Source organism: Trachypithecus francoisi, unplaced genomic scaffold, assembly GCF_009764315.1.
Source record: "Trachypithecus francoisi isolate TF-2019V2 unplaced genomic scaffold, Tfra_2.0 Lachesis_group1, whole genome shotgun sequence".
In the NCBI taxonomy this organism is placed as follows: Eukaryota; Metazoa; Chordata; class Mammalia; order Primates; family Cercopithecidae; genus Trachypithecus; species Trachypithecus francoisi.
This window is the reverse complement of record NW_022681454.1, coordinates 130,145,148-130,289,326: the sequence shown is the minus strand read 5'-3', so window position 1 is coordinate 130,289,326 and position 144,179 is coordinate 130,145,148.

Sequence of the window (144,179 nt, the reverse complement as noted above, 5' to 3'; positions counted from 1 at the left end):
TTTTATAGGTCTTTTATATAAATTAAATTTTTGAATTATAATATGCACATATACAAAGCTCCTCAAAATGTATAGAAATATGATTGATTTGGGTTACATACTACATGATTGTTATTGTAAAAATATTTCACATCTTTATAAAATCAAATAGTCTAATTATCACCTATTTTTTCAAAGTCTTTATTAATGTATTTTAACAGTTTTTATGTGTCTTTGAATAGACTCTCCATTTTATACTTGTGGAAAATTATATACATAGATATAGAGAAAGAAAGTGGAAGAGACAAATGCATTGTTATGATTGACTCAATTTTAAAAATTATTTGGAAATGTTTTTTATTTATATGAATATTATTTTTTTGTCTATCTATAATATGACCTAAAACATTACTAGTTACTAATCAATTTTCACAGTTTTTCTGTAGTTAAATATATTATTTTAAGGTTGACAAAATAACCTTATTTTATTTTCCAATATATTACGTGCAACATTATGTTTTCTTAACCATATTTCTATGTTCATATCTATGTTAAAATTACTGGTGAAGCTGGGCCTTCTTTTTATTTTTCTAATTTTAATTTTAGTGCCTTTAGGTTTTCACCAATAAGTAGATTGCTGCTTTTAAATTTATACATATACACATGATAAATGTACATATAGGTTGAAAATATAAGAAATATTATTTTTATATTACAAAAATGTATTAAGTTGGAGTAAGATAACAATGTGGAGTAAGATATTTACTTGTAGACATTACAAGTAATATGGAGTAAGATATTTAACTTGTAGACATTAGTACTGAATATATACTTTTTAAAGTTTTTCACTTTAAAATCTTAAGAGTCTCTGTCAAGGCCAAGTTGAAGTGGCCAGCAGAGCAGGATATGAAGAGTGATAATTATGCTTACTTTGATGTTGTAATTCTTTGGTTTAAAGGAGCTTGGTTTGAATTTCTGTTTGTCTGGCAGTTTTCCCAGCCACTAAATTCACTTCAGTGGTTTGCTAAAGGACAACAGCAGCTTTTCAATATAAAAATCTCAGTGAGCTATGATTAGAATTGAATTGTGTCCTACATTGAAACACTGGCCTGCTTCCATTAGATATGAGTATCAAATCAGCTATTTTATAAATGAGTACATTGAAAAGCATATGCAGCATCAGAAATATGAAAATCTCAAATTTGCTCAACTGTTGAATTTCGGAGTGTAGACACTCATAGTAAAATCTTACCAAATTTGTTAACATTATCTTTTCTGCAAGAAACTTTCTTTTTGTATAAAAGTATGAAACTCAGAAAATTTGGCCAGGTGCAGTCACTCATGCCTGTAATCCCAGAACTCTGGGAGGCAGAGGCAAGCGGATCATGAGGTCAGGAGATCGAGACCTTCCTGGCCAACATGGTGAAACTTCATCTCTACTAAAATACAAAAGAAAAGAAGAAGAAGGAGGAGGAGGAGGAGGAGGAGGAGAGAAATTCAGACAATCAAAGGATTAATGAAATTGTCTAAAATATTTTCAGATAACTATTGCAAAATATATATACACTACTTATACACACACATATGTACATGCACACATATATATAGGATTTTTTGAAATTAGAAGTTTAACAACAGAAGATTGTTTCATAAATGCTATGTTAATTTTTAGTTACACATACTTGAGAGGAGTTCTTGTCAGTCAGCTAAAGTCCTAACTTTTCATAAGAACAATGTCGTTAAGCTTACAAAGTATATTTTGGTCTATTATATCAAATACATTTTCTTGTCCTTTATATTATGTATAAAATAATTGTATATAATGTATTATTTACATTTTTGTCACTTTTATTTAAACATTGTCATTTTTCAGTCATTTACAATATAAAATAACCTAAAGCAATTTCCTAAATATTATTATGAATCACAAATGAAATTATAGACCAAAATGCTTTCCTTAAACTAAGTATTGTCTAAGGTATAAATGTAAGTAGGGTGTCCCCTTCTTCCCTCAGTAATTCATAATACAAATTATTGTTCTGTCCCTGAACACAGATATAGCTTCCAGGGCTGCTGAGTGGATTTCAACAGACATTCACTATTCATTTCTTGAGTGCACATGTGAAATGAGATTTATTTGCCATCCCTATAGTGAATGGTACAGAAAAGATAAAAATATTATGTTAGTAATTTGCTCTAGGACATCATAATTATATAAAGGTAAACTGGGAAGGTGAGAAGGGAAAAATTCAGCACTGCGGGCTAATTATGTTTTATGCTCTACCTTTTTAAAGAATGTGTGTTTGAATACGCATTTTTCAAACTTTTAGTTTTATTTTATAAGGAGCCTTTAAATATTTTTGCAATTTCTACTTCACCTCCCCTCTCAAAACATCCTCTATCTTCCCTTTTCCTGTTTTCAGCTATAATAATCTTAAACGTCAGACAGCTAATACTATATTTTATCCTAGCAAAATGTAAAAAATGACTTCATGTATTCAACTACAAACAGAATCTCTTTGACTTGAAGAAAACTACTGCTTCCTTTCCTCATGCAGTCAATTGAAAATTTTAAGTTGTTTTGCTTTCTCACAGGATTCCTGGCACCACTGCTAGCTATGTGGTCCTTTGCCACTACAATACAAGGGTTTCAACAGGAAAATTGATAGGCTTTCCTAATGTGTGAAATAAAAGCAAGAAAATGGGAATTGAAATGAAAAATGTCAAAGTCTGATTTTGTCTCAAAAAAAAAAATGAGGAGACAAATTAGAAATAAGTAAAATGAGAGAAAATAATGAGAGGAGAAAAAACAAAAAGCAACTTAAAGGGAAAAATGAAATTACAAAACAGTCAGCAGATAAAAAACAACAAAGATCAATATGAATTAGTCATATATATTAAGCATAAAATATTTAATAACTGGATCAACTCATCTCTATCAGGAGGCTATGAATCCCTAGTAAGCACAGCAAAAAAAAAAAAAAAAAAGACAACGATATTTTATGATGCTGACATCTGAGATTGATGGTAGGTAAAGATAGACTCAAAGAGGCTTAGAGAAAGAGTTTGAGGATAGTTCAGTTAGATAGACCTATAGAAGCTTAGAGAAAGAGTTTAAGTATGAGTTTGAACATTGGTAGGGGAAAGGTAAAATGATTTCCAAACTTAGCCTCCTCTTGTCCTAGAAATACAGCAAATATGTATAAAAATAAGTATTTCCAAAGAAAATTAACTTTGAGTATAAACTTATGGCTAGTGTTTATTGTATCACCAAATACAGGCAGAAATAACCACCCATAATTGAATATGGATACATTTCCACCTTCTGAGTGAAGGAAGTCACAGGTAAAGTCTTTAGCACAATGTAACAACATGACCAATCACGTAGCACCTATATATATATATATATATATCGAATTTGTGTGGCCTTAACTTTATGATTAGTTGTATCTATTATTGACATGAAAAATATTAATTCTTTATCAATCCTGTAGATGCATCTATAAATTATGGGATTTTGTTCTCTCTATTAAGATGGAAATAGTTGATTAAAAAGTCGTGAAAATTTTGGATCTTGTAGAGTCTACCTTTAATAATTTTGTAAAAAGAAAAAAAAGTAGTTAGACACAAAATAAATTTAGGCAAGAATGGTATATTAATCTGTTTTTACACTGCTGATAAAGACACCCAACACTGGACAATTTACACAAGAAAGAGGATTAATTGGATTTAAAGTTCCATGTGACTGGAGAAGCCTAACAATCACTGTAGAAGGCAATGAGGAGCAAGTCACATATTACGTGGATAGTGGCAGGCAAAGAATGAGAGTTTTTGCAGGGGAATTCCACTTTTTGAAACCATCAAATCTCATGAGACTCATTCACTATGATGAGAACAGCATAGGAAAATCCCGCTCCCATGGTTCAATCACCCCCCAACTGGGTCCCTCTCACAATGCATGGGAATTCAAGATGGAGATCAGGGTGGGGACACAGACAAACCATATCATTCCACTCCTGGCCCCTCTCTTGTCCTCACGTTTCAAAGCCAATCATGCCATCCCAACAGTCTCCCAAAGTCTTAACTCGTTTCAGCATTAATGCAAAAGTCCAAGTCCAAAGTCCCATCTGAGACAAGGCAAGTCCCTTCTGCCTATGAACCTGTAAAGCCAAAAGCAAGTTAGTTACTTCGTAGATACAGTGAGAGTAAAGACATTGGGTAAATACAGCCATTCCAAATTGGAGAAACTGGCCAAAACAAAGGGGCTACAGCACCCATGAAAGTCTAAAATTCAGCAAACCAGTCAAATCTTAAAAGTTCCAAAATGATCTCCTTGACTCCATGTCTCACATCTGGGTCACGCTGATGCCAGAGGTGGGTTCCCAAGGTCTTGGGCAGCTCTTCCTCTATGGCTTTGAAGGGTACAGCCTCTCACCCAGTTATTTTCATGGGGTGGCATTAAGTGTATGAGGCTTTTCCAGGAGCATAGTCCAAGATGTTGGTAGATCTACCATTCTGGGGTCCAGAGGATGGCTATAGCCCTCTTCTCATAGCTCCACTAGGTGGTGCCTCAGTAGTGACTCTGTAGGGGTTCCAACCTCACATTTCCCTTCTGCACTGCCCTAGCAGAGGTTCTTCATGAGGGCCTCACCCCTGCAGCAAACTTCTGCTTGGAAATCCAGACATTTCTACACATCTTCTGAAATCTTGGCAGAAGCTCCCAAACCTCAATTCTTGAATTCTGTGTGCCCACAGGCTCAATACCACATGCAAGCTGCCAAAGCTTGGATCTTCCACCCTCTGAAGCAACAGCCCAAGCTATACCTTGTCCTTTTTTAGTCATGGTTGGAATGGCTAGAATGCAGGGCACCAAGCCCATAGTCTGCAAGCAGAATGGGGATCCTGAGCTCACCCCAGGAAATCACATTTTCTTTTTAGGACTCCAGACCTGTGATGGGAGGGGCTGCCGTGAAGATCTCTGACATGCCCTGGATGACATGGTGAATGATTAACATTCAGCTCCTTGTTACTTATACAAATTTCTGCAACCAGCTTGAACTTCTCTCAGAAAATTGGAATTTTTTTTTTTTAATCACATTGTCAGGTTGCAAATTTTCCGAACTTTTATGCTCTGCTTCCCTCATTAAACTGAATGTCTTTAACAGCACCCAAGTCATTTCTTGAATGCTTTGCTGCTTAGAAATTTCTTCCGTCAGATACCCTAAATCATCTTTCTCAGGTTTAAAGTTGGGGCAAAATGACACCAGTCTGTTTGCTAAAATATAACAACAGTCACCTTTTCTCCAGTTCCCAACAAGTTTCTCATCTCTATCTGAGACCACCTCAGCCTGGACCTTATTGTTCACATTGCTATCAGACTTTTGGTCAAAGCCATTCAACAAGTCCCTATGGAGTTCCAAACTTTTCCACAGTTTCCTGTCTTCTGAGTCCTGCAAACTGTTCCAACTTCTGCCTGTCAGCCTATTTCAAAATCGCTTCAATAATTTTTTGGTTATCTTTTAGCAGTACCCCACTCTACTGGTACCAATTTACTGTTATTAGTCTGTTTCCACACTACTGATAAATACATACCTGCGACTGGGCAATTTACAAAAGAAAGAGGTTTAATTGGACTTACAGTTCCACATTCCTGGGGAAGCCTCACCATCATGGCAGAAGGCAAGGAGAAACAAGTCACATCTTATATGGATGGCGGCAGACAAAGAGAGAGAGAGCTTGTGCAGGGGAATGCCCCTTTTTAAAACCATCAGATCTTGTGAGACTCATTCACTATCATGAGAGCAGCACGGGAAAGGCTTGCACGCATTAATCAATCACCCTCCACTGTGTCCCTCCCACAACACGTGAGAATTCAAGATGGAGATTTGGGCGGGGACACAGCCAAACCATGTCAGATGGTAATAAATATGAAAGGTAGGATTGTATTGATGGAACACATTATTATATTATGCTCTCCTTTGTTTCTCTGGTGCTGGAGATGCTCCTGTTGCTCATTGGTTCTCAGAGTTCTATTTTTCCTTCAAAGATGCCTTCTGATAGAAAGATGTGCAACATAGTTCATCTTGACAAACATAAGAGAAGTGGGAAGTGATGCCATCAGCTCTCCTAGTATAAGTGATGAATAGATTTCTATGGGGAAAAACACTATGAAATACAATAATAGTCAAATCTTAGTGAAATAACTTATATCTAGGGCAGCTTTAAAGACACAGAAACCACCAACTCTGTATTAGTAAGCTAAGAAGTAAGCAATAGAGGGCAACTAAAATCAATTATTCTGCACAAATATAAATACCTCTAATCCAAAGTTCATGGCTGTTTTTCACTTCTTACATCAGAGCCAGGAAGCATTCTTTTTGTCAAAATTATAGGGATCTTCTTCACATGAGAGTTATAATACTAATAAAGGTATTTCTTCCTCTGTTTCTTCTGAGTTGCTAAAGTTTAGTCATGTAGTTCAGGAGTCACTGTTTTCCCTGCATGATTAATGGAGTGACCAGTAAGATATGATATGATATAAAAGTCTTTTTAATTGCTACCCTCATTATTAAAATGCATATAAACTATTAAGCACTCAGCACCTCTGTGAAATACTTTGAATGTATGTGTGTGTCTGTGTGTGTTTCTGGAATTTTGGATGTGTCCCTGACACTGCATCTATTGTGTTTTCTGTATACTTAGACTACATATTCAGATTCAATTAGGAAAGAGAAAATAAAAAATGAATCCTACGATGGTCAATTTTGTGTGTCAACTTGACTAGGCCATGGTACTCAGATATTTGGTCTAATATAATTTGAGATGTTTCTGTGAAATATTTTTTCTTTCATCCTTTAATTTAATCAATGCCTACCAAATACCTAGGACTACTAAGAAAGTATTCATTAAGCATTTGCTCCATGCCAGGCCCTATACTTATTGTGTATAATTCTGTGGTGAGGATGGATGAGAGTCTTGCCCTGGAGTGCAGTCACAATACAGTACCCATGTGCGATCATGGTATGCAGGAGAGATACCTGAGCCTGAGTAGGTTGGTGGGTGGGACAGGGCAGGTTTCCCAAAGGAAGTAAAATCTAGCTAAACTCCAAGCTATTATTAGGAGCGAGCCTCTTAAGAAAAGCACAGGGAAGTGACTTGTACTTTTATTTTTGTGTGTGTGAAATTGTCATGACACTTTAAATATATTTCTCAAGAAAATGCTCACTGGTGCCAGGAAGAACAGTTAAGCAGAAAGAGGCAGGAGGCATACTGGTTCCCTCATTAACACTTTTTCCTCTCAACATTTTCCAGGGCCTCACCATCACCACCCTGAATTCTGAGTACTCTGCTGAAATTTACCAGCCTTTTAAAGGGAAGTGGGTCAAATAGGTAAATGGTCAGGCCCTTTCCCAAGGCCCAGTTGGGCTCTAAGTCCTCTGTATAGCTGCTGCTTCAGTCAGCTATTTCAGATGGTTATCCTTCCTGCAAGTATTTTAGGGGCAAGGAAATAATTTCCCCATTCCCTATGTCTTTACTACCATTTTCTCCCCCTGTCAGCCAATGTACATTGTGGGAGGCCTCATTCCTTGAAGTTAGAGTGATGAGTAGGAGTCAGGCCTTGCTCTCCAGAACCTCATGGCACGGTGCTGCCTTGTTCTTATCTCTCCTTTCCTCTCCCAGTGTGTTGCAGTCCATGATCCCAACAAGACAGTCAACTTCCTCCAGGTTATTAGGGAATGTCATGTCTGGCAGAAGGTAGGGCCACCAGGCAAAACCTGAGAAGGCACAGGTAGAAGATCTATTTTATCCTCCAACCTGAATGACTTGGTATTTTGGCAGAAAATTCATGTGAGCTCAACAGACTTCTCATGCTGGTCTTCATCCTGGTTGCTATCCTCCTTCATAGGATAAACACATTTGTCACCATTATTGTAAGTACAACAGAAGATTTTGATGGATGGTTGAACTAGGTTGAAATTTGCCCAAGGAGACAATGATGGAATGATGTAGGATCAGCCCCTGGTGCTGGCTAAGGGTAATAGTAGTGTCCTCCCTGTACTAAGTAGAACTTTTACTCCACAATGGGAGGGCACTCTGATTCCATTGGCACCTGCTTCGACTACTGGCTGGATGTCTCATCGTTCATTTACTTTCTCGCCTACTTGTATAAAGCCCAGATCACCACGCTCCAAATGTCAGCACTGCTGATAATGAGCCAGGCATGGTGGTGGGGTTGTCTTTAAAAGAGCAGCCAGGCCTTGGTGTGTATCTACCCTAGGGCCCCAGAACCTGAAATGAGAGGAGCAGGACAATGGATCATCTACTTCCCAGGTTCCCCATGAGGGAACAGAGGCCAGATCATCCTGAGTGATTTTCCTTCTTCCCAGGGCTATGACATGTATGGGCACTGCATTTTCCTGTTCATCACCTATAACTTTCATATCCATGCCCTGTTCTACCCCTTCTAGCTGCTGGTGGGTGGGCTGCCCCTCCTGTCTATGGCAAAATAGATAATACATTTTGTAAAATATTTTTAAATGGAATCAACATTTAGATCAGTAGACTTTGAGTAAAGTAGATTGCCATTCATAATGCAGGTGGGCCTCATCCAATCAGTTGAAGACTTTAAGGAAAAGACTGGCCTCCCCAGATGAAGAGGGAATGTTGCCAGCACTTTTCCTTCAGACTTCAGTTGTGTCAATTCTTTCTTCCCTGTGTCTCCAGCCTCTTGGCTTTCTCTGCAGAGTTTAGACTTGTCAGCCCTACAATTGCCTCAATCAACTGAATCACTTCCTTAAAATATCCTGCTCCATACACTCCACACACATACACATTCTACTGGTTCTGTTTCTCTGAAGAACCCTGAATAACAGAGAGCTCAAGTGTTTTCAAAATGAATTCACATTTTAACAAAGAACTTTATTATATGAGAAGGTAGTTGCTTTTAAGTTTCAGAGAATTTGTCTTATAAAAACTAGAGGATTAATATCTAGATAACCTAATAATAGAGGCATAAAGTAAAACGTCTAACACAACCCACAGCAGTCACTATTTCCTCATTAGTCTTTGTACTAAAATGTAATCAAGTGTCAATAGCCGCATGCAGACATCAAGATAATCCCTTATAAAGATCCATTATGCTTTATACAAACAGACACTTTGGCCAAATTCTTCAATAGGAAGTGCCTTTCTTGTCTTCAAATTAAATATCACCTATGTTTGTGTTAAGTATGAAGAAACTGTATGATGGGAGAAGCAGAAAATAGCAATTGAATACAAATACAATCTTTTGTGTGGTGAGACTCAACTGTCTGCACTAGTAATTCTTAAACTTCATCACTTTTAAAACCAATGGAAGAAAAAAGGAACAACTTTCCTCCAAGTTTGTAATTCAGCAATGATGAAATAGGTCCAAGATTTAGATAAAAGTTTGGTGATAGCTTGCAATTTTAATCCTTTTCTTAAGTAAAAATAAAAATAATCTATTGCACTCTGAAATAAAAAGAATCAGGAGAAATTTTCTACATGCGGAAGCAGTAGAGATATAGATAAGTGAAATACTTTCCAAAAATATTGACAAATAAATAAATAAACAAGTGCATTTTAGTTTCAAATCAAAAGATTGTTAATATTCAGTAAATTATGGATAGTAAAACATTTGTTAACATTTTTATTTTATTTCAACTACAAGTTAGTGATGCAAATACTTAAAAGTTTATTATGAGGGAAATACATTTTTATAGCATGCTTTCTTTAGATATGCATTTAACAAACGTTAAGTTATTTTCCTACTTTGGAAAGTGTTGCAACTGGAAGAAAAGAAAAAATATCTAAACATATTATTTCTATGAAGTGTTATACTTAAATAAAATGAGACATAAGTTAAATTTTAATTTACATTCAAAATTTAGAAATATATTTTAATTATGCTTTGACTGCTTTTTGTCACAGGGAGTAGCAACGACTTTTAACTTCTTTAGTTTACAGCAACCACAGCCCCATTATTAAAAGTATTCACATATTTTGTAAGTCAATATGAAATTCAAGACATTTAAACCTACCTTGGGAAAAAATAATTTTTTTTTTTGCTATGTGCTTTTTAAAAAATAGACAAGACAGTTTGAGCAACAACCTACTTTCTTATGTCTCAGCATCAAAGGCCACAGTGTTTGCTACTTCTAAGAATATTATTGGAGATTCATTAAGTTTGTCTTAAAGGCTATCTGGACATACATAATCTCTAAGACATCACTTTCCAGAACATTCACTTCAATATGCACTCTTTCCTAAAACTGGCCTGACGAAAAACATGAATGTCATGGAAATATTATGGCTGTTTCCTTTGACACTTGCCTTTTCCCTTTTTTTGCCACTTAAAAACAATATGATGTAATTCACCTTGGTGGCTTATCCTACACAGGGGTCAAACAAAGATTAGTGTCAGGGTACACCCCTTATTCAAGGTATAATTGACCCATTGGAAGAATATTTGTCTTCCCCTATGTGATACAAATTTTTGTTTCGTTAGGTGAAAGAAGCACATTTATCTGACCCCTGCTGGGATATTCTCCATTCATCTTGTTGAATGGAACAGAAATTCTGAAAATTTTCTTTTGATGATCTTGCCATGGCCATCTCCTTACTGTTGTCAAAGTGAAACAGGCCCAGTGGTCCCATAGGCAGTTGTGTTTTGGATCAACATAGACATTAACCCTTCTGCTGTTAAAGCTTGAAACTTTTGTATGTTTTATGTGAGTTCCTTCCTCAGGAAAGGACCTTCAGGCCTCTCAACAAAAGTATCAAAGAGCTAAAACTCACCAGATCACCACATCCTGACAATGAGATGTCTGACCTCTCATTCATCATGACCGCTTCTATGCCCCTCCTTAGTTCCTGTTTTCTTACACATCATTACCTTTCTTCCCTGCTATATAAACCCCTGATTGTAGTCAGTCAGGGAGATGGATTTGAGACTGAGCTTGCACACCCTTGACTGCCGCACCAAATTAAAACCTTCTTCCTTGGCAATACTTGTCATCTCAGTGATTGGCTTTCAGTGCAGTGAGTTGCAGGACCTAGACCAAACCCCTGGTGTCTCAGTAACAAAATAATGCATTTTTAAGAGAGTGAGTCCTATAGAAGTCATTAAAAAAATCTATATAAAATCATAAAGAGAATGATATCTTGTCTGATCCATGTAACTTAATCACGGCAAGGATCTGTGCCTTTTCTAGCTATTCCATAAATTAAAATCAAGAAGAAAAATGTGTAACCTAGGGAGCTGACATCAAATCTTTATTCAAATTTGTTTTAAGTCAGACTTTTTCTTACAGAGAGTCGATCTGATTTAACAGTCTCAGTAGACAATGAGTTTGGCTTTCTTGATTTGATTGTGTGTTGGATATTTCTGTATATTGAATGAACAAATTATGTCACTACAGAGTTTTGATTAAAATGTATTTATAACATATGAGACCAAATTATTTTATTTTAAAAAGTTGCTAAAATATATTTTGAAATTAATGATATCTAAATATTTCAATCCTTTTAGATGTCTCTCTATAAAGAGTAAAGGATAAAGTAATATATTAGAAGACTCTCTATAAAAAGTTAAAGGCAGGCCAGGCAGTGGCTCATGCCTGCAAACCCAAATTTGGGAGGCCAAGGCAGGTGAATTGCCGTAACCCAGGAATTGGAGGAGTTGGAGACCAGCCTGGGCAACATGGCGAAACCTCATCTCTACCATATACACACACACACACACACACACACACACATATACACACACATATATATATATACACACACACACATATATATACACACATATATATACACACATACATATATATACACACATATATATATGTAAATTAGCTGGGTGTAGTGGTGCATGCCTATGTCCCAGCTACTTAATGGTTTGAGGTGAGATGATCACTTGAGTCCAGGAAGTTGAGGCTGCAGTGAGCTGTGATTGCTATGCTGCACCCCAGCCTGGGTGACATAGTGAGACCCTGTCTCAAAAAGAAAAAAAAAAAAAAACAGAGGGCTATTAAAGGCAATTATAAAACTTCAATTAAAATTTTGCTAACACTTGCTACTGAGAAAGAATAACTTTCAAAAATCAGTTGGCTTTCATCACTCTACCTTCAAAATCATGAAAATTATTGAGTTTTCCAGTGACTGGTTATTATTTTCATTTAGGTATTATTAATTGTGCCACTACTCACAAAGAACCCATAGAGAGAATATTTGAATAATACTGCCACAGTATTACTTTATATATTTAGTAACTACAAAAATGTATTTTTTAATGAATTGTGTCCTACTGAAGAATGTAATAAATGAATTAAAAACAAAGCAGTTCAATGTTCAAAGACCAAAAAAAAAAAAAAAAAAAAAATGAGTATTTTGCAACTCGGCAAGATGGTCTAATAGGAAGAGCTCTGGTCATTTCCAACTGAGGTACTCAGTTCATCTGATTGGGACTGGTTAGACAGTGGGTACAGCCCATGGAGGGCAAGCAGAAGCAGGATGGAGTGTTGCATCACCCAGGAAGTATAAGGAGTCTAGCCAAGGGAAGCTGTGAGGGACTGTACTGTGAGGGACAGTGCTATCTGGCCCAGATACTATGCTTTTCACATGGTTTTTGCAACCAGTAGACCAGGAGATTCCCTCATGTAGGTACATCATCAGGGCCCTGGGTTTTAAGCACAAAGCCTAGAGGCCATTTGGGCAGACACCAAGCTAGCTGCAGGAGTATTTTTTTGTACCCTAGTGTACCTGGAACCCCCATGAGAAAGAATCACTCACTCCCTTGGAAAGGAAGCTAAAGCCAGGGAGCCAAGTGGTCTTGCTCAGTGGGTACCACCCGCATGGAGAACAGCAAGCTAGGATCCACTGGAAATTCTCACTGCCAACACAGCAGTCTGAAGTCTAGCTGGTATGCTCAAATTTGGTGGGAGGAGGAGCGTCTGCCATTACTGAGGCTTGAGTAGGTGGTTTCCCCCCCTTCACAGTATAAATAAAGTTTCAGGGAAGTTTGGACTGCAAAGCAACTGTAGTCAGACTGCCTCTCTAGATTCCTCCTCTCTGGGAAGGGCATCTCTGAAAGAAGGGCAGCAGCCCCAGTTAGGGGCTTATAGATAAAGCTCCCATCTCCCTGGGACAAAGCACCTGGGGGAAAGGGTGGTTGTGGGCACAGCTTCAGTGACTTAAATGTTCTTGCCTGCTGGCTCTGAAGAGAGCGGTGGATCTCCCAGCACAGCGCTCAAGCTCTGCTAAAGGACAGAATGCCTCCTCAAGTGGATCCCTGACCATTGTACCTCCTGACTGAGAGACACCTCCCCATAGGAGCCAACAGACACTTCGTACAGGAGAGTTCTGGCTGGCATCCATCAAGTGCCACTCTTGGAAGAAGCTTCCAGAAGAAGAAGCAGGCAGTTCTGCAGGCTCTGCTGTTCTGCAGTCTTTGCTGGTGATACCTAAGCAAAGAGGATCTGGAGTGGACTTCCAGTAAACTCCAACAGGCCTGCAGAAGAGGAGTCTGACTGTTAGAAGGAAAACTAACAAACAGAAAGCAATAACATCAACATCAACAAAAAGGACACCCACACAAAAACCCCATTCAAAGGTCATCAGCATCAAAGACCAAAGGCAGATAAATCCAAGAGGATGAAAAAAAAGCAGCACAAAAATGCTGAAAATTCCAAAAACCAGAATGCCTCTTCTCCTCCAAAGCAGCACAACCCCTCGCCAGCAAGGGAATAAAACTGGATGGAGAATGACTTTGATGAATTGACACAAGTAGGCTTCAGAAGGTGGGTAATAACAAACTCCTCTGAGCTAAAGGAGCATGTTCTAACCCAATGCAAGGAAGCTAAGAACCTTGAAAAAAGGTTGCACAAATCGCTAACTAGAGTAACCAGTTTAGAGAAGAACATAAATGACCTGATGGAGCTGAAAAACACAGCACGAGAACTTCGTGAAACATACACAAATAACAATAGCCAAATCGATCAAGCAAAAGAAAGGATATCAAAGATTGAAGACCGACTTAATGAAATAAAGCATGAAGACAAGATTAGAGAAAAAAGAATGAAAAGGAATGAACAAAGCCTCCAAGAAATATGGGACTATGTGGAAAGACCAAACCTACGATTGGTTGGTGTACCTGAAAGTGACAGATGGGGTACAAGGGGAGGGATAGCATTAGGAGAAATACCTGATGTAGATGATGGGTTGATAGGTGTGGCAAACCATCATGGCACATGTATACCTATGTAACAAACCTGCACGTTCTGCACATGTATCCTAGAACTTAGATTATAACAAAAAAATAGTATTTTAAATATATATATATATAAACAGTTAAATATGTTTGGGCATAATACAGATGCTGATAATTAAATGCATATTTTATTACTATTTAAAATTGTATTGGTGTTCAGTAATAAAATACAAGTTAAAAGATAAACAAATTAAAATTTCTGAAGTGAAAGAAAAGAATCTTCAGTTGTTAAGTGTATAATAGTGGATATTGTATCACAAGGCTGCATTGGGTACCTTCTAAAGAGTTGTTTTAAACTGCCGATATTAACCACATATCCCATGTCAAATAATTTGCACTATTTTTAATGTATCTGAGAAGGAAACAAACAAAACAAAACAAAACTGTGGCATGTTATCACATGACTCCTTGGTCCAATATAGTAGCCACTAGCCACATATGACTGTTTCAATTAAATCTAAATTTAATTAAGTTGAAATTAAGCCCTCAGTCACACCAGCCACATTTCAAGCAATTGATAGTCACATGTGGCAAATGGCTATCATATTGGACCAAGTAGATATATAAAATTTCTACCATTACACAAAGTTCTATGGACAGATCTGTCATAGAAAATTGCATTAGTTTTAGCATTAAAGTCTCTAGAGATTATATGAAACTAGTTTTTCCACCAGATTTTTCTACAAAAACAAGCACATATCCTTTTTTCCTGTCACCCATGAGGAGGCCAAAATATGCACAGATTTTTTGGAATTCAAGTATTTCAGGAAAATTTCTTTTTGCAACTCATAACTAAAATACAGCATTTTAATTAAAGCTTATAACTAGTTTTTGTAATTTTTGATATACCTACCACTGCTTGCATCACAACTAACTTACGGTTTATCTTAATTTCAAAAGATGATGCAGACTGGTATCCACAATGTGACCTGCCAGAAGGGATAACTTCTATTTCTCTTTTGTACTGACCTACAGTGCTTACTAGGTAGATAATATGGAAAAAATAGGAATAGAATTTGTTTTAAGCTACCCCTTGCTATTAGATTCTCTAGCAAAGAAATTACAAAGGCAGAACAATTCCTTGTGGTTCAGGACAAAAGCTAATCACTAATGCAATTGTAAAGAGATATTATCCCCTTATATAGAAGTACACAATTGGGAACATTGAGAGTTTAGTGATATATTGGTGACATTTGTGATATGAAAGGGAAATATGATTTTTTTAAAAATTTGCTACTATATTAGAACTGATATAAAATTACCAGAGTATATTTATAGTTAGTAATTCAAGTCACATAAAAATATAATCAGATTTTTAAAGTATAGCTATAAAGGCATTAGTTTCATGTTTCACCAAGCCTCAGTAAAAATGAGTTCCTTTAAAGTAGAAGAAATCTAAGTTAATTTTAATGAAATAACAGTATTTGAAAAACTTTATGCTTTTTTAATGATGTTTATGTGTCCTTTGTTTACTCTGTCATTGTGCTTTACAGTCCGTAAAAGTAATCAATCTTTATTCTGTCACTGAGTTAATGTTTCTTAAATTAACATTTATATCAGAACAGTTTAGATTCACAAAAATATTACAAAGATGCTACAGATGGTTCCCATATATCACACACCCAGTTCACCCTATTTATTAACATCTTACATTAATATTGGCATTTATTACAGTTAACGAACCACTATTAATTCATTATTATTAATCCAAGTCTTTATTTAGATTTTCCCAGTTTTTAACAAAAGTTATTTTTCTATCTCAACATCCCATTCAGATAACTACATTATATTCAATTGTCCTGTCTCCTTAAGATACTCTTTGCTGTAATAGTTTCTAAGTCTGGTGTTGTTTTGGATGGCCTTGACAGTTTTGCAGAGTATTTGTTATTTGTTTTGCAGAATTTTCCTTAATTGGTTTTTGTCCAGTGCTCTTCACAAGATTAGACTGGGGTTATGTGGTTTTAGGGGAAAGACTACAGAGGTAAAGTGTAATTTTATCACATGATATCAAGGGTATATACTATAAATCTGATTTATTGCCATTGATGTTGCCCTTAATCACCTAGCTGATGCAGTGTTGACTTCAGTTACTTTTTTAAATGTAAAGAAAAGTAGGTCCCAATTGCATAAACTTACCTTAAGTACTCAAATAAAAAATAAACGTCAAGATAATTTGAAGGTACAATGATTTTTTTAAAATGATATATTATTTAGAATTAATTAATTGGTAAAAAGCAAATAAAGAAATACTTAAGCAACACACCAGTAATATATTTTTTAGTGAATCTAGATAACAGAGAGCTAATTTGATAATTTCCACATACAAAGAGGTAGATAATTTCTATTCATTAGAAATTTAAAACAAACAAACAAAAAATATTGAAATCTCAAGTCAGATCAGTCCCTTTTTGGCTATACAGCCCTTGCAACTCCATAGCTGTGCTATCAGGTTTGTGTTACTGGAGAAGAGGAGACCCCTGCCCAGCTGTTCTTGTGTGTGTAATCAGTTTACTTTAAAATATATTAATCAAAAAATTTCATCAAAAAAAGAAATCACTAAGTCATATAAATGACTAGTATAGATATCATACATATATTTTATATATAATGTCAACATACCTTGAGATCATTATCAGTCGGTTTTTAAATCGCCTTTCAGAAAAACATGTTGGACATACACAAACAAAATTTATTTCTAGTTATGGATTTCTCTGTGACTTGGCACAGGTAAGTACAAGACATAATGTGCTCCAACACTAATTTATAATCAACCAATGCTAAAATATTAAATCATAAATTTGTCTTACCAATATTTACTCCAAGTAAAATTTTAACTGATATAATGATAATATGTTTATATTTTCACTAATGAAATGCCTCCCTGTGCCATCCCCCCAACCACAATTATTCATACATGATTCCAGCTCTACCTTTGCTTAAATTTACGGCAATTGCGATCCTAGACAAATTAAATCTTTATAAAAATTTTGTGGGTTCATATCCTGTGGCACATTGTATATATGTTAAATAATTTCCTGTTAGAAAAACACTACAAAGTTGTCACACTTAAATTTACTGCAGCAACAATTATAGCCCTTCAGAGTTATGATAGAGTGAAAGCAAATACTGAGGGCTGCTTCAGGCAATCGAGAAGTTCTGGTGTCAGAAATCTTTTGTTCGTAGGCAAAGCTTGGATGCCTTCCAGGCAACTAGGCTAAACATTTCTAAACAATACTGCACCGTTGATCCCAAACCATTTTTTACTTCCATTTTGCTGTAATTATGGCCAGAGCCAGAGTGAAATATGACTCTCTTGAGAATATGTCATTGGCAGACGTGGAAATTTTATCCAGAAATGTTGGTTGGACACAGGCAGTGCAGTAATTTGAAACTACTGTTTCACATATCATATATCAAAATAAATGAATTAGCATGGTTAAAATAAGAATGCCCATATTTAAGTGTTCTGATTCATTTTTTTCTTATTTTTCGAGGAGGCATATTTCTCGTTATGTCACACAGCAAGTTTTAAAATATTCTGTATCTTAGAAACTGACTAATTCAGTTATTTTCAATTAGTCCTACTCAAGAAAGGCATTAATTGTATGGAAAATACTCTTTGCCTTGTCAGAACATAACTATTGTTGATAACTATGAGATTATACATAATGAATAAACATTTGCTCAAGAAAACATAATGATGTATACACAAAAATTATGCAATTAAAAGTATATGGTGTAAAGTTTAGATTCTGAACTGTTAACAACATGCAACAGGAGTCCCAAAAGAAGACATTCATTCAATTTATCTTTGAATCTCTAAAGACTAGTAACATATAGTAGAAAATCTAAAAATAATGATTGTTAAATAATTGAAAGAACCATATTTTTTAGTTTTTTTTAAATAAAATGCTGGGTGCAAGTAGGATACCTATATGTTTATCTATCTATATAAATTTAATCAGCCTGTCAGCAAATATTTTAAAGGTTTTAACTATATGTTAACATGAATGTTATAACTCCTGTAATGGATAAGGCTAATGTTTCATATGTCAGTTTTTTAAGTGAACAAATGGGGTGTAAAATCAGAAGAGGTGTAAAAAATAGAATTACAGTACACAACCAAGTTTAAAGAGAAAAACATGATGTTACAGCATTAGAAAGAGTATAAAATGGGATCATTTCTCAAGTACTCAAAGTGATAATGTGGCAATAGGAAAAGCAATTAGTCTATGTATGCTGGTTTTAGATTGCATCATCAGTTAAGGCAAAGAAAAAAGTACTACAATGAATTGCTTCCTTAAGTAAAAATGTGCAAGTTGCTTGCTAATTTCAAAAGACTTTTTGCTTGAAAATATTATTGTAAAATGGGCATTTAATGAGTTTATTTAGGAACCTAGAATAGGTAAATTTAAATTTGAAAATTATCTGGAAATATTTATATTTTCACTTGGCAAGTAACTCACTAAATCATATATATATATATAATATATATATAATATAAATACATTTTGACAACTTTTTGAGATATAGTAAATTGATATACAATGCAGTCTTTTATTATTCATAACTTGACAACTTTGAAATAAGAACACATCCCTGAGACAATCACTACAATCAACAGGATCAACCTATCTTTCACCCCAAAAAAACTTACTCATGTCTCTATAAAATCTATTTTGTCTTGCATCTCTCTTTATCTCCTTCCCCAGGCAATCACAGCTGTACCTTCTTTGATTACACATTAAGTATTATTTTCTGGAGTTTTCAATCAGTGGAATCATAGAGGATGATACATTTGTGCAAATTTTTCAGACAGAATGATTATTTGAGTATCATCTATGTTGTAGGCATCAATAGTTCACTTTTTTTATTGCTTAGTGGTATTCTACCATATCAATATATCACGATTTGTTTATCCATTTCCCTAGTGGGGAAGTCTGAGCTGTTTTTGGTTTGGGGCTATTTCACTGATAGCCCCTAACACTCATGTATAAGCCTCTGTATGGACATTTTCTTTCTTTTTTTCTGGGTAAATACCTAGAAGTGAAATTAATATTACTATATAATAGGTGTATGTTTAATGTTTTAGAAAAATGTTAAACGTTTTCCAAAGTTAAAATTTTAAATTTATGTTTGAATCAGCGAGGTATGAGACTACCAGTTTCCCACATTCCCATCAACATTTAGTATGGGTAAGCTTTGTTTTTGTTTTATTTAGTTTATTTTTAATCTTAGTTATTCTAATGAGTATATAATGCTATTTCATTACATATTTAGTTTACACCTTCCTAATGACTGCTAATATTGGACTCTTCATATACTTGTTATCCATATGTCTTCTCTGATGAAGTTTTTGTTCAAATCTTGTACCTATTTTTTATTGGTTTATTTGTTTTCATGTTACTGAGTTTTGAAAGTTATTTATATTTTTCTAAATACAAGTATTTTATCAGACATATAATTTGCAAATTTATTTTTTTAGAGTATCAAAGTAAAGTTTTTAATTTTGATAAAGACTAACTTATCAATTCATTAGTTTACGGTTTGAGTAATTGAGGTTGTACCCACAAATTCTTTACAAGGTCACAAATATTTTCTATATTTTACTAGAAATTCATAGTTGCAGCTTTTGCACTTAATTATGTGATCTATTTTGAGTTAATGTTTGTCTATAATGTGAGATATGCTTTAAAAATTTTTTTTTGTAACAAATGGATACTCAATTGTTTCAGTACTATTTGATGAAAATATATCTTTTTCCCACTAAATTGCCTTTACAACTTTGTCAAAAATAAATTTCCATATATCTATGGCTCTGTTTCTGCACTCTATTCTGTACCATTGGTCTATTTATTTATCTTTATCCTAATACTGTCCTGATTTGATTACATTTATTTTATCATCATCTTGAAATAAAGTCAGTTAGTGCTGGTCTTCATAACTTTGTCTCTCATTTCAAAGTGTTGAAACTATTCTATGTTCTTTGAATTTCCCTTTGAATTTTGGATTCATCATGGCAATTTCTGCAAAAAGGCATTGTGGAAATTTTGTTGGACTGCATTGAACTTATAGATAAATTTGCATAGAATTATCAATATTGAGTTTTCTGATCTATGAACTATGTCAATCACTCCACTTATTAATATCTTCTTTAATTAATTACATCAGTGTTTTGTAATTGTCCATGTATGGGCATTTTACATAATTGTTTAAATTTATCCATTAACAGAATTTTAAAGTTACTTTAGGCCAGGTGTGGTGACTTGCACCTCTAATCCCAGGACTTTGAATGGATGACGTGGGTTGATTACTTACACCCAAGAGTTCAAGACCAGCCTGGGCAACATAGAGAGACCTCACCTCTACTAAAAGTAAAAATAAAAATAAAAAAATGAAGCAGATGTACAGACACACCTGTAGTCCCAGCTACTTGGGAGACCAAAACAGGGAGTTTGAGGTTGCATTGAGCCATGATTGTGCCAATGCATTCTAGCTTGAATGTCAGAACAAGACTCTGTCTCAAAAAAAAAAAAATAAATAAATAAAAAGTTCTTAAAAAGTTATTTTAACTTCTAATTGTTCATTGCTAGTATATAGAAATACAAAAGTTTTTTTTTTTTTTTTTTTTTTTTTTACTGATTTCATGTTCTACAGCATCACTAAATTTATTTGTTGTTCTAGTAGCTTACTTTTAAGATTTTGCTGGATTATATGTGTATATAATGATATTATCTGAAAATAAAGAAAATATCACTGCCTTTTTTCTTATCTGGATGTGCTTTATTCACTTTTCTTGCCTGATTGCACTGCCCAGTATTTCAGTAGAATGTTGAATAGAAGTTGTGTGAGCAGAAATCTTTCTTGTGTTCCTGTCTCTGCTATAATTTTTATAAATGCACTTTATCAACTGAGGATGTTCCCTTTTATTTTTGGTTCCTGATAATTTTAATCAGGAGTTAATGTTGCATTTTTTGAAATGCCTTTTCTGATTTGATTGAGATAATTGCTAAATGGGAATAACACTTAAAAGTCATAGATTATAATTCTTGAATAAGAGGAGCAATGAGGAGGAGGAGAATACAGAAAAGATATTAGGATTGCTGAAACTTTTCAATTTTGATTTTAAAAATTCTGAAATGGGCCGGGTGCAGTGGCTTATGCCTGTAATCCCAGTACTTTGGAGACTGAGGTTGGTGGGTCACCTTAGTTCAGAATTCAGGACCAGTTTGACCAACATGGCAAACCCCATCTCTACTAAAAATACAAAATTAGCCAGGCATAGTGGTGCATGCCTGTAATCCCAGCTACTTAGGTGGCTGAGGCAGGAGAATCACTGGATCCCAGGAGGCAAAGGTTGCAATGAGCTGAGGTCATGCTGTTGCATTCCAACCGGGGAAACAAGAGCAACACTCCATCTCAAAAGAAAAAAAAAGAAAAAATTGAAAATGAAAGATCCATGAGTCTAAACAGACTTCAAGCACAATAAACATAAAGAAAAATATGCCAGGTAGATTACAATCAAATTGATTAAAACCATTGATAAAAAAATGTTAAAAACAGTCAAAAAGAGCTCATTACATAGAAAAGAACAAAGATGTGGGTAAAAGCAGATATCTCATTGAAAATAATGTAAACAAGGTGACTATGGCACAACATATTTAAAACGCTAAAGAGAAAAAAATGTCAAGCTTATATTCTACACTCACTGAAAATCTTTCTTAAAAGTAAGTGAAATAGAAACCCATCAACATGCAAAAACTGAAAAGATCTGTCACCAGGAGATCTACACTATGAGAAACATTTAAGGAAATCTTTCAGCAGAAGAAAGTAACACTGGATTGAAATCTAGAGAACCAAATGCAATAAATGGTAATGTAATGGGTAATTTTTTTTTAGATCTTTAAAAATGATAGTTGACAATTTAAATAAATAATAACAATAAATTGTGGGCTTTATAACATATATGTGAGTATGATGTCTAACAATATTATAAGGACTAGGAGAGGAGAAATGAAAATATGCTACTGAGAGGTTCTTACACAATATGTGAAGTGGAGTGATGTTACTTGAAAATAGACTTTGATAAGAAGCATTCATTATTTTATGATTTGAGGGCATAGAGAATGTCTGATTTACAGTGATGAAATCTTTCATAGGTGATCATTAATCACATAGCTATAGTGACCATTCTGAATGACACCTTGAAGAGTTGGAGGTCTATGCTACAAGATGCTGTTTATAAGGTGAAACATGAGATGATATATAGTGTCATTTAACAATGTCCAGTAGGAAAGTACATAATTCATATACTGTAGAGGGTAATCTATTCTGATTATCATGTGTAGGTAGCAGGCCTCCATATACACATAGCAGACCCATATGTGTGTGTCAGGGACTTGAGGGATTTACTGTGGTTCTTGTTGCTTCCATGTCTGGTAAAAAATAAGAATGGCCAGATCAGAGGGTAAAATACTAAGGCCTCTGGTCCCTCAGGATTTGAAAATCTGGATGACTCTGCTATGCAAGCCACCTAGGGAGACTGAAAAGGTGTCTGAGACTGATGCCAAAATAGTATTGATGGCAGTGGTGGCTCATCTGGAGTGGCCACTGCCATGATGCCAGCTGCAGTGGGGGAGGCTTGGCTGGTGCTGCACCCTCTACATAGCTGATGTGAGCCAGGATCAGGCAGAAACCCCATCCCCTTCTAAGTTGGCATGGTGGGAGCTTCACATTCCCCAGGCACAGCTCCAGTCACCTAGCTGTGGCTACAGACAGGGCATCTCCGCACTCTTGAAGGCCCAGAAAGCATCCCCCTGCCCCTGCAGGCTTGGAAGTACTTGCTCCTGTGGCTTGGCCTCTCCCTGCTCCTGGTTCCTTCTCCAATGTTAGAGCAAAGTTGAGATCAAGTCTGGTGCTGTTAAAACCCAGCTCAGTGTGTGCACACTTGGGGCAGCACTGACATGACAGCCCCCTGACACCTCAACTCCTCTGGACTTTGGATGTTGAAGAACACAGGAGGGAGGCTGAGGTGGGGGCCGAGGGTGGCTCAGCATGGGCCTTCAGGCACCCCTCTGCACAAACAGACTGGGCAATGGCAGGAGGCAGACAGGCTGCTGCACAGAAAGTAGTAGGTCCTGGTGAACTCCCACCTTCAAGCCAGAAATGGCTTGAAGCCTGGGGACCAGACTGATGTACCAGAATAAGAAGTTATGGTGTTATTTTTGTGCTGCCCGTGAACAAATCAGGACACACTTCCTCCCCTCTGAAGCCCATAAAATCTCTGGACTCAGCCAGACTCCAGGAGACAATGGGATGACCTTCCTGCAGAGAGGAGCTACTACTCTAGGGTCTCCTCTCCGGTTTGAGCTGAATACTTGTTGGGATGTGTTGCCTGTAGAGAGGAGTTACCCACTGTGGGTCTCCTCGGAGTTGTTCTGTTGCTCAATAAAACTCCTCTCCACCTTCCTCAACCTCCACTTATCTGCATCCTTCATTTTTTCCTGTACACATAACAAGAATTCAGGACCCACAGGTTGTCAGGGCTAAAAGAGTTCTAACACAAACAGGGTTCAACCATGCCCCTTGCTTGCCATGTGATGGACCACAAGAATGAGAAAAGAGAAGGGAGAAAAGCTACAGCCCTCTGGGGAGCCTAGACCTAGGAGCTCCTGAGCCAGGGCTGTGACACCTTATCTGGGACTCTGCAATTCCTAGTGTCTCCAAGCTTCTAGGCACCACTATGTTCCCAAGTCCCAGCTGTGGAGGCTGCTTGGGGTACGCCTGGTCCAGCTGCAGCCTCGCAGGGAGCTGGTACCCATACTGGCAGCTGGAGTAGCTCACCCCACTGCAGCTAGAGTGCTTGGCTGTGCACAGTGGCTGGACCCCATGTTCGCTCACTCACACACCTCTCTCTGTTCCACACACCTCTCTGGCTCATCCTCGGCAGGCGTGAGATTTAGGTTAGTAATGCTAACTGAGGGCAGCCTGCCATGCTGAGTTGGCTAAATGAGCTCAGTAGGCAAAGGTGCCATTGGCCACAACGGTTTTCAGCTGGTCAAGCAACACCCCAAGGATCCAGTGACAGTATTCATACAGGAGGTTGCAAAACCATTAGTTATGGTCTCAATACTAGCTACAGGGTGTGGATGATATTTGTTCCACTAACTTTCCTATCTTACATTTTTTTGAGTGTGACAAGCCACTGCATTGAGTGCACTTGATTTGGGGTGTACACTAATTTGAATGTACCAAGTAATTATTTGTGTCATATGCTTATAATGCACTGATACACATATTTTCAGCCCATTACTGATTCTAGTTGCAGCTGTAATTAACAGTTCCTATGTAAACTCTCAGTATTTGAATTCAAACCCCCACATTGCTTTTAGATTTTCTGTTCTTAATTTTTGTTTGGTTTTCAAAACTACAGAAATATGTTGTTGCAGGAAGTCAGGGACCCCGAACAGAGGGCATGGCTGGAGCAACAGCAGAGGAACATAAATTGTGAAGATTTCATTTTAATATGGACATTTATCAGTTCCCAAATAATTTCTTATTCCTATCTTTACTTTAATTTCTTAATCCTGTTATCATCGTAAGCTGAGGATGTACAGCACCTCAGGACCACTGTGATAATTGTGTTAACTGTACAAATTGATTGTAAAACATGTGTATTTGAACAATATGAAATCAGTGCACCTTGAAAAAGAATAGGATAACAGCAATTTTTGGGAACAAGGGAAGACAACCATAAGGTCTGACTGCATGCGGGGTCGGGCAAAAAGAGGTATATTTTTCTTCTTGCAGAGAGCCTATAAATGGACGTGTAATGAGGAAAGATATCACTAAATTCTTTTCCTAGCAAAGAATATTAATATTAATACCCTGGGAAAGGAATGCATTCCTGGAGGGAGGTCTATAAACTGCTGCTCTGGGAATGTCTGTCTTATGTGTTTGAGATAAGGACTGAGATACGCCCTGCCTGGTCTCCTGCAGTACCCTCAGGCTTACTAGAGTGGGGAAAAATTCCACCCTGGTAAATTTGTGGTCAGACTAGTTCTCTGCTCTCAAACCGTGTTTTCTGTTATTTAAGATATTTATCAAGACAATACATGCACCGCTGAACATAGACCCTTATCAGTAGTTCTGCTTTTGCCCTTTGTCTTGTGATCTTTGTTGGACCCTTATCAGTAGTTCTGCTTTTGCCCTTTGTCCTCTTCCTTCAGAAGCATGTGATCTTTATTCTGCTTTTTGTCCTTTGAAGCATGTGATCTTTGTATCTACTCTCTGTTCTTACACCCCCTCCCCTTTTGAAACTCTTAATAAAAAACTTGCTGGTTTGAGGCTCAGGTGGGCATCATGGTCCAACCAATATGTGATCTCACCCCCGGCAGCCCAACCCTAAAATTCCTGTTTGTACTCTTTCTCTTTATTTCTCAGCCAGCTGACACTTACGGAAAATAGAAAGAACCTACGTTGAAATATTGGGGGCAGGTTCCCCCAGTAATATGTGATAGCTCAGAATGTGAGGGATGAAAGGCTGAGGAAATTTTCATTTTTTAGGGTTCGAAAGTTAAAGGCACCAACGTCCTGTCTTTTGCAAGACAAAAATGATACAAACATTGGCATGATTTTTCAGATGGATCACAGCAAGATCTAAATTCACTTTATTAATGTTATCTCTTATTTTATCCCACTCTTATAATTCCCTCTTACCTCATTCTTAGGATCACCTTCCAAATCAAATAGCTGTATGTGTCACAGGTTTACTTTTCAGGAAACTCAAACCAAGATTTCCTACACCTGAAGTGACGCCAGTTTTTCCTAGTGTCAGCAATTCTATTGAACATTTTAGTTCAACATCTTCTCATTCATACACTGCATTTCATTATTTCCTAAGAATATGCATTGGAGCCATGGGATCCAAAATATAATTATTTGCAAGGTTGTGATCATGGACTAACAAATTGCTGTTCAAAACATGTACCAATTTACAAAGCTACCAGTGGTATATGCAGCTAGTTCCTAACTGAAAATGTTTCTTTTGCTTGATAAGGTAAAAACATTTTAAAACCAAAATATTTTGATTGAGAAGAGTACTCAACCTTGAGAAAAAATTTGCATGATTTTGACCAAACTGAGAAAAAAAGTTTATATGTCACATATAATAATTTGTTCTATTTTGTATTTTAAATATATGGCTTGTTTATACCCAATTCTCTTGACAAATATATTTTCGTCTCTTATTTAATTAAGCACAAATCTAGAACACACTGAATAAGATAGTAACTATAACTACATGATAATCAATTCTGACTATTGGAGGTAGACAATATTATTGCTTTATACTTGGGATTACATAATTTATTTTAAAATTTATATTTTGCTGTTTAATTAATTGAAAAGATTTTTTTTAGTGAGAATTTTTTCTAGATGATTTCAAATATGAAAACCTGAAAAAATGAAGAATATAAGTTATCATTTAAAATGATTAAAAATTATTGTAGTGACATATGTATAAGACAATGATACACATGGCTAATAAAGCAATCCATTGAAATGATATTTTATTGGTTTATAGAAATGTGAACTGTCATATGCCAGTTCTTGTATGCCAGTAATAGATACCCTCCCATGATAAAGGAATATTTGTGTTTGATCTGTACTTTGAAATTGTCTTGTTATAACTGGTACAGATATCCTTTTCAAAATAAATACATTTATATTCACTCCATGTTCTTATTACATTTATTTGTAGTTATATTTTTCCATTATTTTAGATGTGTACAGTTTTTCTTTTTTAGCGATGCTACTACTTTGAGAGGGTTATGTATTGGGAACATTCTAATCCAGTATATAATAAAAATAATGTGCATTGAAATGAAAAAAACATATTGGTCAAATTTTCTCAAACAAAATAGCTTATTTTTTAAATGCTTTTACCACTTCAAATCAAGTAGTACAAAATGCTTTTAAAAGATAGCAAACTTTTTCTATTAAGAGGTTCAAAAGTCAAAATTTCTATCCAACATATTTTTAAAAGTCTGTATATAATTAAATGTTCTATTGACTCCTGAGTTATTATCTTCTGATGATAAACTTTTAAATTTTGTAAAAACTGAAACCATTTCTTCTACCAAATTACATTTTCTGGTCTAGAAATCCCAAAGTTAACTCACCTGAAAACTAATTAGTTTAGATAATATATAGTTTTAGTGTACATCTGTGATGAGAAGACTTAAAGACTACTGGTTCATAATTTAAATCAGTAAAATAAAAATTTTTCTTTTTTTCCTAGAAAATAAAAGTTGCATTTTTATATCTAATTGAATGTGATGATAACCAATGGTGAATTTTTAATAATTAATAAGTGTATTATTAAGTTTTTATTATTAAATTAACAAATTTTATTAATAATTATCTTACTTATTAACAAAATTAATGAGAGTGTAAATTACTGTTTAAAGCTAGTTCAATGCTCTTTTCTTGAATTCATAACAATATGTCAAAAACACTTATTTGGGTGATTACTGACATTAATACCAAGAATGTTATAAGTTGCTACAATTGGACCACTAATTTAACATAAAATTAAATAATTTAAATTTAAATTAAATTAACAGAATAACATTAGAACTCCTCTTTATATGGTATTTACATATAAATATGTATGCTGAATTTTTTATTTGTAGTGATTTTTATATTAACTCCATACTGCAATTGAACACTTTTAAAAATATAACAAAAATAAGAGAAAATATGATAATCTGGTGGTATTCTATCTCTAATTTCAAGCAACATGATGATGCATAAATACTGAATTTCAAAGTGAAACCATTTAAAGTAAGTTGAAATAAACCTTATCTTAAAAGAACTTCAAATTAGTAAATTAACTTCCGAAGAGAAGTTTTAACAGACTCTTTAACCAGGAACATTGTGGTTAGTATTAATAAATCGAATTGCCATAGAAATCTGAGTAAATAGAAACTGGAAAGAGCAAAATGTTCGTTTGGTCTGAAATATTTCTTTTTTTTTTTTTTTTTTGAGACAGAGTCTTGCTCTGTCGCCCAGGCTGGAGTGCAGTGGCCGGATCTCAGCTCACTGCAAGCTCCGCCTTCCAGATTCACGCCATGCTCCTGCCTCAGCCTCCCGAGTAGCTGGGAATACAGGCGCCCGCCACCTCGCCAGGGTAGTTTTTTTTTTGTATTTTTTAGTAGAGATGGGGTTTCACCGTGTTAGCCAGGATGGTCTCGATCTCCTGACCTCGTGATCCGCCCATCTCGGCCTCCAAAAGTGCTGGGATTACAGGCTTGAGCCACCGCGCCCGGCGGTCTGAGATATTTCACCCTTAACTCTTCAGTATCTTATTGGAAAAAAAAAAAAAAAGAGGTAGAAATGTATTTGAAAATTAGATAACACATATGTGATAAATTATGTATTATTAATTTGCAGCAGATGAAACCACATAAGCATCAGTTCAGAAAACAGATAACTAATTTGGACATGTGCCTTGGAAATGCTTGAGTTGGTTTGAACCTTAGAGCAAAGGAAGAAAATTGAAGCCATTTCTGCTACCAGATTACATTATCTGATCTAGAAATAACCAAGTTATCTTTCAATATTTTGAAATGAATATTTTGAAGAAAATGGCAGCTATCCCATTCCCAATCAGTATGCAATTAGAATGAAATTCTGCCTTCCCTCAAGGCTATAAGATTCTGCTTTTCCTTTTATGTGCATATTAATGCCATTCAATAGGAGAATTACTAATTTTTGAGTAGCTTCCCGATGATTAAAAATATATTTTGTGCCTTTAATCATTTGGAACACATCTTTACCAATTAGCTCTGTTTAAAAAAGAAACTTTAGTGTTACAATATAAGTGAAATATACAATGTCTGGCCATACATCTTATTTGCTATTCTGGTCAGGAGCTGCACAAAACTTGTGACTCTCTAATCTCCACATTGGCAAGTGCTGCACTATTTTTTTTATATATATTATTGCAGCAGTCTTGTCTAACATGATGAAAATCTTTGTCATCATCAGAACTACAGCCTTGACTCATCCTCCTTTTAAGTTTTCTTAATTTGTGTGATGAGAATAAAACATGAAGTTCTTCTCTACCATTCAGATAATTTAGTGGATTTGCAGAGAATTAGTCTTGAAGCATTTGATAGAATTTTTATTGGGAAAAAAATACTGACAGAAAAGAATCTGACAGAAAGGAAAGAGATTTTCCTCTGGAGTAAATATGTTGGGATCATTCAAATGATGACATTCTTTTTACTGGAAGCTACATAATCACAAATATGCATGTTGCTAAGCATGAAATCTGTCAACATGCCCATCAGAAAACAGCAACTGAAGGTCACCAAACTTGGCAGGATATGCTTCTGAAAACTTCTCAACTTTATTGCAGATGAAAGTTTCTTCAGAAGCAGACATTTTGGTGTGGAAGAGGCTGATTGGAGAGTATTATTATTATTATTATTATTATACTTTAAGTTCTAGGGTGCATGTGCACAACATGCAGGTTTGTTACATATGTACACATGTGCCATGTTGCTGTGCTGCACCCATTAACTTGTCATTTACATTAGGTATATCTCCTAATGCTATCTCTTCCCCCACCCCCACCCCACGACAGGCTCCGGTGTGTGATGTTCCCCATGCTGTGTCCAAGTGTTCTCATTGTTCAGTTGCACCTATGAGTGAGAACATGTGGTATTTGGTTTTCTGTCCTTGCATTAGTTTGCTGCGAATGATGGTTTCCAGCTGCATCCATGTCTCTACAAAGGACACAAACTCATCCTTTTTTATGGCTGCATAGTATCCCATGGTGTATATGTGACACATTTTCTTAATCCAGTCTATCATTGATGGACACTTGGGTTGGTTCCAAGTCTTTGCTATCGTGAACAGTGCCACAATAAACATACGTGTGTATGTGTCTTTAGAGCAGCATGATTTATAATCCTTTGGGTATATACCACATAATGGGATGGCTGGGTCAAATGGTATTTCCAGTTCTAGATCCTTGAGGAATCACCACAGTGTCTTCCACAATGGTTGAACTAGTTTACAATCCCACCAACAGTGTAAAAGTACTGCTATTTCTGATTGGAGAGTCTTCTTAAGCTCACCACCTGTGGAGGAAAAGGGAAGGAAATAGGACTAGTCAGAGGAAGAAGTTGAGCAGTGATGCAGTCCTAATTTTAGCTTCAGTTGACCTCAGATAGAGCTCTCATGTTGAGATGGAAGTCTAGAGTGGCCTGCAATCAAGGCAAATGAGGCAAGGTCCTTATTACTCTGACACTGATCAGTCTTTGGATGGGCCACCCAAGGTAAGGGGTGTGAATTTGTGTGAGGTAGTTCTTGTCAGCTCAGGTAATTCCTGTGGATGTTGAGAGCCGGAAGCCTTGTGATAATCGCATGTCCAGCTGGGGCTACACATCCTCTATTTCTGAATGGGAATCTGGGCGACACAACACAGACTCTGAGAATATAGAGTGATTTTGTTAAGGAATTTAATTTCCAATGCAAAAAAGTGATATACATATGCATTCTTCTAAAGAAAAAGTAAGTTGAATTAGATTATCAATTTTTAAAAACTTCTGCCTCAGATAAAATGTGTAAAAGTGCTTAAATTTTTGAAAATGGATACAAATACTGTTGATTTAGAATTCAAGTGTATAAAACTTTAAACATTTAAAGCATTTAAACTAGATTAATTTTAGGCACTCTTAGGTGAATTCATCTTTATCTTGAGGCTTGCTGATAAAATTAAGGGCAATATTTCTGCTAATTGCAAATTTCCAGGTATGTTCAACAAATTATTATTTATCCACAAACAGTGAGCAAGTAGAATAAATTCTTGCTTTTGTTGAATCTCTGATTACAAAATGTGCTATGGTAAATCACAATAAACATAAAAGGAATGAGAGAAGAATTACAAAGTCATGCTGTACTATGTCCTCAAGCGAATTATTTATATTTTTATTTTCTCTATTTCTTACTTTTCAAAAATTGTTTCTTCATCAAAGTGACTTAATTAATGTTCTAAAAGCACTCTAGAGCCCATAGATGAAGAACATTGAACAAAGCGCCATTTTGCTTTTTATCCTTGTCATTAACTATCCATTTTTCTCAATTATTTAATCAAAAAAGGAAAGATAAGTAGCATTCCATATCCCTTCTACAAAGTTAGAAAAAAATAAGCATAACAATTCTTATTCATTGGAATGTTATATTGCCAAATGCATTATTTACTGACTAATAGATCTATGATACATCTCATTATGCTGGCTAATAAAATTACTATAATCTTCAGCCTTAAGAATGTATAGATTCACAGTGGTGACACTTAATTTTTATGTACTACTGAAAGAGAAAAATAATTAAAAAGAAAAAAATAGTAAAATATTTTTCCTTTTCAGTTTTTAATTCTTATGACAAATGTCACTGTGCATTCTGATCTTAAAGATGTTAAAAGGCCATATGTTTTGTTTAGACATGTGATTGTCACAACCACCTACATATCGTTTTTAGACAGTCATGTCTGGCAATTTTTCTTTTCTTAAGAATGGTCCTATTAGATGATTAAACATTAAATTTCTGTGGCAAATTGAAAACTGTTTATTTTCCCTACCCATTTCTTTCTACTTCTGATTTAGTTGGGGCAATAGGAAAAAAATCAGAACACTAATCTCTAAAGTGGAGAAAGGAAGATCTGAATTATATTTCACTAGTCAGTCACAGCAAAATTTCTTTAGCAATGCCTTACATTTTTTAATATATGGAATATTTCTTAAATATATTCAAAATTCAATAGAAAAATTCAAAGAAATCTGTGTTCCAGTTATGACTTCACTGATTAGAACTAATTATCCAGACTAAATGAGTAACCAAAGTTTCCATTTTATGTAATAACTTTAAATATATGGGAGGAGAGCAACATCTTCAGCTAGTTTTTGTACTTTTTCTAAAGTATTCACTCTGTGCTTAAATCTCTGTGCTTTAATCTGTATCCTGTGGAAGTGTGGGCACTTTAATCCTTTAATTGTCTTGAAACACAATTAGAAGACATTTCAAAAATATTTATTATTTAAATTTTCATGATGGGAACTTTCAAAAACCGGCAAAAATTAAGAGAATTGTATTATGAAATATTATGTACTGATCACCTAGCTTTTTCAATAATCATTTCAAGATATATTTTGCTTGAACTAGATCCCAGACACTATTGATAGGGACAGGAGGCAGAGAAATTCTAGGCAAAAAAGGCAGGGTCCCTGTTGGACTCCCACCTTCAAGCCAAAAAGCCTGATACCACTACCCAAAGTGAGAACTTAGATCCCTGTTTTCCTGTTCAAATGCTACCTTTTCCTAAGCATTCATGACCTCATCCTGCCCCATCCTGTGCCTATAAAGACCCCAGACTCAACCAGCAGAGAGCAGAAGCAACTGGATGTTGGAGACTATAGTCTGACATCAGAGAGAAGCAGTTTGACTTAGGAGGGACAGCTCGATGGCATAATTTTAGAGAAGAATCCAGTCGGAAATGAGTGAACTTCAGTGGAAGATTACTTACCAGCTCCATCTCCTTTCCAGCTCGCCTTCCTACTGAAAGCCACTTTCGTTGGTGATAAAATTCCTCTCATTTACCATTCTTCCATTCGTTTGTTCAACCTTATTTTTCCTAGATGCCAGACAAGAGCTTGGGAGCCATGAGCACGCATAGGAAAGGCTGTCACACTGGACCTCTGACCTCGCTGGCAGAAGGTAGTCATCTCATGCAAAAAGGCGGAGGGCCCACTGAGTTGTTAATACTTAAGCCATCCACTATGGCAAAGCCAAAAGAGCCCTGTAGCATGCCCTCTGGGGCTTCAAGGATCACAGGCACCACGTGCCCCCAGATGCTGCCATGGGGCCCACATGGAATTTGTTCCTGCTGGCATCCAAAAGCACTTTCCCTGGCTCCTGTACCCACTCACCTGAGTGCTCACTTCTGCGAGGGGAGAAATGCAGCAGATCTGAGTGAGTAGAGTTCTCTCCTGCTGGCGCTGAAGCAGCTGTCTGGTTCTAGCACTCATTCACTCCAGTTCTTGCCTTGTTCACTTGTGTGTTACCTTCCATGAGGAATTGAAAGCAAGAGGCTGAGTAAACCAAGCACCCTTGTCATGAGTCCCATGAAGGAGTCAGGGAAATATCCTGCTTCACTCTCCCATTAAATTCATTTCAATATGTATCTAAAAAACAAGAAATCTGAAAAAACAATAATCATATTAATGCTATTGTATCTTTAAATTTTAACAATTATACTTTCATATCACCATAATCTAGTCAATATTCATGTTTCCAAAACTTCATTTTTAAGAAACTACCTTTTATATTTGAATTAAGATATAAACAAATAATCTACATTGTGATTGGCTGTTATGTTTTTTAATTCTCTTTTAAATACATAGGTTTCTTTTGATCATTCTCTACCCTCCTCGTAACTCTGTCATAGAAGAAACTGCATTGCTTGTTTTCTACAGTTCTAAACGTTGCTGATTATAGTCCAGTTCCTTTGTCTCTGAATTTCTGACTAAATGATAGGTAGGTCTGAAAACTTGATCAGATGTAATTATTTCATTGGTTGTGCTTGTAACTCCGTAAGGTGACAAGCAGGTCTTGTTCTTTAGAGAATGATAGCTTTAATTTCTCTAACTATCCTTACAAAGAACCACAACATTGGGAAGTGTAAAAGTATGGCATTCTAATTCTATCATTGCTTGGCCATTTATCCAAAATACTTCTTTAAAGAGAAACGTCCCTTCATAAATTTACCATTAACTGAAGCTAGTAAACTAAGGTTACTCCACAGGTGGAGCTAGAGATTTTCCAACTATTTACCACTGTTAAAATGAATATTTGATTTGGTAGCATCCTCCAAATGTGATCAATGACATTTTCTTTATTGTATAATTAGAGATTCACAAATTTAAACATTTACCATATTCAATTCATTCTAATTGTGCCTATCAGTGCTTAAAGTCTTGATTCTTTTCCAGTGATAGTCTATTAGTCATCAATAATTTTTCTTTCTTTCTTATATGACAAGATATTCTATGCTTATAATTTTCTGTTCCACTCTGGAATCTGCTGTTTCTCCTTGTGGTGAGAAATGATCATTGTAAATAAAAACTTAGGTAATCATTTCTGTTCAACATTATCTACAACAAATATAAAGACACAAAACTATTTATCAGATATCCAGTGAAGGAAAGTTGGGAAGGAAAACATCAGATAGAGAATTATCTCAGGAACTGAAGTGATGGCCCAAGACAAACAATATGAAGTTTTATTACATAGGGGAAAAAAAAAAAGAACTGAATTCATGTCTAGGGAAATAGTCTCCACCTGGAAAAGTTCTATATCATTTCATGTCAAAAAGGCTCAGGAGGTCTACTCGACTGTTAGCTCAAACAGAGTCATCAGTGTTATGGCTGCCAGCAAAGCCAATCGGATTGGATGCAGTGAACTCACAGCCAATATTCAGTTCAAAGGAGGTGACATTTGCACCTCACATCTGCGCTGCTCATATTGTACTTATTAAATTTAACTTAGATTCAGATCCTAGTTTAAACTATTAGTAGTTGGTTGACTTGAGAGGAATAAACAGAATGGATAAATTGTTTACAACTATATATCTTATAAAGAAAATGGCAGGAAATAGTTCTGTTAGTCTAGGAAATACATGACCTGGAAAAGAGCCACAAACACTTCAACCATTGTGAGGCTGAATCGTTTAGGGGGGCATTTCATAATCTGTGTATTCTAGAGGATAAAGCTAACATTCAAGGGTAATTGAATGCAGATGAGGTTTTGTTTTACATAAGCCTCACATATCTATTAGAATTGTCAAAAATATAAATGAACTAAGTTGGAAGTTAATTTCCTGTCACTGAAATAATACAGAGAAGTCTGATGACCAAGGATTAGAATTGTCATATAAGAGACTCCAGTAAGACACTAACTAGAAGAATTTGTTTTTATTATTAAAAAAATCTTCACCAACTTTGCAGTCTCTAAAGCACTGGTCTAAGTAACTCTTTAATTATTTTAGATAAATTTAAATATAGCATACTCAGAGAAAAGTGCACAAATTGTAAAGTACAGCTTGACAAATTTTTACAAAGTGAATATAAACACCTTACCACTGCCCAAATAAAAAATAAAACATTACCAGTAATGCAGGCACCACATTTGAGATATTAATAGATGACTCATATTAACAAATGTCTAAAAACTAACCACTATGTTGATTTAAATCTTTATAGGTTAGTTTTACCAATTTAAGGATTTGTACAAGTGGAATCATACAGGATATATTCTCTGTTTGTGTCTAGTTTCTTTGGCAATGCATTTAGCAAATCTTATTTGTTTTAATTACTCAATTGTATTCCACTATTGCTTTATACATTCTGTATTTATGTACAGTCTGGTTGTTTTCAGTTTGAGGCAATAATGAACAATGATAGACCAATCAATCTTGTACCTACCTTTTGGTGCACATGTGTGTACATTTCTATGGGTGTATACCTAAGGGTGAGACTATTGACAGAGTGTAAGATCAGCATTAACAAATATTGCTAAATGATTGGTTCTTAGTGGGATCATTCATCTCAAACTATTCAATATACTAGAAAAGAAAGCTGACAATTCTCTTTATATTTATTTTTAATGTGTGTACACGTATACATTACTATCCTAGATCTGAGCAATTGAGGCCCCTTCATTGGGCCCCACCTTGACCCAGATCCAGTCACATTTGTCTCTGCTGAATTAACACTTGTCCATTAGAAACCAGAATCTTACAACTTCTGAATTTAAAGAACCTGGGAACCTGGAATTGTCTATCCAAATTGCCCTGAACCCACTTCCAAGCTTCACTTCTCTTCTCCTAAGCTGTCCAAATAAAGACCAACACACCATAATGCATACACCTCAGGACCATGGGGTGACCTTAGAGGTGGCATGAGGACTTCCATCAAATGGCTATGGATGTTTGGAATGCAGTGCCATCTAGGATATCCATAGCATGCACAAAGGTCTCTTAGGATTGAATAGAACCAAGTATGGAGAAAAACAGGGTCAGGGGAAGGTACACAGGCTAAGGAGTCCATGAAATGTAAATTCAGATCTAGAAAATCAAGAACCTTATAAAGGTCTATTTTTGAAGGTAGAACATAGAATATTATATTTAACATTTATAACTTCATGGATATATCATAAATACTTTGATATGAGGAATATTGGTTTTCATGTATTCTCTAGTCCTGAACCCACCAAATGTTAAGTGTAGGAGGGTTAAACGTTTATATCACAATATATAAAATAGAACTTAAAGAAGACTATTACATAGTAACCATTAAATATCTATTCTGAAAGTGATATGACTATCAGGATACAATTGTAGAGCTTAAAAATGGAAACACGTGAGACAGATTTGAATAGATGAACTGTGTGGTGTCATTAGAGTTTGGTTTTCTTTTAATTAATCCTTTTAAATAATTTTGTATGAACTAAACAGTATGGACTAAAAGGTAAAACCAGTGATGATAAAATCAATATTAGAAATTTAAAACTTCACGTCAGTTGATGATAGCTCTCAGGGCGCGGTGGGGGCGGGAATCACCTTTTAGATGTCAAGATAAACATGTATTATTTAGTCATGAACCCACTAACTGTAATCTGATCCTTACGGTTCTAAACAGCGGGCTATAACTATGCTTCATATATAGGCATACACATATTTAAAAATTACTTGAGCTAAAAATTTAAGATCTGTGCACTTTGTAGTAGATTTTGCCTCAACAAACCTTTTGAAACTAATATTTGCTTGATTATTCAGATTATTCAGGGTTGGGTACTTTGTGTTGTTTTCTCTTCACTGAAGGGTGTACATTTTAAACATAACTAACCACATAAAGGAAGACAGAATTCTCCAAAGTTTCAACATCTGTATACTGCCCACAGAATATAACACATTATAAGTCTTTAAATAGTTTAATTTTGTTTTGACATATTATTGTATGTCCATTGACCAAAAATAGTAATTACAGTTAATTTTAGAGCAAATTTTAAACATGTGGTACTTTTGTCATTTAAAGATAAGAATGTTAATGCTCAAAACTTGAGCTATACATTTTTATGGTTTTCTATTTTTCAAAACATGGTTAAAATAATACAAAGTATCATATTTTGAAGAAAATTAAATATATAGAAAAGGGGTGAATATTTAATGACAAGACCAACTTAAAGCAAATTTAAAAAAAAAAAAAATTGGAATGATTGAGTCAGCCATCTGGTTATTATAAATAAGAATTCAGAAAACGTTCCAGTCTTAAATGTCTCTCTTATAACATTGAATTTCTAAACTATATTCTTTTCACCTTCCATATATGTCACCTACATAATTCAGCAGGTAAGAAGTAGATTCTCACTTTCCTGTAGCCTGTACAGTGAGGTTTGAAATTTTAACTTGAAACAGCAAGCATATAATCAGGCAAAAGCAAGATTATAAAATGTGGAAAAATAGGAGTCCATAGTTCGGAACATTGTTATGACCATACTGGAAAGTAGTATATAAGGAGTTCCTATCTCATTTGGAATAGGAGACTGTAACATTGCCTTTTATATGAGTCTATTGATCCACTTGTCAAGAGAAAGGAAGTATGATAATTTTTCTAAAGTAGACATATTATGATGAGATTGACATTTAGTGACATTTAGCGTTATTCATTTTACAGAGTTCATGGTCACCTCATTTACCTGTAGTCAAATGTAGTCCTTGGCTTCTCCTCCTTTTCTTCTGTTAGTTTTTATTGCCACATGTAATTTAAAGTTTGCATCATTCACGAAAGGCTGAAATAATACTATTTTTAGTTGTTCTGAATATAGATTTTTAATGCAAGCTTGTTCAAGCCACGGCCCATGGGTTGCATGAGGCTTAAGATGGCTTTGGATGTGGCCCAACATAAATTTGTAAGCTTTCTTAAAACATTATAAGAATTTTTTTCAGTTCATCAGCTATTGTTAGTGTTAGTGTATTTTACATGTGGCCCAAGACAATTCTTCTTCTTCCAATGTGGTCCAGAGAAGCAAAAATATTGAACATTCTCTTTTAATGTATATAAAAATCAAACAAGCCAAACATTGAAATATTTTGGTTTGCTTATGCTGGTTGCCTTTTTAGAATTCACAATTTGAAGAGTGAACTCTATAAAAATGCAATAAAATTAACAATAAAATGATAATCTGCTTAACTATGGATTTTATTTTAATTACTATCAAAAAGCTATTATTTGGCTTATTTTTTAGCTTTATTTTAGCTTCAGGGATACATGTGCAAGTTTGTTATATGGGTAAATTATGTGGCATGGGAGTTTGATGTACAGATTATTTCAGTACCTGGGTAATAAGCATAGTACCCAATAGGTAGTTTTTTGATCCATCAACTTTCCAGCAAGCCCTGGAGTCTGTTGTTCCCTTTTTGTATCCATGTGTACTCAATGAAAAAATGGTATTTTTTAAATCTAATTGACATCTGCCAGTTGGTATTCAGCAGGTTGATTTTTAATAGATAATCATTTTAGCGTACTCCTACATTTCAACAAGTGTAAATATTTTTATTGAAGGCAACATATCTGACATAATGTCTTTCAGATATATCTCTTATAATTCAAATTAAGTTTTGATTACCTGATTATATGTATAGTTTGCTTGGCTTTTCTAAGTTACTTTTCCTTGAAAATGAATAGTCAAATGTATTATCCGCCAATTCAGAAAGAAGTATAAATGTAAATGAATCTCTTTATTTGATAACTTAATGTGAATGAGATTACGTCACACACACACACACACACACTACTCGAAGGAGATTTAATAGAAAATAACTATTAAATTGTACATCTTATTTTTTTAATTAAAAGTATTACATCATCATTTGAACAAAGCTCTTATACCTTTATAAACTTCATATTTATTCTATGTCTTATGCAGACCCCAAAAATCTTTTTCTAGGTGAGCAATGAAAAGCTATACAATGTTATGTTGGTTTCAAAATATAGCCGTGTAACACATGTATATATATGTAAAAAACTTGCATGTTGTGCACATGTACCCTAGAACTTACAGTACAATAAAACATAAAATAAAACTTTAAAAAAAGAGAAAAATATATACCCATATAATAGGTCAGAGATAATTAGATCAAAATCCATTTTTAAAACAACATTTATTAACCTTTTAAGTTGAACATTATGCCCTAAATAATAAGATAGCTGTTATTAATTTTTTAAGTTATCTTGCTATGTTTTCAGTGGCATGATTTATCCTCAAATGATGAAATTAAGTTAATAATATGTAACTATTTTCTTGTTAAATTCCTCTGTATGTTTCCTTTAAAAAAATCAAACAATAAATGAAATGTGCAGCCATATTTAAGATTGGACGCACTTGCTCTCAAGCACGCTCTATTCCTTCCTTCCGTCATGCTGAAATCCATTTTAATGTCTCTTTTCTTGTTAGATTGTTTCAGCAAAATCATTTGTACTATTTTCTTCAATTATATGCAAACCACTCTCAGCCTAAAGTCTTACTTTGACTTCAACACCTACATATTCATCTACCTCACAAATATCTTAAACTCAGCATATCTAAGACTGTAATGACCTGAAAGTATATATTCCCCCAAAATTCATATGTTGAAACTTTAACCCCCATGCTGATAATATTAGAAGCTATAACCTTTTTAAGATGATTAGGTTACCGGGGCAAGGCTCACATGAATGAGATCAGTGCCCTTACAAAAGAGATCTGAGAGAGAGTTCAAGCCCCTTCTGCCATGTGAAGTTACAGTGAGAAGACTACTGTTTATGAGGAAATGGGCCCTCAGCAGACACCAGATGTGCTGATGCCTTGATTTTGGAATTCCCAGTTTCCACCACTGTAAGAATTACATTTCTGTTGTTTGTAAAACACCCATTTTATTGTATGTTGTCATAGCAATTTGAACAGATGAATGCAAAGACTAAGCCATAGATCTCTCCCTCCACCTCTCATTGCACAAGCTGACATCCACCCCCGTCCCCTAGCCCCTACGACTCTTATGTATGACAAGCAAAGTCCTTTCACATGTCTCTAATCTTGGTCAAAGACACAATCCTCCACCCAGTTGATCAAGCAAAAAACCAAGAAGTCACAGTACATAGCTCTCTTTCAACTCCATATAACAAAACCATCACCAAATTCTAGTAATCAGAGCTCTAACTTTCTCTTGAAACTATTCATTTCTCTCTTTTCCTGTTTTCATCAATACAGTCTCAGGAAATACCATCTTTCACCTAGACTTGCAAAATAATAAATTTCCTCCTCCTATTCACTGAATTTCCTCTAATTCTTTCTCCACACTGCTTCTAGAGACATTTTCCAAAATCAAACCTGGTCATGTCACATCATGGTTCAAATTCTTCAGCAGTGTTCCACGGCTAATATAATCACGACCAAAATTAATATGACTATAAGTCCTTTCACAATGTGATCTTTGCCTACTGCAACATCTTTATCAATCTCTGTTCCTTCCCTATCTGCACACTGACCTTTTAGTCCTTCTTCCTTGCCATGCACATTTTAATCTTTACACTCATCCTCTCTCTGCTCAGCATGGTCTTTTGTTCCCAGCCAACCACTAGATATGATATTCAGTATAATTATTGAACGGAAACCTTTCTTGATCCGTATACCTAAATCTAGTCCTACATTATTGAATCTCATAGCACCATATATCTAGAACTTAATAGCATTTGTAATAATTCATTTTTTATATTTTTTGAATATTTAATTACTCTTTTTCTCCATCATATTAAAAATACTGTGAAGATTGGACAATTTTTATTTTTATTTTTCCTCAACAGTACGTCCTCATTTAAGGGAGTAGCTTAAGGCTACCAAAAGTAGAAGAGACTGATAGACTTTACCTAGGACTCAGAATCATTGGAATGGCTGGGGAACTAGTATCTGGAAAAGCAAAGAGGCTGGGCAACAGAATTCATGCCCAAAGCCATTGCACAGGAGTAGTCAGGTTAGGACTACACTGCTGGCTTATCCTGGACAGTCCTGATCGCACTCCAGTGTTAAGACATTTGATTACCATGTGGTGCAGGACTTGCAGTCGATGTCACTATTGGACTCTAGATATAAAGTCTCATATGTACTTCTAACTTTTCCTCAAGATTCAGAATCCCAGGCTGGAATATCTGATTGACTGATTGACCATATTCTTGTTAACAAGAGATATCAAATGGAAAAATATGTCAACTTGGCTTTCCTTGTTTAAAGCAGAGCCTTGTCCTCTAACAAACAGATACCCTCAAGTAGAAAAATTATTCAAATGCTTAGTAGCTAATAAATGCCAAATAGCCATAAGACCACCATCACTGAGACTTGTGTTTGATTCTGTGGTCTTATAGAAGCTTTCGGTCAGGTTGTGTTGGATAACATGATAAATAAACTTGAAGGAGAAGAGTCTCTGGCCTTTCCCCTTTTATGTTTGCCACTGAAATATATGCAGTCAAGCTCATACTTTGCAGTTAAAAATATTTACTCTACTTCCAAGTAAGACTCCAAAATAAGGTACCTCATGTCAGTTCTTCTCCATGGAGAAATACACTTTCCAAGTATTGGCTAGGGACAACATATAGATTTTCCCTAGTTTTGAAAAATTTGTAATGCTTTGTGAATCAAGTCTCAGAAATTCCAATCGTCTTCCCTCATGTTGGGCTACCTCTGCATCCACCAATCTTTCAAACCTTTACCTTCTTCTTCATTTTGGAAGGAGGCTCTATCTTCTAAAATCTCCTGGGTGCCAGTCTTCATGAAGTCCTTTAAGGAAATACTAAAATGTGGATAGTATTAGCCGAGGTTTTCTTTTTTTTTTATTTATTTATTTATTTATTATTTATTTATTTATTTATTTTTTATTTTTTATTTTTTATTTTTTATTTTTTATTATACTTTAAGTTCTAGGGTACATGTGCATAACGTTTATATCATGTATAACTCCCCAATGCAATCCCTCCCTCCTCCCCCCTCCCCATGATAGGCCCCAGTGTGTGATGTTCCCCTTCCCGAGTCCAAGTGATCTCATTGTTCAGTTCTCACCTATGAGTGAGAACATGCGGTGTTTGGTTTTCTCTTCTTGTGATAGTTTGCTAAGAATGATGGTTTCCAGCTGCATCCATGTCCCTACAAAGGACGCAAACTCATCCTTTTTTATGGCTGCATAGTATTCCATGGTGTATATGTGCCACATTTTCTTAATCCAGTCTGTCACAGATGGACATTTGGATTGATTCCAAGTCTTTGCTATTGTGAATAATGCCCCAATAAACATACGTGTGCATGTGTCTTTGTAGTAGAGTAATTTATAATCCTTTGGGTATATACCCAGTAGTGGGATGGCTGTGTCATATGGTACATCTAGTTCTAGATCCTTGAGGAATCGCCATACTGTTTTCCATAATGGTTGAACTAGTTTACAATCCCACCAACAGTGTAAAAGTGTTCCTATTTCTCCACATCCTCTCCAACATCTATTGTTTCCTGACTTCTTAATGATTGCCATTCTAACTGGTGTGAGATGGTATCTCATTGTGGTTTTGATTTGCATTTCTCTGATTAGCCGAGGTTTTCTAAGGTTCCCCAGAGAAACAGAACTAGGAGGATATATAGGAAAACATATTTAAGAAGATATTTCTTATAGGAACTGGCTCATACAGTTATGAAGGCCAACTTTATGATCTGCTTTCTGCAAGTTGAAGAACCAGGAAATCTAGTGGTATAATTCAGTCTGAGTGTGAAGGCCTGAGAACCGGGAGTGCTGACATCTGAGGGAAGAAGATAGATGTCTCAGCTCAAGAAGAGTTGATTCACTCTTCCTCCTCTTTTTTGTTCTATTACATTCTTCAGTGGATTGGATAATAACCACCAGTGTTGGTGTGGGAAATCCTTACTCAATCTACTCATTTAAATGTGAATTTCTTCCATAGACAACCTTATATATACATCCAGAATTATTGTTTTACAAGCTATCCGGGCAGCCCTTAAACCAGTTAAGTTGACATATAAAATTAACCATCACATTGATATTTTATTGCTCAGATTTTTAGCAAAGAAGGACCCATGACTCAGAATGGAGGTGTACTTGGATTAGGAAAGGGAAGCTATTAGCTCTCATTCTTGGTGAAAACAGGATGCAAATTAATCTATCAAGAGGTGATATCACCCTCTTTTTCTCCCTTGTTATTATTATTATTTTTTTCAATTCTACAAACTGCAGAGCCCCTTTCTGTTCCCTGGTTAGGCAGCAGCATTGCAAGTGGCTAATACATGATTTGGGCTCACCCTCTTCCCTGATTCTGGCCCTACCTCTGTAGTTTAATACCCCATTCTTATACCACACAACCTAAGTTCCAGCTATAAGGAGTAAAAGATAAAATATTTGAAAGCTGAAACTAATCTTTATAGTTTCATTTTAGCTTTTCATCTTTCCATGCATTGTACTATTCATGCAGTTGCATTCTAGGATAGAATTAATTTTCCTATAGCACTCTGAAGATATCACTCTGGTGTCTTCTCTTCTGAAGTTGATGATAGTCTTGTAATTGCTTCTTTGAAAGTAATGTCTCTTTTCTCCAGCTGTGTTAAAGTTTAACATTTGTTTTGAGCAGTGAGGTTATTCTACAGGTAGATTTCTTCAGAATTATCATTTTGGAGACTTTTTGAGTTTCTTCAATCTTTCTAACCAGAATATGGCATATTTACCAAGCGCTTTCTTTATAATTGCCCTAAAGCCTATATCTTTCCACCCCCAGTCTAATTAATTTATTGAAAGATCTCATCCATCAGTTTATTAGTATAATTATTAGAGGAGCTGTCCTGCATCTTGTCCCTAAAATACTGCTTTGGTATCAGTATTAAGATGCTATCCCAATTATTCAATTGATTATAGGTAGTGGCTTAATCCACAGCTTCCTACTGTATCATTCCTGAAACTACACATCCCTTATCATGTAGTTAAGATATAATTGAGAGTATTTATACAACTTGGATGTGACAGTTCAGTGATAAAGTCACAAAATGTATATTAGTTTTTTTTATATTTTTTTCAGAAATAACTAAGTGAATAGAGGTATTATTTTATTGATGTGATGAGGACCAGGAAGGAGGACATGCATGGGGGAGGAATGTTGTGGAATCTTGCACAAGCCAGATACTGCAGTCGCCTTCTAAGTGGTGCCAACCGCATGGATTATAATATGACCAGTATCATCATCCCAGAATATCCATGAGATACATAATGTAGACATCTACAGTCCAGCCTCAGACAGGTTAGATTTATACATTTGTAGATATGCTCAATTATGTTTTCATGTCAATAATTCAGACCGAATATAAAGGCAGGTCATATAAATTAAAGTCAAAGGACTATAATTAGTTTTTTAAAATCTCTGAAAATCAACTGGGCGTGGTAGCTCACGCCTGTAATCCCATTACTTTGGGAGGCCAAGGTGAGCAGATCATGAGGTCAGGAGATCAAGACCATCCTGGCTAACACGGGGAAACCCCGTCTCTGCTAAAAATACAAAAAAGTAGCTGGCATGGTGTCATGCACCTGTAATCCCAGCTACTTGGGAGGCTGACGAAGGAAAATATCTTGAACCCAGGAGGCAGAGGTTGCAGTGAGCTGAGATCATGCCACTGTACTCCAGCCTGAGTGACAGAGGGAGACTGTTTCAAAAAAAAAAAAATCTGAAAATCAATATGATCGACTAGGAATAGAAGATAGAGAGCATATTGAGCACATATGCTTATCCCAGAAGTTATCCCAGATGCAAAGGGTAATAAAGCCAATACTCACAGAATTGACTAAAGTTCTATAACATTCAGAATAATAAAACCTTATTTACATGTATGTTCTATTTATTTCTCAGAATTTCATATTTTTTGGTGGCTATTTCAAATGATTTTTATTTTGTTCATGCATCTCTGTGTTTACTATGCATGCATGTATATGTGCATATAAATATCTATTTACATATGTATCTATCTGGATTTAAGCCAAAACTATTCTAAGGCCCCTCAACCATCTGAATGGACTTCCTCTTCTAGGCCAGGGCCCTCTAAAATTAACCGGAAAGACTGGTTCAAGCCACGATTGGAAGAGGGGTTTGGACATGGCTCACTATGCCCTTCTCCCTTTTGGAATTCAGGAAAAGCTGACCAGCAGTTAATATCAACACAGATCTTAAGTCTGATAAGCAATATGTAGGATCTCTCTGAAATCTGCTACCTGGAGGCTCCATATGCATGATAAAACTTTGGTCTCGACAACTTCCTGTCATAACCCAAACATTTCTTTCTATTGATGATAAATCTTTCAATCAAATACCAATCAGAAAATGTTAAATCTGCCTATAACCTAGAAGTCACCCCTGTCACTCCCCCAAACCCTCTCCACCCTTGAGTTTTCCAGCCTTTCTAGACCCAACCAATGTATATCTTAAGTGTATTTGATTGATGTTTCATATCTGCCTAAGTTGTATAAAACCAACCTGCTCTGGACCACTTTGGGCACTTGTTCTCAGGATCTCCTGGGCTGTGCCACAGGCCGTGGTCACTCATATTTGGCTCAGAAAAAAAATCTTGAAATGGTTTACAGAGTTTCACTCTTTTCATAAACATGTAGTATATTACATATGTCTCAACTCCATGTTGTTGCATAAAAATGCAATTATTAAATCTCAATCCCATATTGCTATATTCTTAATCTCATAGTCTCATGATTTGTCAGGAAATTATTTTGGATTTCATTAATAGGTACCATACCATCAATGACCAAGAGTATTTTTTCTTTTTTTAGACAGGGTCTCACTCTGGCTGCCCAGACTGAAGTACAGTGGTGTGATTTGGGGTCACTGCAACCTCGCCCTTTTAGGCTTAGGTGATTCTCCCACCACAGCCTCCTGAGTAGCTGGGATAACAGGCGTGTGTCACCATAACCAGCTAATTTTTTGTATTTTTATTTTGTTCAGTCTGGTCCGAACTCCTTGGCTCAAGCCATCCTGCCTTGGCCTCCCGGAGTGCCCAGCCTAATTATTGTATACTATATGTTTAAAAATTCTACTTAATTCTAGTTTATATGTTTCTAACTGATTTGGATAAGTTCTTGCTCCTTTTTTATGTTTGCAACACTCTCTTTTTTTAATCCTTGTGTATTTGAAATATTATTTCATATGAAATGTTTTATAGGATCAATATCTAAGTTCTTGTGGTTATGATGTCTCATTTATGGTTGTTTTCTTAATTTTTCCTTTAAAAATTTTGGATTTTTACTGCATGCATATATGTGTTTCTAATCTTTTCTTTAAGATTTTGTTAATTATTTTTTATGGAAATCAGCTTACATTCTGACTCAGAAAAATCTTGACTTACACCTCACTAAAAATGTGATTATTTATTTTATTTAGTTTGTTTATTCACTGAAAATTTACTGTAGCATTCACATTCTAATCTGCTGAGGATTTAGGTGATGGAATCTAGTTTTCCTTATTTGGGATATATCCTCTTTAAGTGAATCTCGCTTTTCCAAAATTAACACCTGTATACATATGTAAATAGAAACAAGCCACCATTATAAGCATTCCTTTAAAAAGCCAAAACAGATAAAAAAAATTAGTTCTATTCTTTGGCTTATTCAATATGACAGCAATTGTATGCCCCTGCGTGCCTGAGAGAACTAACTATGATTAGCCAGGGTACAATTTAGCTACCTGAAGAGAGGGCTTCAAATGAAATCACGGGCACAGGCTAAAAAGGATCCTGGAAAATCATAGAAAATATCTGTTTAAATGGATTTGAAGACAATCAGTGACAAGCAAAGAGGGGAAGGTGACATTCTGTTAAACTCTAAATGATCACCTGAATTGACTTATCAAATACATTTCTTTTTTCTAATGAAATCAACCTGGATATGTCTATATATTATTCTTTACCATCTCTGCCTCTGAAAATATTTTCATGAAACATTTTTGTGTATGTATTTGTATTTTTCTTAATTAGATATAATCTAAATACATATATGTATATGTGTATGTTTATATATGTTTATGTTTGTGTTTCTACATACATATCTACACAGACCTTTAGAATATATATACTAACATAATGTATGTACATATATCTAATCCTAAACATACACACACACATATCCATATGCCATCTTACGCCTAAATCATGATTCTGGTCTGCATCAATGTTTCGTCTATGGAAAAGTTATATATATTTTTTAATTTCAAATCTCATATTTTGCTACCTTAAGATGATAACAGTGATAAGTCTACTATGTACGGTTGCTGGTAGATTTAAATAACACATTAAAATTAATGTGTGTAGAAATACAGCCAACAAAAATAACTTACTATATCACTATAAAAATATTATTTTCCATGCCAGTAGTGATAGACTGAAATGATATACAACAGGAATGTAATATGCCTAGCTTTTAAGGACTAGTCTGAGAGCATAGAATGAAGTAATGACAACACTGAAAAGTTTGAGTTTCTAGTCCCCTTTTATATCACTGACCCAGGATGACATTACTCAGACATGTTTCTTGATGATTGCCTTTTAAAAAGATAGGCTGTCCTTACCGGATGAATTATCCCTCTTTGAAGCAATAATATGCACTTGAATGTGCAGTTAGTTAATATCAGTATGTGTTAGATCGCTAAGGTCTAGAAAAACACCCCACTGAAATCGAATAAAATCTACCTGATTTATGTGCCAGACAGTTAAATAAGACTCACAATGATTTTAGCAGCTTTACTCCTGCTCAGATTTACAGACAATTGAATTTCCACAGCAGAATCTCCTGACAATAAAATTTAGTGATAAAGTAGGAAACAATGTTAGCACTAAGGATGATATTGTTAAGAAGAAAAGAAATAGAAATTTGCTATGGCAGCAACAAAAAGATGTGAAATTCAGTGTCTGTAAAGTTAAGTTAGCTCTCTGGGGAGATAGAAAAGGAGAGGTAACGTAAATGTTTAGGATGATATTAATCTTGCAGAAACAGAGAGTAGGAAATGACCTGGGGATATCATAGTAATTAATAGTCTGAAATTAAAAGTTCAGGGTCTAGCAGGTATAATGAAGAAAAGTAAAATCCCAGAACATTTATATCTTTTTAAAAAGGTAATTAAAAATCAGGTAGATAATAGACCTTATTCACATAGCTTGTCAGTACTAATCACTATTTCAATATTAAACTAAATTATTGTTCTTTTTTCCTCTCCTCCATAAAACTGAAACCTTAAAAGATAGTGTTAAATCATCAGAAATGTATAGGATGAAAATGCAACACTCTGTTGATTGGGAGTCATTAAAAGTTATTTCTGGGATATTCTGTCATTACAAGCACTGCTTAGCTTTTAAATCCAGAGGTCATTTTTGTTATTTTTTTTTTCCATGCATTACAACCCTTAAATAAAATGTGCTAATATTCTATCAGTTTAGTTATATGATTTGAAAATTCACAAATACTTTTAATAATTTATTCTATTTGAATACCAAAAGTTGATTGTTTTTGAGCATTTAGTTATGAAATTACCTTTACCAAGTAATATGGTCTTTGCTTTCTGTAGATTTGATTGATATTTTTACTGATGAAACCTAAGCATATTCTAATTACAATGTGAATCTAAATACTTTCAGAGATCCAAATTACAGGCTCCCTAAAACCATTACATACTTGTGATATGTGTATTTAACATTTACCTAAAAACTCATATTCACTTCAACAGATATTTATTAAATACATATTATATCACAAACACCAGGTAAATTTGTGACAGTGCACAGAAGGAAAAGATGATGGTCTAGCTCTCCAAAGGATTACTTTGTGGGGGGTGACAGAGCCATAAACTTAGCACTTCCATTGGGACTCAAAACTGGTGGTAAAGCAGGGAAGGTACAGGCTATGATACTTAACTGACCTAATTTTTAAATTCCAGCTGAGCTCTTTATTGCTGGTCAGTGTGGTCAACTGATTGAAAGCTCTGAACTTCAATTTTCTCTCTTGTAATCTAGTGGTAATACCCATGTTATGATATTAATGTCTATAAAATTGGACATAAAATTGGGAGCCAATTGAGGCTTTTGGTTGTTTTGTTGTTGTTGCTGTTCTGATTTTTTTTAAACTGACCTGTATGGCTTCCATGCCATTTTTTTTTTTTTTTTTTTTTTGGTATTTTATCTGAAGCTCTGCATTCTGAAATCAAAGCCACACAATATATTATTCATTTAATTTTATTCCCATTTATATACTATAAAATAATCTTTTAGCCAACATATCATCTTGCATAAAATAAATGTTGTTAATTTAAAGGATATTTATTAAATGCCAGTTACTTGGCAAAGTCCCCTCAGACTGCCATGCTGCTTACAATCTGTAGAATCAAACAGAATGCATATAAGAATAAAGAAAAGTACATGATTATAATATATATAGTTTCAATACATGTGTTAAGAAGAATACATATTATAAGAAAACAACGGAAAGACATCTGTAACTCCATTTTAGAGGCAAACACTTTAAAGAAGTAAACTACAAAATAAACTGTGAATATTAAACGAGAAGTAGTTTCAGATAAAGTAATATATAGAGATGAATATTATTACAATTTTTTCTGTGTTAAAACATAAAACATATTTATCATCCAGTGGTTCTATGCCCTTTTTAAAAAAAAAAAAAAAAAGATTGCTTTGTGGTAGAAGGGTTTATTTCCTGCCATTCTGTATTTGGATGTGTATATTAACTGTCACCAGAATGCATCTGAAGACAATGTAATTTTTTTTCTTTTTTTTGAGACAAGGTGTCACTCTATCACCCAGGCTAGAGATCAGTGGCACTATCATGGCCCACTGCAGCCTGCAGTCTCGACCTTCTGGGCTGAAGCAATCCTCCCACCTCAGCCTCCCAAGTAGCTGGAACAACAGGCTCACACCACCATGCCTGGCTAATTTTTGTATTTTTTTGTGGAGACAGGGTTCACTGTATTGCCCAGTCTGGTCTCAAATTCCTGGGCTCAAGCAATCTTCCTGCCTTGGCCTCCTAAAGTACTGAGATTACAAGCGTGAGCCAGTGTGTCCCACTGAGTAATTAATTTTAAAATGACACTGTGATTATGAATTTGAGAGGAATAAGATAAAAGAATTACAATAACATGTCTATTTGTTCAATATTTCTCTGAACAAATATAAGCACTATATAACCTCTGTATTGCATGTTTAAATATACCAGTACATTTTATCAAATGCTTGTATATAGTGCATACATTTCCTAATAAACTATTATCTTTGTCTTCTGTATCTCTGACTTTCAGTTGTCTCAATATTTAATCATCGTAACTTTCTTTTTTTCTCCTATCCTCACAGTGATGTGTTAAGAGGATGGAAACATTCATAGACATTGTGGTTATTGATAGCCACGTGTTTGAAGCAATTGTGAACTGTTTTAAAAATTAAAACTACAATAGTTGTGATTCTGTACTAAAAAGGCAGATTTAATTGAAGAATGCTAAAATAGCAAATTTTCTGTTAAAAATACATTTTATTTTCAGCCATCCAAAGGGTCAAGATTGTTTAAAAGCAATGGCAAATGCTGAAAGCATAATAAAATAAAACAGAAACATTTGTAACCCCAGAAAGTCATACAACAAGCACTCCATCTTTTCTTGTTTTTTTTTTGTTTTTGTTTGTTTGTTTGTTTTTTTGAGACAGAGTCTGGCTCTGTCACCCAGGCTGGAGTGCAGTGGCCGGATCTCAGCTCACTGCAAGCTCTGCCTCCCAGGTTCACACCATTCTCCTGCCTCAGCCTCCCAAGTAGCTGGGACTACAGGCGCCTGCCACCACGCCTGGCTAATTTTTTGTATTTTTAGTAGAGACGGGGTTTCACCGTGTTGGCCAGGATGGTCTCGATCTCCTGACCTCGTGATCCGCCTGTCTCGGCCTCCCAAAGTGCTGGGATTACAGGCGTGAGCCACCGCGCCCAGCAGCACTCCATCTTAAGAAAAACAAAGAGTAATTTAGAGTATGTTTACGAAAAAAGATAAATGTTTTATTTGCTTCATTTAGTATTTCATTATCCTCTTTTAGTTGAGTAGTATGTGTAATGTTACATGTTGTATAGTGTTAAACCAAATAACATTTTCATAGTTAGTCAGTTCACATTTAAATTACTGCTTTCTAAAAGAACAATTCCTAAGATCAAGGAGAGAATAAACTCAAACTTAGTTTTAAAAGGAGAACTTACAGTACAAACTTGAAAAAAAACCTAAAAATTATGAAGAATGTGCCTATTGATTTAGAAATATTTGTCTACATTTTTTACAAATCAGTTTTTAATGTACAAATAGAAACAATAAACCTACTGTCAGACCTCTGAGTCCAAGCTAAGCCATCATATCCCCTGTGACCTGCATGTATACATCCAGATGGCCTGAAGCAAGTGAAGAATCACAAAAGAAGTGAAAATGACTGCTTCCTGCCTTAAGTGATGACATTCCACCATTGTGATTTGTTTCTGCCCCACCTTACCTGAGCGATTAACCTCCTGAAATTCCTTCTCCTGGCTCAGAAACTCCCCAGCTGAGCACCTTGTGAGCCCCACCCCTGCCCACAAGAGGAAAACCCCCTTGACTGTAATTTTCCACTACCCAATCAAATCCTGTAAATGCGCCCCACCCCTATCTCCCTTTGCTGATTCTCTTTTCTGACTCAGCCCACGTGCACCCAGGTGATTAAAAAGCTTTGTTGCTCACACAAAGTCTGTTTGGTGGTCTCCTCACACAGACGCACGTGAAATTTGGTGCTGTGACTCGGATGGGGGGACCTTCCTTGGGAGATCAATCCCCTGTCCTCCTGCTGTTTGCTCCGTGAGAAAGATCCACCTATGACCTCAGGTCCTCAGACCAACCAGGCCAAGGAACATCTTACCAATTTCAAATCGGATAAGCGGCCTCTTTTTACTCTCTTCTCCAATCTCTCTCACTATCCCTCAACCTGTATCTCCTTTCAATCTTGGCACCATGCTTGAATCTCTCCTTTCTCTTAATTTCAGTTCCTTTCCTTTTCTGGTAGAGAAAGAGGAGACACATTTTATCCGTGAAACCAAAATTCCCGTGCCGGTCACGGACTCAGGAAGACAATCGTCCCTTGATGTTTAATCACTGCAGGGATGCCTGCTTGATTATTCACCCACATTTCAGAGGTGTCTGATCACCGCAGGGAGGCCTGCCTTGATCCTTCACCCTTAGTGGCAAGTACCACTTTCCTGGGGGACAAACACTCCCCACCCCTTCTCTCCATGTCTCTACCCTCTCTTTTCTCTGGACTTGCCTCTTTCACTATAAGCAAACTTCCACTCTCCATTCCTCCTTTTTCTCCCTTAGCCTGTGTCCTCAAGAACTTAAAACCTCTTCAGCTCACACCTGACCTAAAACCTAAATGTCTTATTTTCTTCTACAATGCTGCTTAACCCCAATACAAACTCAACAATGGTTCCAAATAGCCAGAAAATGGGCACTTTTGGTTGTTCCATCCTACAAGATCTAGATAATTATTGTCATAAAATGGGCAAGTGGTCTGAGGTGCCTGATGTACAGGCATTCTTTTACACATCGATCCATCCCTAATCTCTGTTTCCAATGCAATTCATCTCAAATCTTCCTTCTTTCCCTCCCGCCTGTCTCCTCAATCCCAACCCCAAGCATTGCTGAGTCTTTCTAATCTTCCTTTTCTAGGGACCCATATGACCTCTCCCCTCCTCCCCAGGCTGCTGCTCCTTCCCAGGTCCCAGTTCTTCCTTAGCCCCCGTTCCTCCACCCTAGAATCCTTCTATCACTTCCCTTCCTTATACCCGGTCTGACTTATAGTTTCATTCCACGACTAGCCCTCTCTCACCTGCCCAACAATTTCCTCTTAAAGAGGTGACTGGAGCTAAAGGCATAGTCAAGGTTAATGCTCCTTTTTCTTTATCCAGTCTCTCCCAAATCAGTTAGCATTTAGGCTCTTTTTCATCAAATATGAAAAGCCCAGCCCAGTTCATGGCCCGTTTGGCAGCAACCCTGAGACGCTTTCCAGCTCTAGACACAGAAGGGCCAGAAGGCCGTCTTGTTCTCAATATGCATTTTATCATCCAGTCAACTCTTGACGTTAAAAAACAAAACAAAACTCCAAAAATTAGATTCCAGACCTCAAACCCCACAACAGGACTTAATTAAACTCACCTTCAAGGTGTACAATAATATAGTAGAGGCAGTCAAGTAGCAATGTATTTCTGAGTTGCAATTCCTTGCCTCCACTGTGAGAGAAACTCCAGCCACATCTCCAGCACACAAGAACTTCAAAATGCCTAAGCCACAGCAGTCAAGGATTCTTACAGGAACTTCTCCATCAGGATCTTGGTTCAAGTGCCAGAAATCTGGCCACTGGGCCGAGGAATGCCCGCAGTCCAGGAGTCCTCCTAAGTAGTCTCCCATCTATGTGGGACCTCACTGGAAATTGGATTGTCCAACTGGCCCAAGGCTCTGACTTTTTCCCAGATCTTCTCGACTTAGCAGCAGAAGATTGAAGCTGCCCAGTCGTCTCGGAAGCCTCCTGGACCATCACAGACACTTTGAGTAACTCTTACAGTGGAGGGTAAGTCTGTCTCCTTCTTAATCAATACGGAGGTTACCTACTCCACCGTTACCTTCTTTACAAGGGACTGTTTCCATTGCCTCCATAACTGTTGTGGGTATTGACGACCAGGCTTCTAAACCTCTTAAAACTCCCCAACTTTGGTGCCAAATCGGACAGTATTATTTTATGAACTCCTTTTTAGGTATCCCCACCTGCCCAGTTCCCTTATTAGAATGAGACATTTTAACTAAATTATCTGCTTCCCTGACTATTCATAGGCTACAGCCACACCTCATTGCCTCCCTTTTCCCCAGTTCAAAGCTTCCTTCACATCCTCCCCTTGTATCTCTCCACCTTAATCCCCGGTATAGGACACCTCTACTCCCTCCTTGGTGACCGATCATGCACCCCTTACCAGCCCATTAAAACCTAATCACCCTCACCCCAATCAACGCTAACATCCCATCCCACAGAACACTTTAAAAGGATTAAAGCCTGTTATCACTCTCCTGTTACAGCACGGCCTTTTAAAGCCTATAAACTCTCTTTACAATTCCCCCATTTTACCTGTCCTAAAACTGGAGAAGCCTTACAGGTTAGTTCAGTATCTGCACCTTATCAACCAAATTGTTTTGCCTCTCCACCCCATAGTGCCAAAGTCATATACTCTCCTATTCTCAATACTTCCCTCCACAACCCATTATTCTGTTCTAGATAAACCTAGCTACCCCATAGATCCTACATTCTTTCCCCACTCCTCTTTCCATTCATTGAAGACAGCTTTAGAGACTACTCCCACACTAGCTCTCCCTGACTCATCCCAACCCTTTTCATTACACACAGCCAAAGCGTAGGGCTGTGTAGTTGGAATTCTTACACGAGGACCTGGACTGTGCCCTGTAGCCTTTTTATCCCACAACCCACCCAAATCCTATAAAACAGCCCCACCCCTATCTTACTTTGCTGACTCTCTTTTCAGACTCAGCCCGCCTGCACCAAGGTGATTAAAAAGCTTTATTGCTCTGATAAAACCTGTTTGGTGGTCTCTTCACATGGATGCACATGAATCCTACCCTTGGTTCCATTCAACAAATAGAGTTTAGAGGCACATCATATTATTTGGGTGCTTTATGCTAAATGTTAGAAATAAAAAATTTGATCATTTTTATCTTTAGTTTGTCAACCTAAACAATCAAGTAGGAGACTTTCTAAAATAAAATTATGTTTATTTGAAAAAGGGATTGCAATGGGAATATGTATGCCATAGAAAACTATGTGCATGTTTAGGTAGGTAAAGGAAGACACACATTTTTTAAAGGAAAAATGAGGAGGATTATATAGTTATTTTGAGATCATTATTCTTGGTTATAAGGATCAGTCAAAGACTGGACAGACACTTGCTAGGCAGATGTCCTGGCAGAAGATTTTCTTTTGTGCAGAGTTGGAAAATGGCCTTTATGCAAGGTTGTGGTTTCAGCAGAACCTTGTGTGATAGCTCTTGCTATGATGCACTTGTGTCTGAGAGTTCCCTTGTCAACACCTTGCCGGGCTTCGTAAGGGGTTTTTTAGCACTAGTGGCCCCATTTTGATTCTAACAACTGTCACAAATTTTCTACCCATAATACATATTTGTATCACTGAAAGGTGGAGGTATAGACAAGGGGGGAAAAATGCAAACTACTCTGAATCCAATAATAAAATTGCTTGCATTTCTTGCTATACCTTTTTAAAACAGAACATTCACATTTAAAACATAATTATCCAGATGTTTTACTTTTTCCAATGGTTCATCTTAGTAGTAACAATACCAGCAGTTTACCTGGTGAGATTATTGCTACATTAAAATTTACTGAGGAAGTATCTGTTTAGTCATATCTCTGCACAGCTATTTGAAAAAATATATATCTATTGGAATGCAGATGATTAAACTGGCAGGAAAATCCCTACACGATTTTGAGTGTTTGTGTATTTTTCAACTTTGATAAATACTAATACTAACTATTCCCAACTAAATAGTTAAGGAATAGCATCCTTAGAACATAGAAATTAAAACCAATAAATTGTTTATAATTGTCACAGAAATATTAAAAATACTTCCATTTTGTTTAAAAATATAGCTTGGCCGGGCGCAGTGGCTCAAGCCTGTAATCCCAGCACTTTGGGAGGCTGAGGTGGGCGGATCACGAGGTCAGGAGATCGAGACCATCCTGGCTAATATGGTGAAACCCGGTCTCTACTAAAAAATACAAAAAAACTAGCCGGGCAAGGTGGTGGGCTCCTGTAGTCCCCGCTACTCGGGAGGCTGAGGCAGGAGAATGGCGTGAACCTGGGAGGCGGAGCTTGCAGTGAGCTGAGATCCGGCCACTGCACTCCAGCCTGGGCAACAGAGTGAGACTCCGTCTCAAAAAAAAAAAAAAAGAAAAAAGAAAAAAAGTATATATATATAAAACTCAACATTTATTCAATCAATTTATTTGAGAAGATTGATTAAGCATAATATAACACCATTTAGATATAAATGCGTGATACAGATACGTGACTCTGTGTGTGAGGAGCAACAACTAGAAATATAAATGGAGTGCAGTTTTATATTCTGAGTATTTAACAATTTATGAAAGAAAAATTACTTTAAGCATACATTAATAAAATTGTGTTTCACTGTAATAAAAGTGTACTAAAAAATGGATGTAGTGCAGTTCAGAAAGTAAGAACCGTAACCCCTTCCTCTTTTCTTTTCAGTTCTAGTACAGCTAGTTTGAGGCTAGTCAGGATCAGCATATTCAAAGATAATAATATAGCAACAGAGCATGAGATTTGCATCTCCACTTTAGATTTCTCACTCTCAAAACTCTTTTTGCCTTATCAGTGCAGCTACGAAAAGGCTTAGCAAATACAGCTGGAGTGGAATCTTTCACTCATTTCAAACTGAAAATTTAATTGCTTATGTCCATTTCCAGTAGCAAGCCATGTCTGCAGACTTGTGATAAATCCAACCAAAGAACAGGAAAGACTAGGGGATGTATGCAAATAAAATATTAACCCACATCTGTCAGCATTAATGTAGCAAATTCTATTATAGATATTATGTATATAACTTAATTTCATTTATGCTTGACATTGAATGGCCTCTTCAAACTGAAAAATATTGAACCTGCATTTCAAGTAATATAGGTTCGTTTAAACATGCCTAATACTATTATGCCATTGGCAAATTTACTTCTGTCATTTAGATCAAAGGCATATATTTTCTGCATTTCTATGCCTGCTTCTCAGAAATAATGCTGTTCTTTCTTCCCACTAATGACTTAATGCCTTGTAATTCTTCAGAATATAGAAAATTGCATAATTAAATTGCATAAGTGATCTTATTTTTCCATAAAACAATCTTTGTCTCCTTGTGCAATTACATTGTTATTTGTTTATCCATGCTGTGCTTTAATTCATTTTATTAATTTATTTTTAAAAAGCAGTGTATTACAGTGGGAAAGAAAAGTAACAATAGAGTAAAAGAAAAAAAAAATCCAAGCTTGCCAGATGAAAATATACTTTTTTCTAATATAAACAGAGAATATTGGTATCTGAATAAAGGAACTGAACACCATAATAAAACATGTATTAGGATAAATGTATAGAAAATAAATATGTCATGACTGAGTCTAGCAAATAATTCAATTATGAGAATATGTTAAATTTAAAAAAGGATCAAGACTTGATTCTATTGGACTATATATTGAAAGTCAAATAAAAAAGAAAAAGAATAAAAGGGGAAGAAAGTGGTGAGGCAAATTGAACTCCTTCTAGAAAGTCAGTAGAGTCTAGCATCAAAACAAAATAAAATACAAAGTCCCATTTTAAATATCTTCATATTGAGGAATATCTTCAGCATAAAAAGTCTGTATTACTTCTTCTACAATAGAAAACATATCGAACATTTTTTTCTTTAAAAAGTTAGTATTTCCTTTTTGATAATAAGAGATTAATATAGTAGTTCTCTATTTGTAAAAGATTGATACTTTATATTTTAGAAAAAAATGTATTTGAACTATGAGTAGAATTATTGGTTTAGTTATGACTGTTTATTTAGCTGGTAGTTACCAGACATCTTTTCCAGTCATTATTCTCATCCAGATCAGTTGTGACTTTTTAGTTTACTAAGGCTTTGCTGCGAGTCTATGTTCAATGAGGCTATCACCACATATGTTGTATTACAACTACTCTTTGTACATACTGTGAAAAATAAAAAGTGTATACAAGGAACCATTTCCTTTTATTAATCCCGTATAGATATTATTGCTGAAGCTGTCTATTGATGTGGCAGTTTTATTAGTTAGAAAATTGTAAGATTACATCCCTATAAACAGTAGCTCTTTGGAATCATAATTGGAAATAAAGCAATCTCTTCCTTGCCGCTTTTTCATTTTGATGAATTATATTGATGATAAGGATGATAAAACAAAGTTTTCACAGTGGAAGTTTCTGCTTATATTTTTAAGACACAAATAAATTACCTTGGTTTACTAGTGTGCTCTTGCTTTTTGAGAAGTCTAGATTGATTGATCATAGGAGGCAGAATGGTGTAATGGTTTGGAGTTTAAAAGAATTGAATTTGCTCTTTGTCTTCAAAATTTACTCTATGACATTGAGCAAGGTAATCAGCCTTTGTGAGTGCCAATTTTCTGGTTTGTAAGACCAATAGAATGTTTACTGCTTTGAGGATTTTGATAGGTTTTCGAGTGATGTAATGACACATGATCCATTCCAAGTAGCGTAATTCAACTAGCATAAAATTCATGTATTAGATTAAATGGCTAGGATGAAACCTACATTACCACACAAAACAAATCTGGCTTTTTCTTCATTGAAGTTCACCCAATTCTTTAAGTAACTATATTTTTCCACATTCCCAAAAATACTACATATTGAAATAAATACTGCCATTGCAGTAGACAGATAGAAAAGTTAGAGATTATGTTACTATATCCAAAGTAGTCTTAATAAGAGTAAGATTAATAATTATTAATTATTTCTGATAATAATTGTTATTAGGCATTTTGGTGTTGGGAACTCTTGAAGTTGCAAAAAGAAGAAAATAGATAATACCAGAAAATATGTTCCCTAAATTTTCCACATTTTCCGTATTACAGATTCAATTTAGGAGAACATATGAGAGGAGTAAATAACCCACATTTTTGGTGTTATATAATTTAGCCCAGACATCCATAGTGAAACCGTGAAGATGAGTGCAAAAAACAATCAGGTAAAGATGAAGATATTAATAATCTAAGCTGAAAGAACAGCATCCTTACAGGATTGGAGACCAGAAGAAGAGCAGTATTTTTTGGACATATAAAGTAGGATATTGGAGCCATGGTAAGAGAGAGGGTTATGGAAGTGAGGCCATTACATGATTTATATGTCATCCATACAGAGAGTAGTGGCCCATCAAAATTTTAGTTTAGAAACGTCATTGGTGTGGTAGCTTGGAAAATGGAATAAAATCAGAAGTATGGAGACCACCTTAGAGGCAGTTTTAGGAATCCATCTAAGAGATGATGGAAAACCCAAAATATTAGATTAATGGAATAATTGAGGAAGTGAAATTAACTAGAACTTTATGACTGATGAAAGAAGAGGAAAGCCACTAGCCTCTGGATTGCTGTCTTTTTAGTTATGCCAGTCTGAGACTCAGAAGAGACATCTTTGGTTGGGACATCATTTTAGAAATTATTGGTGGTCTTAATGTCAAAATAATAACTTAATTGTGTTTACTTAGTATAGTTTAGAACACTTTGTAATACATAGAAAAAAGGCTACTCTGTTCATCTGCAATGATTTTTAAGTCTTAACTAAATTTTAAAATATTTTGAAATATATCAGTGTAAGATTCTTTCCTTCTATAGTATTTACTTTTATATTGTCACTGTCTCTTTGTATTAGTATTGAGTTAACATAGATTTATTTAATCATATTATTCCTGTCTCTTCATCTGCAGCATGTAATCTTTAAAGTTCATATAATCTTATCCAAAAGGTAACATATTCTAGGAAGAAGGATAATTATGGTTATTCTGACCATGGAGTACATTAAATGTGTCTACACTTTACATTTTATGGATTAATTTTCCAATATTTTAAATTAATTTTGTAGACCAAAGAATAGTTATGAAAGTTTCATTTATAGTGTTTTGGATTAGAGGAAGAGGCTGGGAGATTGTGTGTGTAGGGAAAGGTGGGGTTTGTTTTGTTTTTGTTTTAATCAGTGTACAGATTATATAATAACTTATTTGCTTGACCAAATTTTCTGAAAAGGATTATTTTTATTAACAATTGTGATATCTGACTCTTATCTTTACAACACGGTTGGAAAACACCTACTTTCTGAACTAAATTAATATGCTTTTAAATTCCATTAAGGAATACGTTTGCAGGTTTAATAACTTTCTCTCCAGGGTATTACTGAATTGTATTTATTATTATGATCAGAATATACAGCAATTAAAAATCTAACCATCTGTGATAAGCCATTTGAGAAATCCAAAACTCTAAAAAAGATAAATACATTTTGACATATTAAACTTCTGACACATGTATAGTAACTACACACTATACAAAAAATTTTTCAAATTGTTCTGTACAGTTTTAGGATAAACAGGATAAATTTACTAAATTAAGATAAATATAGAACTATTAAACACTGTCCTTAAAAAAAAGAACAGGGCCAGGCGCGGTGGCTCAAGCCTGTAATCCCAGCACTTTGGGAGGCTGAGACGGGCGGATCACGAGGTCAGGAGATCGAGACCATCCTGGCTAACATGGTGAAACCCCGTCTCTACTAAAATATACAAAAAACTAGCTGGGCGAGGTGGCGGGCGCCTGTAGTCCCAGCTACTCAGGAGGCTGAGGCAGGAGAATGGCGTGAACCCGGGAGGCGGAGCTTGCAGTGAGCTGAGATCCCGCCATTGCACTCCAGCCTGGGCAACAGAGCGAGACTCCGTCTCAAAAAAAAAAAAAAAAAAAAAAAAAAAGAACACAAGATTTGTGTCCATTTATTTAATTATTCAATAGTTTTGTTTAATAATGATTTAAAAATTAATTTTTGGCTAGATATGGAGGCACATGACGATAATCCCAACACTTTGTGAGGCTGAGGCTGAGACTAGAGGATCTTTTAATCCCAAGAGTTCCAGACCAGCCTGGGCAACATGGTAAGACCTTATTTCTATAAAAAAATTAAAATATTAGCTCAGCATGGTGATATGCATCTGTACCCCCACCTACTCAGGAGGCTGAGGCAGGAGAATTGCTTGAGCTCAGGAGTTTGAGGCTGCAGTGAGCCATGTTGGCACCACTGCCTACCAGCCTGGGTGACAGAGGTCCCAGCTATCTGCAAGAGGCCTCTGCTTGAGACAGCAAGACCTTGTCTCAAAAAATAATTTTTAATACAGTATATAATTACCAGATCTAGAAGCTCCACCTGTGTCATAATCTATATTTCAAGACTTCTTGAGTTCAGTTGCTTCTGATCCTTAGTGAGTGCAACATCTGTGAACTGGATAAGTCTTTTTTCTTTTTTTCTTTTTTTTCTTTTTTTTTTTGAGACGGAGTCTCGCTCTGTCCCCCAGGCTGGAGTGCAGTGGCCGGATCTCAGCTCACTGCAAGCTCCGCCTCCCGGGTTTACGCCATTCTCCTGCCTCAGCCTCCCGAGTAGCTGGGACTACAGGCGCCCGCCACCTCCCCGGCTAGTTTTTTGTATTTTTTTAGTAGAGACGGGGTTTCACCGTGTTAGCCAGGATGGTCTCGATCTCCTGACCTCGTGATCCGCCCACCTCGGCCTCCCAAAGTGCTGGGATTACAGGCTTGAGCCACCACGCCCGGCCTCTTTTTTTTTTTTTTTTTTTGAGACGGAGTCTCGCTCTGCAGCCCAGGCTGGAGTGCAGTGACCGGATGTCAGCTCACTGCAAGCTCCGCCTCCCGGGTTTACGCCGTTCTCCTGCCTCAGCCTCCCGAGCAGCTGGGACTACAGGCGCCCGCCACCTCACCCAGCTAGTTTTTTGTATTTTTTAGTAGAGACGGGGTTTCACCCTGTTAGCCAGGATGGTCTTGATCTCCTAAATCTTCTTAATGATGCCATCTCTGTAGCAAATGACCACACATTTCAAATAATACATAAGCCTGGAATAAAAGTAATTTATCCTTTCGTCTAGAACAGGTGCTTCCCAAATGACTTTCAACAAGTCACGCTTCAGTTTGATTCCCACAGCTGTGAGAGTCTGTCCCAAGCAGGTGACAGATTGTTTATCCACTGAATTAACATTTGTCACTTTAAATAATGCAAACATGTTTTCAGTACCTCCATATCATTACATTTATGTCATTTTGAATGTTTATTATACAAATATGCCATCCTAGTTTTATCTTGAAAACTACATCAGACACTCTTTGTAACACGAAAGCTACTATAGTAATCCAAGTAACAGTTTGTGTAATTGTAAAAGTCTGTTTACATTCAAGCAATGTACATCAGGTGAGAAGCACGTTGTCTGATTTTTGGCTTAGCAGTTTTGTGCACTCATAAGGTCAGAGGTACTTGATCCTGGCTGTTTGTTGGGATCTAGAAACATCAGTAATAATTTTTTTTTTGAGCATCACAATCACTCTGTGCCTTACTCCACAGCAGGTAGTGATGTTCCTTGATTTCCCTAGCATAGAGACAAAGCCACAGTGGTCTAATATTTACATAAGTAGCATTTAAGGAAAGATGTAGGGCACATCAAGCATATAGGATGCAACATTGTATACATCAGATTAACCTGACCTTTTTGTTTTGAACTACCCCTAAGTGTCTCCATGTGCCATCTTTCTCCTCTGCAGAAGACCCAGGCAGCAGTATTCTTTCCTGTACTCAGACTTCACTTTTCTCATATGGATGGACAGCTTATTACTTCAAGCAATTATGACTCTCCCTGATAAATTCCTATGCTGGCAATAATGTGAGAGGAGGGTAGAAGTGTGGGGAATTAAATACTCATCATCTTCTACCCCGACTCACCTTCCTCAACCACAGTCATCAAAGAGTGATTAATGGGGCTTCGGTAAACAAAGTACTCTATCTGTGAATTGTGTTCTCACAGCATTCTACACATCCCCGAGGGGCTCACCTGCTCACAGCAGTGCCCTCTGCTCTTCAATCCACCTAGACACACTCTTCTCTTTGCTCTTGAAACCTTCTTATTCTGACCCATCATTCTTGGAACCATTAACTTATAAAGTAATTGCAAATCAGACTCCTGTTTCAGGGTCTGTTTCTGAGGATCCCCAACTTCAGACACTCTGTAAATTGTTTTCATGGTAATGGTATGGAAAGCACATTATTTTATCTGAAATATTCATTTTGTAATCTCCTTTTCATTAATCATCAAATTATTGAACAGAAAAAATGCTTATTACTTTAAAAAATACACACACATATTAATATCTGTTTAGAATCATAGATTTCTGTCTAATCAGCACATCCATAATGTAAACAGATTTTTCTAATAACAACAACAAAAATACCTTTAGAGTCTCCCTCAGCCTTACTCATCCTTATATTCATTCATTTTAATAAAACTTTTTTTTTTTTTTTTTCTGGCTTCCAAGCCCACTGCAAATTAGGAGCTTCAAATTCGAATTCAAAAGTGTGCTAGTGCTAAAAAGACAGAAAAAAATCAAATACAAAAAAAATTTAGGAAACAAATCATTTTGCAACCCCATTATCTAGAACAAAGCTGATACACCTAGTTCAGCCTATACATATATAAATTAATATCCATAATTTTGATTCTAGAATATCAATAAAATCTTCAGTGATGTTTAGAATTATTTTTGTAAGAAATTTTGAATGTTTAATATTTTTAATGGCAAATAAAAATGTATTGTTCAAACAACCCATGCTCACCCCTCAAAAATCACATGGTAGAACTCATTTTAAAAATGCATTATATTGGCCGGGCGCGGTGGCTCAAGCCTGTAATCCCAGCACTTTGGGAGGCCGAGACGGGCGGATCACGAGGTCAGGAGATCGAGACCATCCTGGCTAACACGGTGAAACCCCATCTCTACTAAAAATACAAAAACTAGCCGGGTGAAGTGGCGGGCGCCTGTAGTACCAGCTACTCGGGAGGCTGAGGCAGGAGAATGGTGTAAACCCGGGAGGCGGAGCTTGCATTGAGCTGAGATCCGGCCACTGCACTCCAGTCCGGGCGACAGAGCGAGACTCCGCCTCGCAAAAAAAAAAAAAAAAAAAAAAAAAAAAAAATGCACTATATCTAAGAGAAGCATAATCTAAACTGAAATTTTACAGAATGAGTGTTTTCTTTATTCACGTATAAAAATGATGAGTAAAGGAATTCAATAGCAAAGTAATTGGTTATATATCTTTAGGAAATAAGTCATTTCAAATTGTTAAAACACTGAAATGAGAAAATACATTTTGTCTAAAATACTATTTTTTTCTAATTTATAGAACAAATTGTTGCCTTTACTAAAAGTTCAAAAGATCACAGTAAGGTACGTAGGAATTTTTAAATTTCTCACTAAAAAATATATCTAAAATATACAAATTAAGAAAGAGTTTATCTAGAAAAAGGTTTATAAACAGCAAACAATAAAGAGATACTTTGCAAATTAACCATGTTTTTATTTCTTACATCATATTACATACATGCTGGATCAACCTGTCAGTGTCATTGAAAACAAAATTGTGGAAACATGTTTTAAAACAAGTATTAAGTATACTGAATTCTAATCTACAACTATGCCCAGGAACAATAAAATTAGTCTAGTATAGAAAATTAGAAAATTATTCCTTTTTTATGCTCAATATTTGCATGTTTAATAATAAACATACATTTTTTTCATGTTTGATATCTTTTAATATAATTCAGTAACTAAATTCTCTTTCAAATCCTGTAGGCTTTCACAGATACATCTGGGAAATCATTTACCATAGTTTCTGAATCCTTACAGTGACTTTGGAGTAATACTGTTTTAATTAGCCACAAAATTTTTATTATTTTGCCTAAAATAGAAACACCACAAGAGGATGTGATCCTTTACCTGTTTGTTATGAACATATTTTGTAATAAGAAGAGAATGATCATCTGTTTACACATACAGATGTCAATTTACATATTTCAGGTTTCATTGAAATTAAGTGCATATGTGAACAGATTTTAAATTTGTTTGCACATTTTCTCTTCTGAGATATTCATGTTAAAGTATGATAGCTTTCATTACCGTGTGTATTTTTTTTTTTTTTTTTTTTTTTTTTTTTGAGACGGAGTCTTGCTCTGCCGCCCAGGCTGGAGTGCAGTGGCCGGATCTCTGCTCACTGCAAGCTCCGCCTCCCGGGTTCACGCCATTCTCCTGCCTCAGCCTCCCGAGTAGCTGGGACTACAGGCGCCCGCCACCTCGCCCGGCTAGTTTTTTTGTATTTTTTAGTAGAGACGGGGTTTCACTATGTTAGCCAGGATGGTCTTGATCTCCTGACCTCGTGATCCGCCCGTCTCGGCCTCCCAAAGTGCTGGGATTACAGGCTTGAGCCACCGCGCCCGGCCGTGTATTTTTAATGTAGTGAAATGTTTCAAACAGTTTAATTATCATTCAATTACCCTTGAAAACCAGAATCTTACTTTGTCTCCAATGAAATAAAGGAATTTGTTTTAGGGCCTCTGTTACTTATTTTAATGCTGTGATTCTGAGTGTCCAGATCCCAATAAGCTCCTTGAATCTGAGCACCAACTATCTACTGGTGAAGCCCTTACCTATCACTTGGACTCTTTTCTTTTTCATTCCTATCCTTTGCAGTTAGTGAACTGTTTCACATATTGAGTCCTTAATACATAAAAGAGACACAAAGTTTTTATTTCTTGATTTATATATGTCTTATGTTCGTATCTAAGTATAAACTCCCAGAAGTAGAAACTAATTTAGTATTCTCCATTTTTTGGAGTATTAGTATTCTCTCTTGTTCTTAGCACAATACTTTGCAGAGAGCAGACAATTAGCACATATGATAAATATGTATGTATTAATTGATTTAATTGCTTGGTTGGTAATTATGTGTTGTAGCTAATAAGTTGCTTCCTTTCAAACTCTGTGATAACAATCCAAATATGTGAACTATGCAAATCTGAAATTTATTTGCTTTAAAAGCAATCATCATGGCATAATTTTTATTTCTTTCATTGAATCTTGTTAAAAAATCAACCTAGAATAGTCCCCTGATGTTACTGTTTCCTCAGATATTTCTTATACAAATTATGTATAGATGCATAGCAATACTACTTGCTTTAAATAACTGAATTTTGTTTTGTTTTGGGGGTTTGTGTTTTTTTACACCTGTGAATTATTTTTAGTCAGTACAAACAAAATAAGATAATTTTTATAACAAGAAATGCTTTGGTAAAGTTCCTGGTCCTTCAAATACAGAAAGTGGAGAATAAAATTGTCCCTGTATCCTGCAGGAAAATTATCTCTGTTGGTAGCCTGCAAGTAATTTAGGAAATGCATGCTCCACTAGTACCTTGGTAGAGCTGGTTGCCTGGGATAAAGTACAGTATTTAAAATTAGTTTATGCTTCAATCATTTTTTAAAAAACATTCATAATTCAGAGAGCTGACAGCAGAGCAGGTACTGTTTATCTGCAATTATGCAATATTTGAATTAAATGATAAATAACAAGAAAAAGTAAAGACTATTTATTTTTCAGCCCAGTGATTCTCAAATTTCAGTATAGACAACAACCCCATGGGGTTCATATTACCAATTCCTTGGAACTATTCTAGACCTACACATTAGAAATCTCTGTGTGTGGATTCCAGGAATATGCATTTTTATAAGATTTATGCTCAGTCTAAGCCAGTGAGGATTCAAAACAATTTTGAAACTTACTCTTGAAGTTCCCTAAGGATAAGACGGTCATGGTTCAAGGCATAAAATAGACATGTAATAGACAGTTGAAAGGTTGAAGGCTAAAAGTGATTAACCTGTAAAACATGTTGAAATTCTAAAACTATAACTTTTTCCACATCAGTTAAACAAATAGTCTCATTTTCTTTAACTATTAAAATAAATTATGACAGTTCTTACATAAATATTGTTTAATGAATTTTAGCTTCACAATATGGATGGTGCATACAGATTTCTACTGAAAATTAACATAATTTTTATGTTATGTTAAAATTATGTTAATTTTCAGTAGAAAAGAATGGCAGTGCTTTTTTCTTAATTTTTTCATTCACCATCAATTATTCCTTGATTAGAGTCATAAATAATTTATTCAAAATTCGATCTCTCCATTCAGTTATCATAATCATTAGCTCTTGAATTAAAACTGCTTCTTCTATATAAAAACATAGTATATAACCCAAGAATTGTAAGTCATAGCAAATTGCTAGCCAAATAATAAATATTTAGACAAAATTTAATCAACTAACTTGTTGCTAATTCATATGTATTTTGAATACTTACTTCCTGTAGGTCCACATTTTCTTGATCAAGGGTAATTACACATAATTATATGTGTATAGAGAAAAAACCATTATTTTTATGCTTCCTTGAAATGTGTATACAGTCTCAAAATCATCATATTGCTGATTTTTAATTTTCTATTTTCCATTACACAAAATAAATGACTAAAATATCCATATGTATATAATTCCTTTCTTTCTCTTCAAATAATTTATGACTTTAGGTACATCTCCTCACTTTTTGGACTGAAACTAGAAGCATAATTGTTTCGAACTAGTTATCTCCAAACCCATCTCCAATACCATTTTGTAAAGTAATGTCAGTCTGCTGCAATTGTGAAACATCTACCAACTTAGTTATTTGTTCCTTTATTTACTTAGTCAGCAGCTACTAGGTCCCAAGTACTAGATTTAAAAAGTGGATGACACAAGAGCTAAACTAAATAGCAAAGTATATGTAAAGCCATTAATTATTTTACCTGCATACACCAATAATCAAACCAAAAAATAAAAACCATGACTCTGCTCCAAGACTAAAGAAGCCAATAAATGAAAAATTTCTTCATAATTTTTTTCTTTAGAAATGCAAAACCCACTCATTTATTCAACATACATATAGAAAGTTTTTATTTTATACCAGGTTCTATGGTAGGCCATCAAGACACACAAATAAGACAGTGACTGTCTATAGGGTGTTCAAACCTAATGATAGGAACACACGTGCATGAGAAATTCATACATATTTTAATGTAAAAAATATATATCTCTAATATTCTACTAAGGTAATATTACACATATGATGTTGATTAAACTATTTATGATTTATATGCTATGGATACAAAGTGACTCAAAGTCCCATCTAGTCAGGGACACAAACACACACAACACACACACGCTCACTTGTAATACTTAAACATAAATAATAAAGTGAGAGGAGAGGAAACTAAATTTTTTGGTTTTGTAATTTGTACAAGGCATGAATTAGGTGGTTTATATCAATCACATTTAATGAAAATCAATCAGTAAATATGAGCAATATTAATAATTATTTTAAGATGAGGAAAGTTAGATTCAGAGACACCAAGTACCTTGTGCAAAAACTAATATAATCATAGTTCAAACGTAAGTCTGACTGGTTGTCACAGATGTGCTTTCGGTAATTTTGCACTATATTAGCAGTGTGAATTAGATTAAAAATAAAAGAAAGAAAGCAGGTGATACAGTAAAACTTTCTACAGGATTTAAATGATGTGTTTTACATGGGATTTAAAGAAGTTGTAGTAGACATGAAAGAGACAGAATGTGAGTGAACGTTGATGGATGAACATGATTTGATATAGTAGCTGCCATTGCATATGTATAATGAGTGCAGTTATGGTATTCTTTGAAGATTAAGCGTAATTACTAAAACAGCCATTTATCTATAGAAATGACACTTACCAGCTGATAAAGAATGAATATTTGGAAGGGAATAAACATGTGGAAAACAACGAATAAATCAATTTTTCATAACATTGGATTATAAACATCTCTGTGTGTAAGACACATAGAGCAAGTGTTAAAAATACAAATTACCCAGACTTTCTGGAGTCCAACTCATCAGCATCTCTCAGAGTAAGATCCTGGAATTGTTGTTTTAATAAACACCATAGAGGCTTTTGATACAGGTGGTTTAAAAATTATTCCTTGAGAAGCATTAGCTCGAAAGGGAGTGATAATCATAGTGAAAGACAGTATATGGATGGATGATAGATAGATAAAATCATTGATTTTGGACACTAATTTCAGGGGATAGCCATAAATTATTATGTTTTCTTTTTAAATAATGGGATTTTCAAGGTAATGTGTTTTAAACGCTAATGGAAGATTACTATACAATCCTCTATATGATGTTAATAAGAACTAACTAAAATAAAATAGAGCTTTCTACTGCTTTCCCAAGACATATGAATTCTGTAATAATAATAGCCGCAAATATTCAATTAGCCCAAAATGTGTGTTGGATACTATTTAGCATGTTCCATAGGTAAATTACTTAAGATAACAGCAATCCATTGAGTTATATCTCATAAGTATCTCACTGTTACAGATTAGACAACTGAGAAGAAGTGACTAGGTGATTTGTTCACAAATGATCAAAAAGTGGCATGATTAGAGTTGGCGATCTTAATACATACAATGTACTAATTTGGTGGTTTCAACTTGTTTTTACTTTGAGTATTCAAGTTAATCTGTAGTGAAAATGTTTCAGTTAAGTTATTTTTCATTTAGTAAATACTTTCCAAATATTTACAGTATTTCCTCCTAATTCCTAAAAGTTTTAAATATTATTATAGTATAAAATGTCACTATAGAGATCATTTCACATCTATTTGACATATATCTTAGCCATTTACTTTACTTCCATCTATCTTTGTCTTAGATGTACAGAAATATGTCCACAAATAATGGGAAAATAAATGTAAACTCACTTAAATGAGTGGAAAAAACCCATAACCACTGTCAACTGTCAAGTGAGTTAGAAGAACGGAATGAATAATGACTGAATATATATAATTCTGCTGATGGTGTGGATTTACTGATACATATGTGACATTTGTCCCACAAATAAAGACAGAGATGAGTGAACTGTTTAAAACACATTAAGTTATCTTTGGGGAATTTATGACAAACTTTTCTTAAAATAGGTTACTTGGATTGTTCTGTTTACACCTTTACATATCACCCATCCTAGCAGTACCAGTTTAGCATAGAAATGACAAGACTTGCAGTAAAGCTACCCTTTTGAAAAAAACAAAGGCAAAAGCAAAACACAATGCCTACTGCATTTCCATAAGTACAAATTTAAATAAAACATCAAATTTATTTATTTATTCAGAATAAATAAAAACCTTAACGAAGAAACCACTTAACATACGAGTTGAAAACTTTAAAATATGTATCAATTGGAGTACCTAAGGTTGTTAACCATCAAAAGTTGAGTCTGCTGTTTATGTAAATTAATGGAATTTTTAAATATGGTCAGGAATAATTATATGTCTGAGAGAGAATATGTTCAATAAAATGAAGTATGCAGATGAGATTGTGGTGTTTGGAAAGGTCTGAAATGTATAACTTAGTAGATAAGTAACTCTAAGCATAAACTAGTTCTGTTTCAGTTTGTCTTTACATAAAAAGGAATATTACAACATACTTGATATAGTTATTCTTAACCCAAAATGTGCTAATGAAGATAGGAGAGTTCTGGATCAAGGTAAGCTCCCCATACCTATTTAGCTATTTTCGTCATCATTATCTCTGAAAAAATAAATGAAATAATAGAAGGAAACCTTTTTAAAATGATAAGTCTTCATTTTATTATTTATAGAGTAAACTATTTACAATGTAAACTATTAAAAATGTAAAACCTCAGTGTATAAAACTCCTAGAAGAAAATATAAACAAAATCCTCCATGACCTTGGGGTGGACAAAAGCTTCTTAAATGGAAAATCTAAGGCATGAAACATAAAAGAAAATTTGGATAAATTGATTTTCATCAAAAGTAAGTACTTTTGCTCTTCACAGGTCATCAATAAGAAAATGAATAACAGAGTCATAGAATGGGAGAAAATACTCACTTCATGCATAACTGATAAAGAACTTGTATTGAGAACTCTTAGAAGTCAACATAAAGGCAATCAACAGTATAAAAAAATAGTCAAACTCTTTAAGAGACAATTCATGAAAGATCATTATGAACAGCCAAATGCACATCAAAAATCTTAACATCATCACTCATCATGGAAATGCAAATTAAAACCATGATACCCTTACATACTCGTTAGATTGGCTAAAGTTAAAAAGACTGATTATCTCAATTGTTATACTACTGATGGGAATGTAAAATGATACTACTCCTTTGAAAAATTGTTTGACAGCTTTCTTTAAAAAGTGAAAGTTATACCTATCATACAATCTAACCAGGAACAGCTACATTATTGGTAGGACCCACTGCATAAATGAATGTATAAACTATAAAAAATTAAATATAATATACACATATGATAAGTTTATTTTTAAGTCTCTCAAATAATACCATATATTGTCTCTTATACTCTCAGTTTTGTTCTAAGAACATAACATTTTGTTTCAATTGAAGAAAGAGTTGTTTTTTGTTAAGAATCTAGAAATGAAATAATGTCTGTAATTGTATTACAAACTCTCATACTTTGTTTAAGGTGTGATTTTTCAGGTCCATGGCGCAGGAACACGGAAGTCTTTATTGTATTTGTCATAAGTTACTTCTATCTTTATAGCAATACCTAAAGGAGCTCCTTAGCTAAGGGTTGAATAATTAAGAATTACTAAATCTGAAACTTGGAATAGGATGAATGACATGACACTTAACTTCATGGATATTTGAGATGCAAATTTAATTTCTAAATAAAAAAGAATATGTAAATTCCCTTAACAAGTGAATTTATCTCTGCAGGGATCGTATTATCTGTTTTGTTCATCATTTTGTTTCTTTATTATCCCGTGATTATTTTCTGTGCTCACTGCCACATGCATTATGGGAAAAACAAAACAAATGAACACATAAAAAATTCACCAAATAAAAACGCACATCCACCATCTCTTCACTGGATTAAGGTTGAGTTTCAGTTACTAACTGTCACTGACGATATTTCTAGAGGTTGAATTCCTGTCCCTACTTGATGTTGCATAAGTTATCAACATTTCTAAACAAGAAATGAGCTCTACTTTTATGATGGTTTTGAAAAATATCAACTATCGCTCTCCCTATCTCTGTGCTTTTCCTTGCTTGGAAATTCTTAGCTTTTCTGAGACCTAGGATGTGCTGCTGCCTAGATTTATGATGGCTCACCCTATCTGTCGTCCAAAAAAACAAAACACAAACAAAAACAACAACAAAAAAACAATCAATTCCAATTGAACATTACATTAGCAAAATCCATTCTGCTGAGTAGTTTTCCAATTCTAGATACTGCAAGCTATATAGGAGTTAGAAAATAAAAACATAAAATAATAAATAATTGAAGGAAACTGACAGTTTTTAATGACTTCAGTTGTATTTAGTATGTGCTATATTTTAAATTTTAAAATAACTATGAAACAAGAAAGTGAAGATGTCAAGAAGATAGTCAAACATATTTAATATGAGGTCAGTGGAGAGCTCGGGTCTAGGATAAGAACCAGTCATTTCAAAAATCACAAATAAATTATAGAAATAATCATATCACTTATGAAGAGAAAATAAGGAGATGTTCTATTAAGAAAACTAATGTTTACAAGAGTAATTAATGAGAAGTGGAGGCTTCTAAAGAACAGCCAAATCTTTTTTTTTTTTTTTTTTTTTGAGACGGAGTCTCGCTCTGTCGCCCAGCCTGGAGTACAGTGGCCGGATCTCAGCTCACTGCAAGCTCCGCCTCCCAGGTTCACGCCATTCTCCTGCCTCAGCCTCCCGAGTAGCTGGGACTACAGGCGCCCGCCACCTCGCCCGGCTAGTTTTTTGTATTTTTTAGTAGAGATGGGGTTTCACCGGATTAGCCAGGATGGTCTCGATCTCCCGACCTCGTGATCCGCCTGTCTCGGCCTCCCAAAGTGCTGGGATTACAGGCTTGAGCCACCGCGCCCGGCCATTATTATTATTATTTTTTGAATTTGTCATTTTTTAATATTGGCATTATGCTACCTTCAAAAACTGTTTGGAAATGTTTCCCACTTTCCTGTTTTATGAGAGCATGTGTAAGATTATTGTTGTTACTTTTTAAAATATTTGAGAAAATTCTTTAGTAAAGCTATCTTGACATAGATGTGTGGAAAAATTTTAAACTCTGAATTCAATTTCTTGATAGACATAAAAATAGATTTTCTGCTTCATCTTTTGTCATTGTTAGTAAGTTATATTTTTTCTTTGTTTTATTTTTATTACTATACTTTAAGATCTAGGGTAAATGTGCATAAAGTGCAGGTTTGTTACATATGTATACTTGTGCCATGTTGGTATGCTGCACCCATCAACTCGTCAGCACCCATCAACTCATCATTTACATCAGGTATAACTCCCAATGCAATCCCTCCCCCCCTCCCCCCATCCCATGATAGATCCCGGTGTGTGATGTTCCCCTTCCCGAGACCAAGTGATCTCATTGTTCAGTTCCCACCTATGAGTGAGAACATGCAGTGTTTGGTTTTCTGTTCTTGTGATAGTTTGCTGAGAATGATGGTTTCTGGCTGCATCCATGTCCCTACAAAGGACACAAACGCACCCTTTTTTATGGCTGCATAGTATTCCATGGTGTATATGTGCCACATTTTCTTAATCCAGTCTGTCACTGATGGACTTTTGGGTTGATTCCAATTCTTTGTTGTTGTGAATAGTGCTGCAATAAACTTACGTGTGCATGTGTCTTTATAGCAGCATGATTTATAATCCTTTGGGTATATACCCAGTAATGGGATGGCTGGGTCATACAGTACCTCTAGCTCTAGATCCTTGAGGAATCGCCATACTGTTTTCCATAATGGTTGATCTAGTTTACAATCCCACCAACAGTGTAAAAGTGTTCCTATTTCTCCACGTCCTCTCCAGCATCTGTTGTTTCCTGACTTTTTAATGATTGCCATTCTAACTGGTGTGAGATGGTATCTCATTGTGGTTTTGATTTGCATTTCTCTGCTGGCCAGTGATGATGAGCATTTTTTCTTGTGTCTGTTGGCTGTATGAATGTCTTCTTTTGAGAAATGTCTGTTCATATTCTTTGCCCACTTTTTGATGGGGTTGTTTGTTTTTTTCTTGTAAATTTGTTTGAGTTCTTTGTAGATTCTGGATATTAGCCCTGTGTCAGATGAGAAGATTGCAAAAATTTTCTCCCATTCTGTTGGTTGCCTGTTCACTCTGATGGTAGTTTCTTTTGCTGTGCAGAAGTTCTTTAGTTTAATTAGATCCCATTTGTCAATTTTGGCTTTTGTTGCCATTGCTTTTGGTGTTTTAGACATGAAGTCCTTGCCCATGCCTATGTCCTGAATGGTATTACCTAGGTTTTCTTCTAGGGTTTTTATGGTTTTAGGTCTAACATTTAAGTCTCTAATCCATCTTGAATTAATTTTCGTATAAGGGGTAAGGAAAGGATCCAGTTTCAGCTTTCTACTTATGGCTAGCCAATTTTCCCAGCACCATTTATTAAATAGGGAATCCTTTCCTCATTTCTTGTTTTTCTCAGGTTTGTCAAATATCAGATGGCTGTAGATGTGTGGTATTATTTCTGAGGACTCTGTTCTGTTCCATTGGTCTATTTCTCTGTTTTGGTACCAGGACCATGCTGTTTTGGTTACTGTAGCCTTGTAGTATAGTTTGAAGTCAGGTAGCGTGATGCCTCCAGCTTTGTTCTTTTGACTTAGGATTGTCTTGGCAATGCAGGCTCTTTTTTGGTTCCATATGAACTTTAAAGCAGTTTTTTTCCAATTCTGTGAAGAAACTCATTGGTAGCTTGATGGGGATGGCATTGAATCTATAAATCACCTTGGGCAGTATGGCCATTTTCACGATATTGATTCTTCCTATCCATGAGCATGGTATGTTCTTCCATTCGTTTGTGTCCTCTTTTATTTCACTGAGCAGTGGTTTGTAGTTCTCCTTGAAGAGGTCCTTTACATCCCTTGTAAGTTGGATTCCTAGGTATTTTATTCTCTTTGAAGCAATTGTGAATGGAAGTTCATTCCTGATTTGGCTCTCTGCTTGTCTGTTACTGGTGTATAAGAATGCTTGTGATTTTTGCACATTAATTTTGTATCCTGAGACTTTGCTGAAGTTGCTTATCAGCTTAAGGAGATTTTGGGCTGAGATAATGGGGTTTTCTAAATATACAATCATGTCATCTGCAAACAGGGACAATTTGACTTCTTCTTTTCCTAACTGGATACCCTTTATTTCTTTCTCTTGCCTGATTGCCCTAGCCAGAACTTCCAACACTATGTTGAATAGGAGTGGTGAGAGAGGGCATCCCTGTCTTGTACCAGTTTTCAAAGGGAATTTTTCCAGTTTTTGCCCATTCAATATGGTATTAGTTGTGTATTTGTCATAAATAGCTCTTATTATTTTGAGATACGTTCCATGAATACAGAATTTACTGAGCATTTTTAGCATGAAGGGCTAAGAACAGCTAAATCTTATGAGGAAAACTAGAAATGTGTGGAGTACATGAACCAAGGGAGGAAGTATTTCCAAAGGAGGATATTGTTTATTTAGGATGCTGCTGACTGGGCAAATAAAAGAATATCAGCAAAAGGATGGTAGTGTTGTAAAACATGGAAATAATTAGTGCCCTTTCAGACAAGGAGAGTGTTGGAGAAGAAGACAGTCTGCACTGGACTGAAGAATGAGGAAATAGAACAAACAGTGTAAAAGATAAACAACGTAAAATCATAAATAAATTCTGTCATTTAAAGAACAGAGAAACAAGACAAAAATGAGAGCAGATAAAATTTATGACGGTTTTGGTTTTGTTTTCCTTTCTGTTTTATCATGGGAAATACTAGAGCATGATAGATTTGATACATAGACAGAAAGACATTTTTTGTTGTTGTTTTTTTATTTTTTTGAGATGGAGTTTTTACTCTTGTTGCCCAGGCTGGAGTGCAATGGCATGATCTCGGCTCACTGCTACCTCAGCCTTCCGGGTTCAAGCTCTTCTCCTCTCTCAGCCTCCTGAGTAGCTAGGATTTCAGGTGCCTGCCACCACACCCAGCTAATTTTTTATTTTTAGTAGAGACGGGGTTTCACCAGGTTGGTCAGGCTGGTCTCAAACTCCTGACCTTAGGTGATCCACCCACCTCAACCTTCCAAACTGCTGGGATTACAGTCATGAGTCCCTGCACCCGACCTGTTTTTCATTTTTGAGAAGAGTCTTGCTCTGTTGCTCACACTGGAGGGGAATGGCATGATCTTGTGTAGCTGCACCCTTGACCTCCCAGGCTCATGTGATTCTCCCACCTCAGCCTCCCAAGGAGCTGGGACTACAGCTGCACACTACCATGCCAGGCTAGAAAGACATGTTTGTTGCAGGAGTGAGTGCAGACTAAAGAAAGATGCTCTAAAATTGCTGAAGGGATTCACAACATCTCAAATGGTGTATCTTTGATTCAGAGACCCACTGTCAAAGGAAAGATTCTGAAGAAGATAGGAACAAACAAATACTATATTGCATTGTTTTTATGGTTTTTTGGGAGAAGGGAAAGTTTCCTCTGATGGTTTCTCCTCTTCCATTCCTCATCCCCATGAGAATATGATGAATTCATCTGTAAGAGCATTATGAATGTGGGGTATATTTGTGAATGTTATTAATCTGAAAACTATTGTTGTGAGTAACATATGCCCAACTAAAGTAATTTTAAACAATTTGTACTCTTACATTAGAAGTCTGAAAGTGAATGATTCCAGAATTGGTGAATGCAGTGGTATTCTGGGGGCCTCAAAGATCACCTAATCTTGATCTCTTTTGGTTGCCATTGCCAGAATATGATTTCTACACACATGGTCACAAAATGCACACAGTTATTGCAGGTGTAACGTTCTCAAATTCCTTCTGCCTGATGAGCAGTTTCTCCTTACTGAGTGTCTTATTTAATAGAAGGAAAATATTTCCCTTAATTTTTTTCATTAGATATTGCTGTACCTTTTGTCTATGAGAATTTAACATTCCTTGCTTAAACCAATTATGAACAAAGGGGAATAGAATTACTGTACTTGAATTAGAACAGTTATTATTTATTCTGAAATCTTGGGGATGGTTTCCACTTCCCAGAGCACTGTGAGATCCCATTCTCAAAATGAAGATACTGTGAGTAAACTGGAAGACAGGAATGGCTCTTAACTAGACAGCTAGTAAATAGTTCTACAAAAAGCAAAATGAAGACAAATTAAAAGTGTAAACGCACATTTTATTAAGAATGTTTAGTTTTATTTCCAAGCAATTTTGTGCACATATTGGAGCTGCTACAAAAGCAAATTTAAAGGCAAACTAGGTCAGATTTACATGTTTTTTTATTTCATTTTAATTTTTAAAGATTTTGGTGTCACAAGTGCAATTTTGTTATATGGACGTGTTGCATAGTGGTAACATCTGGGCTTTTGGTGTACCCATCAACCAAATGGTATACTTTGTATTCATTACGTAATTTTTCTTCCCTCACACCCTTCCCACCCTCTTACCTTTTGGAGTCTCCAGTGACTTATTTCCATCATTATGTTCATTTGTACATACTGTTTAGCTCACATTTGTAATTGAAAACATACGGTATTTGGTTTTCTGTTTCTGAGTTATTTCACTAAACATAACATCTTCAAGTTCTATCCATGTTGCTGCAAAAGACAGAATTTCATTTCGTATGATTGCATAGTATTTCGTGGTATATATATATATATATATATATTTTATTTATATATTTGAATATAAAATTCAAATATATATATTTGAATATAAAATTCAAATATATATATTGAATATAAATATTTGAATATATATATATTCAAATTTTCTTTATCCAATCATCCATTAATGGACATTAGGTTGATTTCATGACTTTCCTGTTGTGAATAGTGCTGCCATAAACATACCAGTGCAGGTGTCTTTTTTAAACGTAATTATTACTTCTCCCTTGGGTAGATAACCAGTAATGGGATCGTTGGATAGTATGGTAATACAATTTTTGGTTTTTTGAGAAATGTTCATACTGTTTTTCATAGATGTTGTAATAATTTACATTCCCACCAACAATGTATGTGTGTTCCTATTTATCCACATCATTGCCAAAATCTGTTGGTCCTTAACTTTTTAGTAATTGCTATTCTGTTTGGTGTAAGATGGTATCTCATTTTAGTTTTAATTTCTCTGAAGATTAGTGATGTTGAGCATTTTTTCATATGTTTGCTAGCTGCTTGTATATCTTCTTAGAAACATATCTGTCTATGTCTTCTGGCTTCTTTTTGTTGGGGTTGTTTTAGAAATCTCTCCCTAAGATTTCCGAAACTATGTTGAATAGGAGTAGTGAAAGTGGACGTTTTTGTCTGTTTCTAGGTTTTAGGGAATATTCTTTCAACTTTTTTCACTCTGTATGATATTGGCTTACATTTACTTTTCAAATTAGTCAAACTTGTAATCACAAGAGCTTTACTAAGTATTTGTGCTTATAAGCCTATGTGTTAGAGTGCATTTTTCTGTTGAAGAGTTGTCTAATATTGCAACAATCTATTTAGCTACAGAATTCACAAAATATAATGCTCCTCAGCCAATTGACATTGATGTAGTTTACATGGTCAATCTGATCCACCCTAAAAACCCTACATATTATCTAAATATTGCTTTTTCTTTGTTGTGTTGATCAACAAAAGGTATATTAGTGAAAATGACTATGGAAATTTTTAGCCTAGTGTCAGTACAACAAATCACTAATATGTAACAAATTGCAAAAAGTAAGAATAAAAAATGTGCATCTTATCCATATCTCTTTTATAATAGTATTTGCATATTAGGTACACATTTTATCTATTCTGAATATTAATTTCCCAATAAACATAAAACATTGAACTCTTTGTTTGTCAAGATTTTTGGTTACTTTTGAAAAATGGATGGATTACTTTAAAAAGATTTTATAAGGAAAGTTAAATATGATCCTGTAATTCATACAGTTATAAATGATAACATGATTTTCAATTGAACTCATTTTTATGTGTTAAAAAGAAATAAATATGCAAAGTCAAAAGGAAGTGATATAAGCATTCTTTGTTTTCATTTTTTATTATTTTACTTTAAGTTCCAGGACACATGTGCAGAAGGTGCAGGTTTGTTCCATAGGTGTACGTGTGCCATGGTGGTTTGCTACACCTATTGACCCATCCTCTAAGTTCCCTCCCCTCACCCCACACCCTCCAACAGGCCCTGGTGTTTGTTGCTCCCCTCTCTGTGTCCATGTGTTCTCATTGTTCAACTCCCAATTATGAGTGAGAACATGTGGTGTTTGGTTTTCTGTTCCTGTATTACTTTGCTGAGAATGATGGGGTCCAGCTTCATCCATGTCCCCACAAAGGACATGATCTCATTCCATTTTATGGCTGCATAGTATTTTGTGGTGTATATGTGCCACATTTTCTTTATGCAGTCTATCATTGATGAGCATTTGGGTTGGTTCCATGACTTTGCTATCGTAAGTAGTGCTGCAGTAAACATATGTGTGCATGTGTCTTCATAGTAGAATGATTTATATTCCTTTGGGTATATATATAGTAATGAGATTGCTAGGTCAAACGGTATTTCTAGTTCTAGATCCTTGAGGAATCTCCATATAGTCTTCCACAATGGTTGAACTAATTTTCATTCCCAAAAATAGTTTAAAAGTGTAAAAGGCTATTTCTCTACAGCCTCTCCAGCCTCTATTGTTTCTTGATTTTCAATAGTTGTCATTCTGACTGGCATGAGATGTTATCACCTTGGTTTCAATTTGCATTTCTCTGATGATCAGTGATATTTCTTGGCCACATAAATGTCTTCTTTTGTGAAGTGTCTGTTCATATCCTTTGCCCACTTTTTGATGTTTTTTTTTTTTTTCTTGTAAATTTGTTTAAGTTCCTTGTAAAGTCTGGATATTAGACCTTTGTTAGATGGGCAGATTGAAAAAATTTTCTCCCATTCTGTAGGTTGCCTGTTCACCCTGATGCTAGTTTCTTTGGCTGTGCAAAACTCTTTAGCTTAATTAGATCTCATTTGCCAATTTTGGCTTTTGCTGAAATTACTTTTGGCATTTTCGTCATGAAGTCTTTGCCCATGCCTATGTCCTGAATGACAATACCATTGTGGTTTGGGTTTTACATTTAAGTCTTTAATCCATCTTGAGTTAATTTTTGTATAAGATGGAAGGAAGGGGTCCAGTTTCAGTTTTCTGCATAATGGCTAGCCAGTTTTCCCAGCACCATTTACTGAACAGGAGATCCATTCCCCATTTCTTGTTTTTGTCAGGTTCATCGAAGATCAGACGGTTGTAGATGTTTGATGCTATTTCTGAGGTCTCTGTTCTGTTCCATTTGTTTATATATCTGTTTTGGTACCACTACCATGCTGTTTTGGGTACTGTAGCCTTGTAGTATAGTTTGAAGCCAGGTAGTGTGATGCTTCCAGCTTTGTTCTTTTTGCGTAGGATTGTCTTGTCTATTTGGGGTTTTCTTTGATTCCATAAGAAATTTATAGCAGTTTTCTCTAATTCTGTAAGAATGTCAATGGTAGTTTGATGGAAATATACTTGAATCTATAAATTACTTTGGGTTATTTTCACGATATTGATTCTTCCTATCCATGAGGATGGGATGTTTTCCATTTGTTTCTGTCCTCTCTTATTTTCTTGAGCAGTGGTTTGTAGTTCTCCTTGAAGAGGTCTTTCACATCTCTTGTTAGCTGTATTCCTAGGTATTTTATTCTTTTTCTATAAATTGTGAATGGGAGTTCATTCATGATTTGGCTCTCTGCTTGTCTATTGTTAGTATAAAGGAATGCTTTTGATTTTTGCACACTAATTTTGTATCCTGAGACTTTGCTGAAATTGTTTTTCAGTTAAAGTCATTTTGGGGCTAAGATGACATGGTTTCTAAACATAAAATCCTCTCATCTGCAAACAGAGACAATTTGACTTCCTCCTTTCCTATTTGAATATCCTTTATTTATTTCTTTTGCCTGATTGCTTTGGCCAGAACTTCCAATAGTATGTTGAATAGGAGTGGTGAGAGAGGTCATCCTTGTCTTGTTCTGGTTTTCAAAGGGAAAGCTTCTAGCTTTTGACCATTCAATATGATATTGGCTGTGGGTTTGTCATAAATAGCTCTTCTTATTTTGAGATATGTTCCATCAATACCTAGTTTAATGAGAGGTTTTAACATCAAGGGATGTTAAATTTTATGCAAGTCCTCTTTTGCATCTATTGAGATAGTCATGTGGTTTTTGTCATCAATTCTGTTTATGTGATGGATTATGTTTATTGATTTGTATATGTTGAACCAGCCTTGCATCCCAGGGATGAAGCTGACTTGATTATGGTGGACAAGTCTTTTGATATGCTGCTGGATTCGGTTTGCCAGTATTTTATTTAGGATTTTCACATGAATGTTCATCAGGGATACTGGTCTGAAGTTTTCTTTTTTTGTTGTGTCTCTGCCCAGTTTTGGTATCAGGATGATACTGGCTTCATAAAACAAGTTAAGGAGGAGTCCCTCCTTTTCAATTATTTGGGATAGTTTCAGAAGAAATGGTACCACTCCTCTTTGTATCTTTGGTAGAATTTGGCTGTGAATCTGTCTGGTCCTGGGCTTTTTTTGGTTGGTAGGCTTTTAATTATTGACTCAATTTCAGAACTTGTTATTTGTCTATTCACAGATTCAGCTTCTTTCTGGTTTAGTCTTGGGAGGGCATATGTGTCCTGGAATTTATATATGTCTTCTAGATTTTCTAGTTTATTTGTGTAGATATGTTTAGCGTATTCTCTGATGGCAGTTTGTATTTCTGTAGGGTCAGTGGTGATATCCACTTTATTATTTTTTTTACTGTGTCTGTGTGATCCTTCTCTCTTTCACTCTTTATTAGTCTAGCTAGTGGACTATCTATTTTTTTTTTTTTTTTTTTCCAAAAAAGACAGCTACTGGATTCACTGATTTTTTTGGAGGGTTTTTCGTGTGCCTATCTCTTTCAATTTTGATTTGATTTTAGTTACTTCTTATCTTCTGCTAGCTTTTGTATTAGTTTGCTCTTGCCTTTCTAGCTCTTTTAATTGTAATGTTAGGGTATTGATTTGAGATCTTTCTAGCTTTCTGATGTGGGGATTTAGTGCTATAAATTTCCCTCTTAATACTGCTTTAGCTTTGTCCCAGATATTCTGGTATGTTGTCTCTTTGTTCTCGTTAGTTTCAAAGAACTTGATTTCAAACTTAATTTCACTATTTACCCAGGAGTTATTCAGGAGCAGATTGTTCAATTTCCATGTAATTGTGTAGTTTTGAGTAAGTTTCTTAATCCTGAGTTCTAATTTGATTGCACCATGGTCTGAGAGACTGTTTGTTATAATTTCACTTCTTTGCATTCGCTGAGGAATGTTTTAATTCCAATGTTGTGGTCGATTTTAGAATAAGTGCCATGTGGCACTGAAAAAAATGTGTACTTTTTTTTTTTTTTTTAATTTGGGGTAGAGGGTTCCGTAGATGTCCACTTGATCCAGGACTGAGTTCAAGTCCTGAATATCCTTGTTAATTTTCTGTCTCATTGATCTGTCTAATATTGAGAGTGGGTGTTAAAGTCTCCCACTATTATTTTGGGTAGTTTAAGTCTCTTTGTAGATCTCTAAGAACTTGTTTCATAAATTTGGATGTATCTATATTGGGTGCAAATATGTTTAGAATAGTTAGCTCTTCTTGTTGAATTGTTCACTTTATGATTATGTAATGCTCTTTTTTTAAAAAAATCTTTGTTGGTTCAAAGCCTGTTTTGTCAGAGACTAGGATTGCAATCCCTACTTTTTTTTTTTTTTTTTTGCTTTCCATTTGCTTGGTAATGTTCCTCTATCCATTTATTTTCAGCCTATGTGTGTCTTTTGCATGTGAGATGGATCTCCTGAATATAGCATACTGATGGATCTTGACCCTTTATCCAGTTTGCCAGTCTATGTCTTTTAATTGAGGCATTTAGCCCATTTACATTTAAGGTTAGTATTGTTATTTGTGAATTTGATTCTGTCCTCATGATGTTATTTGGTTATTTTGCACACTAGTTGATGGAATTTCTTCATAGTGCCATTGGTCTTTATATTTTGGTGTGTTTTTGCAGTGGCTAGTGCCAATTTTTCCTTTCCATATTTAGTGCTTTTTTCAGGAACTCTTGCAAGGAAGGACAGGTAGTAACAAAATCCCTCAGCTTTTGCTTATCTGTAAAGGATTTTATTTATCCTTTGTGTATGAAGCTTAGTTTGATTGGATATGAAACTCTAGGTTGAAAATTATTGTCTTCAAGAATGTTGATTATCGGTCTCCAATCTCTTCTGTCTTGTAGAGTTTCTGCTGAGAGGTCTGATGTTAGTCTGATGGTCCTCCCTTTGTAGGTGACCTGACCTTTCTTGCTGGCCACCCTTACCATTTTTTTCTTCAATTTGACTTTGGAGAATCTGATGATTATGTGTCTTGTGGTTGATTTTCTCATTGAGTACCTTAGTGGTGTTCTCTGCATTTCCTGAATTTACATGTTGGTCTGTCTTGCTCAGTTGGGGAAGTTCTCCTGGATAATATCCTGAAGTGTGTTTTCTAGGTTGTTTACTTTCTCCCCGTCTCCTGCAAGTACTTCAGTCAATCATAGGTTTGATCTTTTTACAAAGTCCCATAGTTCTTGAAGGCTTTGTTCCTTTTCATTATTTTTTCTCTAATGTTGTCTGCATGCCTTATTTCAGCAAGATGGTCTTCAAATTTTGATATCCTTTCTTCTGCGTGGTCTATTCAGCTATTGATACTTGTGTATGCTTCACAAAGTTCTTATACTGTGTTTTTCAGCTGCATCAGGTCATCTATTTTCCTCTCTAAACTGGTTATTCTAGTTTGCTGCACCTCTAAACCTTTATCAAGGTTCTTAGCTTCTTTGCATTGGGTTAGAATATACTATTTTAGCTCAGTGGAATTTTTTATTACCCATATTCTGAAGCCTACTTCGTCAAATAATCCATGTAATTCTCCAGCCTGTTCTGCGCCCTTGCTGGAGACACATTGTGATCATCAGAGGAGAAGAGGTACTCTGGCCTTTTGGGTTTTCAGCATTTTTTCGTTGATTCTTTCTCATCTTCATGAGTTTGTGTAGTTTCACTCTTTGAGGCTGCTGACCCTTGGATGGGGTTTTTGTGGGCATTTTTTGTTGTTGTTGTTGATGCTGTTGTTCTGTTTGTTTTCCTTTCAATGGTCAGGCCCTTTTTCTATGGGGCTGCTGCAGGTTGCTGGGGGTTCACTTCAGGCCCTATTTATCTGGTTCACTCCTGCACCTGGAGATGTCACTCAAGGAGGTTGGAGAACAGAAAAAATGGGTGATTTCTCCTTCTTCTGGGATCTCTGACATCGGGGGCACCAACCTTATGCCAGTAGGATCGCTCCTGTTTGGAGTGTCTGATAACCCCTGTTGGAGGGTTGGGTGGCACCGGGAAAAGGACCTGTTTAATGAAATGCTTTGAGTGTCCCTTGGTGGAGGGAGTGTGCTTTGATGGGGGAAACCCGCTTATCTGGGCTGCTCAGATTCCTGAGAACTTCCAGGAGCAAAGGCTAAGTGTGCTGGTCTGCAGAGACTGCGGCCACCCCTCTCCCTAGAGGCTTAACCCCAGAGAGCTCCGGTTTCTGTCCCTGAGCCTCTGACTGGAGTTATTGGAATTCCGGCCGGGAATCCCTGTCCTGTGAAGAAGGATGTATCAGAGTCAGGCCTGAAGAGGTGCTCTGGCTGCAGTCTGCCACGGATGGCATATTGGGTTGTGGGCAGCACCTCTTGGGACCAAGTCATCCAGCCTCCCTGGCTCCAGCAGGGGAAAAGCATGGCCTGAAACTATAGAGATGGATGCTCCCCTTCCCTGCTCAGGCAGCTTATCGTGCTAGGCAGTTATGAGTTCCTGTGCTGGCTGCTGATTTTCCCCTAAGGAGCTTAAACAGCTTAGATAGCAGGCAGCGGCAGCTGTGGTGCTCGTTGCTTCTTCCCCCAGGAGCTTGGCAGGCTTAGCCAGACTCCAGTTAAGAGACTGTTGAGAATCTGTTTGGCTCCGGTGTGGGGACCCTAGGCCCCAGTGGTTTGGGTTCGCAAGTGGGATCTTCCAATCTGTGGTTTGCACAGTTCCGTGGAAAAAGCACAGTTTCCCCAGCTGCATAGCATGCTTACTCACCAGCTCCCTAGGGTGACAGATGGGGCTCCCCTGCCCTGTATGCCTTTCAGGTGGGCCACTGCACTACACTGCTCTTCCTTCCTCTCCAAGGATTGTGTCAGCTGCCTAATCAGTTCAGATGAGAGAACCTGGATACCTTGGTTAGTGGTGGAGAATTCACACTTTAATTATGGTTCTTTTCAATGGCAGCCTCGATCTCTGTTGTTTCTAGTTGGCCATATTGGCCTCACGCCTAAGCATGATTATTTACTGCAAATTTGGGCAAAGATCCGCTAATATAAAAATCAATGAAAACTCTTTTTTCCATAATGTTCTACTCACTGTTAATCTGTAATTTGTTATCTTATTGTCTTGGTAACATCAAATTTTTTTGACTTTTAAATATCTCAGCAGCCTGGGATTCTGCTTGCCACCCCACTCTCAAATCAGGCAGGCAAAATGTTGCTTGCCACCGAAGCAATAGCAGGCATTATCTCCTAGAAATTACTGTTCTCTATGCCTCCCCTTTCACACTCAACATATCTGTTATGACATGGAAATACATTTATTCCTTTATTATTAAAATTTTTAAAAGCTTCATAGACTAAAAAATGCAGAAATTCTGATGATATATAATGATAAAAAAATTAAAGTATTATTGTAAGCTTCCTATATTTCATTTTCTTCCCATATACAGACAGGTCTCTGACTTACAATGGTACAACTTAAGAGTTTTTTTGACTTTTGATGGGTTAATTTGGGTAATAAATGCACTTTTGACTAATAATATTTTATGTTTTTGACTTCTGATAATTTTTTTGGGTTGTAACCCCATAGTACATCAAGAAAACTCTGTACTTATAATGTAAAAAAATTCAGTTTTATATGGATGACATAGTCTTCCCTTTGTTATTTTGCACTTTCCTAGTAACAGTTTATAAAGTTTATTTTGTTCATACAAAGCAATTATTATTACATGGGGAACAGTTAACAAACTGTTAACTATTTAGTTAACAAACTACCTTTGCAAAAATTTTAAGAGTGAGAAAATTATGACAGTGAAAGGGATCTGATCTAACCAACTCCATCTTTCCTTTAACCTCCAAACTGTCGTTGGTCATTTCTGGGAATGGGCCAAGCTTACTTCTGGAGAAATTTAGTTTATAGCTTAAATGATAATAGCCCATCCAAAAAAGTAAATCACCATTGTGAAACTAATGAAAGGTCACCAGATTAGAAATGAGAAGGATGAGACGGGCCTGAATTTTGCTAAGATGTGGACTTCAATGATTATAAGCCATCATTCTGGAGGTCACAAGATTTGCAACTTCTCCAAATACTTCTGTAAATAAAATCACTATTATAGAACCTAAAACTGGCTGTTTAAGATGTCTTGTCAGGCTTTTGCATTTCTGAAGACGAGCTGTCCCAACCTGCACCCATGACTTTTGACTCACTGGTCTTTTGGCCCCCACCCAGCAGCATACTCAGCCTATGAGATCTGTTTTCTACACTCTTAGGATTGCATCACCAGCCAATCAGCAGCACCCATTCCCTAGCTCCCTGCTCACCAAACTGCCTTTGAAAATTCCTAGCCTCCACGTTTTCAGGGAGGCTGATTTGAGAAATAATAAAACTCTGGTCTCTCATTTAGCTGTCTCTAAGTGCATTAAACTCTCTCTCTATTGCAATTCTCCAGTCTTGAAAAATTGGTTCTATCTGAGGGTTGGTCAAGAAGAACCCATTGAGTGGTTACACTCTTTTGGCATGCCAGAGCAGGAATGTTAAGGATCACCTGCCATCATTAGTAAAGACTTTTAAAGAAAAATTATGAGAAAAAAACCCACAAATTTATTTTTGAGATGTTAATATTTTATAAGCCACAATTTCATGGTAACCAAAATCATAATAAATGTATACGTTTTGAAATAGTGATATAAAAACATTCTTACTTTAAAGATATGATATTTTAGAATTCTGATATTCGTGTTTCTTTATGATAACATTAACCAAGCAGTGAGATTCCCTGTCTGACTAAAAACTAGAAGCACTGAGAGGAAAATCAGTGGAAACTAAATTTAGATTCTGAAAAAGTTTACAATCTTGCTTACCTTGAGGAGCAAGGGACATAAATTTAAGGACAGGCAACATAAGGTGGTCAGTGACCACTTTTATAATGGAGATCACTGAATATTTCCTGGCACTCTAAGAGACAATGTACTTTAATGTAGATTATATTGATTTACCCTAAGATAACTGTTTCCTCTTACCTTGCAATAACTTGAAGTAAATCAATGCAATCTGCATTTCAATATGTTGCTTTACTGACTTCTTAATAAAGATCGCTTGAAAAATTTGATTAGAGGACAATATGTCCACACATACTAATAACTGAGGTACACACAAGTAGGAAATTGGAGAGCAAAATAAATCACTTTATTTTTAAATCCACTGAAGCAATTAATGCTTCTGTATTCTAGAAACTTTACTGATGATGACGTGACCTTGCTAACTTTGTCATAATGTCTGAGAGGCCCATCTTAAAAGTATTCATATTATGCTATGAAGGCTATATATTACATGATTACATTAAAATACAAGCAATAAAAGTGCTACCAATAAATGTAAAGCAAATTCACAATGTCGCTCTCCATCATTTTTTTCTCTTTTTTTTTCAGTAATCACACATTTCCATAACTACAGAATAGCATTACTTAAATTTTAATGGTAAAAGTATTTCTTAATCTGAATTTTTTGAAAGTTTGGGCCGGGCGCGGTGGCTCAAGCCTGTAATCCCAGCACTTTGGGAGGCCGAGACGGGCGGATCACGAGGTCAGGAGATCGAGACCATCCTGGCTAACACGGTGAAACCCCGTCTCTACTAAAAAAATACAAAAAATTAGCCGGGCGAGATGGCGGGCGCCTGTAGTCCCAGCTACTCGGGAGGCTGAGGCAGGAGAATGGCGTAAACCGGGAGGCGGAGCTTGCAGTGAGCTGAGATCCGGCCACTGCACTCCAGCCTGGGCGACAGAGCGAGACTCCGTCTCAACAAAAAAAAAAAAAAAAAAAAAAAAAAAAGAAAGTTTGGAGCACCCACTTCCCATAATTGTCTTATGTTCTTATCAGTACACATACATATTTTGAAGGCAATGGTCAGGCATGTTGATGTTTCTGTTCCCATTGTTGTCATATTGGCCAAGACTTAAGCATTATAAATCTGAAAAATATAAAAAAGAAGGCCATGAAAGCAATACAAGTTCAACAGAATATACAATAATTATAACAGGTTTATATTACTCTAGGTCAATGCAAGGGGAATTGTTAATAGCATTATTTTTATGTTCCTATTACACTGAGTATTAAAAAATCACATGAAGAAGACTGTGAAGCCAATAATTCATTAAATATTTGATGCAATCAATTTAGAAATAATAAAAATGTATGCTTTTATGTGCATTTGTGCATATGGTATAGACAGAAATAAAAACAGAGTTTATCTCTGTCCTCCAATATCAGTAACTATCAAAAACATTGTTACTACAATAATAATAATTAAAGATACATAAGTAACTTTTAAAGATATTATTGTATTAATACAGTATGAAGGCATAAAAATTATGTACATTTACTCCAAACACTCATTTACTTTGCTAATTTTTTACATTCTTGAATATTCAGTTAAACCCCTACATCTTTTTCTCAAACTCATACACATATTTCTCTTCTTCAGAGTCATCTTACATTTATTGTACATTATTATATCATCTTGAATTTTATTTATTATGCAATCATTTTTTCTTCCCGGGAGGTTCTAAATACTCTACACACAAATATGTAAATTCTTTATATCATAAATTACTGGGCTTGTTTCACAACAGGACTTATGACTACTTAAGATTTGGTAAAACCTAATGAAGTGCAATTCAAACATTTCCATTCTCCTGATCACTAAGTTCCAGTCATAGTGATATTTGCAAGAACATTTCAAAATCTATTTTTATGAACCTTAGAAATTGACATTTACAAGAACATTTGCAGTTGACATTCATAAAAAGGCTAGTTAGGCCATTTAAAAGTACATTTATAGGAGCATTTACAGTTAAAAATAAATGTTAAAATCTAAGACATGTTCTTTATCAAGTAATTTTATTAAATGTTTATATATGTATCTAGTCATGGATATGTGAACAATCACAAAGGGTGACAAATAATCAAAAAGTAGCTTTAATGCACATTCATATTTGCTTTTAAGTTTATCTAAAGAATATAATTTTATCTTTACTTTTAGATTAATTTTTTATGGTTTCAGCCAAAATGAAAAGTGCAACTGTATATTCTGAGGCAGTTTGGATTTACCTGTTGTAGGTGGGGAGATTAAAAATGCATCTTCTGATTTTTATATTGAACTTTGTCTCTTAGTTTTGTTATGATGATTAAAAGTATTGCTAAACTTCGATATTTTAAAAACTTGATTTATGGGTGATTGAACTTTAGGGATATGATGCCAAGAACATGTCTCATAAGAGAGGAATTTATGGTCAAAATGTTAAGGTATTAATTTGCAGAGGAATTTCATAACATTCAATATCATCTATTGGAAAGAAAAAACTTAGAAAATTTGGAAGACAAAGGAATATTCTTAGTTTAAGAATGGCTACATGCCAAAAACATTCAGCAAGCATCATACTAAAAGGAACAAAAATTAGATATATTCACCTTGAGGTTAGAAAAATACAGAGATGTTTGATCTCATTGCTGCTTTTAAAAATAATACTTGTTAGTGCTATAAGATAATAGAAAATAAAATAATGGAAGCGATATATGAAACTTCCGTTAGTTGAAGATAATATGATCTTTATTGTGAAAAACCTAACAAAATGTACAAGCCACTCAAGTGTTTGGGAGAATACAATAATATTCAGCCAAATGCAAGATGAACCTATCTGCATCAGCAAAATGCAATTAGAAAATATAGTAAGGCCTGTCATAGTAAGGTAAATAGTGTAAACAATTAAATCACATATAATTCAATATCACAATATAATTAGCTAATAAAATGACGCGATGAAATTGAGCAGACAGGCTACCAGGTGTTCATAATTCTGCTGCTGGGTTTAAATGGCTTGACCCCACCAGTGGGCAACTGTCTGCTCTGGCTTCAACTTTGATATGGATGATTTTTTGAGCTGTGGCATGCAAAGCCTTCCAAAAAGAACAACAGAAGTAACTTGAGAAATATTCACCTGTATATTACCTATAGCTTTCTCCAAATCCAAGAAAAGTGTGCAGGGATAATAGTAATGATTCAAGGACAGACTGTCTCCCTCTCTGGAGCTGCCTAACATTTATCCAGGGACATTCCCATCTTTTTCATGTTCCCTTTCACCCTGTGAAAAATAAAAACTATGATTATTTTTATTGCACCACTGTTTGTGAATGGGAATTTACGGGAATATCAAAAAAACCCAATCACCTCATGTCTTAAACCTGTATTTGGTGCATTGCCATATGGTTTTACTGTATTATAGAATATGATGTTAATGCACAACTCTAAATAGTATTGAAAGTTCTAAGACCTTAGGAAATAATTGACATAATCAGGAAAATTTTATAACTATTAACTCTATTAACAAATATCATAATACCCAATTAAAATTATATGAATAAATAAAAGATTTTACATATTCATGATTTACATGGCTGATATTTGCTTGTTGAGTTAAACTAGCAACTAAATGCAACTTCAGTCATATTTGTATTTAAAAATAAAAATAAAATATATCTTAAATAGATTATTAATATTTGAAAAAAGCATAGTGGCTACCACTAAATATTACTACACAGTAACAAACCACAGAATACAAAACAATGGTGTAGAATAGGAAAAACAATACAAAACAATGGTGTAGAATAGGAAAAAAAGAAAAGACCTGTCTCATGCTTACATGGTAACTTGATACATGATAAAGAGATTATTAAAATCAATATAGAGAGAGGATATACATTTCCTATTTAATTCTGGAAAAACTGTATCACCTTTGGAGACTGAATGAACCTAGATCCTTATCTTATACTAAATAAAAATATGAACTCCAGATGGAGGTCAAAATGCTAGGAAGATTTTAGTTAAGATAGCATGAGAAACTACACTTTAAATGGGATCCATTTAGCTTCAATGGTAAGAAAAATGTGAATTTGTTTACATTAAAATTAAGAAGGCCTTTGCCTGGGAGAAGATATATGGATATACCAAATTAGAATATAATATTTAACATATGCAAATCAATCCTGCAAATGAAAAAGCAATAATAGAAAAATAGAAATAGACAAAAAGGATATGAATAGCCTGAACCTGTCTTAGATATATATCCCCAAGTCGTATTAATTAGGGTCATGAAAGGAAATATACAAATATTTATCCTGACACTTTTTGTAATGGTAGAAAATTGGTGGCAATTGGTATCCTCCAACAGGGATACAGATAAGTAAAATGTGTTGCATTTTACCACACACTACAAAATACTATGCATCAGTCAGAAGTAAAAACCTCAATGTTAAAACACCAGTGTGTATGCTTGTATCATTACATAATTTTTTTAAGTAGAAAAAGAAAAAAAAAAAAAAGGTGTGTTTTTACCAACTATAGTAAATAAGATGGTTCCTCACCCAACATCTGGTTGCCCTGTCAAGACTGATAATGTCACACTAATAAAGCATCCTGAGGAGGGGAGGGTGGCACAGAAGCTGGTCGAAAAATGGCTAAGAGACCTAAGGAAGGAGATTAACTTGTAGTTTTTGTGGCAGTTAGGGAATGGAGCAAGAGTGGGTGTTGCCATGCATGGAAAGTAGCTTAAATGATTTGAACCTCCCATCAGCACTGGAGGAGAGAGCGCTCCTGCTTTCCATTGACAGTTTAAAAGCTGTCAACAAATATCAAAAAATGGAGTCAATTTCTTTATTTTAACATCTTCAGCAGAATATCATTTATATATCTCTCATCAAACACACACACACACACACACACACCACACACACACACACACACACACACACACAGGAAAATGCATTTCCTAGGAATAAGCTCACATTTAAGACATTGAAGTGTACTACACTTGAAGCCAATGCCAGTAGAGATACCCAGGAAGAGAAAGTGAGAGTTAAGAGCTTCTCTTAAGTAGGAGAAGATTCATTTGGACCTACGAAGATACTGTTCTAGGAGTGAAAGAATATGAATAAGTCAACCCTCTCCATCTATAGTTTCTTGAATTTTTGGGAGAAACTTCTGAGTTTTGTGCGATAAGGACATGTATGTTTCTTACATGGACACCTTAAGCATCACAATATGTGGGGGAAAAGTAGAAATCTCAAAAATGTCTATTAAGTGTGAAATAGAATAATAGATATCACAATAACAACAGCAACCATTGTTTGAGCATATACTGTATTCTAAAAGTTTTATATGCATACCTTTATTGAACTGACCTTATGAATAATTCAAAGGAAATTGAGTCATATGAGGAGCTACATGGAAGATATTATACTAGAACTTGGATAATTGTCTTTACCCATTGTAGGATCCCTGCTTCTAGTGACTCAATTATGACAGACATACTATGTCTTTCCCTTAAAGAATGCTTTATAAGCTCTGACACATTTTTATTCCTAGCACTTTATTTTAATGTTCATAAACTGTCACTGAAAAATGGTACAATTTGTATCAAGCCTGAAGATGTGCCTAAGAAGTGCTAGTGGTGTAGATTAAAATATAGGAAGAAATCTTGTTTCATAAAAATTTATATCCAGATGTATCCATTATTTTTCCTTTGCTACAATATCCTTGGGGAACAGAGTTAGAATGTAGCTGAAAGTTTCAATAAGTAGTGAAATTTTTATATGTTATTTCATGCTTCTACAACTAGGTCTTGAATATAAAAAATTTATGAATAAGTAAAAATAACATTTACAAAGTGAACAATTCTACCATTGTGGCATTCTTTTTTCTATCTAATCTAGAAAATGTTACTTAACTTTTTTTTCTTTCCTTCTTCTTTTTTTTTTTTTTCCATTCTCTCTACCTGATTTGTAAAATGCACTGATATCTATATGACTCCTTTCTTCCCTTCTTATAAGTAAGGGATCCTGAACCAATCACCATATGTATTAAACAAAATAATAACACCCAGCCCTAATCTGGTAATTCCTCTTCCTTGTTTTTTTTTTCTTCCTTCCCACCCTTCTTGTATTTATCACCATTCAATTCATTATATATTTACTTGAATATTTATTTACTGTCTCTCTCTTCTAAAATGTGAGCTTCATGGAAGATATTTTATCTACCTTTAAATATATTTTCAGTGGTAAGAAGAAACAGAATTAACTTCATTGAGTGACCCATTTTGTTACCAGTGGCCAGACATTGATACTTACAATGTTGGTGTTCTAATTTTCCTAACTTTTTAAAATACACATGTTGTTTAGTAATTGGTTTATATAGCAGATACATGTTTAAGCCCTATCCATATTTTAAGAATTATAACATATAATCTCTATGAATTTATATGTTTTCAGAAAATATTTTGGTGATCACATGACTATAATTTTTTAAAAATTAATATTTTATAAATTAAATTTTTGTGTGAGGACAGTCTATGGATTCTATCCTCAAGTGTGTTTAGTTCTCTTGGTATATTTAATACAATGCCGAAATGTTTTTCTGTTTGAATCCTTTTTATTCTTTATTTGGGATATCTTTGGAAGGGGAAGTTGTTTTCCATTTTATTCTTGTAAAAAATATAACGAAAACTGTTGCTTGCCTGGATAACATTCATGTCTGCAATCCTGAAATCTTTTCATAACAGGATTTCTCATTAGTCCAATTTCCACTCTTCCTCATGGCCATGCACCTCTTGAAAGGCCAGAGGAGGTAGAGTAAAAAAACTTTATATTTGTATAGAATAAATTAATTCTTTGCCAGTGAGAGGTTTAAGCATTAGGCTATTTTTTAGGCTATTTTTGACAATGTTTATTGAGAGATTGTTGGGAGCAGGGGACTGACTTCTGGGATTTTTTTTTTTTTTTTTTTTTACTCTTAACAAGTACATAGGGGAGAAATTGCCTTTTTTATGCCTCTGGACACTATTGGTTCTGGATGTGAGAGTTAAAATTGCTGTTGTCATTAAATGACCAGGAGGAGATCTAGCCTGAGGACAAAGCAAACATATGGAGCAAGGCAGAACATAGGGAAATGCAGACAAGTGGAATTGGACCATTGGCTATATCGTGCTTAGAGCCACCGTGGTTCTGAAACTTTTCATTATATGATACATTTCCTATTGTTAGATTAAGTAGAGTTAATGTTTACGACTTGCAAACAAAAACATTCTAACTAATATAAGCAGAAAATATATCAGTGAGGTGACATTTTTAACAATAAAATTGATGTTTTAAGTTTGCTAATATGTGTTGGTGAAGGTGGACTTTGCTTGATGTACTATAGATTAGTACAGTTACTTTGTCTACGGGTAAAGAAGTGAAGAAAAAAAGGACTTCATATCCTGCAATCCCATTACTTATTGTCTAATTTATGGAAACTATCATATATGTATATGTGTATGTGTGTGTGTCTATACAGAGCATATACGAAGATATTTATTGCAAACTTGTTTTAATAAGGAAAAGTAAGAATATTCAAGATTTTTCATTATGAAGAGAATGGATAAATAAAAGTGAATGTGATTTTGAAAAACTGTTTTTCTCTTTTTAAAAATTCTGACCACTTTACTTCAGTTCACCCAAAACTTTCATCTCTTTGAAGAGAAGTAGAAAATCATACAAATTGCAAACATGAAGGTAATAATAGCTTCTGATATGTAAAAGCAAGATTATTTACCAGTAACAGAGTTTGTGATAATGAAGGTTTTGAGATCCTGTTCAGATTTCCTCTACAGTGTAGAGAATAAACTCCTTTCACAGATGACACCTAGGTCACTCTAAAGTACTATCAATGCTATGACTTGGGACAAGTAAAGTTATAGTTGTTCCTTTTGCAGAAAATGACAATCTGAAAAAAAAAAAAAAAAGACAAAATGAGAGAGGCAGAAAAGTAAAATGGTGAGAGGGATATTAAGAGAACACTTATCTCAGGTCTTTGGCCTAAAGAGGAAGAGAAAAATTAGGTAAACGAGAGATGAGGTGTTGCTGTGAATTCTTCATTAGTATACCCTCTTCTCCAGTGGCAACATTCACTTGGCTATGCAGTTTAGTCTGTCAGAGATAAGCTCTTAGGTTTTTATCTCTCACCTCACCTTCAGTCTATTTGCACTGTGGACATTAACTTGAGAAAAACTGAACTCATTATGTTGCCTGCTATAGTTGAAGGTGATTAAGCTACATGAGAGAGAATCATTGGATCCTGGACCAATGGACTGAATAAATGAAGTGGCAGACACACAGGGTTTGATTGAGGAAAATATCTAGAAGACAGAGGGCTAATGAACTTTGAGGAAGATAATAGAAACAGATGAAAAGCTAATCTCTTTCTTATATTTAATTTTGAGCATCTGCAAGGCTGACAGCACCAGGTTAGCATGCAACATTGCTCTAGAGACTAGAGGAAGCATAGAAAGTTATGGCCAGAGATGCCAATTCTCTCCTAAAATGTGAGATCAAAAGAACCATACTCTTAATACATATCTTTCTCCCTCAAGAGATACTCAAGGCATGGGTAGGATATCTGAGAGACTGATTTTATAAAGTCAAAATGAGCATTATTTAGCACGCATTTTAAATTTGTGTCTATGACTAACTTTTAAACTAGATTGGACAATTTGAGGATCTAAAAGTTGTACAGCGCATTTTGTCTACACACCAAAGGTATATTGTGGCTTAAGAGTTTTGCAGCAATTTCAAAGGAGGCAGATCTATATGTACAAAAAAGAAATGTTTTTGAGACATGTTAGTAAGTGAAAAATGAAGCAGAATGGTTCAAGTAGTAAATCTTTTATGTGAAGAAACATACAACCACATATGTAAAATGTAAATGTATAGCAAAAATGCTGGAAAGTCCATCTAGTTAATGGTGAATACCCACTGAGAGAAGGAAAAAGACACAAAGTCAAGTGAGACTTAGCCTGGTTGATATATTTAATTTATTAGAAGGAAAAATATAGTTAACTGTACAATAATTTTAAACTTTTAAAAATAAATGAAACCTCAATTATACAAAAAATTTTAATCATCAACCCACTGACTTGGAAGTATATGGTGACTATACTTCTGTATAGAATTAATTAGGTACACATTCACTCCAAATGTTAAGACCAAAGCAATCAAATATTTGCAATTATATGCACTTAATTTTGACAAATGAACCCACGTAACTTCTGTTTGTTCAGTCTTAGCTTGGTCAATTGGGAGCAGACAGAGGAGGATATTCAGGCAGCTGTGTCAATATCTGATATACTTAGTGTAATACCGAGTTTGTAAATATTCTCAATATTATCTTAATAATAATAATATTGGTTGTAATTAATTGTCCAAACAATTGTGTTAAGCACTTAATATGCATCACCCCGTTTAGTCTGTACATATTAAAAACCTATTACATAGACATATCATCTTTATTTTATAGATGTGGAAACTGAGGCATAGGAAGTTTAAAACTAGCTCAACCAAGAGAGTACACAGCTAGATAGAAATGAGTGCAGGGTAAACTCAGGTTTGTGTTTCATAATCTATGTTCCTTATTTATAAGATAAAGAGCTGCCTTGAGTTCCAGTGATTAAATTCCTGATAAGTCCCTCTGACTCAGTTTATTTTCTTATGTCTCATTTTCTCATTGACTCTGTGCCATTATTGCATCACAAGCTTCCAAGAAGAGAAGGTTTTTCCTAATGGTCCAGAAGTTATATTTGTTACCTTACATTTTAGTGTCTTCCTTGTATCTGTCCAGCTGTGGGATAATTTTGGACAACCCCTGAAGCTTCAGTACTCTAAATGTAGAGTTGTGTTTACAATACAGCCTATGACCTAGATATTTGACCTGAAACCTCTGAGCTTGTTTCTCTCTGTGAATGTTAAAATAAAACTGACCCTACAGAGTTCTTCTTATGCAGTAGTTTTATACAATGTATTTACTCTGCCTGTCTGTCCCCATCATGATCTGTTTGCAATTTCTGTCAGAAGTCTTTCTATTACAAACAAATCCCCTTTCAAAGGAGCATTTTAAACTAATTTGAATATATCATTTAAACACAAATTTTACAGAATATAATTTCCCTGTCATCAAAGAGTATGCTGTCCTCTTTACTGACTTGCAAATTTTCTTTTAAACAATATAAACTGCACAAATGCAATGTATTCAATTAATGAAAAAGCCAAGAAATCACACAAAAAATAGGAAAACCATTAACATATAGATTAACCCCATCAAAGGGTGATATTTGATGGGATATTCAATGTGATTCATATATCATCAACTGAAAGAGCAGAAGCTTTACTTTTGAAAAGCCTCTAATTCAGCAGTCAGCCTTACTTTCGACATGAAAAGTGTAATGTGAATGCAATGTGCATGAATGCCAATTACTAGGATAAAAGAGAAGCTCATGGTGATTAAGAGATTATAGTACTTTGAAAGATGTAATTAAATGGCAGAAAGTTTCATTTCAATAATTCCAATGTATGGATTTACTTTTATTATTATTATTTTAATAAATTAAATATTTCAGATAGTGAATCAAGCTTCATAGCTCAATAATTGCATTAGATAAATTTTTTATATTTTATATCATATATTTTATCAATGTAACTAATTATTCATTGTAAGTTTTTCCTTTGATCAATAGAAATAATACAAAATAATGTGTTTTACTCAATACCATTTACTGTTCCTTATAAAGGACAGATATGATTAAACTATAAAATACATGTAAAATAACATTAAAATATATTTTCTTAACAAATTGTATTCACATGCTTGATACTTAGCCAGTGTCTTAAAAAGTGTTTACATCATTTACTTTAAAATTAATTTCTTTGAAATCACTGAATTATTTATATTGGAATCCAAAATTTCATGTAGCTACAGTCTCATCTATTCCAACTTGCTTAAAATTCTGTCAGATATAAGTAAGGCAAGATAAATGAAACGACTGAGTTCTTAATAATAGTAATTCATTTCAGAGCCAGAACTAGCCAACTGATTCTATAACTCCCAATCTGGTGGTCTTCCCATTAGAATTTAATTTTTAAAATAAGAAATATAAATTATAAGAATACTATTCAGAAAATGACAATATATGACCTTAAAAATACATGAGTGAAAGAATAGTACTTAAAACCAGCCATGTCACATGGCAAATGGTTTCTAACAAGAGACCAATTTATCTCATTCTTAAAAATGAGCATAGGAGGACAATGGATTAAACTGAGGAGATTTTATTTAATCAACTGTCCTCAGGATTTTGTATGACCAATTTCCCTCCCATGACCCTTTTTCATCCCACTGACAATGTAATTTCTCATCTTTTCCTTTTTCTTTTCTACTTTGAGAAGAATAAGAATAAATCACATTTTTCTCCAAGTATATTACTTAATTTTCTGTTAATTATAATAGAAATGTTTACTTTTCATATAGAGAATGATAACTACAGAGATATATTAGGGAAGTAAGCATAAACAGAAACAGCAAGACAATGAGAGACAAAGGGATAAACCTATACATAAAACTAGGAATATTATGTTCTCATATTTTTTCAGTGTTTGTAATCTCTTTTTTTTTTTTTTTGAGACGGAGTCTTGCTCTGTCGCCGGGGCTGGAGTGCAGTGGCCGGATCTCAGCTCACTGCAAGCTCCGCCTCCCGGGTTCACGCCATTCTCCTGCCTCAGCCTCCCGAGTAGCTGGGACTACAGACGCCCGCCACCTCGCCCGGCTAGTTTTTTGTATTTTTTAGTAGAGACGGGGTTTCACAGTGTTCGCCAGGATGGTCTCGATCTCCTGACCTCGTGATCCGCCCGTCTCGGCCTCCCAAAGTGCTGGGATTACAGGCTTGAGCCACCGCGCCCGGCCAGTGTTTGTAATCTCACTTCTTATTTTACATTTGAATTACACAAAATTATATGAAATCATATGAAAATCAAGGAAAAAACTGATAAATGATTTAACTTAAATTACAAATAATTTCCTTTTGTGACATTACAACATACTGAGTTATTATATATTTAAAGCAGACCGTGGGATCATTCTTCTGTTTCATGTTTGTCTATTTTGTTAGTTTACTTTTTAAATTTGTAATTCCTTTTTAGTTAAAAAAAAAAAAAAGTCTTGAATCTTAACCACTTTTGGACCATCATAACCTGGTGTGGGACACGTGCTGTGTTTCATACTTTGATTATGAAACATACTGAAGTTGAAAATTAGGTTTACTCCTGGTTGTTAGCTGGATTTGCCATTTAAATCAGTCATCTGTGGCTAGTTTAATTTACTGAGATAATCTGTAGCAACCTAAATGCAGAAAGACTGTTGCATTTTGAAAATGTTTCAGCCAAAGTGCTTCTCAATAGTCTTGATTCCATGAATATTTTACTGACATGTTAAAAAAAACCTTCCTTTTCCTGGAGATTTTCTGGGGAACACAGATTAAACAAGCAATGCCTCTGCTATGTTAGAGTTGCCTTCCATTGAGTTGACTCTATCCTAAGGTTTTTGAAAATGTTTGTATGATTCACCCTCATTTTTTAAAATTTCAAATTAAGGAAATGTTGAAAGAGGGAAATATAATCAATCACATGCTCTTGATTCTAAAATCATCAATTATTATCATTATCTTACTTCATCTCTCTAGCTCTCCACATATGTATGTATATGTGTATAATATGTTTGTACATTAATATTAATAATGTTAATAAAAATTACAGTTTTTTTTGTGTCTTTGGAGATAATCATGATTTTTCTCCTTAGATCTACTATACGGGTAAATATATAAATGTATTTTCTAATACTGAACCAGGTAAAAATTTCTGGAATAAACTCCACTTGGTCATTATGTATTATTTTTAATATTCTGCTAGATTCTACTTATCTAGAAGTTTTGCATCCATATTTATCAGTGAGATCAGTCTGTAATTTTCTTTAATTGAATTGTCTTTAACAGGTTTAGATATAAACATTTTACCTTCTTAATGAAAAGAATTAAGCTTTCCTTTTTTCTATTTCTTACATAGAAATTTATCTGTTTAAACCACCTCTACTGTAATCCATTTTTGTTAATGTTATTTTTTCAAGGCACTGTTTATCTAGATTTGAAATTCACTTTCATAGTTATGCAAAGTAGTCATAAAATTACTAATAGACTCTGTTTATATATATTTTATTTGTTCCTTAGCAAGTATTGTTCTGTAAATTTCTAGTTTCTTCTTTCTTGCTTTTAAAGATTAGGTAGTGATTATATAGACCTACTATAAATACACACTCACATACACACACACGTATTCCTTAGCTACTGCCTTTATTTTTCCTTAGCAGTCTTAATATCTGCTTTTACCTATATTATTTCCCTACTTATGTTTTAAGTTGCCTGTCTCTTATTTTATTTGAGAATATTTTTCATTCATTTTTCTTATTTTACTTTTATTAATATGTGTTTATATGAATAATAAAATGCTATGATTTTTCTTCAACTCATGGATTAAACTTTAACTTGTATGTTTTGATATCACGTGTTTTAATTGTCAGTTTTAATATAAATACTGTAAGTTTGGTTTTTAATTCTCTTTCAGCCATGAGCAGTTTAAGAATTTTAAAATCTCTATATAAAATGGCCTTGTCCTTTTCAATTTGATATTGATGTCTAGTTGTTCGAGCTGTAACCAGAAAGTGCTACCAGTGTTACATCTGCATTTTGAAACTCATTGAAATTTTGTTTTTTTTTTACTTTATATTTGATCATTGGATGTTCCATGTGAGCTTGAGAGAGTATATTCTTTATTATCACCTTGGAAAGTGTGATATATATTCATACAAATTAAATTATAATACTCTTACTTATTTTTTGCCCACTTGACTCAGTGATGTGTTAATGTCCTGTGATAATAGTGTATTTCAGTCTACTGCTGCTTCTATTTTTTTATAGTTTCCACTTTAGGTAATTTCTGCCTTACTGGATGCAGAGTTATTCAAAATTGCTTTGCTTACATTGAGAGTTGAGGCTATTATAAAGTGTCGTCATTTGCTACACGTTAAGCTTTATCCCAGAATCTACCTTGAATGATATCAGGATCACAACCCCTGTTTTCTCATAATTTGCATTTTCTAACATACATTTGTCCATGCTTCCTTTTTAAGACTCTTAATTTTATCATTTTTTGTGTGTTTTTTATATATAGTTTGGAGCTGTATTTTACTTTGTGTGACAATGTATACATTTTATTTTTCTAATAGTTAAGTTAAATTTACACATTGATATTGCCGATTTGTTCAGACTCAGCTTGATATTTCATTTGCATTTATTATTTCTGCTTTTATTTTCTTCTCTGTATATTTTCTTTGCTCCTTTTTGTGTTACTTTTGGTTTTTAGGAAGCTACAATTTCTGCTCTAATCATATTTTTATACCTTTTATATTGTCCTTTTTTTTTCTTTTTTCTTTCTTTTTTCTTTCTTTTTTTTATTATTTTTTTTTTTTTTTGAGACACAGTCTAGCTCTGTTGGCCAGGCTGGAGTGTGGTGGCGCCACCTCGGCTCACTGCAAACCCCACCTCCCGGGTTCACGCCATTCTCCTGCCTCAGCCTCCCAAGTAGCTGGGACCACAGGCGCCCGCCACCACGCCGGCTAATTTTTTGTATTTTTAGTTGAGACGGGGTTTCACCATGTTAGCCAGGATGGTCTGGATCTCCTAACCTCGTGATCCGCCCGCCTCGGTTTCCCAAAGTGCTGGCCTATAATGGCTTTTGATCACACTTTTCTTGCTAGGGCCTGCACTATTTGGTGTGGGAGTTTTAAAACATAATCTTTATTTTCAACCAGAAGAAAACAGTCAATGATATTATTTTATTTCCCCTCTCTTTTTTTGCTCATTCTCTTCTTTAATCTTTTCCAGTTCTGTACTATGGTAGAATATATAACATTTCATTTAACTCCCTCGTTGGCCGTCTTATTACTTTTTGAGTCTTAGATAAATTCGCAGTTCACCAGTAGTTATCTTACATTTTCCCAGTAATTTCTTGGTTGGTGTTGGTCCTCCTTTTCTAGATTCATCAGTAAGACTTAATGAGCACAGAATTACCTAAATTCTTGCACATTTAAAAGTTTTATTTTGCCTTAATATGTGAAGTGGTCTGTTTGGATATTAAATGTCTGCCTTGTACTTTCTTTCACTGAATTTCTTGAAAATGTTGTTCAACGTGCCCTTCTTTCTATATTGCTATGAACAAATCTGATGCCAGACCAATTCTCTCTCAGGTAAGTCACTTGTTTGACAACATAATCAGAGGACTTTTTCTTTTTTTCATATTAAAGTCTATTAATTTTATTTGGGTGTGCCAAGTAATTGACTGTTGTGAAAAAGTTTGCCAGGTGTTTGCGATTACTGTCGATATATATATTCAGTTTCTCTTTTATTTGGGTCAAGTTTCTTGAATTATTTTCTTAACAATTAGTTCTATTTCTTTTTTATTTTAACTCTTCAGAAACTTCAATAATTATATGAATTTTGTATCTTTTTGTTCTTTTACCTCTATCAGTTTTTCAATGATCATCATTTTACTTCTTCTTTATTAAATTTTTAAATTTTATTTTGTTTTTATTTTTGTTCATTAAGGCATGTTCATCAATATGTAATTTATTGCACTTTATTATGTTTTAAATATTGACTTTAATAAACTGTGTTATACTTTAATCAAAATTATTCTCACTTGAGCACATTTGTAATCATTTCTCAATTTATTTTTTTCTTTACTTTCTTTTTTACCTGAATTCTATTAGCTCAGTTGTGATATATTTCTCATTTCTGTCATTTTTGATTTCCTGTGCCTAATTTTGTATGTAATGCAGTTTAACTTATTTCTACAAATACTTCTTTAAGGATTGTTTGAGGCATTCTGTTTTGCTTTTCCCTTGCTTCATATTGCTTTGTGTGTGTGTAAGGATGTCAGGATGATTTTTATCATAGAAATGTTTGTTGTCATTTTCCCTTTTCTCCTTGTGTTTTATAGAGGTTTTGTCAGAAATTTTCTGTTTATTTGAAGATACTGAACAATAAGAAGTGATTCTAGGCAGGCAGGTTAATAGTTTTGGTTGTCTGAGTTGGCTTCATATTTTGAGAATTACTGTTTCTTAATATTGACTGTTGCACTTTTGTTAATCATTTACACTTTTTTAGTGAAGAGAGATTTTTAAAAATAATTATTGTGATTCTTTATTGATTTCAGAGAGTGATTAGTTTCTGTCCTCTTATCCCTGGACATATCTTACATATTTTTTTCCACCTTGCAACCTAACCACAAAGGTTGTATTTCCCTTCCAAGTCACTTTCTTATCTCCTGGAAGTGGTCCCGCTAAGATTGTCTCCGCAGGTCCTGCATCCTCTTAAGTTCCTCCCATTTGGTTTTCCAGCATCTCATTTTAAAATCCACCTCATGTCAGCCCTGTTCTCAGTATTTTCTCATGTAGAGTGAAATGCTCTGACTTTGAAGGTAGTTTTATCTGTATTTCAAAATGTTTAGGGTCTTGATACATGTTTTCTTTCCTGTGTAGTCTCCACCATATTTTTCATGGGTTTCAGGGATGAATCTTATGGTGTAAAATTTTTCCCCACTTACATAGAAAGAATTTGTAGTACTCATTTATTTTTGTCTTCTGAATTTTGCTATAGAAGTGGATTGAGTTTTAGTTCATATGCCTTTTTTTTTTTTTTTTTTTGAGACGGAGTCTTGCTCTGTCGCCCAGGCGGGAGTGCAGTGGCCAGATCTCAGCTCACTGCAAGCTCCGCCTCCGGGTTTACGCCGTTCTCCTGCCTCAGCCTCCCGAGTAGCTGGGACTACAGGCGCCCGCCACCTCGCCTGGCTAGTTTTTTGTATTTTTTAGTACAGACGGGGTTTCACCGTGTTAGCCAGGATGGTCTCGATCTCCTGACCTCGTGATCCACCCGTCTCGGCCTCCCAAAGTGCTGAGATTACAGGCTTGAGCCACCGCGCCCGGCCCATATGCTTTTATATTTTTTTCCTTGATTATCTGGTTTTTACATTATCATTAGGCAGCAATCATTACCCCAGAAGATCCTATAAGACTGTGTTTAATTTTTCTTAAAGTCACCATCTATATAAAAATAGTATCTATCTCTGTGAACATAGAAAATACATGACACATGAAATGTAACTATGGATTTAAACACATGTTTATACCAAGGGGCAATAGAATTACAGAAAACAGTAAGCTTTTCAGAGACTCATAAATGTAAATGTTTTAAGGGAACTTGGAAAATCATATTACCAAAGACCAATTCCACAGTCTTCTTCAAATTATTAAGTAAACATTATTACATCTATATATTAATGTGCTATACCGATTTACTACATTCATATTTTTTCCTATCCCAAATATTCTGCCTGAAATTTAGAGGCCATTAGCTAGATAATATAGATAATTATTGTTTGCATTTCACTTCTCTTTGTGAGTATAGTTAAATTTTCTATAATTTCTTAAATTTCTGTAGTTCTACATTGAAAGAAAATGGGAAACACATGTAATGATTCCTAATTTAATATAGACTATTTTACAAGTGAGAATACTTTGTAGCCAAATATAATATTCACAGACTATAAAATATTCTGAAATCAACAGTATGTAAAGAGTAGAAATGAATAAGTACATTAACAAATAAAAATGTTCAAGGGCAGTTCAACAATGATTCAGGCAATAAAGTTCTGCTTCAGTCAATAAATGTGTTTTGTTTAAAGTCTTCCTGGAGCATTCAGCTAACCTCAGAAAGACTCGAGGCTAATGGACTATATCACACATTAATGCCGATTGCATGGCCACCTAGCATCTCTACAGACAATATGGCCAAAGGCCAGTACTCTAGTGGTTAGTAAGGCTATTGTGAGATTTCTAACAACAGAGTAATGTCAGCAGGAAGTACATCAATTGGGCAGCTCAGAGTAAAAAAGTACATACAGCCAGCTCCAGTGAAGTGCATCAGCATGGGACAAGCAAACAGAAAATGCTAGAAATGCAAAATCCAAGAAAAGTAAAAACAAAAGCCGCCTCAGATTACAACCTAAGGTCACTGATATGCAAAACATCAAATACTAGTATTTTGCAACTAATGATATTATGTAAAACATCAAATAATGTCCTGCACTCAAACACACACACATCATAATTATAATAGAGGATGTATACACATGCAACTTTTTTCAAGCAAGTGACCAAGACATTTTCTGTGTTCCAAAATTATACCATTATTCAAAGCACTTAATGCTGATGATGAAATAATGGATGTGTTAGTCCGTTTTCATACTGCTATAAAGAAATACATGATACTGGGTAATTTATAAAGGAAAGAGGTTTAATTGACCCACAGTTCCACGTAGCTGGGGTAACCTCAGGAACACACAATTATGGAAAAAGGTGAAGGGGAAGCAAGGAACTTCTCCACATGGTGGCAGAAGAAAGAAGCAAGCAAGAGCAGGGAAAACTGCCTTATACAACCATCAGATCTTGTGAGAACTCACTCACTATCATGAGAACAGCATGAGGGAAACCCCTCCCATGATACAATCACTTCCCACCTGGCTCCTCCCTCCACATGTGGGGTTTATGAGGATTACAATTCAAGATGAGAACTGGGTGGTAACACAGAGCCAAACCATATCAATGGATATTCATGATCAGAAAAGCAAAATTAACCTCAGAAAAATACAATGCTAAAATGGATAACTGTGGTTCAAAAGTTGTATGAAACAAATCGTAAACACACAATGACCAAATCCTAGGGAACCTCCAGGCTGTTAGGAACTAGTTTGTGTATTTTTGTGGAGGAGTGGTCTCAACAGTGGGAAAATGGGTTGAGGAAGTGATTTTTAACTTGTATCTTTATCTCATCCTCTCATTGACCTGGAGAGTCACTGTCTGTTCCCACGCTAACTATGGGATTTAAAATAGTATCAACCGTGCAGATCACTAGGTGCCCATGGGATGATATCATGACAATTAGAAACACTGCTGTGGTAAGATGATGAATGGAGACACAGGTTGACCAGTTGTCTTAGGCATCCTTTTCTCTAAATTCTCTCTTTAAACTCTCAGGGCTGGCAGGTGGTATTCTAAAAGTCATTTTCTCCTTATACACTCATCCTTTTGGAAATTTTGAAAATCAATTTTGAAGAGAGAAGTAGTTGGTGGAGGGGTAACATAAGAGGATATACAGTGCTGGTTCTGGGATGCCTGTGTTTTTTTCCATCATGTCTTTCTCTCACTCACTAGGAGGGACATGGGCAGGGCCTTGTCTTTGCTCCTCTCTGTACACACATTACCAGATACGATAAATCCGAACTCCAGAGAAGAGAAGCTCAAGGTCAATAACTAATTATCTGTATAGAATATGAACACTATAAAAGGTAGACAGGATATTGACAACATATACCAGATGCAGCAGAACTATAGGAAAAGGAGAGCTGGCATATAAAATAATTATAATACGTAATACCAAAAAGTTAAAAGATGATATTGATTATACAACGCAAAATTGCCAATGTGATCTGAAAGCACATATTTTTAAAACATACATATAATTATCTATATTTTAACATTTACTTATGAATTATTTCATATACTAGTATTTTAATGAGAAAGAGGTCACATGTTTTGTTCCTTTTCTCTTTTGTTTGACTTTTCTCCAAATGTGTATTTGTATACTCCCACATACCCACACCTACAATCACCCACAGACATAGTTACGTAGTGCTTGGAAGAAAAGTTTAGTCACTGTTTATAAAAATGCTATATTATTCAGAAATCTTTGCATCTTTGTTAATCCAATCTACACTATTTGGTAGATATGTCACCAAGACAACTAACAACTAATACTGCCCTAATTAAAACTTATATGGAATCTATTTTTGGATATGATGTAAAATATTGATCCAATTTTATTTTCTTCCTAATGAATTTTTATCTATCTACATATATTAAATGTTTCACACTGAATTAAAATAAATTTGTTATATTTTAAGTAATTAGAACAGTAATGATCTATTTTGTTTCTCTATTCTATTATCTGATATCTATAAAGTACCACCTTGCTGTTCATGTTTTTCATATGGCTCTGTTAGAATTTTTATGTGTATATTTCAACTTTCAGGTACTTCTTCATGTCCAACAAATTGAATTGTATTAAATTTATATATATATATATATATAGGTACAACTAAGATTTTTCTTACTTTGGATTTTTCTTCAGGAAGGATAAAGAATATTTTGTCTTCCCATTGGCTAAGATCATGTTTTAAGGTTTTCAACAAATACTATCATTTTCTTCATATTAATGCTATCCCTTTTTAAAAAGTCATTTGCATCCAATGTACATACTTTTTTGGTCTCTATTTTTAGTGGAACTTTTTTCTATTTATATTTCTATGTGCTAAGTGGTTATGGAGAAGAGGTATTGGATCCAAATGCTCACACAGAATTCTATTATTAATTATTAAAGTAGTATATTTGGGCTTTCAAAGCATAAAATCCTATCAGCAACAGAGAAAGATAGTTTATTCAATTTTTTCTGATAGTTTAGCCACTCATTTGTTTTGTTTATATATAGCATTTATTAGAACCTCCAAAGAGTACTAATATCAATTTTGATAAAATATATTATTGTTTTAACCTAATTATTTCAGTGTTTCTCTATTTAAAATGGTACTTGCTGTTCAATTTTGTTAAACAGACTTTATTACGTTCAAATAGCATTTGTTCTCATTTTATTTAGTTCTTTTGTTAAAAATGACATTTCAGTTTTATTAAATGCCTTTCTCCTTACCTGATGTAAACATATAATGATGGCTTCATGAAACAAACTAAAAAACTTTCCATCTTCATATATGTTTCTTGTGATTTAGAGAATTGAAACAATATTTTAGAAATGGCAGATTAGATTCAACTGTGAACTTTTTAAAAAATAATATTTCACTTTAAACCTTATTTTTTTCTATGATAATTGGAATGTCATGCTTTTTCGTTTCTTCTTAAAGAAACTTTAGCAATTCATATTTGAGTTTAAAAGTCTTCATTTCTTTAGGTTTTAAATTATTTTTTATTGAGGTTGCAGGTAGTTTTCTCTTACAGTTTCTGGATTTTCTTTTATTTTAATTTGCCTCTACTTCCTGTTTTCTAATTTTATCTATTTTTCTTTATCTTTTCTGTCATTAGGTTCATGAGTGTTTTATCTGTTTTAGTTATTGATTTAAAGAACATGCATTTGCATTTTTCTTATGCTCTTTTAAAATTTTCTATTTCAAGCCATAGGACCTTCCACAAAAGATTAAATGGGTGAGTCCTCTCTTCATTCTTTTCTGGAAAAAATAATGTTGAAATAAACAAGTAATAAAACTGGAAATTATCTCTACATCTTAAATTGGAAATAAAAACTCAATGTTTGTTGTTTGCCCCTTCTTTTTTCATAAATTAAAGCATATAATATAGTTTTCGGAATACTGTGGACCCTTGAACAACTTGGGGGTTAAGAGAGCAAACTCTCTGTGTAGTCAAGAATCCACATACAAACAATCAACTTTTTATTTTGTCAATTCACGTGATTGCTTTCAAAATACCAATGTCATTTTTCATGCAATTAGAAAAAATAATTTTTAAGTTCATGTAACACACACAAAAAAGAGTCAAAACAAGGCTAAGAAGAAAGAACAAAGCCAGAGGCATCACATTACTTGGCTTCAAATTATAATTCCAGTCTATAGGAACCAAAACAACATGGTACTGGTATAAAAATGGACATACAGATCAATAAAGCCAAGGAGTGAACACAGAAATAAAGCTACATTCCTACAACCACCAATTTTTGACAAAGTCAATAAAAGTAAATACTTAGGAAAGGATGCCCTATTCAATAAATGATCATAGAAAAATTAGCCACATGCAGAAAATGAAACTGGACAAATTTCTCTCACCATATCAAATAATTAACTCAAGTGAATTAAAGACTTACATGTAAGATCTGAAACTATAGAAATTCTAGAAGAAAACATAGAAAAAAGCTCTTCTGGACACTGACCTAAGCAAAGAAACTATGACAAAGATGTCAAAAGCAAATGCAACACAAACAAAAATACACAGATAGGACTTAATTAAACTAAAAAACCTCTGCACAACAAAAGAAACAATCATCAGAGTAGATAACTTACAGAATAAGAAAAAATCATTACAAATTATACCTCCAAGAAAGGACTAATATCCAGAATCTACAATGAACTCAACTCCACAAGAAATAAATAGTCCAATTAAACAGTGGGTAAAAGGCACGAACACACATTTTTTAAAAGAAGACATACAAGTGTTCAACAAATGTATGAAAAAATGCTCAACATTAGTTATCAATTAAGTGCAAATTAAAACCACAATCAGATATTGTTCTACACTAGTCAGAATGGCTATTACCAAAAAGTCAAAAAACAATAGGTGTTGGTGCATGGATGCAGTGAACAACGAGTTCTTATGCACTGTGGGTGGGAATGTAAATTAGTAAAACCTCTAGGGAAAACAGTATGGACATTTTTCTAAGGACTAAAAGTGGAACTACCATTTGACCCAGCAATCCCACTACTGGGATTTACCCAAAGGAAAGTAAATCACTACATAAAAAGGACACCTACACTGTTATGTTTATCACAGCGCTATTCACAATAGCAAAGTTGTGAAGTCAACTTAAAAGTCTAGGAATAATTGAATGGATAAAGGTAATATGATATATAAACAAAATGGAATACTATGAAGCCACAAAAATATGAAATGTTATTTACAGCAACATGGTTGGAGCTGGAGCCCATTTTATTAAGTAAAATAACTCAGAAACAGAACATCAAATGCTGTGTATTCCCATTTACAAATGAGAGCTAAACTTTGCTTACACATAATCATAAAGATGGTGATGATAGACAATGGGGATACCAAAAGAGGGAGGGTGGTTGGGGAATGAGGGTTAAACAATTGCCTATTCAGTACAATGTTCATTATTTAGGTGATCGATATACTAGAAGCCCAATCCTTGCCATTAGGCAATATATCTACATAACAAACCTGCCCAAGTACCTCCCTGAATCCTTTTTTTTTTTTCTTTTTTCCCTTAGAGACAGGGTCTTGCTCTGTCACCCATGCTGGAATGCAGTGGCTCAATCACAGCTCACTGTAGCCTTGAAGCCTGAGGCTCAGACAATCCTCCCAGCTCAGCCTCTCAAGTAGCTGGTACTATAGGCGCATGCCACCACACCACACCCTACTAATTTTTGCATTTTTTTGTAGTGATGAGGTTTTACCATGTTGCCCGGACTGGTCTCAAACTCCTAGAATTAAGCAATCCACCAGCCTTGGCCCCCCAAAGTGCTAGGATTACAGTTGTGAGACATCGTGCCTGGCCCCTGAATCTAAAATTTAAAAATAATTTTAAAATCCATGTACAAATTTTTGCCTCCCCAAAACCTAACTACTAATAGCTTACTTTTGTCTGGAAGCCTTACCAATGACATAAAGAGTTAATTAATGCATATTTTCTATATGTATCATATCCTGTATTCATAGAGTATAGTAAGCTAGAGAACAGAAAATGTTAGTAAGAAAAGTATAAGGTAAAGAAAATATATGTATTATTCATTAAGTGGAAACGGATAATCATAAAGGCCTTCATCCTCACTGTCCTCACGTAGAATATGCTGAGGAGGAGAAGGAGGAGAGATTGGTTTTGCTGTCTCAGGAGTGTCAAAACTAGAGGAAAATCTACATGTGAGTGAACTTGCACAGGGCAAGTCTGTGTTGTTCAAGGATCACCTGTATATTGTTTTACAAAATAATCTATATTTGTAAATTGGATGAGAAGAAAGAATCCATAGATTTCACAAACCATTTAAACAATGATAACTATCACTCTGCCTGGTTTCTCATTCATAATTTGTCTATCACTCTTGCTTTATTATTTAAGTCCTGAAATTGATCATAGAGAATTTCATTTCCTTCAAGTGGCCTACCTGATTATAAGCATCTTTTCCCTACTTTTATTTTCTAACCGCTCATTTATACAGTAACTTCTGCTTTCTACTGCTTTGAAATTTTACCTTGTTTATGGATTTTTTAAGTATATGTTTCATTGATATTATGTACATTTCATATGTTTCCATTGTGATCTTAAATTTTAAAAGTCCACTGTCAGTAATCACACCTATAGCACTATCTTAGTACAACTATTGTAAATAGACGTGTACTAAGTGTAAATACTATCTGTTTTGACAAGCAGATTTAGTCTAATGTTTTGCCTTGCTCTGTGGTAAGAGGTTGAATTACTAGCTCTTTCGTGACTGGCAGTCATTTTTGGTCATTCATATAAGATATTTCAAAGGGAAAATATGTTTTTTTTTTACCCTTTCAAATATCATTTGTTCCTTCTCCGATGGTCTTTATTTATTTATGTAAATCCAAGTCTCACCTATAGGATTTTCCTGCTCACTGAATAATTTTTTTCCAACATCTATCATAGGGCAGATCTGATGGCAATGTATTTCCTTACTTTTTGTTTGTCTGAGAAAATACTTATTTCTCTTTCAGTTTTGAAGCGTAATTTCACTAAATATAAAAATCTTAGGTTGGTGTTTATTTTCTATTAAAATACTTAAAATATCGCAATATCTTCTTGCTTCCATGGTTTCCCGTGAGAAGGCCACTCATTCTTGTTTCTCTGTAGGCCAGGCTTCTTCATCCTGCACCAGCCTTCTCTAAAGAGTTCCTTTTACTTTTGGTTTTCTACAGTTTAAATATAGGTGTACATTTGTTGGTATTATCCTAGTTGACATTATCTGAGCTTCCTGGATTTCTGGTTTGGTATATATCACCGATTTGGGGATGCTCTTAGCTGTGAATATATCAATATTTCTACATTCCTGTCTTTCTTTCTTCTACTATGGTATTCCAATTGCACTTGTGATATGCCTTTTGAAATTGTCTCATAGTTCTTCAATGTTTGGTTTGGGATTTCTCTCTCTCTCCGTTTCTCTCTCTCTTTCTCTCCCCCCCTCTCTCTCTATATATATATAAAATACATACACACACACACACACACACATATATATGTATACACGCACATTTAGATTATAGTTTGGGAAATTTCTGTTCATCTATCAATAAGCTCACTGGCTTTTTTTTTTTTTTTTAATCTGTTTCCAGTCTGTCAGGCCTCTGAGCCCAAGCCAAGCCATCGCATCCCCTGTGACTTGCACATACATGCCCAGAGGACCTGAAGTAACTGAAGAATCACAAAAGAAGTGCAAATACCCTGCCTCGCCTTAACTGATGACATTCCACCACAAAAGAAGTGAAAATGGCCGGTCCTTGCCTTAAGTGATGATATTATCTTGTGAAATTCCTCTTCCTGGCTCATCCTGGCTCAAAAAGCTCCCCCACTGAGCACCTTGCGACCCCCTACTCCTACCCACCAGAGAACAACCCCTTTTTGACTGTAGTTTTCCTTTACCTACCCAAATTCTATAAAACAGCCCCACACTTACCTTCCTTTGCTGACTCTCTTTTCGGACTCAGCCCACCTGCACCCAGGTGAAATAAACAACCATACTGCTCACACAAAGCCTGTTTGGTGGTCTCTTCACACGGACGCGCATGACACAATCTACTGGTGGAAATGCCCATCAAAGACGTTCTTCATTTCTATCACTGATTCTTTTATTTTTAGCATTTCCTTTTAATTCTTTCTTAAAATTTTCATCTCTCTGTTTACATTATCCATCTGTACTTATGTGCTGTCTACTGTTTCCATGAGAGCCCTTAACATAACCATAGAGTTTAAATCATTTTAAACCCTGCCAAATAACCAAAATCTCTGCCATATCTGAGTCAGCTTTTGATGCATGCTTTTTCTATTCAGCCTGTTTATTTTCTTGCCTTTTAGCATGGCTTGTGATTGTTGTTGTTGCGGTTGTTGTTGTTGTTGTTGTTGTTGTTGGAAGTCATACAAGATGAGTTAGGTAACAGCAAATTGAGTACATAGGCCTTTAATTTTTAAATGAAGTTTTAAGTTCATCTGGCAAAGAGTTGAACATGTTTTATATTGCTGTATATGTAGTTATTGGAGGCTTCAGATTCCTCTAGTGTTCCTGTTGCCTCATCCATTGATTTTGAGTTTGTCTGTCTCTTTAGAGAGAATATGTGTCTTGCAGCTCTTTCAGCTATAATTCACTGTTGTTACAATGAAAGCTTGTTGGTGTGGTGGTAAGAATTGGGGAAGAAGAAGCATTCTCAAATTATGTAATTAAATCTTAGTTTTTTGGTGGACCTGTGTCCCTGTACTGTAAACTCACAAGTGTTTCTTAGCTTTCCTTCCTCAGATGATATAAGAAAGAAAGGTAGAGGAGGTTGAAGAGACAAACAGCAAGTCTTTGTTATGGTAAATGCATGGACATACTTCACAATGACTGCTCTTGCCTCCCACGTACAGAAGCCGGAGGGGATCTTCCTTCTATTTTCACCATGATAACATGGTAGTGTTCCTGTAGGCAAAACTCACGAAATTGAGCTCCTACCATAAAACTGTGGCTCCAGGAGGTTATAACTCTCACACTGTCTACATACAGTTTCCAGCTATTCTTCAAAATTACAATTTAAGTGCTCCTACCAGTTTATGTTCCCAGTAGCCTCTTTACATAAGCCATTCTTAACCATGACTCTGAATTCTGTTTTTCTCTCTAGATTTCAGAGGGATGGTTTGCCTTGTAACTTCTGTTTTCAAGACAAGATGCTGATCTTCAGTTTGTTCAGTATTTTTTTTTTTTTCTTGTTGTAAGATTGGGAGTGATAATTTCCAAGCTTTTGCAGGGCTAAATTGAAACTAAAACCCCTTACACAATTTGTAGAACCAGGATTTCTACATAAAATAAATGTCTAGAAATTTAAATGTATAAACATTTCTATATTTTCTTCTGTATCTAAATAATAGTACTACTATTCTTAAAGGAATATTTCCTTGAGTTTATATCTATAGCTGACAGAAGTTTTACTAGTTACGTGGAAACCATTTAGAAGAAATATGCAGTGATTCTGTCCTTTCTATGAAACTTTTCAGAGGACTAGTGCTTTATGGCATTGAAGTAGTATGCATATATCTATGGAAAAGTTATGTATTGAATAGAGTGTTTACAAGATAAAGTTATAGGCAATTATGAAATAGTTGAAAATCAATATTCACTTTTTTTTTTTTTTTTTGAGACGGAGTCTTGCTCTGTCGCCCGGGCTGGAGTGCAGTGGCCAGATCTCAGCTCACTGCAAGCTCCGCCTCCTGGGTTTACGCCATTCTCCTGCCTCAGCCTCCCAAGTAGCTGGGACTACAGGCGCCCGCCACCTCGCCTGGCTAGTTTTTTGTATTTTTAGTAGAGACGGGGTTTCACCGTGTTAGCCAGGATGGTCTCGATCTCCTGACCTCGTGATCCGCCCGTCTCGGCCTCCCAAAGTGCTGGGATTACAGGCGTGAGCCACCGCGCCGGGCCCACTTATTCTTTTAGTCAACATTTATGTATGTGACAGGATAGGATGTTTCCTTTTCCCTCCTCTCTTCCCAGCTTTACCTCTGGTATGCACTGTGTAAATATGTACATGTGGATGCACCTGCACATGTGTGTATGCACACACACTTAATGTAGTATGGCATCATATTTAGACCATGAGTGATCAATATTAGCATGAAAGTGGCATTTTTTTCATAAGAGGCTTTACTTAATATAATATGAGAATTTCTCTTGACCTGCCAGGATGGCACTTGAATACAAGACATTCTTGGATCTCTCTTGTAAGCCAGAAGTAGGGCAGTTAGGAGGCAGGAAAGAAAAAGTGAAGGTGTGCAAACTTCATCAGCACGCAAATAAGAAAGCAAAGAAAACATACATATTCTGACTAGCATCTGATGCTCAAGTGTATCTGTAATTAGACAACAATAATCATGAGATTTTTAAAGAAAAAAATTGTTTCAGACATCCTGTCAAACTTTATAGGACATAGCAAAATAAAGTTTAGAGTGTTTAATGTGTCTCAGGAGCTGTGAATATAAATGTTGACGAAGATGGCCTTCGCATTCCTCTCAACTTGACTAAATTTTAGACAGATTTTTTTTTTTTTTTTTTTTTGCCTGATGATACTCCCCTGACCTCCCTTTTCTTAGAGTATTTACTTTCAAACACTTGCAATTGTACATTCTTTCTCAACCTCTTTGAGATGTAAATCTCCCAACCTCCTGCCAGTTTTACAACCCAGAATATCTTTCTCAAAGGCTAGGGAAGCATCCCTTAGAAATAGAGTCATTAAGGAAGACAGGGCCCTTATTTCCCAGTCTCTCTGGGAGCACAGGCACCTGACTCCTATAAGCACTAATGTCAGTTAACAGATGGCCTAATTGATCAAGCTCTTCTTCAACAACCTCCAGTATTTTTCAACTAGCTCGTCCCAGGACATATAAAATCTCCCATGTTTTGTTGCAGTGGAATTGGGTCCAATCTTGAATGAAGTCTTCCTCTCCTGTTTACCTTCATCTGGGGCAAATTTTCCTTAAAACTAGAGAATGTTATATAGAGCTTTTTTATTTTTTCCTTTTTTATTTTTATTTTTTGATGACAGTTTTGATGACACAGTTTTGCTCTTGTTGCCCAGGCTGGAGTGCAATGGCTAGATCTTATCTCACCACAATCTCCGCCTCCCGAGTTCAAGTGATTCTTCTACCTCACTTTCCCGAGCAGCTGGGATTACAGGCATGCACCACTACGCCCGGCTAATTTTTGTATTTTTAGTAGAGACAGGGTTTCTCCATGTTGGTCAGGCTGGTCTCGAACTCCCGACCTCAGGTGATCCACCAGCCTCAGCCTCCCAAAGTTCTGGGATTACAGGCGTGATCCACCATGCTCGGCTAGAGCATTGTCTTTAAAACAACAAAATTTGGTAGAAAAAGGTAGATTAAAACTCATAAAGCAATAGAATAAATGTAATTTTAGTTATATACACCTATTGTAAAATAGGAACGCAGAAGGGTGCCACCAATAATTGGTATGAACAAAGTGTAAAGGCTTTCTGGAAGTGAAAATCAAGGCCAGTTTTACAGGGTGTCTAGTCCAGCAGAGGAGAAAGCATAAGCATAGATCTATAGATGTGTTGTCGGGATAGAATTTCAGACTTGTTTGAGATTAATAAACTAAATTAAAATTGAGGCTAACAGGATCACCGAGACCTATCAGGTAGGTGATAAGGAGAATGAACTTGAGGAGGGAACATTAGAGATGATAAAATTAATCAAAAGTTCGTAAGAAATATAAGCCTGAAATAAAGAAATGTCTGTCTGGATGGAAAGTTACAGACTGATTCAAATAATAATCCCAGAACTTCAGGAGGCCAAGAGGAGAAGATTCCTTGGGCCCAGGAGTTCAAGACCAGCCTGGGCAACAGAGTGAAACCCTGTTTCCACAAAAAATAAGCAAAAATAGCTGGGCACGGTGGTGCATGTTTTTAGTCCCAGCTACAAGGAGACTGCGAAAGGAGGCACAGTAGGCTAAGGCAGGAGGATTGGTTGAGCCTGTGAGGTCGAGGTTGCAGTGAGCTGAGCTTGCAACACTATACTCTGACCTGGGCAACTGAGTGAAAACACTGTGCCCCATGAAAAACAAATTATATTTATATTTATATTATATAGATTCTACCTAATATCTATGAGGTAGAATCACTGTGCTTTGTGCTTTGTTAATGTAATGAATTTGGGCTGTAAGAAGATAGAGAAGGACAAGAGTGTTTCACTCTCCTTTTCAGGCTCTTCTTTTGCATGACTGGTAAATGTTAATATTATAAAGAGCTCTGTCATTTCCCTCTTTATTTTCTATATGGTATCACACAATTCCAGTGGTCCTAAATATCTTCATATGCTTTAGAAAGCTTGAAAGCTGAAATAGATGTAGGAAATCAAAGGAGTCACTGAGGACAATTTTTGTATTAATGCCTGCCTAGATAAGAAATGCTAAGTACGAGAATTATGACAGTGGAGTCCAGATCAAATAAACACGTACATCAATGAGCTGTTTCAAGAATAAAAATTGGTAGCAGCATTTGGTATTGACAGAGAGACTAAAAAAAAATTTCTTAGGTATCTATAATTTGCCAGGCAAAATCTAAATGTGTAATATTATAGCCAATATTTAAGATAGCTATTATTAAACTGAGATTAGAGACTTAAAAAGTGAGATCCAATGAGTCACAGACTTGAATTTGAATCCCCAGTAGTCCGCATGCTAACTGTGAAACTTTGCGTAAGCCACTTAATCTCTCTCATGCCAAAGGCTTTTTCCTCCACTCTATATTATACCATTTCCTTTTTCTATATCTCTAGAGTTTCCTTTTCTGTTAATATGAGCTCTGGGCATAAAAAAACGAAGATGTGCACTTAGAAAATTTGACCTGGCAGCTTAAGTAATTTGCCCAAGGTCATTCAGTGAATCAGTGGTAGATATAAGGGTAAGAAGCTATAATTCCTACTCCAATTTCCTGCCTGAACCATTAGATAGCTCCATCTGTTTTGATTCCATCATTAATATGAAGTCATATTTCTGTCTCTTAATAGAAATGAACTGATCTACTGGCTAAAAGTAGAGTGTGAAAAGTAATTTCCATAGCTTTAAATGCATCATTATTCCTCACAACTACAGTTTTGTAGGTGGTCCTGTTACACATTTAAATAATTTTTAAAAAGTATTTATAATCCCAGTTTTAAATTATATCTGTAATTAAAAAAAAAAACAAAGTTCTTATTAACATGAGTATCAAATGGAGCTTTTTATGCTAAACATTAAGTTAAGCATTTGATATTTTGATATGTCATGGCAAAATTTTGAAATGATGAAGTGTTCATTAATGCCTGCTTAAGTTGAAAGTAACACTACATTAATTTGATCTGATTAATGTTAACACAATACACAGTGATACATTGATAATGACTGGCCACTTTTCTTAAGCGTTAACCAGCATGTTATTATATAGTAAATGAATTGGATATCTTCTATAATGTCACTGTTCATTATTAATTCAGTTAATTAAATGTGTGTCATACAAATCATTAATAACTTGATAATTCACCTCTCTTGGATGTTATCAAATCCTTTCAGTATAATACAATAAAATAGAAATTAAATTTACAAATTTAAATGTTTCATGTTCATGATACCTATTGCACATGACTCAGGCAAAATAATTTCTCTATTTTGAGTGCTAGATTAAGATGTTTCCTAGATACTTGCAAGCTTTAAAATACTATATCAGGGTTTGTATTATTTCATTTACTACTTTAATCTTGTTTAACCAGATTTAATATCAGACATTTTTATAATTTTGGTCATTTTTTTTTCAATTTTCTGTGATATATTTTTCACAAAAATAACTGAACTCCATTTTTTCAAATTGTTTTTCCTTATAACCTGTTCCACATAACCTCCATACATTAGTCTGATCTCCCACTGCTATGAAAATACTACCTGAGACTAGGTAATTTATAAAGGAAAGAGGTTCAATTGATTCACAGTTCAGCATGGCTAGGGAGGTCTCAGAAACTTACAATCATGGAAGGAGGCACAGAGAAAGCAAGGCACCTTCTTCACAAGGTGGACGGAAGGATAATGAATGCAGGAGGAACTCCGAAATAATTATAAAACCATAAAACCACCAGATCTCGTGAACTCACTCACTGCCACAAGAATAGCATGGGGGAAACCAGAACCATGATTAAATTACCTCCACCTGGTCTCTCCCTTGACAGGTGCGGATTATGGGGATTACAATTCAAGATGAGATTTGGGGTGGGGGAAACAGCCAAACCATATCACTTCACATCATTATTTTATCTGCCAATTGCCTTTAAATGCTAAGTACCAGAGACCGATGAATTCAAACTTTCAAAGAAAAAAATATAAAGATTTGCATCATTTTTCAATAATGAACTTCAAAATAGGCCATTAGAAGTTTATTTCAGTTGGATATGTGAGTCTCACAGGGAGTTGAATATATGAAGTCTGAGCAGAAGATTTGGGTATTGGTAGTGTATAGCTGGTATGAGATGCCTACTGTGTAAAAAAATCTAGTGGATTTAATGAGGAGAGACAATACACTTCTTATGTTTTTAGACACTAAATATTTGTTGGATTATATTCAACAAGGACATGTAAGACATGCTGTAGCTAGAGTTCAGACCTCATTACTGTATGTCCTTCCAAGAAGTGATTGCAGACCACAGGCTTTGTAATTATTCTAATACATTTCTACATCCCTCAATATAGAGACATGCCTCAATATAGAGACAATAGGAATGGCATAGTAAATTTTCCATGACCCTAAGGTAAATGCTTCTGTAGGCAAGAACAAATGTCACATTTTAACTTATTTTATTTGCAAACATTGTATCAAACACAGTCATCAAAATATCCACTAAAAAGTGTATTCCCATTGTCAGTGAACAAAGTATTCAGATTACTTTAATGCCATTGTATTTATGTTCAAAATCGACATCCCTTACCTTTTGTTTACTTTTTATAGTAACAAGTAGATTTCAGGCACCTGCCAATAATTATTTAGCACAAGAGGGTCTATTGCTATAAATATATGTTATCTTCCAAAGTATAATCCCAGTTTGTCTGCAAGTATGAATCTTTGGAGTACTAAGTCTAGTATTCACATGTGCAAATTTCTAAATCTATCTCATGAGCCTACCTTTGCAGCACATTTAAAATGAAAGTTCAAGTCTATATGCAAGAACAATCATGAACATGCATCTTTTTTCTTCAAAATGATATCACATTTTACATTTTTTCAATATAGTATGAATAGGTATATATTTTATAAGTGTATAGCTTACAACAGTTGGTACTTAATAGTGGGAAGAAAATGCTGCCAGGTATACCAAACTTGCTTAACATAAAATTTTTCAAGTAGGAAAACAGAAATGAGTTTAGAGTAGAGCTTAAGATTTAAAAATATGTGGTCACCAAAGATTACTGAATAGACTTTCATGAAAAAAAAAAAGAAAAACCTTCAGCCTAATTAAATTTGAAGGTGTTTAATTGAGCAACGAACGATTTGCAAATTGGGCAGCTTCCCAGGCCAGAGAAGGTTCAGAGACTCCAGCGCAGCCACATGGTGGAAGAAAATTTATGGACAGAAAAAGGAAATTGATGTACAGAAAATAGAAGTGAGGTACAGAAACTCCTGGATTGGCTACAGCTTGGCCTTTGTGTTATTTGAACACTGTTCGAATTGTTGGCTACATTTGATGAAAACTCAGTGATGGACACAAGTGTGGACTACAGCCTGATTGCCCTTCCACTTGTTCTAGTTCCCGATGTACAGAAAAACCTGTAGGCCCAACTTCAATACGTAAGGAGGCAGCTTTAGGCTAAACTTGATTTAACAAGTTTAATATTACACTCAGTCATTTTGACTGAGTACATGGGTCTTTGATTCACAAAACTTTATCTACCATGAGGGAGGAACGTAGTTTAGACTAGGGTTCAAAATCAGAATCTGAAATAGTTAGTGAAACTAGAATAATTACTCTGGAGCCTGAATTGAATTGGCAACTTCACCATATTATTAAGGTTACTCATTAAATGGTGACTTATTAAATGATGATTTGGTGCAGTATACTACAGCTCTACTGAAGCAATCTCTTTAATGATGGGATCCGAGGATCTGCATTTTTAACAAGTTCACCAGATGATCATGATGCATGAAAGCTTGAGAATGATCCTTCTGAAGATATCTATTATCATTTGTTTCACATATAGTACAATTAATTCTATACTACTCATGAAATTGAAAGTTAAAATTTACCATTCAACTTTCTGTGTATTCTGGTGTCATACTTGATGAAGCTCGTTGCTTCTTCATTAGTGAATGATTTAAACAAATACTGATTCATTGCATACTATATGTGTGGCAATGTTTTAGTCACAATGTTACATAAAGTGAATAAAACAGATAAATGTTTGGTTTTAATAGAAGTTACATTTTAATGGTGAGGAAGAGTATAGATAATAACTACATATGAAAATAACTAGGTTTTAGTAGAAAGTGATGAGTTATACAGAAACATCAAAAATGGAAAGTAGAACTTTAGACTTACCTAACATAAAAAAACAAAGACTAAAAAATTATTCAGCAGTCTGATCACAACAAACAACATTCTTCCTGATCCCCAAACCTTACTCCCAATCTGAAAGAAAAGAAGACATATTTATGGGAGAATGGATTAAGGAACAACTCTACATTAGCAAAAACAGGAAAAGAAAAAAAAAGATTAATATAAGTATTGCACAAAGAACCGGATGATATGACTTTGTGTTGTAACAACATACATTATATGCGTTGAGATTTTGGGTTGGTCAGTAAATATATTTGAGTCAAAATTTCTTCATGTGGAAATGGAAACAACACTTCCTGTTCTGTTTAGCTTATGGACTTAGTTTATATAATTTATCCTCAAGCCAAAAGCACAGTTAAATAAAGATAAAACTTTATTTTCTTATGACTTAAATTCTGTCTCAACTCATCATACAAACGTTGGCCCAAAACTTAGTATCAGGTCGGGCGTGGTGGCTCACGCCTGTAATCCCAGCACTTTGGGAGACCTAGGCAGGTGGATCACAAGGTCAGGAGATCAATACCATCCTGGCTAACATGGTGAAACCCCATCTCTACTAAAAATACAAAAAATTAGCTGGGCGTTGTGGCAGGTGCCTGTAGTCCCAGCTACTGGGGAGGCTGAGGTAGGAGAATGGCCTGAACCCGGGAGGCGGAGCTTGCAGTGAGCCGAGATAGCGCCACTGCACTCCAGCCTGGGAGAAAGAGCGAGACTCTGTCTCAAAAAAAAAAAAAAAAAACCACAAAACTTAATATCAGACAATGAATAGTTTTTAAACCCTTTTTATATTTTCCTTCTTTGCTCTTTGTCTTTTTCCTATATTCCTTGTTCTTACGTAGAATATAGGAATCGCTGGATGCGTGTTTATATTCCAAAATGTTTATGTTCCTTTCACTATTCTTTGTTACAATTATTTATTTCCTCTGGCATCTAATGACCTATCTATAGTCACAACATCACATTTACCCTTTATTTCATGCACTTTGTGACTTAATGCTGGGTCCTCTGGCTTTCTCTTAGAACTTTTAGGCTCCTCTGTAAGGTGACTATCTACCCTAGGTTGCCTTGGACCACTGGATTATGTTGTATTAATGATTAATTATGCACTCTTTCATTCTCAAAGTTTCCCCAGTTTTGATGATAGATAGTAACCTTCCTGTTTGAATAGTCCCTCTGAGCTCTTTTGAGTCACCTAGACTGGGAGCTTTTTCAGGCCTTCTCTAGTTAGATCTTTACTGATATTATTGCAATTATACTACCCCCATAGAGTGATTACAGGAGATTTTTTCTACAAGGTTCATCATGTTTTAGGGCATCAGTGCAAGTGAGATAGTGTTCTCTACTCTATTCAAAACAAACTCTGTCTACAGTTTTATGACATTCCCTGCTGCCTGAGCAGAGGGTGACTGATACACCTGGCCCATTTTCTGAAACATGTATCAAGAAATAATTAACTTTTTTTCCACCTTGTCTACAAAGTTCTTTCTAGTTTTGCTTGGTAAGGAAAGTGGGATATATGTCTCTTTCTTTCTTTTTTTTTTTAAATGGCAGAGGCTCTACGCCTTGATTCCTTTGGGGTTTCGCTTTTGATATGCAAAAACAGGCTTTCTGAATTCTAAAACCTTTTATTTCTCAAAAAAATTTTTCCTTGCAAATCAAAACCCTGCTTTTCAAGAGTACTTAGATAGTTAGAAGTGTATAATTTGACTCTATTCTCTGTATCTGGCTACATTGTTCTGCCTCTGAGGTAATAATTCCAGAATACCTTAAGGTATAGTTTTATAGGAATTAGAGGCAACAGATAACAAAACAAAACAAAAACATATTTTTGAGCGTGTGTGTATTTTTTTTTTTTTTTTTTCTAACACATCAAATAAAGATCAGGTTAAATAATGTATTAAAGGGTAGTTTACAAAAAAAAAAAAAAAGTGGTCATGAAGTGATTAAACAACAGAATCCAGAGGCATCATTGTTGCCGTATGCTACTTCATTTACTAGAAAGGGCATGCCATAAAGTTAGGTAAGCAAGGTTATTATTTTCACCTCTTGCACTAGATAATAACTTCCTTCCTGCCAAAAGGATTAAAAATATTGCTCTCACTCTCCTAAAAAGCAGAAGGCAAATTTTGAATGTAAGAATGCAACCAACAGACAGAATTCCGTCAATCACAGTGATTCAGAATTTTCAGGTTAGAGACAGAGGTTAAGAGATACAGCCTCACCATTAAGTAGTAAAACAGGGAACCCGAATTTTGTAGAATATATTGCAGGGAAGCAAAGCTACCTGTAGAAGACAATTGATTAAGATGTGGTATTTTAAAGACTGTGCTTTGACCCTGTGCATAAGCAGACTAAGTCCCCTGAGGCAGACAACCAGCCCAGATGACCTAGCAAAAGAACTTCACCTAAGTTTTCATGAAAATATTTCTAAAATCTGAAACAAGAAGCATTGAGGACAAATTTGGGGGGAAAAAAAGTATAAAAATAACTGAACTAAAACATTAGGAGAAAATTTGTATCATGGTATCAGAACCTACTGCATGAATTTTCATTAAAAAATAGATATATATTTAGAAATTCATGTGTTTCTCATTTCAATTAATGAAGTCAGTCATTTTTGAAAAATTATTGTTTAGTTTTCATAAAGACTTAACAAGTTTCAGTCAATATTATGCATAGCTATTTGGGTGAAGGGTTTCTATCTAACCCTAATTAAATATTTTTCTCACCTAACTTCGGCTAAATCAGTTAATTAGCAATTACTAACTACAGTTCAATTTTGGGCTCTGTGCTATACTTCTGAAAATATAAACTACTGAATAAATAAATAATACAATATACATAAAAAGATTATTACATTAAAATATTTCAGTAAGACCCATTTAATGTTACAAAAGTTTTCTTTTAACTCCCACTTCACAGAAGCCAGTCTAGAACTGTGCTATGGTACAGATCTTATTAGAACAAAATTCACTGAATGTGAGACAGCAGGGCATTCTTCTTTCTTCCATGCAGAGTCGCTGCATTTTCAGTGTTCTATGATAAAGCTATGAATAGACAACCCTGCTTCTTGAACCCTTGACCTCATATCCTGTAAGTGGATAAAGTATTAGTACATCAATATTTTATTGAAATCCTATAATAAGCAACATATGCATTACGTTTCTTAGATAAGAAAGAGACCATTTTAGTAAAAGGAATTAGCACTCTATTGAGTATGAGATGACATTTGACTCTATGGGTCATTCTTTATAAATCAAAATTTATTTAGTAATAGTAAAGTACAAGAATGTGGGTAAGAGATCAATAAATAATGTACTCTATTCTGGCTATCGGAGACACAAATAGGATTCAATCAATCATAATGAAGTTTATTTTTCTCATATAATTCTATTTGTTTTTTAAAAGCAATACCTGAAATGCTAATGGTAAGCAGGGCAGCAAGGGATCTGCAGGGGTGAAGTTACATCCCTAGGAATGATTATGCATATCTATGACTGTAGATGGCATAGACGATGTTTTTTTGTCTTTTTGAAACCAGAGGCTTTGCAAATTGACTTTACATAATGATTGCCTTTAATAATTATGTAGATACCAGTCAGACATAATAACTCCTCCTTCTTTCTATCAATTATTTTTTCATTTTCAGAAACAAGCTCAAGTCCTAGTTCTTTGGAGGTATTTGATTAGTTTTGTCTCTTCTGACCTCTAGTGATCACTCTGCTCTTTAAACGCCTACATTTTAGAACCACACCATTTAATCTTTGTTTTTGCATTGTACATTTTTATCCTTAATAGGATAGTGAAAGTTTACAATGTTGCATCGGTATAACCATAAGCATTTTGAAGTCAGTGAATATCCCTCTGATTTCCTTTTATTCTACAGAGTACCCTGCACTGAATGTTGCATAAAAGTTGCACAATAAACATATAACAGAAATCACGAGTTCTTACTTTGTAGGTAATGTATGGCTAAACCCTTTGTTTGTAAGGCATGGCTCCTCAGATATTTCTGGGCAACAGTCTTGATATTTGTAGGCAAGATAATTATCTTTTTAATTTGCATTAATGTAAGAAATAATATTAGAACAATGTCAACAATATAATTTATTTGATGACGCTGCTCAAATGCAACTCAATGCAAGAATCCTCCTGTAATATATTAATTTGGGAATCTCTGTAACTTCATAAGTAATATACGTGGAACAACCATATATGACGTGCCAGATTTTGTGTTAATGTTGGACATCTGATGGTATTTAAAATGACTATGCTTTATTTCTTATAATTCTTAACACTTTAGTGAGGAAAAGAGATACTAAACAAACAATTGCAATGAGTGAAATGTACAATATTCAATATGTTAACTGATATATCGGAAGGCCCATTTCAGGTTGTTTTGGTCCAAGAATGTCCTCATGAAAAAGCAATAAGTAAGCTCTGGCTTGAAGAACTAGAACTACGCAAAAGAGGTGAAAAGAAAAATGATACGCAAAGGAAGAAAAAAATTATGTGTGATCTAAAGGATATTAAAGGTGAGTTCAGAGTGAAACTTAGTGCAAAGGAGGAAGGTGTGAACAGAGGTTGACACAAATTCATTCATTAGTTATGTTATTTGTTGAAAGCTGCAATGTTTCAGGCACCCTGCTAGGGGTTGGGTATACAATAGTGAAATTTAGTATCCATTACCCAACAAGGCTTTTGTTCTAATGGAGCTTAAAATCTAGTAGTAAAGATAAATATCAGCAAAAATATTTATTTTGGAATAATTTAGTTGGATTCTTTTTAAGCTTCAAACTGAGATAACTATAAGAAAAAATGCTGTACTTATTTTTAAGAATAAGACAAAGATTAAATCTACATTAGTAATATGCAAAGATGCAACAAAGAAACTGCCTTAAATTGGGAGGTCAAAAAAAGATTCCCTGAGAAGGATTATTAAGCTGAGAGAATTAAAGTAAGAACAGAGTGTGAAAAGGGAGATATAGAGGGAAAGGCATGTGCAAAGACCTTTGGTAGGAGGGAGAATAATATTTCTAAGAAACCGAAATTCGACCAGTGTGGCTCGAGTACAGCAAACAAGATGGAGAATGCTTTAGGAGCCAGACTATGCAACATTTTCTAGACCACATGAAAGCCTTCCATATGTAAAATGAATCTATAGTTTACATGTATTTTGTTTTTTCAGAGAATAGAGAAGTCTATTGGAGTATTTTAAGCAGGAGTAATGACATCATCAAATTTGCATCTTGAAAAAATTATTAGAACCTCTTTTTGCAAACTGATAGGAAAAACATTCCCAAGGAATTTGTGTTCTACCACTAGACTGGTACAATAAATCAAGCGGAAACAAAAGTGTCCAAAATAATATAGTTAATATAAAGTCTTTCTCAGCTGGGGAAGGGTCTGAGAGATAATATGTTTAGAAGTGAATGAAGAAAGGAAGGCCTTAGAAAGGAAGTTCTGTTGTTGGTTTCTCCTGCCCCAAGATTTCAATGAGCAAGATCCCTAAGATGACTGCTTTTAAAATTTAAGATCAGAATGGGATACAGTCATTTTTAAGAATAAGGAAAATTTTAAGGCAAAAGAACAAAGTTACTTTTTTGCCATTTTCCAGAGAGAAACAGAACATTTCCCAGTATCTATCAATTTCAGGCAACATCGGCAGTTTAGGAAAACGAAGAGGATCACCCCCCGTGACAAGTCTCAGAAAGACAGACAAACCCAGATAGGCTTGAGAGCTTGAGAGAGGAGCAAATAACGATTTGTGTGATGTATGCTTGGTTTTTGGAAGAAGGTGAGAGAGAAAAGGGCTTGGTCTGAGAGAACCTCCGATGAGTCAGTGTCCCAGAGTCCCAGTAAGTATAGAACAAGGCCCCAGTAAGTATAGAAGGAAATAGGAAGAGTCCCTGTATTCTGCATGAGAGGCCCAAAAGAGATAAGAGAAAACTGCTGCCTTGAAATAATTTATAAAGTAAAGATACATCATATGTGGATCAATGTCTGGATGCAATTGTAGGATCTGGGTAATCCAGTGCTCTATGCAAGAAATGCAAGGTCATGCTGGTGCCACAGATGTTCTCATCGAGAAGGACTCTTTCTAGAAAATAATCACAGACCAGATGCTTCACCATGATAAGATTATGCAAAGGCCCCAGAATGTTGAGTCCATCCTGAGAAAGAATAAGGAGCAAGAAAATCCTGAATGGAGTAAAGGAAAAATTAAAAGTTTTAATTTTTTTTTTCACAACTGAAAACATGGTGTGAAATATCATAGTTATCATCCATATGCTTGTCTGCCCATCTAGGATATAAGAGTATAACATTTTCATGTATAATAGGAAATAATATGAATAATATCAAATAATATGAATAAATATGAATAATTATATAGTAAGTTCATTTTAAGAATTAAACATTTACAAAAGAATCCCAAGGGGTAATGTCATAACCTGAGGTTTAGGTTTAGTTGCAGCCAAGCAGTACACCAGGTCAAAAGCACTAAGAAGGAATGCAGTTGCTAGAAATTGGAAGAAAGGAACTGGGGGACGTTTGCAGCCTTGAGAGAATCAGTGACTATGATTACAGCTAGCTCCAGATAACCTTGCAGGAAGAGAGCTAGGGGAATTGTGTGCTGAGCAAACTTTCCCCTCTGCTCCTTCCTCCTTCTGCCCTGCTTCTGCAGCTCTTATTTGGGGAGCTCAACAGGAAACCAGAGGGCATGGGGACCAGTAAATGTGATACATAGAAAACATCTTTCTGGACAGAGCAGGGTGGGGAAAATGGAGAGATTATCTGTAGGGCAAACTCATTGGTATGCCCTGCCCTGTTTATGTTTTGAGGGACAAAAGGAAAGATCCAGTACAAACTACTACCTTCAGTGGAAGGTATATGCCAACAACCTGGACTTCAAGGCTTCTACAGAGAACTTTTTGAAATTCTAAACAGAACCAATAATTTGTGACCAAAAAAAAAAAAATCTGGTTTTGAATGCTAAAGTGGTGTTTATTGCCATAAACAATAGATTTGACAAGAATGTTTGACAATATGAAGTAATATTCACATTCCAGATGGTAAAACTTTTGTGTACTGTGGACAATAAACAGACAATTGGACATCATTATGACAGACCCTTTGCCTTCCACATTTTAGCTACAATTGTGGAGGAAGGTAGGAATCCGTGGGCATCCACCCCTAATGCTGCCTTCTGGAACTGGAAATCTGGGAGTGTGGCTATCACTGAAGGGGCACTAGGTCCTCTGACTGGGGGAGGGCAAGAGAATAGAGAGGAATGCATCTGAAATCAGGACCGGAAAGGGCGTGATGACAACCTGAGCCCCCCAGGGCCTGTAAAGGACAAGAGGTCCAGGAGAAATATTTCATGTCCCTGAAAAGGACAAGCAAGATTGCTGGAGGAGAAAATTGACAGCTGGAAGGGATCTCTTGATTATGACCAAGTGATTTCAGCCTCAGATATTAAAGTGGACCATATGAGTAGGAGGTCAGAAAAAGGCATAATAGAGTCAGTGATGCACCCTACTCCCAACACCTCCCCAGTGGAAGAATATCAACAGCTAAAAGTAGGTATGATAAAGACCCAAAGTCACAATGGATAATTGGATATATTAGCAAATATTTGTGTAGGAGAGTTCAAGAACACTCAAAACTCATATTAACCTTAGAAGTTAGAATCAACATATAAAGAGAAGAAAGAAATTTAGAATTTGTCTTGCAATGAATAAGAAATAAAGATATGAATCAATTTTAATGGAAATGACTAAATTAAGTTTTCTGCTTTGACATTTTAGTTTGATTCCCTTTTCCAACCAAAATGCACAAAGGTTAGTTATAAGAAAATTAAGAAAGCCATATTTTTGCATGTCTTAATTTGTGTTTGTTGAAAAATTGTATTGGCCATGGATAGACTGTGTGGATTTTGTGGCAGGTGTAGATTGTGTTATCTGAAAAGCATCTATCTTTCAGATAAATACGTGTGCAGAGATTTTATTAGGGCTTTCTCCTGGGATCAGCACCTGCGAACAGGAAGAAAAAGTAGAATTGTACAGAGGAAGAAGCTGAACAGTGTTATAGCCTCAAAGAAAGCTATAACCAACACTACAGGGAATTTTGAAGCTCAGATAAGTCTTTGAAATTTTGCCAAATTGTGTAAAAAGAAAGGCTGGACCTTGCTGGTCTTATGTCAATTAGTAATTCGATCTGGCAGTCTCAGGGAGGAAGCATGATCTGAGCAAAGAGGTTGTCTTTAGTCCAAGCAATTCTTGGGGCCAAAAATTTAGGGCTTTCTGCAGGCAACATTTATGGTCCTTCATTCCCAAAAGGCATTCTAGATGGCATATCAAATCATCCATCACAGTCTACTCCTTCAGCAGGTCTGATCTACTTGACTTGTATAAAAGGTCATCAAATATGAGAGTAGTTCCTCCAGGATTGTGGTGGGAATTTTCTTCTGGGGGAAATTCAGGTTAGTGGGATGAACGACTGCTTCTGTCATTTAACGGGTTTCAGCTATGGAACTACACTTATCACTATCCTCTACAATCTATGCTAGATTCCTCAAGGAGTACTTTTTTGGTCTTGGTAGCTTACTCTTGGTGTCGCCCTCATCTGTGAAGGTTCAGAGCTTCTGTTCATTACATATATCTCAAGCTGTGGCTGCTGCATTTGCTCATTTATTATCAAAATAAGGTAAGAGAGTACCAAGAGATCTGAAAGGAGATTACTTCTGTGCCAAGCCTACCTGTCCATGATGCTATTGGGTAATAGATGTCTTAATTCCTCCTAATGATAGGCATCATTTCTCTCTTCCACAGTGTTAATAATATGTCTTCTTTCTTTTTTCCTTGGCATGTGAAACCCAAAGCACAAAGTAATAGCTGTAGCTTATATTTCAATGTAACTCTTGCTATGTCTTTTGGTGACATTTGCTCTTTGGGAACTGGAATCTCTAGACTTACATATCCCAGAGCTGAAGAAATAAGAACCACAAATTTCCTAAAGTGGGTCACTGAGAAGCAGGGTTCCTCATGTTTCCACCACTTTGTTTCCAGACCTACAGATTCTACCTATTGGGATAGTCACATCATTTAAAGGTCATCAATTTAACATGTACCATGTATCCTGGAAAAGGCAAAATGTTTCTATCAAGCCAGCAGATTCTGGGTGGAATAGAAAGTTATAAACCAATGGGTCACATCATGATGGGCCTATCCCCACATCTTCTTTGCTATAAAATGATCCTTTGTTCACATGTGACATTATGTGGTATCCATGCCAAAAGATCAAACACTCTGCCTGACAAATAATAAGTCTGACAAAAGACCTGCTGGCAAGAGGCAAATCCTGGTGCAGAATATGTATTTAATACTTTCAAAATAATATTTCCCCTTCCATAGTTGTAGGGGTTTAATATAGTCAACTTGCCACCATATGGACCATTGGTTTCCATTACAGTTAATACTGTTATAGAGACTCACCGTTAGTTTCTTTTTCTGGCATTTGGACAAGTGAAAGCAGCAGATATATGCGAACCCACACTCTTGGATACATTCATTGCTTTTGTCCCTAACACCATGGATTCTCTGTTCATGTACCCATTGTGCCAGCACTGTTGTCACTGCTGACACCAAGACTCACTGATGTTAACCAGTAAGCATACTCTGTCTACCTGATCTTGCCATATCTCTTTTCTGAGGAACAGCCTTTGGTGTATGTTATCAAGCAATCCAAAGATCTGCTTATTTGGTGCCCTTTTTCATAGGTTTATTTATAGTTTTCTACCCCAGAGTTTCTAACTTTTTTAATATCTCTCTTGATTGGCCACTGACAAGCCAGAGAAATCATACATCACTAGCTATGAATACATAACCTTGGGTCACTTCTGTTTCCATACAGTGTGAATGACCTGATATATCACCCAAAATTCTGACTATTAGGACAATTTTTTTCTCACCACTGTCTTGGCTACTCCTGAGTGGGGCTGTAATACGTTCATCATCTATTCGGTGACCTATCTGTAAAGCAAGGTCAAACATTTTTCTCCATTGCCGTGTGTCAGAAGATATCTCCCATACAGATGTTGGGTTTCAGCTGAAGAATAGGCTCTGGTACAACAATGGTGTGTTACATGAGGTTCTAGGTCAACTATTTGTGTGATCTGCTTATAATTCCTGGCCTTGTGTTGTGACTTCTATTGTTATGAGTTGTTTCTAATTTGTTCTTGAGGTCTTTCTGCTGAGAGTTACCATAAGCCTAGATAACCACTCTTCCCCTGACAGAAGAAAGAAGGAAAAGTCAAGTTTGGGTGTGTCAGGCAGGCGAGACACAAGAGGAGGTAACATCAAAATACAAGAAAGAGAAGAAATATATTACCTACAGATCCCAGAGAGGTTAGGAGTCGGTGTAGAAGCATGCTCACAGGAAGCCTGGGAGCTTATTTACACGACTCTGTTGTTGACCATTAGGTTTTATGATGGTCATCAGCTGCACGATGTGTTAGATTTTGGACAAAGGCAATGAGGAACAAGCAAACTATATTGCAAGCAACAACATAGGGAGGGACAGTTTTAACTAGGCCAAAGATGTTGGGGTATAACTGGGTTTCAAACAACTTATGTGAGGCCTAAAAATAGATGCTAATGCAGCAACTATATTGCACAAATTTACAATACTCTGTTTACACTTGATTCTGTGTATAGAAATTCTAGTTTGCAAGATAATTGCTGTTGGTCCTGAACCATCCTTATAAGAGAATCCAGTTCATGGTAAGCCATTTTCACTGCATAGTAATTTGATATTTTATTAGTAGCCATTTCTCAGGACCTAGAAAAACATCAAGATCTTGTTTTTATAAGGAAATATTGCACTGTAGATGTCATCGCTTTGCTCCAGAAGTCTAGGAGCTTGATTTAGATATTTCTATCAAGCTTGTGAGAAATTTCACACAGGATCTTCCTGCTCATTAATGCTTCTAATACCATAGGGTCTGCTGAGCCATGTGGCATAAAAGGAAATGCTGCTTATAATATAGTATGGATATACACTTGCCTCACCTAGTATATAGCTCAAGATAACATTTCCAAGTGTGGAATATGTTGACCAGAACCCAGAGAGGCCTGCCAGGCGTTGTACTTTCTTCTTTGTGGTTGGAAGTACCAAGTACAATAACAAATTATTTATTTTGGAATGGATCCCATACATGCCTCAAAACTCTGAATACACTTAAACATTTTACTATGTGGCAGATCTTTAAATTTGCATAGGGTTTATCACCCTCTTTCTGGAGCAAATATTCTTCCCAAGGACTCCAATACACATGGCATTTCTTGTTCATCCAGTCCAATCACATGGTGTCATAAAGGTAGTGGAACAACGAGATGTTCTTTGAAATGTCCAACAGGGTCAGGTCCCCTCAAAATATATTAAGACAGAGAGCAGAAGAGTTAACATAGTCCTAGGAAAAGACTATTACTAGGCACTGTTGTCCAGTCCAACTAAGTGTGAACTGTTTCTAAAAATTATAATTTCACCTTACCAGTGATCACTTAATATATACTTGAAGTTGCCAGGCACGTCAAGTACTGTAATCCCAGTACTTTGAGATGCCTGTAATACCGGTACTTTGGGAAGCTGTAGTTGGAGGATCACCCGAGGCCAGCCTGGGCAACACAACAAGATCCCATTAAGCACTTGAAGACATTTTGATCTGCTTTAGCAAAGATTCTCTATGTGGCAAAATCACTCCAATTGAAGCTACTATTTCATTGATTTTACAATAGTCTACTATAATACTCTTAAGATCCCTCTGGTGTTTGCAAGAACCAGACTGGCACATTAAACAGAGACACAATGAGGATCATCACCTCTGAATTCCTTAGGTCTTTAAGTGTGACACTCACTTTTGACATCATATCCAGGATGTGACATTGTTTTATTTACCATCTTGGCTGGTGGGGGCAGGGCAAGGTCTGAAGGTTCTATTTGGCCTTTTCCAATTATCTTTTAACTCGCAGACCAGGAAATCAACATGTGGTTTGTGCCAACCGCCAAGTATTTATTTCTCATTATACATTCAGAGACGGAAGAAATCATCAGCATAGATCTGAAGACTGTATTTGTTACCTGACCTCCATATGCCATCACTCTGATAAGGAGCCACAGTGACACTAGAGATCTTAAGGTATCAATGCAAGTCAGACACTGTGGCCACAAATCCTTGAAATGTTTTTATCAGCATAAACAATACTCAATAATGGCAAGGTGCAGTGGCTCACACCTATAATCCCAGCACTTTGGGAGGCAGAGGCAGGTGGATCACGAGGTCTGGAGTTTGAGATCATCGTGGCCAACATGGTGAAACCCCGTCTCTACTAAAGGTACAAAAAAATGAGCTGGGCATGGTGTCATACACCTATAGTCCCAGCTACTCAGGAGTCTGAGGCAGGAGAATCGCTTGAACCGGGGAGGTGGAGGTTGTTGCAGTGAGCCGACATTGTGCCACTGTGCTCCAACCTGGGGACAGAGTGAGATTCCGTCTCAAAAAAAGAAGAAAAAATTATACTCAATCATATGGCCAGGGGTGCTTTGAAGAAGACCTGAGGGAATAATTACTGTGTTCAATTCTCATGGCAATACAGGTAGTTTTTCTTCTTGGGACCTGGCCTCGCCTTCAATGAAGGTGCCTGGGTCTGAAAACTTGCTCATGACCAAAAACTGGGCAAGGAACAATGACTTCTTATTAGTAAGATTGCTCATTCTCCTGTTCATCCATTCTTTATTTATTTTGAATTATAGATAAAGTAGTACTTACATAGACTGCTAATCTATTTTGACTCTGGAAATACCAGTTTCTATGAATCATCTTTATAACTCTCTGTCAGTCAGTCCTCCCTGGCCCACATCTGATCTTGACACTATTTATAATTGTGTGCCTGTCTTTTAACAGGTTAGCACTTCCACCTGACCTCTGTGGTTTTAGCATTCTGTCATTCCCATTAGGATCAGTGAACACAGTTTTATAAAGATATCTTCTCCTGCAAGCCCTGGCCTAGAAAGGGAGGCAACCTGTGAGTGTCTTAGTGAAGTTAGTTCCCTTCTCCCCAGCAGTGTTCTTACTGATTTGGTGAATAGTGTTGCCTTTGTGTTCTCAAGTATAATATAGTCCTCTGGATGTTTTTACCAGCTGTATTAAATAGCCATCCTAATACAACTACATCTCTGAATCTTTTAATCCTTTTATATCTGTCATTCAAATTCTGGCATTTCTTCATTCAGTGTAGGCCATCATTTACCCATGTTTCCAGGAATCATGGTAGAAACACCTTCATACTATCCTCTGGTGTTATAACAGGGTGTTCAATTCTCTATCCCCAGAGAGCAATCTCAAGTCAGTAAAAGTCCTTATTTTACCATGTGCTCTCTCCCTTGGTTAAGCACCTTCAGAGTGTAATTCCATGTATACACCATACCTGATGAGTGGTTCCTGCAGCTTCTTTGAAGTGGAGCCTACTTTCTTCTCTTATCAGGCCCAGCCTTGGAGCTCAATGGATTATGTTATGACCTAAACTTAATAATAATAAGAGAAAACAGCAGCATATCCTAAAGGAGGCAGATATTGTCTAGTAGAGGAGAGGCTTCTCGATTGCTTTCTAGCAATGAGGGGATACTAATTCAAGAAAGTAAGAGACAGCTTATCTGCAATCACAGACAATTCAGAAGAATCTTAGAATTCAAGATTTTTATTTGCATATTGGTGTTTTCATCTCAAACAGGGTTCTGACCTTGACATAGCCGATCTGCCTAGTTTTAAAACTTAAACTTCTTTGGGGTTCAGCAATTCTTTTTTTTTTTTTTTTTTTTGAGACGGAGTCTCGCTCTGTAGCCCAGGCTGGAGTGCAGTGGCCGGATCTCAGCTCACTGCAAGCTCCGCCTCCCGGGTTTACGCCATTCTCCTGCCTCAGCCTCCCAAGTAGCTGGGACTACAGGCGCCCGCCAACTCGCCCGGCTAGTTTTTTGTATTTTTTAGTAGAGACGGGGTTTCGCCGTGTTAGCTAGGTTGGTCTCGATCTCCTGACCTCGCGATCCACCCGTCTCGGCCTCCCAAAGTGCTGGGATTACAGGCTTGAGCCACCGCGCCCGGCCAGCAATTCTTATAATTGAATATTGAACTTGAACCTCAGTTCTCTACGCCCTTAGAACAACTTCATTATATACTACTGAAGAACTGCTCTGGATCTCATACTTAACTTTTAATTTCTAACTAATCACTCAGATTTCTTCTTGTTTTAAAACACAGGTTAGCAATAGATACACAATTCCACTTAAAGTACCATTTCTCCACATTTCCTTCATATTTCTCAAATAACAGGTATACGCACCAGTTAATGCATTCTTCTTCACTTGTAATCCATTCCAGCCTACTCATAGTGAGGATCTTAACAGTTACACTCACATCTTGTGCCAGGGTTTTCTTTGCTACACGAGCATTAGTATTAATATACTTGTGGACAGTTGACAATGGGTGATCCACCTCTAAAATCTCGGGTTTATATGTGTGTTCTCAGACCTTTGGCACAAATTTGGCATGTTGAATTCCTGCATAGCCAACTCTAACATATATCACATATATATGTGATATATAGAGCACATATTTATATAACACATATATGTTATATATATGTTTTGTATGTATAACATATATGTAATATATATAATATATATGTGCAGGATATAAACCATATAACATATATATGGTTTATATATAAGACATATATGTGGTTTATATATATAAGACATATGATTTATATATACGAATACATATCAATGTATAGAGGTTTTATATGAAGCATTCTTGAGATTGATATTTGTATAAAGAAATGGAAGAGAAATCAGAGAGGAGAAGTTGAGCTGTGATGCAGCCTCCATGGACATTTAGTCAACTCTATGAGTTTAGTATCTGGGATGACCTTTCAGCCTCCATGGACATTTAGCCAAAGCTATGAGTTCAGTATCTGGGATGACCTTTCAGAGTTGATTCAAGCTGGGAACTTTGCCTTTGTAACTGCATGTTGATCAGTCATTACATATGGACTTCCCTGGGAGGTGGTGTGACTGTGGATGATGTGGCTTTCTTTATTATAGGTAGCTCCACAACTGTGACAGTTATGGGCTTTTGGTTTTTCCCCACAGCACTCACAGCTGCTTGAGGAATAAATCCTTCTTCTGTACAAAACAATCTAAAGAGCACGTCACAATATTCATTATGGTTTAAAAGGTGAAAACTGAAAAAAAATCATAAAACAAAGCTCTAATGGATTGAGATAAAGAAGATATCTATAGATTGGAGGTCAGGTGAAATTGAAAACCAATTATGGTATGAGTAACAGAGGAATCTTAATAGACCATAGAAGACATTTTATTTTATTCTTAAGATAATAATGAGGATTTACACAATGAGAAAATGCTCTGGTAAATGCCCATTTTCATTTACTGTAATTTTTTTCTAGAAGTTCATGTTATACTCTAGCAGAAAGAATAAAAAGCTTAGAAACATTTCTATATGCCCTAGTTATATAAAATCAATATGTTTAAATAAACTTTATATTTGTTACAAAGAGTCATGCACTCAAAAAGACAAATACAAAAAAAATCATATATTCAAATTACTGTTATAAAAAAACTTTTTCCTTTGGAGGTATAATATTAGAAATTTCCCTCATGGATGAAAAAGTTAAACATTTTTAAATTGCTCGAAGAATTGATGGTTGATAAGAATCAGAAATAATCATGTTTTTAAAAATAGCAGGAAAAGATAGATATGCAAGTGGTTGGTATGTATTACTGATGGATAAGAGGACACCTATTATGTACTCACAAAAATTTAAAAAAAAGAATCAGGAAGTCAAGCATAGTCCAGCATTATCCTAGATATCCACATACTTTAAGATTTTAAGTAACTAATGAGGCAAAATAGTAACTAAATTAACTCTATTGTTAAGAAATTAAATTTTTATATTGGCTAAATTAAATGACAATTCACCCTTTCCAACAATAAAACATTTATTTTATTCATTTATTCTATTCACTTAAATGTATCACACATTTTCTAATTTTTTTATTAAATCATAGTTTTATCTAACTTTTTTATAAACTCAATGTCATATGTAACATTAGCACACTATGTTGATATGTAGTGTTGTGGCCAAAGGTTGCTATCTGATTAATGCACTATCACAGTATAAGTATGATAATGATTCAATACTTTAAAATCTCATGAAAAGGTAGTTTTAAAGACAATTATTTACATTGAATAATTTTAAGTTTCTAGTTATTATTCTACTCTTTTGGTAGTTTTTTAAAAGCATGAATTTTGTACAATATAAAATTAAATAATTTAAGGGTGTTGTATTGAGACTCAATATGAAACAAATAAGATTTATTTGATCATCCAATCAAACCACTTGCTTTGTTTCACATATTGTTGTAAGCCTGCAGAGATTTTATGTGCCTGTGTGTATGTGTGCGCACATGTGTGTGTGTATGGTCCCTTCTCTAATGGAGCTAACCTTCTAGTGAGAGAAGACAATGTAGGCGGTAATAAGGCTATAAAAATATAATGAAGGAAGGCAATAAGAATAGAGTATATGAGTCATAGATGAGCTTTCTGATGATGGAATTTTTAGTAGAAATTTTCAGAGGGAGAGAATAAATCATGCAGATATATTTTGGTAAAAAAAAAAAAAATTCTAGGGAGAGGGAAGACTAAGAGAAAAGGACTAGGTGTGGCCCACCTCAAAACAGTGACTAGTCCATCTCAAAACAGTGTAGAGACCAGTATGGTTGGATTAATGATTGAAATTAATAATATGTATGCATCAAATATATACACATACATATCTACATATATTATATATGCATGCCATATGTATATTATATACAAATATTTATTATATAACTTGCATATATTCAATATTCAAACTTATTTTAGTGAGAATCATATGACAATGATGCAATGAATGTTGTATAATTCTAATACGTGAACTTGGAAAAATTCAAAAACATAGGTCTTGTCTGTTTTAAGAAAAGAAAAATATACGGAAAATAATGATTTTAAGAATTCAGACTTACAGTAAAACAAACAAAAACTGAGCCACAAGAAAATATTTACTTCAGTTTTATAGCCCTGGTATTTCTCATATGAGCTATTCTTCTCATAGTAGGGATATGAAATATTTTCATTTCCTTTGAGATAGAGCAACTCAAGATACATGGATTTCAGAAACTATTTCACCGAGTCATTCAATTCCATTTATTTCAAATACCACTGCCTCGGGAGTAATAAATATGCAACTGCCTGTAGACACAATAAAGTATTTAATCTTGAGCCAAAGGTTGTTGAGTTGTTAAACATGAAAGCCGGAGAAAGTGCTTCTTTGCTCTGAGGAAAATAAAATTTTGTTCTGGATATTTGTGTCCAAAAATGAACAAAGAGATTAAGGTCAAGTGTGGACATAGTCAGATTAAAAGGATTTATTGTGTTCTGTGATGTTTTTAGGCTGACCCAGTAAAAAGTAATTCAATACTTTTCAGAAAGTAAATTGGTTGGAAGAAATAGATATGCAGGAATATAACTGTATAAATGCTAATATTTATATATATTTTAAGTTTAGAAGTTAAATGTGGGATAAAATATGATGAATAGGAATACTGGGTGAACAGATAGTCTTTTCACACCATTCCCTCATGTCCTGCTCAAAGGAAGATAGACAAACTCAATAAAAAGCCTAAAACAAAAATGATCTGTGCTGAGTTTCATATGTGAGCAACTACAACACTCATCACAATCTGCATGTGTCTTATAAAGCCTGTGCTCATGCCCGTCCTCAAAAGATAGTACTACATCTTTAAGACTTATACAAAATGTTAAAAACATTCTTCTTCTTCCTGGTCTACCTCAAAAATTCACTCTAATGATGATGAACATTTAAGATATATTTTCTTCTCTCATTCTACTTTTAATTTGCTTTGTTCTATTTAAATCCTCAACTCTTCCCAATGCTGAAGTTCATCAGGAAAAAACAAGTAGGGAGCATATTAAAGAAAACCTCCATACTGAAAAATGTCTATCTGATCAATGGCTAATGAAAATTGTAATAGAAGTTTGCTCTTTAGAAATATATTACTATCAAATGTCCAATCATCCACTATCAGAAATAAATCATTACTAGATTTTTTATATCCATAGGTGTTGTGCTTTGCGATGTACAATATTGAAATACCAGCAAATAGGAGACACGATGAACCTAGAGGAATACAGAACTACTGAAAAAGAGGACCCCTTCCAGTGCTATGTAGACAAACTTTACATCATAAAGTAAATTAAAATTGCATCGTGGATACCTTAACATACATATATTATGACAGTGAGAGTATTATTGAAATAGGAAAGGTTCCCTTATCCCCCTTGCAGGGTGTGTGATTGGGTTGTGGCTCGCTTCTTTGGCACCCCGCTGCTCCAGCCTCTACAGGGAGCACGCAGACAGGCAGATTGTGGGGCTCCAAACTTATGGCTGCATCTAGGCATGAATGCTTACAGCTTCTGAAGCCCCAGTGGGTGTGTATTACCATGTGCTCTTTTAGTTTTGCCATCCGTAGGCAGCTTGTGTTAGCTCTATCATAGCCCCCTTCCTTATCACAAGGACAGAGGGCTTTCTGTATCCAGGGATTTCGTGCCTTGGTGTAAGGGAAGAATCAGATCACACGTGGGCTTGGAGAATGAGTGCAACATTTTTTTGAGTGGAAGTAGCTCTCAGCAGATGGGGGAGCTAGAAGGGAGATGGAGTGGGAGCGTGGTTTTCCCCTAGAGTCAAGCCACTCAGTGGCCAGGCTCCCCTCTAATCGCCCAGGCCAAATTCCACGTAGTTTCTCTGGTCAACAGTCTGCTGGCCTGCCGGTGCCTGTCGGTGTGCTCTTGGAGTCCTCTCGACGTCCTGCCACTTGTATGTTCTTCTGCCAGTGTGTTCCTGTCAACGTCCAGATGCTTGTGTGCATGCCCACTAGGGTCTCGGGGTTTTTATAGGCACAGGATGAGGGTGTGGTGGGTCAGGGTGGTCTTGGGATATGCAACATTTGGGTACAAAGGCAGGAGTGCCTGTCCTCACCTAGATCCATGGGCATAAGCCCAGATGTGGAGCCCTAACCAGGGACTACACCCTTCCCTTCCCAGCACTTCCCTGCTCCCTTTTCATATCATTATTAATCCCATTTTATAAACACTGCAAATAATTACAATAAAATTGGACAATAGTTATGGTAAAATAAAACAATCTTCTGATTAACAATTTAATGGCTGGGGAGAGACTAGCAAAGCTAAATAAACTTACGTGATTACATGATTGCTTTCTAATTAGAGAGAAACACTGCCTGCCACCACTCTGTAAGCTGCAACCATTTGCACATGCTCTGGACTCTTCAAGTTAGCACACAAATCACTTAGGAAGTTTACACTACATTGTAGACTGCGTTTAGCAAACCTTTTCCATAAGATGCAGGATAATTCTCTGGCCTTGGACTCACCCATTTCTCCCCACCTGCTCACTTGTAGTCTTCCAAAATAACTGAAGAATGTGCTGGAATGCAACATCCTGAGATATGGAGGAACTCACTGGAGCAGCCTCATTCTGTTCCCTTCCTTTCTAGAAATAAAATGTTCTTCAGTGCTTTGGCTTACTACGCCATGAGACCCCCCAAGGTATAAAACCTAAGACAGGTCACTTTCTGGGGTCCCTCAGCTGTGGTGCAAGTGGGGCACGGCAGTAAGGCTCTATCTGCCTTTAGCAGATGGAGTGGTGGGGAACCAGCTTATCATGAATCCTAGGCTTCTCTTGTCCCTTGCTGCCTATCTGGAAATAATAAACCAACTTCATGTAACTTGTGGTATGAGTGAGTGTTCTGTCTCATTGGACTTGAGCTAGTAGTAAAAGTGCAGGGAGCTGAAGTCCAGGAAGAAAATGAGCTGAAATGGTAACCAGTGCATGGAAAACCTGTATCACATAACGTTTATAAAAAGAGTAATTATTTTTGGCTTTCTATGAAGAACAGATATTTTAAATTTTTCAGGTTCTATGATCTCTGTCACAGCTATTCAACTCTGCTAACATACAGCAAAGGCATTCAAAGACAATATATAAATGTATTGTTTGCAAAACCACCTAGTGGGACAGATTTAATCTGAAAACCACAGCTTGCCAATTCCTCTGCTGGATTAATCTACACAATATTGCTGAAAATAAGAAGTAAAAATCTCCCAACACCAGTTACACGAATGGAAATTAGTAATTGAGTCACATATACAATAATTAGTCAAATGACAACATCTGCTTTCTTTTAGAATCCTGAAATGTTTCACTATTAAAACTTTCATTAAGAATAAATCTCGCCTATGTATTCTATTCTTCTCTAAATACAACTAAACTTCCATAAACAATAAGCATATTGGTACAATGAGTTACATATGTATCTGTTTTTAAATCTAAAATATTGAGGGTTCCACTTCTAGTATGGTTGAGTAAGTTCCTACTAGACCCAACCTCACACAGATCATTCTGAACAAAACACAAAGGCACTGGAGAGTGAACAAAGGTAGTAGATTACAGAGGGAAGTAAAATATTCAGAGGAGAAAAAGGCTAGGCATAGGTTTGCTATTGCTCACTGGCTTTAGTCTTTAAGGAAGACCTTTGTGGTACAAAAATGATGGTCAAAATAATGACAGAAAATGAGGACTTTCCAGCCTAAAGAAACAGAGGATAGAGTTTAGGCAATCATTTCTACTATAAAATGAAGGGTGAATCTGAGAGAGGCATGAGCCAAGGTGAAGAAGCCCCAAATTCTGTAGATAACCTATGCTGAATTTCTGACTTACTTGGGAACCATGTATACAAGAGACAACTTCCAGTTATGGATAAAATAACTGCCCTGGTATTTGTGCAACTGCCTATAAGACAAAGCTAAATGCCTGCTAAACACACAAAGCAAAAAATCAACAATTTGTGGAGTAACATCATATTCACAATTTTCAAGATGTAATACAATTTTTCCGCATACAAGGAGCTAGGAATGTATGATATATTCCACAAAAATAATAATTAATTTACAAAACAAAAACAAAATATCAGTAAAACATGAAAGATCTGAATAACATTAATCAATTTGACCTATTTGATGTGTACACAACATTTCCCCAACAGCAACACAAAATCAAATCTCAACTAAGTAAAAGAAAATAACTAAGATAAATGTAGAAGTAAACAAAATAAAAAAAAATGACTCAACAAAGAAAATTTGTTTTGTTGTAAAGATCAACAAATTTACAAGCCACTAACTAGATTGATCAAGAAGATTGAGCAAGAAAACAAATTACTTGTATTGGTAATAAAAGAATGGTTATCACTAAAAGTACTATGGGCATTCACAGACTAATAAGACCATATTATGAACAATTTTCCATCAACAACTTAGATTAAATGGACAAATTTCTTGAAAAGAGCAATTTACCAAAACTGAAATGAAACAAAGGACAATATTCAAATAACCCTGTCTAGTAAATAAATTGAACCCATTTTCATAAACCTTTCAAAGAAGAAAACTCCAGGACCAGATGATATCACTAGTAAATTCTTTCAATATTTAAAGAAGAAATAACATCAAATTTACATAAACTCTGTCACAATATAGAAAATGAGGGAATACTCCTGCATTCATAGAAAAATATATTAAATAAAATAATGCTAGAAACTAATAGGCACCCATGAGCTAAGATTCAACATTTATTAACAATACTTTAGAAAATCAAATCCAGCAATACATAAATGGGGTAGTGCTTGTAGTTGAGAGGTTTTGTCACAGGAATACAAGATTGAGTTAAATTTCCAAATCAATTAATATAATTCACTGTATTAACAGAATAAAGAAGAAAAAGTACAAATTTATTTTAAGAAGTGTGAAAGAACATTTGACAACATTTTACACTTTTTCAAAATTAAAAATATATAACAAATTAGTAACATAAGGAAATTTTCTCAGTCTGGTAAAGGAAATGACATTTATGAAAAACCTAGGGCTAACAGCAAACTCAGCATTGAAAACTTGAACGCTTTCTCCTCTGTGCCTAACAAGAAAAAAATGCCCATTTTCACCAATTCTATCAATGTCTTAGACATTGCAAAAAGGTATGAAATAGAAATAAAAACAAAAGATAAGAGAGG